Source organism: Schistocerca piceifrons, chromosome 6 (genome assembly GCF_021461385.2).
Source record: "Schistocerca piceifrons isolate TAMUIC-IGC-003096 chromosome 6, iqSchPice1.1, whole genome shotgun sequence".
NCBI lineage: Eukaryota > Metazoa > Arthropoda > Insecta > Orthoptera > Acrididae > Schistocerca > Schistocerca piceifrons.
The window spans coordinates 275,962,341-276,106,519 of record NC_060143.1 but is presented as its reverse complement, the minus strand read 5'-3'; positions in this window follow the sequence as shown (position 1 = coordinate 276,106,519).

Here is a 144,179-nt window from a genome sequence, read left to right as displayed (position 1 = left end):
GAACGGGTCAGCGCCGACTAAAGAATCGTTCAACGTGACAGAAGTGCAACCCTTCCGCAAATTGCTGCATATTTCAACGCTGGGCCATCAACAAATGTGCGAACCATTCAACGAGACCTCATCGATATCGGTTTTCGGAGCCGAAGGCCCATTCGTGTACCCTTGATAGCTGCACGGCACAGAGCTTTACGCCTCGCCTGGGCTCGCCAACACCAACACTGGACTGTTGATGACTGGAAACATGTTGCCTATTCGGACGAGTCCCATTTCAAATTGTATCGAGTGGATGGATGTGTATGGGTATGGAGACAACTGAGCCGTGCACGGCTCGCGTTTATCCCATTTATTGTTTGTCATCTTCTATTACGGTACTGCCGCATCGTTTTCTTGTTCCATTTTCTGGCGTCACTAACATCCTGCATTACTTGCCCTTGAGCGGCAGCAGCAGCGCGTATCGATAAGTGCACTGTCGTACCATCTCTGGAGCGACCGATAGTATTTCCGGGTCGTCGTGTGTCTGGCAGTCAGTTCGGGACGGACCAGCAGTGCAGTCGGGACGCAGCAGCAGTGAAGTCGGAGGACGGAGCGCCTGTGAGGCGCTGACAGCCAGTGCTCGCCGACCGCTGGTGACACACATGAACTGTCCGACGAAGGGAGATTGGAGCGGAACGACCGTTGGTTGGTCGTTCGGTTGGTCGTCTCATCAGCAGACGTATATTTGGTCCTTTCACCGTTTCCGGGCCTGGGAGTTGGTCGGTTGGCGTGGACCAGGGAGGAAGTCTCTGCGGCGCTTAGATTGGTAGAGGCCGCTGGCGGCGTCCACGCGCGGTCGGAGTGTGTGGTGCTGTTCCCATTGCTACGAGGTCCGTGGCTCACCGATCCTGGATACGAAAGTTCAGTTTTGACTTAATCTACCAGCAAGTCACGACTGTTCACATTGTGTCGTTTGGATTTCGTTGTCGGCTGTTGGGACATTCCCGCGAGCAACAACGTGTGTTTTCAAGTTGGCAAATTTTAGCCACCCTCCGGTGGAGTTTGACTGTACTTGGTTATTTTGAATTGAAGTGCAGCAGCGGAATCTTCTACCTTGTGGCCGTTAACGTTCCGATTACCTGCCCTGGCCGTTGACGCCAATTCAGGCAGTATATTTTCCTCATCGTGTCGTTGCTGTCCAGCATGGTGTATAGTTCGACAGCTCAATGTATAATTGGTTGTGGGCGCCAATACTTTCTACATTGTTCCATTGAAATCCCTGTTGTGTGATGGTCGGGTGGAGCGGAAGTTATCTTGTCGTTGGGTCCGTTGACTGTCTGTCGGTTGGGTTGTCGTCGGATCGAGAATGGTTGGGCCGACTGCCTGTATCACCTAAGCGAGCGTTAATGTTTGAATTCCAGGACGACCCTCGACCCTCGGAAACTGCCGGCCGGAGGGGCCAAGCGGTTCTAGGCGCTACAGTTTGGAACCGCGCGACCGCATGCCTTGGGCATGGATGTGTGTGATGTCCTCAAGTTAGTTAGGTTTAACTAGTTCTAAGTTCTAGGGGGTTGATGACCTCAGAAGTTAAGTCCCATAGCGCTCAGAGCATTTTTTTTTTTTTTTTTTAACCTCGGAAACTTCTGAGCTCCGTTGGGCGTACTGTCTTTTCTTATTTGTTTTTGTTGTTTGTATTTGTATGGCTTCTACCCTATTTTTAAATTAAGGTTGTTTTGCCATTACGGCGTAAGATTGTTTGGGCCTAAAGGCCTTTGGCCTTTTTTTTTTTTAATTTAATTTTGTTGAGTCTTAAGTGATGGGCCTTCAGCCGATTTTGTATTAAAGTTGTTTCGCTCTTAAGGTGTCAGATTGGTTGGGCCTTCAACCTAATTAAAGAACTGTTTTAAGGTAAGGCCTTTGGCATTTTAAAAATTTATTTTCGTTTGAGCGTTAAGTGATGGGCCTTCAGCCGATTTTTAAATTAAAGTTGTTTTGCTCTTCCGGTGTCAGATTATCTGATCCTTCAGCCTAATTAAGGAACTGTCTTAAGATAAGGCCTTTTAAAAATTCTGATTTTGGTTTGAGTTTTAAGTTATTGCGTTTCAGCCGATTTTCATATACAGTGGTCTTGCTCTTAAGGCATGAAATTGTATGGCGTATTCAGCCGGTTATTAAGTTCCAAAAATTAATGCCGTTTGTTTTTTAATTTTTTTAGCTCCTGAAATGATTGGTCATCCTGTCTGATCACCTGCATCCATTCATGTTCATTGTGCATTCCGAAGGACTTGGCCAAATCCAGCAGGGCAATACGACACCTCTCACGTCCAGAATTGCTACAGAGTGACTCCAGGAACACTCTTCTGACCTTAAACATTTCCGCTGGACACTAAACTCCCGAGACATGAACATTATTGAGCACATCTAGGGTGGCTTGCAACGTGCTGTTCAGTAGAGATCTCCAGCCCCACATACTCTTACGGATTTACGGTCAGCCCTGCAGGAATCATGGTGTCAATTTCCTCTAGAAATACTTCAGACATTAGTCGAATCCATGCCACGTCGTGTTGCGGCACTTCTGCATGTCGCAAGGGACCTACAGGATATTAGGAAGGTGTACCAATTTCTGTAGCTTCTCAGTATATAATGGACGACATAAACTTCGGAACCAGGTTTTAAATTGTAAGACATTTCCAGGGGTAGATGTGGTGCTTGACTACAATTTATTGGTTATAAACTGCAGATAGATACGCAAGAAATTGAAAAAAGGCACCTGGATGAACTGAAAGAACCAGAGCTTGTAAAGGGTTTCAGAAAGATCATTATGGAACAGGGGAAAAGAATACAGTAGAAGAAGAGCGGGCAGGTTTGAGTGATGAAGTAGTGAAGGCAGCAGAGGATCAAGTGGGTAAAACGACGAGGGCTCTTATAAATCCTGGGGTAACAGAGGAGAAGCTGAAATTAATAGATGAAGGGAGAAAATATAAAAATGCATTAAATGAAGCAGGTGATAGGGAATACGAATGTCTCAAAAATGAGATCGCTAGAAGGTGCAAAACGGATAAGCAGGAATGGCTAGAGGACAGATGTAAGGCTGTAGAAGCGCACTTCAGTATGGATAAGACAGATGCTGCCTACAGGAAACTAAAGAAACCTTTGGAAAAATGAAAACTACCTGTAGGAATATCAAAAGCTCTGATGAAAAGCCAGTTCTAAGCAAAGAAGGGAAAGCAGAAAGATGGAAGGAGTATATAGAGGGTCTATACAAGGGAGATGTAATTGAGGGCAACATTATGGAAATGGAAGAGGACATAGATGAAAATGAGAAGGGAGACAGGATGCTGCCAGAAGAAGTACTGAAAGTCCCGGGAGCAGCCAACATTCCGTTAGAGCTACTGATAGCTTTGGAAGAGCCAGCCACGACAAAACTATTCCATTTGGTGAGAAAGATCTAAGAGACAGGTGAAATACCCTCAGATTTCAAGAAGAATATAATAATTGCAATTACAAAGAAAGCAGGTGCTGACAGGTGTGAAAATTACCGAACTATGAGTTTAATAAGTCGCGATTGCAAAATACTAACACGAATCCTTTACAGAAGGATAGAGAATCTGGTAGAGGCCGACCTTGGGGAAGATCAGTTTGGACTCCGGAGAAATGTAGGAACACGCGAGGCAATACTGACCCTACGACTTCTCGTAGAAGATTGCTTAAGGAAAGGCAAAACTACGTTTATAGCATTTGTAGACTTGGAGAAAGCTTTTGACAGCGTTGATTGGAATACTCTCTTTCAAATTCTAAAGGTAGCAGGGAGCAAAGGCTATTTACAATTTGTACAGAAACCAGATGACAGTTGTAAGAGACGTGGGGCACGAAAGGGATGCAGTGGTCGAGAAGGGAGTCAGTCAGGGTTGTAGCCTCTCGTCGATGTTATTCGATCTGTATATTGAGCAAGCAGTAAAGGGAACAACAGGAAAATTTCTAGTAGGAATTAAAATCTAGGGAGAAGTAAAGACTTTCAGATTTGCCAGTGGCATTTTTTTCTGTCATAGACAGCAAGGGACTTAAAAGAGCGGATTAGATAGTGTGTTGAAAAAAGGATATAAGATGAACATCAACCAAGGGAAAACGAGGATATTGGAAACCAGTCGATTTAAATCAGGCGATGCTGCGGGAATTAGATTAGGAAATCAGACACTTAAAAGTAGTAAATGTGTTTTGCTGTTTGTGGAGCAAAATAACTGTTGATGATCGAAGTAGATATGATATAAAATGCAGACTGGCAATGGTAAGAAAAGCATTTCTGGAGAAGAGAAATTTGTTATCATCGAGTATAGATTTAAGTGTCAGAAAGTTCTTTCTGAAAGTATTTGTATGGAGTGTAGCCATGTATGGAAGTGAGACATGGACAATAAACACTTTTGACAAGAAGAGAATAGAAGCTTTTGAAATGTGGTGTTGCAGAAGAATGCTGAAGGTTAGACGGTTGACTACATAACTAATGAGGAGCTACTGAATAGAATTTGGGAGATGGAGAGTACGAGATGAATACACTAAGCAGATTCAGAAGGCTGTAGGCTGCAGTAGTTACTTGAAGATGAAGAGGCTTGCACAGGATATTGTAGCATGGAGAGCTGCATCAAACAAGTCTTTGGACTGAAGTGCACAACAACAACAACAATTTAAAAACAGTTGCATACATAACAATTTGCTATTTTGTTTTCTTCTTCGTTGTCGGTTTTACAGCAAATAGCAAGTTGTGTAGACGCCTTATGGTCTTATGATTTGAATACTACTACGGAATCTGAATCGTCAGAAACTTTATAATCCCAAGCCTTCGCATTTTGAAGCTGCGCGAAATGCTGCCATTCAAGCTACCATCCTCATAGATCCAGAGGCTGGAGAGGTCATTATACCCCTCCAAATACCAATGATCCCAGCCGATTTACCCATTTAGTTTAAGCGACTTCAGTTTCCAATCAAGATTTTGTTTGCAAAAGCAATATGTTAGAGAGAGATGGAGAGGAGAAGACGAGTTGGACAAGAGAGTGGAGGAGGAAACTAACGTAAAGAGCGGCACGAAAGGAGAGAGAGAGAAGGTGTTAAACGTCCTGTCTGTAGCAAACAAGCGCTGTATCATTGGAGAAATACAGAGGCGAGCGCGTGTGCTGGGACTTCCCCAGTTCACTACTAGTAGCGCCACGTCACCACAACACGTCTGTACGTAGCACACGGGTATTGCATCATAATTTAAAAATCGAATTAAAATATGAAGTTGCTTTTCCGAACTTTGCCAGCATGTGCTTTAGTATATAAATGTTTAAACTGTCTAATCTCAGACACGTTATTTGTTTATTTTATGATTTATAACAAAGTACTACACATTGATCTTGTCAAAAGCCGAGAAGTGATTCTTCTTGGTGTTTTAGCTCTCAGACTGATCCGATAAATATTTTACCTAAATACATCGTTTTAAGGAAAAAGTAAGTGGCGCTAACTAATAAAGATAGGGAGCCAAAATTTGGTAAAATGTATGTATGTCAAAATTAACTGGTACAATTCTCAAATTGGTTAAACAAAATTTTTGGTCACAATCCGCGATTTAAGAAAAATTGATGGCGCTAAATACCGTATTAGACTTGGAAATGTGAAAATTTGTGTGAAGCTTCAGTTTAGTATAAAAACATTAATTATGTAACCCCATTGAGCTAAGTTTAATAGTTTTCCAGTGATTTGATGTAAACTTAAATTGGGCCAAAAACGTCCTTATTTGTAGTAGATTAAGTATCTGTTAAATTGTGATGTTTAAAGATTCCCGGCGTACTGATTGTTCCATAAAAACACGGGAGAAATGCCGGATGTCAGTAACGTCCTGCCACGATATTTCGGCGCAGAGTCTTCTGGCCATCTTCAGGTGAGTGCCACTGTAGTCGTACTGGCGAGTACGCGCTGAGTTCTGCTATTTAAAGCCATACTGAGGTGACATTAATACTAGAAAGTTATGATTATAGCACGTGATAAAACCTATTTAATAAATACAGCTACAATAAGTTTCAAGGCCTTGATGTCAATAATAAGAAATACAAGGTCTCTTAAAGTTGTAGTTCAGAAGCCATTTTCTACTGTCAGTTCCGTCCTAAAAATTCCAGACAGCATAATATATATGTTGGCGAGCTATGACTTTTTCTGTGATTTTATCCAACCTAACTACATTCATACAAAAATTACTAAATTTCTAAATTGATTCATGACATTGTTATAAAACATTATGAGTCCGAGAAAGCGACCGTTTAGAGGCTGCTACCGTGGGCATAGAGCAGATAACAGCAGACGTTGTCTTGGCCGTCCGCTGCGCAAGTACGAGTATATAAGTACAGCCCGCGCGGTTGGCCGTGCGGTCTAACGCACGGCTTTCCGGGCGGGAAGGAGCGCCTGGTCCCCGGCACGAATCCGCCGGGCGGATTTGTGTCGAGGTCCGGTGAGCCGGGCAGTCTGTGGATCGTTTTTAGGCGGTTTTCCAACTGCCTTGGCGAATGCGGGCTGGTTCCCCTTATTCCGCCTCAGTTACAGTATGTCGGCGATTGCTGCGCAAACAAGTTCTGCACGTACGCGGACACCATCGTTACTCTACCACGCAAACATAGGGGTTACACTCGTCTGATGTGAGACTTTCCCTGGTGGTGGTGGTGGTGGTGGTGGTGGTGGTGGTGGTTGGGGGGGGGGGTGGTCCTAACCCTGGGTTCGGTGTGGGGCGGCGGAGGGGTGAAGTGGACTGCGGTAGTCGTCGTGGGGTTGCGGACCACTGCGGCTACGATGGGGACGGAGCCTCTCCGTCGTTTCTATGTCCTCGGTTAACATAACATAACATATAAGTACAGGCCGAGAGGCAAGACTAGTCTTCACTTTGCACCCAGCCACCGTACGATCCACGTCAGGCAAACGCCGGAGTACGCAATGCCTCGGATGACGTCACAGCCAGACTGCAATTAAACTCATGTTTTCAGTACAAATAGGAAGTAATATCGCGAGGACTGTGCACAGTCCTGGATCGCTTAGATTTTGCAGAAATTACTATTAATGTGCCGCCCGGAAGGTTAACAAATTTGCGTGGCAAGTGGTGACAATTATTTTTCCACTTTGGTGGCGAGCAATTATTTTGATTATCAGAAGTCGGGCGAAAGACGATGTAATACGAACTTACAGTAGAGGTTACCTCTGAACTGCTCATAGTGCTGTTTACGATATAGATTCATTATTAGTATCAACATAATGAATATAACGATGTTGTCCATATAAAACTTTATCAAATATATCTATCAATTAGAGCTCAAAATCTTCAGTTATAATCACAGTCTTGATCCCGCTGAGCAATTAGAGAATAGAAACATTTCTTTCAGTAGGCTGGACAGGAATGTGGACCTCCAGACTGGGAACTATGGCCAATATGTTCTCCATCGCTTTCTGGCAGACCACAGAAATAGTTTCCAGGCTCTCGTAAAAGACGGCAATCAATATTCTAATATTTCCAACTTATGATTTTCTATGGCTGATAAATACACACTGCAAAATAAGTTTTGCACCACCTCGGTTCTGAGAGTTCCTGAAGCTGTACAGAGAATCGGAGTAGAGAATAACATAAACATCATTTCTGCCCTTTTTATTTCTCATGAAAACCACACATTGCATGTTGTACCACCACACAGCAAGACCTTCAGAGGTGGTGGTTCAGATTTTGGTACACACCGATACCTCTAATACCCAGTAGCACGTCCTCTTGCATTGATCCATGCCTGTATTCGTCATGGCATACAAGTTCATCAAGGCATTGTTGGTCCACATTGTCCCACTCCTCAACGACGATTCGGCATAGATCCCTCAGAGTGATTGGTGGGTCACGTCGTCCAAAAACAGTCCTTTTCAATCTATCCCAGGGATGTACGATAGGGTTCATGTCTGGAGAATATGCTGACCACTCTAGTCGAGCGATGCCGTTATCCTGAAGGAAGTCACCCACAAGATGTGCACGATGGGGGCGCGAATTGTCGTCCATGAAGACGAATGCCTCGACAATATGCCGTCGATATGATTGCACTATCAGACGGAGGATGGCATTCACATATCGTACAGCCATTACGGCGCCTTCCATGGCCACCAGCGGCGTGCGTCGGAACCACAAAACGCCACACCGAAACAGCAGGGAAACTCCACCTTGCTGCACTCGCTGGACAGTGCGTCTAAGGCGTTCAGCCTGACCAGATTGCCTCGAAACACGTCTCCGACGATTGTATGGTTCAAGACATATGCGACACTCGTAGGTGAAGAGAACGTGAAGCCAATCCTCAGCGGTCCACTCGTCATGTTGTTGGGCTCATCTGTACCGCGCTGCAAGGTGTCGTAGTTGCAACGACAGACCTCACCATGGACGTCGGGAATGGAGTTGCGCATCATGCAGCCTATTGCGCACAGTTCGAGTCCTAACACGACGTCCTATGGCTGCACGAAAAGCATTATTCAACATGGTGGCGTTGCTGTCAGGGTTCCTCTTAGCCATAATCCGTAGGTAGCGGTCATCGACTGCAGTAGTAGCCCTTTGGCCGGCCGAGCAAGGCATGTCATCGATAGTTCCTGTCTCTCTGTACCTCCTCCATGTCCGAACAACATCGCTTTGGTGTACTCCGAGACGCCTGGACACTTTCCTTGTTGAGAGCACTTCCTGGCACAAAGTAACAATGCGGACGCGATCTAACCGCGGTATTGACCGTATAGACATGGTTGGACTACAGACAACACGAGCTGTGTTACCCCTTCCTAATGGAATGACTGGAACTGATCAGCTGTAGGACCCCCTCCGTGTAATAGAGGCTACTCATGCATGGTAGTTTACATCTTTGGGCGGGTTTAGTGACATCACTGAACAGTCAAAGGGCTTGTGTCTGTGGTACAATATATACAGTCAACGTCTGTCTTCAGGAGTTCAGGGAACCGGGGTTATGCAAACTTTTTTTGATGTGCGTATTATTATTATTATTATTATTGGTTATTATTAACCCGCGGCCGCATATGTCGACAAAGATGTCTTTAGGGAAGCATCACAAGCTCGGATTAGAGAAGAATGGGTTATCCGTGTTCTTTGAAACTAATCATCTCGGCATATTCGTGAAGCGATTTAGGGGAATCATGGAAAACGCAAATCAGAATGGTCAGATACAGGTTTGAACTATCGTCATCCAGAATTCGAGTCCAGTGTTATAACCACTGCGCTATCTCATTCGCTAAGAGGGGGAAAGAGGATATCGACAGAAAGAGGGGAGAGAAGGGACAGAGACAGAGAAATTAGATAGGAGATGTATAGGGATAGGGGGAGGCGATGTTCAGAGAATGAGGTGCGAGGAGGATATGGACAATGAGATGGGGAGGAAGAGATAGACAGAGAGAGACGTGAAGAGTTTATGTCGTACATACAATTCCCATACATATTTAGCAATTGTGGAGCATTGCCAGGTTCGGTAGCACAATATATTTAGATTATTTCGGCATATTTGTGGCCTAAGTAAGGTAAACATTTGATATTTAAGAAAATATTTTCTGCATGGAGATCGATCCCTCGAGCCTCAGACTACCGTTCTGTACTCTTACCGTTGCGCCAAACAATTGCCTGGTAACTATCCTCACCAAAATGGCTCACACTGGGCCCCTCCCACATCAAAAATGCCACTTTTTCTGTTGGTCATCTGGAGCTCCCACTTTAGTATGTGGCCACGCCCTGCACGTAACAAATGCTGAGAAATCAGTGGTGGCGAGTAGGCGTGGTTCCCTTATGAGGATTCTTGTGAACCAGTATTTCTGTGAACCACTTAGTAATTCATTACAGCACACTGGTTCCTGCCCATTGAAATATGGAAACATAGATGTTGAAAATACTTGGAGATGTAGAAAAAACAAAAAACAGATCAGGGAACAGACTGTGCGGAACACGTAACTATCACTGTAGGTGGACAGAACCTGTAGCCAGGAGAATGGTATATGTTCCAGAATGTTCTTCGCTGTATACCAAGAAATAAGAAAAGAGAGAGTTAGATGAAAAGTTAATGGAAGTGGGTAACTGATTTTCGTGAACTTGAAAGAGCAAAATGGGTGTGTATATATCTACATGTACATGAACACTCTCCAGTTCACACTTAAGTGCTTGGCAGAGGGTTCATCGAAACACTTTCTCACTACTTCTAATCTTTCCACCCAACCTATGATTTCTCCATTTTTTTTTTACAATAATCAGTTCTCTCTACGTACATGGGTGTCAACAAAATATTTGAGTATTCGGAGAAAAACGTTGGAGATTCAACATTCGTAAGAAGATGTTGCTACAACGAAACCCGCCTTTGTTTTACTGACTGCCGCCGCATCTCGCGTATCATTTCTGTGAAAGTTTCTCCTCTGTTTCACGATAATATAAAATGAGCGGTCCTTAATTGAACTTTTGCGACATCCTCCGTCAGTCCCATCTGATAAGGATCGCATACCGTATAGAAGTATTCTAGCCGAGGTCGGACAAGCGTACTGTACGCAGTCTCTTTAGAAGACATGTTGCATGTTCTAAGTGTTCTGCCAATAAAACGCAGTCTTTGGTTGGCCTTTCCCACAACGTTACCTATGTGATCGTTCCAGTTTAAGTTTTTCGTTATTGTAACGCCTAGATATTGAGTTGAACAGACAGCTTTTTTATTTCTGTGATTTACAGAGCAACAGAAACGCAATGGCTTCATTGTAGTACTCATGTGGATGACCTCACACATTTTATTATTTGCAGTCAATTGCCGCTTTTCGCATCATAAGCGTATGTAGACCACAGTAAATGGAAACGTCTAGAGGAAATCTTTAACTAGCATGTCTATCACTCGATTGATGATGGGCAGTGAAATTGATGATTAAGCCTGTTACAATTATTTACCATACCCGAGTAAGAATATCTATCGTTTGACGCACTTTTATTTCGTTACAGCAGATTTATTTGTGGTGCAACCAGAGCATGGAATTCCTTGCACGCATTTAGGAACTTTCTCGTAATTATTACTAGAGCAATATCACCATGAAAAGTGAAAAGCGGAACTTCATAGGAAGGCCAAAGTATGATTTGAACTTCGGTTATTTATTATGATCAAGGTTCCTTCAGCAACTTCGAAATATATAGCCCAGCGCTTCTTCCATCTCCTCAATATACAAAAGGCAATGTGATGACTGAGAGACTGACTCACTGACTAATTATCGCCCCGCCCATACAGCTAACGATAGAAACTTGAAATCTGGAGAAGGTGTGGATCTTATACTGTAGGCGTCGTTTAAGAAGCGGTTCTTGAAACTCCAACGGTAAGGGGACGAAGTAGAGGTGGATGGTTTTCTTTTTTTTTATGAAAAATGACACTATTAAGGCAATTTTTAAGCTAGACCTACGAAAATTGGTTCTTGGTTTCTCGGTCAGAAATAAAGGAATACTTGTTTCAGCATTTTTAGAAATTTAACCCCATGGGGGTGAAATAGTGCGTGAAATTTTGTTTTTGAAAATATATTATTTTTGAAGAAATACTGAAGTATTTTCAAAGCTACATCTACGAACATTGGTATTTGATTTCTCTGTTATATATAAAAAAGATACGTTTTTCAGGAAATTGAACCCCTAAGGGGTTGAAATAGGGGATGAAATGTTTTATGAAAACATTTTACTACGAAAGCATTTTTTAGCTAAATCTACGAAGCTTAATTTATGAATATTTAAATTCAGCTTCTCAGAAATAAAAAAGTACCTGTTTCACTGCTTTTGGATATTCAGCCTATGGGAGTGAAACGGGGATGAAAGTGTTATGGAAAATTTTGTTGTGGAAGCATTTCTGAAGGTAAATTTGTATTTGGCTTGTCTAATCGAATTAAACCGTACGCATTTCACTGTTTTTGGAAATTCAACCCCTAAGGACGTGAAATAGCGTCACACTGATTCACTCACTCGATATCGCCCAGCCCAAACCGTTAAGGGTAGAAACTTGAAGTTTTGAGAGGGTGTGGACCCTATAATGTAGGCACCGTTTAATAAGGGATTGTCCGAAATTCCACTCCTAAGGGGACGAAATAGTGGTTGAGAGGCTTTTTGATACTATGTTGCCATTAAGGTAATTTTGAAGCTAGAACTTCGAAAACTGGTATTTGGCTTCTCAATCAGAAAATGAAAGATACTTGTTTCAGTATTGTTGGTGGAAGTTTTTTGGAAATGAATAATTACTAAAGAACTTCTAAAGGATTGTGAAGGCTACATCTATTACAACTGGTATTTGTCTACTCGGTTAGAAATTTTTTAAAAATACGTTTCACTGTGTCTGGAAATTAAGCCACTGAGGGAGTGCAGAGGGGATGAATATTTGTAAGAAAATATTTCGTTACGTTAAAATATTTTAAACCTAAATTTATGAAAACTGATGTTTCATTTCTCGGTTAGATATAAAGAAATATTTGTTAGGGGATGAAAGTTGCTGTGGAAATATCTCTGAAAGAACGCGAAAGGCATGATTAACTAACATTTTGGACTCCAGCTACCAGAATCGCTTTTTGGTCAGAAGTACTTTCGGCAAAGACCGTTCTTATATGGCCTCAATTAGCATGAAATGCTTAGCAGGTGTTGCAATTTGTGAGAAACCTAAAATCATGATTAAATAAAAATAAATAAAAAATTCCCTGCAGCCGTACAGTCTACGCGAGCGAAGGAGCGGCTGCTAGACTAGTCAACTGATATGTGTGAAATGTTCCAAGGTCAATGGAGATCGAAGAAAGGCCTGACGCGGAGCGAAGGGTTCATAAAAAGGTGTGTGTCTCGCCCCCCATGCCTGGTATGGTGTCCCTTCGTAGCAGTTGGCCAGTTATGAAGTCGCAGAAACAGCGCCTCTGTGGCGTCGTGTCGTTTCACACAGTTTCCGCGCCGTCGTCCCTGCTGTGTACGTAACTATGGGCCCAGATGCCGCACGGCCTTGCCTTTGCCTGCTGATTCACGCTAACTGTTGCAGGCCGCTGGCTGCTACCAGAATTTCTTCTCGGTAAATCGCTTTTGTAATTGCATGTCTCTCTCATGAGACCTGAGGTTATTCAGAATGTCAGCGCTACTTCCACGTAAGTTTCGCATGGCATGCTTACCTCACGAAAGCTTACTTACAAACTTTTAAGAACCGGCCGTAAAAGTGCAATCTGAGAATACACTAAATCCTACATAGCGCTCCGGTGGGTGTGGGAAGATTTAATTACAGCGAACACAGAGGAATTTAAACAATCAGTCTTCCCGTGCTTTAAGTGTGAATGGAAGGAGAAGAAACCCCGATAAATACCTTCTGCCACACACTTCACAGTGGTCTGCTGAGTATAAATATACGAGGACGAGTCAAACGAAAACCTTAAATATTTTTTAAAATATTATTTATTGTGCAGAAGTGGTACAAAGCTGTATCACTTTTCAACATAATCTCCCCCACGCTCAATGCAAGTCCTCCAGTGCTTACAAAGTGCATAAATTCCTTTAGAAAAAAATTCTGTTGGTAGTCCGCGCAACCACTCATGCACCGCGTGGCGTACCTCTTCATCAGAACGGAACTTCTTTTCTCCCATTGCGTCTTTGAATGGTCCAAACATATGGAACTCACTTGGGGTAAGCTCTTGTACGGGCAATGTCGGACCTTGCATTGTCATGTTGCAGAAGGACACCTGTTGACAGCAGTCCACGTCGCTTTGATTTGATTGCAGGCCGCAGATGATTTTTTAGGAGATCTGTGTATGATGCACTGGTGACAGTGGTCCCTCTAGGCCTGTAATGCTTCAAAATGACGCCTTTTTCGTCCCAAAAGAGAGTCAGCATAACCTTCCCTGCTGATGGTTCCGTTCGAAACTCCTTCGGTTTTGGTCATGAGGAATGGCGCCATTCCTGGCTCGCTCTCTTCGTTTCCGGTTGGTGGAAGTGAACCCAGGTTTCGTCCCCAGTAACAATTCTTGCAAGGAAGTCATCACCTTCTCGTTTAAAGCCCCGAAGAAGTTCTTCACAAGCATCAGCAGGTCGTTCTGTCATTTCAGGAGTCAGCTGCCGTGGCACCCATCTTGCAGAGACTTTGTGAAACTGGAGCACATCAAGCACAATGTGGTGTGCTGACCCATGACTGTAAACATGCTGCAATGTCATGCAGCGTCACTCGGCGTTTTTCCTTCACTATAGCTTCAACTGCTACAATGTTCTGTAGAGTCACAACTCGTTGTGCCTGACCTGAACGAGGAGCAGCTTCCACTGAAGTCACACCATTTGCGAATTTCCTACTCCATTCGTAGACTTGCTGCTGTGACAAACATGCATCACCGTACTGAATCTTCATTCGTCGATGAATTTCAATAGGTTTCACACCTTCACTACGCAAAAACCGAATAACGGAATGATGTTCTTTCCTGGTGCAAGTCGCAAGTGGGCGGCCACTTTATATTGATACTGCGACGGTATGTGTGCATTTGCACTATGCTCCACCTACAGGCCATTCTGCACGCTGTTTGTAGCACGCTTACCAACTTACAGGATAACGGCGCGAAATTTCGATTTGTTATTACAAATTTAAGGTTTTCATTTGACTCACTCTCGTAGATGTAGAACTGCCTCTGACAAAATATTTAACTTAAGTGAGTAATTCTAAAGGATGTATATAAGAAGATGGCAAATTGGCCCTGTTGTATTTTGCTACTTCAGTTACAACAGTGTGAGAGCGTATCAGAAATCACAGCGCAAAGAAATAATTAACATTTCAATGCGTCAACAAATTACTTAGAAAGTATGAAGCTTATAATTAAGCCGTTAACAAAATCACGAGTTACATTTAGTGCAAAAGTCGTCATATCCTTCCATTCAAGCACAATCCATTCTAAACAAATGTGAAGAAGAAGGTAAACTAAAACAGGTTCGCTGCACCAATGACTGGTTAGACAAATGAGGCTCGGTGATACTCGCTATATTTGTAGCATGACACTGTTGCTCCTTTGCAACTTTGGTTTCTCACGGTTCCACTTACCTCAGAGCAGAAGACATGTGCTCGTCACAGTGCAGCCTCTAGGGCAGTGGCTACCAACATTAGGAGCAAATTGTAGTTCTCATCTGTGCAACTCCTGAATCTTCCATTACGTCATATTCACTCAGACTTTGTGTATCTCTTAGAATCTAACAAAGATCTTTCTTTTTCCATCTGCCAACCATTCACCAGACAACATATTCCATCAATATCCATTTCTTCTTGATTCTTCCTTTTGCTTAAATTGATCAATTTTCCAGATTATAAGTCTCAGACAAAAGGTTTCTCTCCAAAGGCGACAAAAAGGTAAGTGCAGCTATTCACACATGTATTTGAAACTGATGTATATGCTAATTACTTTTACAGTAAATGAAATTATATTTATTGATTTTAATAGAATGAATAAAACTGAGTTTCTGGCCAAAAAGTCATTGTTGCATAATGGCCCCTTTGGTGACGATTAACCGTGTATGCAGTTAATTTTCATACAAAAATAGTTTTATAAGAAGTTAATATGCCATGGAATTAACATACTGGCTCGTCTTGAAAGAATAATAAAATAACGACAGAGCGTTTATAGTGTTCAATCGTTGTGTCACCAAAACAAGTGGCTTCCAACTTAATTAAAGTGGCCAGAAATTAACAGCATATTTCAATTAAAACAGGAAAACTGAGAGATTTGTCGTTTTATAACATCAAAACACTTTTCAAATATAATGGTCCAATTATTATTGGTAAGAAAGTACATCCAGTACATTTACATCCATAGAGTTTCGATGGCAGAACAAGAGGACGACGAAAATTTAGCGTTGCATCTTTCTCACACAGGACAAGTATAATTATCGTAGAACAAATTTTAGTATAACTTCAGTGGTTACAGATATTAATTTTTCCAAGACTGCTATTTCAGAAGTGCAAAGAAAAGGAATAGTTCTTTTCTGTTCATACAATGTAATTATCGTCATTTCGCAAACATGTTAACCGAAATAATATTAGCAACTGTTACGTGACATGCCCCTTCACAAATATTCATAAAGCACAAGAGTTACATTCTTGCGTCTTTACCAAATGATATATGCCGCAGTCATGTAATCTATTCCACGCTGCCTGCTGTTGGTAATTTTTGTTCTTTTCCTGTTTCCGCTAAAATTCCCATAAGAGAAACCTTCATTTTTCAAAGTTTTTGAGCAGTATCATCATTTAATGATATCCCTCATTCTATATCGTAAGACATAACTGATAATACACACGAGTTGTAGACATTGGGTTTCAGATAAATCGTAAGCATAATTTGGAACACCTAATGTAGTTTATGAAGAGTATTCCAGTCACTTTTAGATTTCTGTATTTCTTTACCTGTCTACGCTGTCATATCCGTCAGCATTTGTCACCGTTAATATATACCAATGGCAACTATTTTCATTACTTGACAAACCTACGACTGTATACCGGTACTGAACACTTTAACGGCCTCCGCGAGCTCAACACAGTGAAAATACATTTGATAAAAAAGTATTGTAAATTTTTTTCCCACAGTAATAGATGGGAGAACCGATAGAGGTATTCAAGGTACCCTCCGCCACACACCGTCAGGTGGCATGTGGAGTATGGATGTAGATGTAGATGTAGACTGTTGGTGAGTATCTAGATTCGCCTGAAAGAGCCTAAGGAATTCGGTTCTCATAACACTCACCCCAACTTGCAGGTGTTTACTATATTTCCGAAAAAGGCAACAGCTAAAAAAGAATGAAGACCCAGATGAAGCTGGAGCATGGCATACGATGCACATTGGTGGACATCCAACAGAATGTAAAAAAATCAACATTATGCTCTTACACATTATAGTGGCATGTGCTACATTGGCTTTCGTGTCCTTTTTTGAGTAACGCATTTTTGTTTTCCGAAGTAATTACCGAAAGTTATTTATTCTCATTGTGGCATCGGAGTGCATCAATGCAACAACTCTTTTCATTAATTTCGCGTTTATTATCGGCGTAGCAGAACATTGACCACCTGCGAAGAAAACCAGTACAAAGACAGTTGAAAAGTAGCCCATGATAACCCAAACACATAAATCAGTGACAATAAAAAGACAAAATACTGATGGCCACTTCCAAGATTTAACGAAGTACCGGGTGATCAAAAAGTCAGTATAAATTTGAAAACTTAATAAACCATGGAATAATGTAGATAGAGAGGTAAAAATTGACACACATGCTTGGAATGACATGAGGTTTTAACCCAAAAAAAAAAACAAAGTTCACAAAATGTCCGACTGATGGCGCTGGACAGCAAAACGTCAGTGACTGCGCATGACAATCGTGTATAAAAGGAGCTGTAATGAGAGAGAGAATCAGGTCTTTGAATCCATCCTCTCCCGCCGTATCCATCAGCACCTTGCTCAACACCACCTCATCCCCCTTACCCAGTGTGGCTTCCGGCCCTCCTTCTCTGCTGAGGACCAACTCCTCAACCTTGTTCACCTTCTGTCCCTCCAGCTCAACTCCCGTCGCTCTGCCATTTTTGTTTCCCTTGCCCTCCAAAATGCCTATGACCGTGTATGGCATCCCGGTCTCCTCTTTAAACTCCAAACCTACGCCCTGCCTATCAATTTTGTCTGTCTGGTCGCTTCCTTCCTCTCGCACCATCCTTCCTATGTCACCCTCCACAACACCAACTCCTGTATCGTTTATCCCACGGCTGGTGTTCCCCAGGGAACCTTTATCTCTTGTATACAGCTGATATGCCCAAGCCACCCGCACCAGTCCACCTTTTCCAGTATGCTGATGACACTGCCTTCCTGGCTCTCTATCCTACCCTTCAATGGTCTCAACGTACCCTCCAAACCCACCTTAACCAGTTCACCACTTGGTGTAACCAGTGGTTCCTCTGTCTCAACCCCTCCAAAACCCAGGCAATCATCATAGGCCACACCACTCGCTCCTTTCGCCTCCATGATTTCAACCTCACCCTTTATGGTCGCCCCATCCAACTCACCCCCACCCTGAGATACCTTGGCCTCACCCTCGACCGACACCTCACCTGGACCCCTCATCTCCAGACCGTCCAGCAGAAAGCCCATTCCCACCTCCGCCTTCTGAAACTCCTGTCTGGCCGGACATGGGGATTGCATCCTTCTACCATCCTCCACACCTACAAATCCCTCATCTGTCCTATCCACTGCTATGCCAGCGTTGCCTGGATCTCCACCCCCACCCGCTTTTACAAGGCCCTCCAAATCCTTGAACGCCATGCGCTCCGCCTTGCCTTCCGTATCCGCCTTCCTTCCCCCACACGGCTCCTGTATGAACTGATCCCCTTCCCCCACCTCCTCCTGTTCCTCCAACATCTCCGCATCCTTTACATTGTCCGCAGGCTTGATCCCCCCCACCCTCTGGTTTCCTCCTTCCTCTCCACCCCCCGCCCATTGCCGCGCCTCTATCGCTGTATCCCTCCCTCTCTCCACCTCCACACCCTCCATCCCCTTCATCAGGGCAATTTTCAACGCCTCCCCCTCCCAGATGACGAACTTCGTCGTTACAGCTACCCTTCCTTCCAACTATAACCTCGTCTTGTTCCCCCCCCCCCCTCCCTAGGGCCCCCCTTTTTCTTCTTCCCTCCTTCTCCCAGAGCGGATTTTCCTCCTTTACCCCCCTCCCCTGAGACCCTGCACCCCATACTTGCCTCTTTCCTTCCCACATCCCTCCCTACCTGGACCTCTTCAGCGCGCCCTCCGCTCTTCTCCCCCATCTCTTCCCCTCCCTCCCTTCTTCCAGTCTCCCTCATCTCCTTGCACCTGGCAGATCCTCTGTTTTGATCATTGTCAGTGTGCTACATCAGTGTTGTGTTGAGTGCTGTTTCTCCTGTGCGTCAAGAGGTGTGATTTTAATTGTGTACTGCCTTGAGGTTCGCTGTCAGTGTTTGTTATGTGCTACGTCATCCATCGATATCTTTTATGCTCCAGTCCTACTGTGCCTTGTGTTCTTTTAATTGTCGCAGTGTGTGTCTTTTTGTGTGTGCTACTTTTAAACAGTTTTTTATCTCCATTTTACAGTCACCCCGTTTTTTGTCTATTGCCTTCCATGATGTTCCCCCTTTTTCTGTATCTATGTTCACCATATTCTCTCCTTTGTTATTTTTAAATGACTTCTATTGTTTGTTCTATGTCTTTCGGCTGAAGAGCAGTGAATATGCTGCTGCCAGCCCGCCCCGATGGGGAATTGAAATACAATATAGAAGAAGAGAGAGAATCAGATGCGCCAGCAGTCGCAGCGTGTTGACGTTACCTGAAAAAGCGCTTTTAGTGAAGCTGTATTATCAGAATGGGGAATGTGCTAGTTCAGCGCTACGATCCTATCGCCACAGGAAGGGGATTCGAACGGGTAAAGGTCCGTTGATAAATGCAGCTGTGGCGAGAATGATTTCGAAGTTCGAAGCCACGTGTTGTTTAGACGATAGACCCCATAGCGGCTGACCGAGCACAAGGCGCAATGCTGCTGAGACAGTTCAGGAAGAAATGGAGACTGTAGCGGGTTCGTGTATGCACGGGGAAGTCAGCCCTCGTGCAGTCGCACGTCGCACCGGCATTCCATACACCACTGTTTGGTTGGCACTGAGGCGTACCCTCCGATGCTATCCGTACAAAATCCATTGGCATCATGAACTGTTACGTGGTGATTTAGTGAAGCGGAGGGCATTTGTCGTGTGGGTATTTCAAAAGATGGCGGAAAATAACGATTGGTTGAGTAACGTGTTGTGGACCGACGAAGCTCATTTCACGCTCCGAGGGTCTGTCAACGCCCACAACTGCAGAATTTGGGCTACGGAAAATCCTAGAAATGTCGTGGAAACTCCATTGCACGACTAGAAAGTCACGGTATGGGTTGGATTTACGACATTTACCGTTATCGAGGAAATGCGTGATTCTGGTTTTGTAACTGCTACCGTGACGGGTGAGAGGTACGCCGATATATTACAGAATCGCATCATCCCCAGCCTGGCTGATAAACACCTGCTGGAACGTACGATGTTTATGCAGGATGGCGCTCCACCCCATTTTGCTAGACGCGTGAAAGATCTCTTGCGCGCGTCGTTTGGTGATGATCGTGTGCTCACCCGCCAGTTTCGTCATGCTTGGCCTCCCACATCCCCAGACAGTCCGTGCGATTATTGGCTTTGGGGTTACCTGCAGTGTATCGTGATCGACCGACATCTCTAGGGATGCTGAAAGACAACATCCGACGCCAATGCCTCACCATAACTCCGGACATGCTTTATAGTGCTGTTCACAACATTATTCCTCGACTACAGCTATTTTGAGGAATGATGGTGGACATATTGAGCATTTCCTGTAAAGAACATCTTCTTTGCTTTGTCTTACTTTATTAAGTTAATTATTGCTATTCTGATCAGATGAAGCGCAATCTGTCGGACATTTTTTGAACATTTGTACTTTTTTGGTTCTAATAAAACCCCATGTCATTCCAAGCATGTGTGTCAATTTGTACCTCTCTATCTACATTATTCCATGATTTATTCAGTTTTCAAATTTATACTGACTTTTTGATCACCCAGTACAAACAAACTGTACTGTAGTCCCATTTCAAAAGAGTATTCAATTCAGTATTTCCAAGTGTTCTCAAAACAAGCATTTCACACCGTACGTTACTATTTCGTCTCCATACGAGCCAATGGAGTACGGATGAGTTGGAAGATTATTTATTGTGTATAGTAATTTCTTCCACAACCTTTCCGGTGACCCATTGTGAATGGCTTAACGTGTGAGTAAGTTAACTAGGGATAACAGCAGTATGCGTTTTGCCAACGTAACTGTAATCTTGTGGTCGAGTGTAGTAGAGAACTTATGACAGACCACGAGGTGTACCTTTTTCTGCTGAATGTCACTGGTCAGAGGTTGTTCACCTTTTCGGGTAATTGACTCGATTCTCCCCTGTTAAGACATCACGTGCCAAAACAGCCAGTGGGAACACACTTTGTTTCCGGTTGCTTAAGTATGAAGAACTGCTTGCTCTGTAGAGCTTCCTTGTTTTGGGAATTGGTGTTAGGTACTGGAATGACTAATTTCAGTACGTAGTGCTGCGTAATGCGTTCCTTTCAGCAGTGTTGTACTACAGAAGGTTATTTGTGACTAGAATGATTAGTTGAATTTAATTTCACCCACAGAGTGCCGTTTAGTAGGATGGATTTTGTTTAGTACACAAGCCGGCCGCGGTGGCCAAGTGGTTCTAGGCACTTCAGTCCGGAACCGCGCGACTGCTACGGTCGCAGATTCGAATCCTACCTCGGGCATGGATGTGTGTGATGTCCTTAGGTTAGTTATGTTTAAGTAGTTCTAAGTTCTAGGGGACTGATGACCTTAGATGTTAAGTCCCATAGTGCTCAGAGCCATTTGAACCATTTTTAGTACACATTGCAACCACGTCTACCCATAATTTCTTGTGCTCGACTTGCATGAGTCATTTAGCTACTGATTCATTTACATATTTACTAGTGAAACTTTTGCAAATCATTGTGTCGAAATTATCGGTATTTTTTACCCAGTAATCCTGTATATGGAAACTTTGGTTCTTTGTTCGTTGACTACCATGTGATGCCAGAATCAGATCAGCTTCACTCAGAACTGTTTAACTTGAGGCAAGCGCCATCAGCGAACTATTTTTATCATTTCGCAATGCCCTTCTTTAGATACTTCATTGTGAGCTCAAATGTTTTCTCTACCTTGGATCTCAGCGGATAGTTCACTCCTCGGCTGAGGACTTGCGGTGAATACAGTAATCCTTCTCTTAATCCATAATATGACCTATCTAATGGCTACATAAACATATAAATAACTTCTTTTCATTTCCCATTCGTAGATTTTAACCCACTTTTGCTACCAAGGTACCGGGCCTGCAACGTGCCTATGTCCTCTTTGCTTACGCTCTGACGGGTTTAATTGTTGTGGTTTATGGGACTTAATATATCACTTGTAGCAACCTAGTATGCCTGTTTATGTGAATGTGTGCAAGGTTTGCCTGTTGTCTTTCCCCTATCTTATTCATTCCACATACGTCTTGAATGTGAGTCCAACAAGCCACACGATAGTATATTTGTGTCCGTTAATTTTTGTTCTGTCATAACTTCCAGGGGATCCTGTGTTTCAGTAAGTTCCTTGAAATACGGATAGGGATGAAACAGCCTTCTTTGTGAATTTTGCGAATATGTTAGAACCCTGATGTTTCTTCCCTTACGTATATCGATGACAAAAATGGTTCATATGGCTCTGAGCACTATGGGACTCAACCTCTGAGGTCATCAGTCCCTTAGAACTTAGAACTACTTAAACCTAACTAACCTAAGGACATCATACACATCCAGGCCCGAGGCAGGATTCGAACCTGAGACCGTAGCGGTCGCGCGGCTCCAGACTGAAGGCCCTAGAACCGCTCGGCCACCCCGGCCGGCTATCGATGACAAATCCAAGTTTTGCGTTCTTAAATAAAGAATGGTAATTAACCCTTTCTTTTCTTGATACATGGCAGGATTCCGATGTAGATCCGTTTGCATATGCTTGTGCCACTCCAATGACGTGATTTGCACGTTAATGTTCTTAGAAGGGGACTCGAATTGTTTTATGATAATGAACCACAGGCCATTGGTTGAGATGTCACCCATCGCTGCACCTGTATGTTAACATATCCGTGTTACCCGTTGCGCTTATAATCAGTGATAATACATTTTCGGGCTTATTCAGTCTTACAAGGTCAGACAATCCACACAAGGTCAGTATACCACGAAAATGACGTAAATAGAGCATAAAACCTTGTTTCTGTCTAGAGAACTCGACCTAAGATTTTACGCCTAGTAAAAACATCTTTCATAACCTTCCCCGACCCCCACTCCCACCCTCTTCACCACCTGTTAATCTGGCTTATATGCATAGAATTTATTTTATCACAAAATTATATTGAGGAAAGAAGCAGCCACCCTTCAGTCTACATTAATAATGGTAATTTCATACGGCTCGCTGGCCTGATGCAAGTCTTTCAATTGGACGCCACAGTTATCCGGTAGGGTAAATAGAACCTGCACTTTAACGTGGAATACGAACCACATGTCCTTTGTGGCTACTCATTACTTCGTTGAGAGGTGAGAGTTAAATTAACACGCACACTGAAAAATCTAAGGCCACACTGGAATTCGATCCGTCGACCGCTTGGTTTCCAGTCAAGCTCTTCACCGCTAGAGCGCAAGATCCGAATCAGTATACATTAAATGCACAGTAATTAAGCACATATACGTGTGCATGAAGTACAAATATTGTGTTTACCATCGTTAAAGGGTTATTGCTTTTCTTGTTTCCACACAGACCACAATTCATTTCCAAAGAACTTTATGCTCCAGTTACACAGTTTCAGAAACTTCTCGCCAAGGCACATGTCACTACAAGTAGTTGATAATTAAGGCTCCTTCCTTACAAATGGTTCAAATGGCTCTGAGCACTATGGGACTCAACATCTGAGGTCATCAGTCCCCTAGAACTTAGAACTACTTAAACCTAACTAGCCTAAGGACATCACACACATCCATGCCCGAGGCAGGATCCGAACCTGCGACCGTAGCAGTCACGCGGTTCCGGCCTGAAGTGCCTAGAACCGCACGGCCACCGCAGCCGGCTCCTTCCTTACAAACTCTGCAACACAAACTCGCATTTTACTCTTACCTTTCCACATTACACAACACTTATCTCAGGAAATCGCACATGTCTTTTGCACTTCATACCTGAAAAGTCCCTCTCTTTTTATGCAGAACAATTTTTGGTTTGGTATCTCTTTATTTCACTTCCTTTGGTAAATGTGGAGCTACAACTGCCTTTCTTGCTTTATTACGGTTGCCTTTTATAAACCCAAACTGCCCTCCGTCCACTGCTTCTTCATAGTTTTTGCATATTATACGAGTGCAGCAGTTTACACTAACGAGATGTCACATTGATGTTCCGCCTGTTTTCACATTTATTTTTTCATCTCATCTTTGATAGTGCGATGATAATGCTTCTCAATAAATATGATGGTAAATCACTTAATAAAGTTGGAAGCTGGCATGAAGTAAGTTTTAGTAACAAAATCATTGTGTGATAATGCCAGAATGCACGTATCAGTTCGTTTACTCGATTGACGAGCAGTTCTTTTCTTCTACTTGTGAATCAGTGGAGGATTTGAAGCAGATGAGAGGTTATCAGTTGATATCAAGGAAGGAGAATTGAAGGAGAGGGGGGGGTCCTTAAAACACAGCTATAGCTGCCTGCAAAGCAATACGGTGGTAACCGCGGTAGCGGTGGTAGAATTGTGTATTTTGTGTCTTTGTTTTTGTTCCAATGTTGTTTTAATCAGCACGTGGATCAACAAAGTATTTTTTAAGACAAATAAGAAAACATTTTTCTATTTCATGTGATGCTGTGTACGCAAATATTCTTACGATCTTCTCAGTTAAAGCGAAAACACGCTTCTTGCTGTAATAACTACATCTGAATACATATATTGTTAATATTCAGTAATTGCGTGGTTCATTATAAAGCACATGCCTGTTGCTCGTCTCTGCGTCGGAGCAGTAATGCACGGACTATTAAGACATAAAAAGACAACAAAATTGAAGCGATTTTCTGACTGATTTTCCTGTGATAAGGAACCTCAGACAAGGAATACGGCTGTAGATTGAACTTTTATGTCCTTGATGAATACAAATTGAAATCGTGCTCTGAGAACAGTGTAAAGCTTGTAAGAAAACGCTTTTACGAAAATTCGTCATTCCTTTGTATTTTCAAGTTTACCGTAATCGAACTTGTGCATTACAAATAAAAACGCTCAAGGGGAACTACTTTTGTGTCCTTTTCAGGGGGATGTTACGTCGTCCATTATCATGCACGACGGAGCCTCTTACACGAAAAAAAAATCTCAACAAATTTCCTCAAGCCAAACATTTAATACAGAATCTTCTCATAATATTTATTGGCTGTATAACTTCTATACTGAAGTCAGACACCAGTATAACCTGAAAAATCTATTTACGCTTAATCGTTTTTGGTTCTGTATGTTTTTAATTCGTCATCAAATGACTCTCAGAAACTTTCATGCCAAACCTCGCTGTGTGGATATTAAGTGCTTGGTGCTCTACAACAAACAATTTTCATTTCAAATTCATTAAACATATTGAGAAGATATATAATTCGAATAATCATATGGGGAATTGTCTTAAAGTTGATTAATACAGAATTTGATGAAAACTTACGTGACGTTTATTCCTGTGCTATTTCTGTTGTAACTTTCTTAATTTTTGCTGTATTGCGAGTGTAGTGTGCATGTAGTGTACAATTCACTAATTGTTGTTATTGTGGTTTTCAGTCCAGAGACTGGTTTGATGCAGCTCTCATGCTACTCTATCATGTGCAAGCTTCTTCATCTCCCAGTACCTATTGCAACCTACACCTTTCTGAATCTGTTAAGTGTATTCATCTCTTGGTCTCCCTCTAAGATTTTTACCCTCTACGCTGCCCTCCTATACTAAATTGGTGATCTCTTGATGCCTCAGAATATGTCCTACCAACCGATCCCTTCTTCTAGTCAAGTTGTGCCACAAATTTCTCTTCTCCCCAATTCTATTCAACACCTCGTCATTAGTTATCTGATCTACCCATCTAATCTTCAGCATTCTTCTGTAGCACCACAATTCGAAAGCTTCTATTCTCTTCTTGTCTAAACTATTTATCGTCCACGTTTCACTTCCAAACATGGCTAAACTCTATACAAATACATTCAGAAACCACTTCCTAACACTTAAATCTATACTCGATGTTAACAAATTTCTCTTCTTCAGAAATGCTTTCCTTGCAATTGCTAGTCTACATTTTATATCTTCTCTACTTCGAGCATCATCAGTTATTTTGCTCCCCAAGTAGCAAAACTCATTTACTAATTAAAGCGTCTCTTTTCCTAATCTAATTCCCTCAGCATCACCCGATTTAATTCGACTACATTCCATTATCCTCGTTTCACTGTTGGTGATGTTCATCTTATATCCTCCTTTCAAAACACTGTCCATTCCGTTCAACTGCTCTTCCAGGTCCATTGCTGTCTCTGACAGAATTACAATGTCATCGGCAATTCACTAATTATCGGTCTAATAACTATGATTCCAAGTTTAGGGCACGACATGTTATCATAAACAATCGCAAAGAGTCGCCCAGCTTAACGAAAACAAATCATTAGTTCCAAAGGTGGAAAGTAGCAAACATATAACGTTAAAGTTGCTGTCTAAAGTACAAAGGCATAATAAATTACGGAAGTGTACAACTAAATCATTGGTAAGTTAGACTGTAATCATACTAACCAACGTTAAATATTAGCATTGCGTTACAAAGACTGTAACTGTGTAAATTATGTGAACTATCGCAAATACATCTTTGCCACATTGTTATAACTGATTTCAAAAACCGAACTTAAAATTACGTTATAAAGAATGAATAGTAATACGAGACAATATACTGAGTGCCCTCTTATTATGAAAGAGATAAACTGTGACTTCTTTTATCCAACTGCGACTATGGCCATATTATCTTTGTTTAAGGGGTAAGAAAAGCATCTGGTGTTATATGATTGTTTGCTCATTAAGACATAGGTTACGGAAGGAATCTTGCGCATGTGGATCTCACTCCCCTCCTACTAAGGGATGAGAAAATCGTCTGGAAATTAGTTCGGAAAAAGCTGCTGAATGATTGTTTACTCATTGAGACTTAGATCATGGCAGCAGATTTTCATACACGGACATCGCTCTTCTCCAACTAACATTTCGAACCCGTGTCAATAGTAATAGTTCTTTCCCTAACCCTATATAAAGCTGCCCGACGTCTTTGTCGTCGAATGGACGGTACTACGGAGTATTGAGCACTTCTCTCCCTCTCTACAATCAGGAACCAGTACCTCCCCTTCAGCTAGCTTCTCGTCTGTCCTCGCGATGCCGAGTGCTCCTAGATCTAGTCCTACCATAAACTAAAAATTTTTGTCAATTCCAGGAATCGACCACAAGTCCTTCATGGGCGAGTGAGACAGCTAACCCCTCAATTACTGAGCACGGCTAAACGTTTATGAGTGAGACGTTCTTTTTACTGACTGCACCTTAAAACTGAACGACAAATTAACCATGTAGCAATCGTTCCGAAGTCTCGCACCCTAGGTTCAATTTTCACATGTACGGAGTAGCACTATAAACAGATCTCGTTGTACCGCCAACTAAGTCTGAAGGTATTGCTTATTTAACTTCTGTGTCATTGCGGTTGCTATCGATTTCATTATTCATCTGTGCTTTCTTATAGGTCGGGCTACAGCGATGAATTACTATACCAGATACTGAAACTGCTACAAAGTGCTTGCAGCACAATGAAGAACAGTCGTTAATCAGTTGTCAGCTGGTCAAGTGATTTTGAAGAAAGCATATGTCTGCAAGCCGATTTAGCCAGCTGTAATAAACACGTTTCCCTTCCCTCTATTACTGTGTTCGTCCTTGTCAAACCGCGTATATCTAAAGCTCCAGATTGCGATAGTAGAGCCCCCATACATCATTCCACAATTAACATAACGAGGCTAACTGGCACGTTGTCTGGTAGCGAATAATATTGACCTCGTTACTTACTGGCGCTTGCGAAACACGTATGTATGTATGTCATGTCATAGAGCTACCGCCGCACTCGCCCGGATAACTCGTTAAGAGTCAAGCACCAGCTGTAAACCTGGCTACGATCAGCAAGTAGAACTACATCATAAAGCCAGTAGGACTACTGTAGCCGTTCTGGCGCGAAGGAGATCACCTACGATGTTCTCGATGAGTCATCGAATTTCATCATTCCTACCCCTACCAATGTCTCCTCCGACACAGGCCAATTGTCCTATGTATAAAATGGTGGGAAACTGAAAATAGCCCAATTGCGCTAAAGGTTTCTCCCCTCCTCTCCCCTCCCAACTTCAATGACATCACTGTTGTCCTAAGCATAAATCGGCAGGATATCCAAAACTCCCCGCAGGTGCATTGTTCTGCTTGGTGGAAGTAGGTCACTTGTGCTATTTATATGACCACTGATATCACTTTGAAAGTAGGGCTGTTGTCCTAAGTATAAATCGGTGGGAACTCCAAGATGATACATTCTCATGTTGTGGATGTAGGTCACTTGTTCTAAGTATGGAATCCAAGATGGGCTTTCCCCTCATTTCAAGATGTTTGTATCAGCTGCAGGTCGAAGCCTGTTGGCTTTTTCCCGGATACATAAACCTGACCTTATCTTACACGTAGTAACCACCATGAAGTTGCCTGGTGACCTCCTAGCAAGTTACCCCCAAGCTACTGTTTGCTCAGACGTGTATTCCTACTTATCGCAGTCAGGACACTTATAGAATTCAAGATGGCCACTGCGTTTTTCCCCCCTGACGCCACAAATACTGCTTCTCCTAAGTAAAATCCAATTTCGCTCTGCTGTCACCAATTTTCACTCTAAGTTTGGGTATCACTTGTCATAAGTCCCGTTATGTTATCATTAAACAACTGATGGAAAAGCATAACAACTCTCCTACCCCTCTGATGTTGTAAATGCCGGTCTTTTTCTTGAAATGGGTGACTGACGTGGTATGGCGTTCTGCATATCGCCTTTTCCTCTCTGTCACGAAGCTGCAGTCACCTGCTGATCTGCGGTCCCCGGACCCCAAAGGTTCCGGATTTTTTCTCTCGGCAGATGTTTCGTCGCATCATGCTGATCGCGCTAATACGAGGCCGCTCCCAAAGTGATGAGAGACAACGGTTCAGTAACAAACTGGCAGAAACTTCCGTAACACTACTATCTGCGAAGTGAAGGCGTCCCACATCAGCAATCGAATGGCATGGAGCCTAGCTGTCGGTGCTGTTTGTAAAACTGAACACCGCACCGCAGTTCACAACTAGGTACCAATAGCCAACACGACAGCGGCAGGGAACGTAACATTGGTGCAGTTCGCCCCGGAGGGCGGCTCGGTCTCTTTGCCTCTCAGGTTGGGACACCTGTTTGGGCGCGAATTCTCCGAACGAGGGAAAACTGGTATGCCTGCGCCATCGCGTGGCTCTACTTTACATTTAAACGTAACGGCCAGGAACTGTTCAGGAAACTCGTCATTTTGGGCATTTTCTGTACCAGTCAAACGGACAATGAGAGAATTACTCTTCCCCCTCTATTTCGTGGTCCTCCATATAATCAGTCCTTCACTGATACTCCTTGGCTGGGGAAATTTAACTACACAAAACGACCGATTTATTCCTACGACTTGTTAATTCAAGATCCTTTCGGTCTCAGATTATTATCAATGAATTTTAAATTTTTAAAGCAACTCGAATCTGTGTTTGGACTTTCCTTCTTTTTCTTTTTCTTTTGGTTTGAGCCATCAGTCTTTTGACTGGTTTGATGTTACAGCCCGCCACAAATTTCTCTGCTGTGCTAACCTTGTCACCTCAGAGTAGCACCTGCATTACACGCTGGATGTATCCAAATCTCTGCCTTCCTCTGCAGTTCCTGCACTCTACAGCTCCCTCCAGTATCAGGAAAGTTATTTCTTGAGGTCTTAACACATTTCCTACCAACTTGTTTCCCCTTCTTTCAGCGTTTTTCATCCTTTCCTCGTCGATTCTACCGAGAAAGTCCTCATTACTTAACTTATCAGGCTACCTAATTTTCAAAATTCTTCTGTAGCACAACATCTCAGATGCTTCTACTCTCATCTATTCTGTTTTTCCATACAATGCTGTGCTCCAAACGTGCATTCTCAGAAATTTCTTCCTGAGATTAAGACCTACATTTAATACTAGCAGACTTCTCTTGTTCAGAAATGCCATTTTTGTCAATGCTAGTCTGCTTCTTATGTCCTCCTTGCTCCGTCTATTATGGGTAGTTTTGCAGCCTAGATAACAGAATTCCTTACCTTACCCTACTTCGTGATCACAAACCCAGGTGTTAAGTTTTTCTCTGTTCTCATGTCTGCTACTTCTCACTACTTTCGTCTTTCTTCGATTTAATCTCAACTCATATTCTGTACTCATTCGACTATTCTTTGCATTCTACAACTCTTGTAATTCTTCTTCACGTTCACTGATGATAGCAACATCATCAGCGAATCCTTTCACCCTGAATTTTAATCCCACTCTTGAACCTTTCTTTTATACCCTCATTGCTTCTTCGATATACGGATTGAACAGTGGGGACGACAGACTACATCCCTGTCTTGCACCCTTATAAATCCGAGCACGTCTTTCTTGGTCTACCGGTCTTATTGTTCCTCCTTGGTTCTTGTACATGTAGTAGCTTACTCTACTCTTCGAAGATTTCGGAAATCTTGCACCATTTTACACCGTCGAACGTTTCCTCGAGACCGAAGAATCCTAAGAATTTTTCTTGATTTTTCTTGTCCTGCTTTCATTATCAACCGCAACGTCAGAATCGCCTCTCTGGAGCCTTTACCATTGCTAAAGCCAAACTGATCCTCAATTTTCTTTTTCATTCTTCTGTATATTATTCTCATCAGTAACTTGGAGGCATGAGCTGTTACGTTGACTGTTACTAGTCGTGAAAAGGTTAGGACTCCGCTATAAATCCCTTCCTAGCACCAAGTCATTAATGGAACGGCAGGATACCGCACCTTTGGATGCCGCTTCCTTAGAGAATTAGTAGGAACCAATTTTGACAATATCGTTTAATTTAATGAATCATGGGTAAATGCGGGACACAGTTTAAAAAATCGCTGGACGGACGCTACCATCAGTGGTAGTATGTCAGCTCTGATCGGCAGAGGAAATAGAATAATTATAGCATACGGCGGAAATTAAAAACGATTATTTTATAATTGTGTGCTGATAGTCATGTAAGACAAGACGTCCGACTAGCACGGAGAGGTGAATCACAATACTTTTGTGAAATGGTCAGAAAGCAATGTGCTTCAAAATTTGAAGAAAAACTCTAAAGTTGACGTGGATAACGCTACATATCATTCGGTAATTCAGAATAAGGTGCCAACAAAGGCATAGAAGGAAAACATCATTAGCTGGCTAGAGAAACGTAAGATACCGTTTACGGAAACTTGGCAAAGGCAGAATTATTACAATTTATATCACGGCACAACCAAGAACCCAGTTTACATTGTGGATGGAAAACACAATGCCGACATAAAGCGCTCAGATTGCTTACCTACCATTGCCACATCAACGGAACAGAACTGTTACGAGCTAGGTTATACGTCATACTGCTGCAGAAAATAAAAGCTTACGTTGACGGAAGCGGAACGACTTTTGAAAACGTGGCACCATAATACTGTCAAAAGGTAGTGGATTACGTCAAAGGAGTGTTACAGGAAGCATAAAAAATGAAGGTGTGTCACATTAGTTCTTCGAAGATTAAATAATCATCTTGTGGTGCAGTTCTTCTTGTTGTCTCTGTGCTTGCTAAGAAAATGGGATGAGAAGTTCCACCTTATGCAAAACACCTTTTTTCTTTTGTTTCACCCATGCATGTTTCAGCACTTTTGTGCTATCGTCAGTGGGTTCTATTTTTATTTTTAACTGTAAATTTGTTGTTAACATATTAACATTTGCGTCGTTCACAACATTATGTAAAAGTTGCATTTATAACTTAATTGGCGAAAAGTAACATACCTTACATTATGTTATTGTCCTCTTGTTTTGGTAGCTGTTATGCTACACATATGTACAACATGTCATCTGCAAACAGCAAAACGTAATTTATTTTCTATTTGTTATGTATTTACGAATGGAAATAAGACTGTATCACGTTTTCTTCCTGTAACTTACAGTTCTGAAGTTGTGGTACGTTTTCCTGTTTTGTTGGCGAAGTAAATAGGCTTACTTCTTTGCCTGTGTTAGTGTCTCTCTCTCTCACACACTCTCTCTCTGCCCCAGTACTCATCACACACACGCAAACCCACATAAACCACACACCACTAACACCAAATACAATTCAAACTCGCGCGCCTCACCCAGCAGAACAGGCTACGAAACAAATGAACGCCACACAGCCACAACAACACGTAATGGCAGCGGAAACTCCGCCTATGTTTTGAGTAACCGAAAAACTGCATTGTCACGCGAACACAGGCAAAGAAGTAAGCCTATTTACTTCGCCAACAAAACAGGAAAACGTACCATAACTTCAAAACTGTAAGTTACAGGAAGAAAACGTGATACAGTCTTATTTCCGTTCGTAAATACGTAGCAAATAGAAAATAAATTACGTTTTGCTGTTTGCAGATGACATGTTGTATATTGTGTAGCATAACAGCTACCAAAACAAGATGACAATAACATAATGTAAGGTATGTTACTTTTCGCCAATTAAGTTATAAATGCAACTTTTACGTAATGTTGTAAACGACGCAAATGTTAATATGTTAACAACAAATTTACAGTTAAAAATAAAAATAGAAGCCACTGATGATAGCACAAAAGTGCTGAAACATGTATGGGTGAAACAAAAGAAAAAAGGTGTCTTGCATAAGGCGGAACTTCTCATCCCATCTTCGAAGATTTGTGAATATTTCCCAATACGAGCAGCGACACAGATAATTCCACTGAATTAAGCGATGTCTTTGCGTTGTCTAATTAGTATGTAATGTATATTGTACTTTAATGAACGTCGCACTTTCATTAAATCTTGTGTTTGTGACTTCATTTCGAACAATTCCTCTATGCTGTTGTGAAGCTGCGGAATACTTTTCATCCAGCTCCCATTGTATTCCTACGGTGAGGTAGGCTGCATTTTAAATATATTTCATTTTGTGTAGACACCAAGACGTTATTTCATGTGTGTAATAGATGAGAAAGAAACTTTTCCGGACGCGAAAATTTCTGCTATTTCAATTACTAACATAACACCGCCCCTTTTTAAAACTAAAAATTTTTGACATGCTTAGAGATACCACTGAGAGCGATACAATAGGTAAATTTGAGAACTTGTACGGTATTTTTTTTAGGAGCTAGAGACTTTAAACTTCACACTGGTAACAAGTGAAATACCAACACTATTGCATAAAAACACCGTTTTGAGAAATCCAATGCATTACGAAAATTTTAAAAGATTAGTTGCCGAAAGTGATATTTTGGTAATCAACGTGCGAGCTAACATCCCAGAGATGATCGGGCTCACATGCTGTTCCTCTTCGTCGAAATATTTTGGCTCAAACTCGTCTAGGAGTAGAACTGCATGTGTCGCATTACACGCCGTAAATTAGATATTTGTGACGCTTTGATTAAATTGTCTGGCTGATGGCAAGTTTGCGAAATTCAAAGTTAATATAACAAATTTCGTAAGAATAATGTCCATTCAGAAAGAAAACTAACAGCGAAAGTGATCGTATTTAGAATTACTATCGCATTCGAGCGCATATCCATTGGACACAGTTCGATCATTCACAACCTCATAGCGAAAAACAAGTTAAATACTCCACCTCGATATTTTCATGAGTTCACACCAGGCGCGAGGCTGCTCACCGCTCAAAGTCCCGCGATACCACAGAACGCGAAATTTTCTCTTTTCACTTCCTGGCTGCCTAAAGACCGACTGTCCGCTTTCACGTCTCAATCCTAAGTGTACCCTTTGGTGTCTGCAGCCAAACTGTCCCCTTCGGTCTCTCGACCAGAACTCCCCTCTGCCTTTCTCCGACCGCGTTTCCCACGCGCCGAACACCTTCGCTCAACTGACTCGCTTTCCTGAAGCCGTTAGTATGATTGGCTACAGCTTATTCTACACTACTTTACATTTTAACATATTTCAATAAAGCTTTATCACTTTCACGTTCTAAATAAAGTAACAATAATATAGATTACATAAATGGTTCAAATGGCTCTGAGCACTATGCGACTTAACTTCTGAGATCATCAGTCGCCTAGTACTTAGAACTAATTAAACCTAACTAACCTAAGGACATCACACCCATCCATGCCCGAGGCAGGATTCGAACCTGCGACCGTAGTGATCGCCCGGCTCCAAACTATAGCGCACGGCCACTCCGGCCGGCTCTTTTACGTAAAACCAATACAGTTTCCTTCTTAGCTTTGAATGCCACGGCCATTAGCCTTGCACCAATGTACTTTCTGACAAATAAATAAAGAATAAAAGTAACTATTATGTACTAAACATAAAACAAATATTCTGTTATCTAATGATTCATTGAGGTGTCATGCTGTCATCGTTCAGTGTGTGTTGTGTGGAGGAAATGATGCTGGTGCTTAACTGAAAATATTGATAAATTAAATTGACTATATCTTTTAAACAAATGAAGTTACAAAGTTGATATTTACAAAATTTGCCATTTTAATAATGCTCTCATATATGAAATATCGATCGTTAAGATCGACCAAAGCGTTCAGATTCTAGCATTCAAGTCTTTGTTACAAAACTTGTTAATTTCACTTTAACAGTAAATCCTAAACTATTACAGATATGCTCAATATTCAAGTTTTATTGGGATCACCATGAAAATTTATGAAGGATGGCAGATTAAAATTACTGTGGCTTGATTCCCTGCATTACCACAGAATTAAATAGTTTTCATAAATGTTTCCCTTTATAGCCGATCTTACGTCCGACATATTTATCACTGCTACGTCTCTTCGGCCACAAAAGCCTTCTTCTGGGTTTCTCTATGACGTAGGTTCCTCGTCGATTCTACCGAGAAGATCCTCATTACTCAACTTATCGGGCCACCTAATTTTCAAAATTCTTCTGTAGCACAACATCTCAGATGCTTCTATTCTCATCCGTTCTGATTTTCCATGCGATGCTGTGCTCCAAACGTGCAGTCTCAGAAATTTCTTCCGGACATTAAGATCTGTATTTAATACTAGCAGACTTTTCTTGCTCAGGAATACCCTTTTTGCCCATGTTAGTCTGCTTCTTATGTCCTCCTTGCTCCATCTATCATGGGTAGTTTTGCAGCCTAGGTAACAGAAATCCTTACCTTCCTCTATTTCGTGATCACAAAGCCTGGTGTTAAGTTACTCTCTGTTCTCATTTCTGCTACTTCTCATTACTTTCGTCTTTCTTCGATTTAATCTCAATTCATATTCTGTACTCATTAGGCTGTTGATTGCATTCAACAGTTCCTGTAATTCTTCTTCACTTTCGCACACTACAGCACTTAGGCCTCAATAGACAATAGACGCCTGTGAGTTTCCCCATCTCGTGGTGAATCTGCGCCCTTTGTGGCACACAGTCCTCGACGACAGGATTCGTTTCACAATTCCTCTTTTGGCGATATATTTAAATGAGAGGGCAATGCTCGTTATCTCACAAACGTAAATAAAGTATTGCTGTGACAGAATTAGTTTTAGAGTGGTGACTTGATAAGTCTGAAGCTGTTTACGAACGGGAAAATATAATCTTTTTGACAAAAAACTGAGGTATTGACGTAACTCGTTCCCCCATTAAATTTAGGAACAGATTTTTGACATCCTGGGAGACACTATAAACGTCTACATCGAATGAGACTAGGAGATTTTTCCTCCGCTTTTTGTGGAAGAGAATCCCCCCACTAGCTGAATGGTGAGCGCACTGGACTGCCACCCACGGGGCCCGAGTTCGATTCTCGGCTGGGGCGGGAGATTTTCTCCCCTCAGGTACTGGCTGTTGTGCTGTCTTCATCATCATATCATCGCCACTGTCGACGCGCAAGTCGCCCAATGTGGCGTCGCACCCAATGAGACTCTCACTCGGCTGCCGAACTTCCTGACTGGGAACTCCCGGCCACTGACCCCATACGCTCATTTCCATTTGTGGAAGATGGAGGCTTTCAAGCGATTTTCTACCGCCGCGAAGAGCGATGCGTTGTAGCTGGCGACACTGTCGCGGCTTCGGAGCTTAAACGACACGTGACATTTGTGGGAGCTACTAAGGGCCTCTTAGTCGTTGGCAATGCGACGCTATTGATTCCTCGGTAACTACTAAGTAACAGTTTGATTTTTTTTACGCAATTTCACACATTTAGTGGTACTTCGTCGTGACAGCCTTTTCGTTGTGTGTATCTGCGACTCGGCATCTCTGCTATATAGTATCAGTCTGTCCTTTTCATAATACGAACATGTTCAATCACAGTAGGCTTACGTATTTAGCTGGTGGTACACCTTTCAATTCTTTTGAATTCTAGAGAATTATTTCTGTTACATGGATCGGACAAGCTCTTGACAGTTTCAAAAATACTGAACGTATGATTTTTGAACCAGTAGAGCATTCTTCGCTAAAATATATTCCAATGAAAACTTTCACTGTTGAATCCGGCGTATGCACACAAAATGACAATGCTTAAGTCGAAACATGGCTGACACGTTAATTTAATACAATGCAGCAGGCCCAAGCACTATATTTTACAATTAAATGATCCAGACAGCACTACACAAACCTGTTAGCGATGCACATGTAAAACTGTGTCAATACCATATGTTTTCCTCACAGCATAGAACACTTAATGTACGAAAGCAGATAATCGCTACCTCATAGCTCTGTTTGCTAGTACAATAGGAAAAGGAACGATTGATCGTGATATACATTATATGCACTACACGAAGGCCTGCAGAGTACACATAGTCGCTTTTCACTATAGCCGACATGTGCGTCTTGAGAGAAACAGCAATTATATCGAAATTTAAAATAAATCTCATTTATTCCTCTCAGTTGCACATTTTTAATTAATTACAAGTTTCAATCACTCCGGATGATATTCAGATCTAAAACAAAGTAAAACTAAATACCTACCGTCTCATAGCTTACAGTAAGGAGGAAATGATTATACATAAATATAGAATTGACTTAGGTAGTTGCTGATCTTTCCTTAAGAAGAAACCGCAGAAATATTGAATTTTTCAAAAGAAATTTCCGGCATTTGACTGTTAAAGGTTCATTTATTTTACACAATCATGATTTCCGCTTTGTAGTCTTTCTCAAGTGCACGTTGAACCGAAAATTAATAGAGCATACGTATCGTAGACTACATGTCGTAGAAACATGTGGTTATTACGTTTCTGAAAACATTACTTACATGTTAAACCCTATCTAACCTGTATGTGACATGCCATCGTCGAAAAATCCTTTCCCTGGTCTTACAGACCATCAGACATCTCCTTCATACATGTTATTTCTGACTTTATGCATAGTCAGAGATCGTTAACATAAAGCAAGGCGTATTTAATTCCATATATCTGTGATCTACATTCATCATCACTTCTATCCATCATCTGACGTTGACATATGTCAAAACAGTCGCAGAGATCGTATCAAGGCAACTGTTTGAACAAATGATCTTTGCTGTACCAGAGGAATTACCAGCAAAGGGAGGTGGATATTTACTTAGCTTTATGCTTAACATGTTCGTAAGTCTCTTACACCAATACATTGCAATAATCCAATTTCGTGTAAATATCATTATTTCAAATGCAAAATAAAGTTGTGTGTGCTTCAAGTCTGCTGTTGATGGAAGTAATAAGACCACATCAATATGAAAATTAATGGATGTATATGTAATACTGCACTGTGTGTTCAAAAACATAAGATAGCTTATTCATATAATACCACAGTGTACAAATTAGGTACATACTGTAACACACTGTTGTACCATCTTGGAAATCTACATAGAATGTATTATACACATCAAAAAAATCTTTTCATCACCTCGGTTCCCCGAGTTCCGGAACCTGTACAGAAAAATGCAACAGAGATCAACAGAAACATCGTTTCCGCTCTTTTTATTGCTTATGAAAACCACACATTGCATGTTGTACCACCATTCAGCGAGACCTACAGAGATGATGGTCCAGATTGTTGTACGCACCGGTACCTCTAATACCCAGTAACACGTCCTCTTGCATTGATGCATGCCTGTATTCGTCATAGCATACTATCCACAAGTTCATCAAAGCACTGTTGGTCCAGATTGTCCCACTCCTCAACGGCGGTTCGGCGTAGATCCTCAGAGTGGTTGGTGGGTCACGTTGTCCATAAACAGCCCTTTTCATCTATCGCAGGCATGTTCGATAGGGTTCATGTCTGGAGAACACGCTGACCACTCTAGACGACTGATGTTATTCTGAAGGAAGTCATTCGCAAGATGTGCACAATGGGGGCGCGAATCGTCGTCCATGAAAACGAATACCTCGCCAGTATACTTCCAATATGATTGTACTATCGGTCGGAGGATGGTTTTCACGTATCGTACAGCCGTCATGGCGCCTTCCATGACCACCAGCGGGGCATGTCGGCCCCACATAATTCCACCCCAAAACAGCAGGGAACCTCCACCTTGCTGCACTCGCTGGACAGTGTGTCTAAGGCGTTGAGAATGACCGGGTTGCCTCCAAACACGTCTCCGACGATTGTCTCGTTGAAAGCATGTGCGATACTCAACGGTGAAGAGAACACGATGCCAGTCCTCAGCGGTTCATTCGACATGTTGTTCGGCGTTTCCGTACCGCGCTGTATGATGTCGTGATTGCAAAGATGGACCTCGCCCTGGAAGTTGGGAGTGAAGTTGCACATCAAGCAGCCTACTGCGCGCAGTTTGAGTCGTAACACGACGTTCTGTGACTGCACGAAAAGCATTATTCAACTTGGTGGAATTGCTGTCAGGGTTCCTCCGAGCCATGATCGGTAGGTAGCAGTCATCCAATGCAGTAGTACCCCTTGGACGGCCCGAGCGAGGCATGTCATCGACAGTTCCTGTCTCTCTATGTCTCCTCCTTGTCCGAACAACATGGCTTTGGTTCACTCGGAGACGCCTGGACACTTCCCTTTTTGAGAGTCCTTCCTGGCACAAAGTAACAATGCGGACGCGATAGAATAGCGGTACTGACCGTCTAGGCATGGTTCAACAACAGACAACACGAGCTGTGTACCTCCTTCCTGGTGGAATGACTGGAACTGATCGGCTGTCGGACCCCCTCCGTCTAATAGAAGCTGCTCATGCATGGTTCTTTACATCTTTCGGTAGGTTTAGTGACATATCTGAACAGTCAAAGGAACTGTGTATGTGATACAATATCCACAGTCAACGTCTATTTACAGGAGTTCTAGGAACCGGGTGATGCAAAACTTTTGTTTGATGTGCGTGTATGGTTCAGGACTTCATGTGCTGTAAGTGGTCGGAATACATCAATATGAATTCAGTGGACATTCATGTAATACTGAAGTCTACCGTCAGGCATCTTATGTAGCCCATAGGAGTATCAACTGTCCTCTTCTTCGTCCCTCCCCACAAAACTGACACTCCGTCACTTGGCCCTACCATTGCCACTCACTGCCCCCCCCCCCCCCCCAACCGATAGCCGTGTTCCAGTGTGGGGACTCCCTGGTTCAAGATAATTCATTTTCTGAGTTCTGTGGGAGTCCCACCAGTGCACGTGGGTCGTGCAAGTTGTTGCATAGGTGTGATGTCTTTTATGTAATTCTCCACGAAACGGTGAATTACGATTTTATGATACTGCAGCCATGGGATCGTTATGAGGCAACTATATTTACACTCTGAGTTGAATTATTCCAATGTATACCTGTAAGAGTCTGTTACGAACGTGTATTACAAGGACATGTTGAGCATAAAGGTAAATAAATATGCGCCTTCCTTTCCTGGTAATACCTCTGGTAAAGCAAAGAACGTGTGCCCACGCAGTGGCACCACTTTGTTACGATATCGGCAACTGTTTTGACTTATGTCAACGTCAGTTGATGAACAGAAGTGATGAATGCAGGTCACAGGAATATACACTCCTGGAAATTGAAATAAGAACACCGTGAATTCATTGTCCCAGGAAGGGGAAACTTTATTGACACATTCCTGGGGTCAGATACATCACATGATCACACTGACAGAACCACAGGCACATAGACACAGGCAACAGAGCATGCACAATGTCGGCACTAGTACAGTGTATATCCACCTTTCGCAGCAATGCAGGCTGCTATTCTCCCATGGAGACGATCGTAGAGATGCTGGATGTAGTCCTGTGGAACGGCTTGCCATGCCATTTCCACCTGGCGCCTCAGTTGGACAGCGTTCGTGCTGGACGTGCAGACCGCGTGAGACGACGCTTCATCCAGTCCCAAACATGCTCAATGGGGGACAGATCCGGAGATCTTGCTGGCCAGGGTAGTTGACTTACACCTTCTAGAGCACGTTGGGTGGCACGGGATACATGCGGACGTACATTGTCCTGTTGGAACAGCAAGTTCCCTTGCCGGTCTAGGAATGGTAGAACGATGGGTTCGATGACGGTTTGGATGTACCGTGCACTATTCAGTGTCCCCTCGACGATCACCAGTGGTGTATGGCCAGTGTAGGAGATCGCTCCCCACACCATGATGCCGGGTGTTGGCCCTGTGTGCCTCGGTCGTATGCAGTCCTGATTGTGGCGCTCACCTGCACGGCGCCAAACACGCATACGACCATCATTGGCACCAAGGCAGAAGCGACTCTCATCGCTGAAGACGACACGTCTCCATTCGTCCCTCCATTCACGCCTGTCGCGACACCACTGGAGGCGGGCTGCACGATGTTGGGGCGTGAGCGGAAGACGGCCTAACGGTGTGCGGGACCGTAGCCCAGCTTCATGGAGACGGTTGCGAATGGTCCTCGCCGATACCCCAGGAGCAACAGTGTCCCTAATTTGCTGGGAAGTGGCGGTGCGGTCCCCTACGGCACCGCGTAGGATCCTACAGTCTTGGCGTGCATCCGTGCGTCGCTGCGGTCCGGTCCCAGGTCGACGGGCACGTACACCTTCCGCCGACCACTGGCGACAACATCGATGTACTGTGGAGACCTCACGCCCCACGTGTTGAGCAATTCGGCGGTACATCCACCCGGCCTCCTGCATGCCCACTATACGCCCTCGCTCAAAGTCCGTCAACTGCACATACGGTTCACGTCCACGCTGTCGCGGCATGTTACCAGTGTTAAAGACTGCGATGGAGCTCCGTATGCCACGGCAGACTGGCTGACACTGACGGCGGCGGTGCACAAATGCTGCGCAGCTAGCGCCATTCGACGGCCAACACCGCGGTTCCTGGTGTGTCCGCTGTGCCGTGCGTGTGATCAATGCTTGTACAGCCCTCTCGCAGTGTTCGGAGCAAGTATGGTGGGTCTGACACACCGGTGTCAATGTGTTCTTTTTTCCATTTCCAGGAGTGTATTTCCTGTTAAATACACAATACGGTATGTTAATGGTTGCTCATTGTGCACGGTGCAAGCAGTATTATGTACCTCCCATATGTTCTCGTATCCTGTAATACGACAATTGGTCTATAAAATCAGTAATCGCTGTTTTGGACGACGATATGTCAAAGACAGGGCAGACATATTTTAACGTGTATGTAATGTTTGCAGATACATAATAATCGCTTGTTTCTATGACCTACATTGTATGACACGTATGCTTTATTAGTTTCCAGTTCAGAATGCACGTGAGAATGGCTACAAACCCGAAGTCATGATTGTGTAAAATAAATGAGCAATTAACAGTCAAAAGGGCGGAAATTTCTTTCAAAAAATAAATAGTTTTCTGTTCAGAATCTCGTAGCAGAGTATTGTGTTTTGTAACTACTGTCTACATTTAAAATCGTTGTCTGGTTGCGGTAGTGGAGAGGAGATGGTGAAAGGGGGAAAGAAAAAAGGAGTGAACAGAAAGTTGGTTGAAAGTGATTGGGAAACAGAAAAGGGAGCAAGGAGGACAAATGGTACAGAATTCTCCTAAAAATTAAATGTGTGTAAATTGTAAACGGCATGAAATAGTAAAATTATAATATGGGGTAATGAAGATTGATGGTGAGGACAGAAGGCAGGAACAGGTGGAAGGGTTAGTGTGAGTGACGTTAGGGTTTAACGAGAGAGGGTCTTACACTAAAATTGCAATGAATAATGCATATTTTTTCTGTTAAAATGCTAAAAGCTGAGGCCAGTGAATGTGTGAAACTGTAAAAAGGATAAAATGGTACATTATGGAAGTGAAAATAAACTAACTAAAACTGAATTAGTGTCTTTAAATATTAAGTATTAATAATGTGAAATCATACGGTCTTGTTCTGAGAGCATAAATTGTAAAATCGTATAAAAATTCTCGATAAAATGTTAAAATCAAAGAACAATAGCCAGCAAAGTTCTCTACTGTTACCACTGTATGGATGACGTCATATTGTTAGCTACAGGCGACCAAAGCGATGTTAATGACTATTAACCCGCAAATTGGATTCACAGTTGATCACGAAAATAAAGGAGCTATGAATTATCTCGACATTACTGTGACAAGAGAGGCGGACAAACATCATTTTAGTGTGCACAGAAAACCCACCTTTGCAGACATTATTATTGGAACCCTGAAAGAATGAAGATAGCATATTTTCGATCAGTGATTAAGAGGTTATTAAGACTGTCATTAAACAAGCGTGAGAGGAACACAGAAACTGCTGTTATAAAACAAGTTGTAGTAAGCAACGGTTATCCAATCTCAACAGAAACTAAGTTACTACAGAAAATTAAAAGACAAGAGCAAAGTAAAATCAATGGCAGGACACTAACAGGTGAACAGGAAGACAAGAAAATCATGTACATGCCTATGTGCTATAAAGGACGAGTTTCAGAAGTTATTGCTAGAGAACTTCTCAGTCCCAATTTGAGTATACGATTTAACAGTAGAGATTGTTCGCTTCAGACTGAGGCACCGTGTGAATAAAGAAGTCTCTCAAAATTGATGACAGCAGGTGTATGTAAAATAAATCGTTTACGTAAGTCAAACAGATATGGCATCTGAAATACGCGTCAAAGAGCACGCTTGCTTCAATTCACAAACATAAAACAGTTTTTGACTAACGTCATATAAGATCGGAGCAATCTTTTGGGACCATTGACACAAATCTGAAAGTGTTGCACAATGACCCTAAGAGACACATTTTGGAAGGAATTTACACACCGTCTACAACAGACTGGCAACGTATTAAATCAGCAGAAAGATTTTATTGACGTGTATTTTTTTTAGAAACTTTGAATGTCTCTTCCAACGTCCACATCGACGCAGCGCACATTTGAGCAACAGGCGCACGTACAAACTGGCATCCGTAAATGTTGCGTAACTGTGCGCCGCGCTACACCACCAATCAGAAGAAAATGCTACACAGCTTGTTCCCTATAACATTATTTGCTGCTCGTAGTTTCACTTCTATACTTTGTTTTATACTTCTCATGATTTTATACTATCATTGTTTTGAATTTTAATGTTTTATGCCAGTTAATTCGATTCCAGGTAACCTACATAGTTCCACTTGTACAATTTTACGGTTTGACTTTTTTATTTCTACATCCATTGTTCTGTACTTTTAATATTTGAAAGATAATTTTCGTACGATTTTACTTTACATAGTTTAAAAGCAAGACTTTACGGTTTCATACTACCATTGTTTCATGCTTAATATTTTAAGACATTAATTCAATTTTTCTTACTTTCTCTTCAATGAACAATTTACTATTTTGTTGATTTACAGTTTTACACATCCATTGGGCTATGCTATGAAGATTTTAATGAAAATATTTCACATATAATTTTTAGCGATACCTGTGTACCTCTCCTCCTACTTGGTCCATTTCCTCTCTCCCAGTCACCCTTACTCCATATTCCCCTGCACCTTCTTTCCTCCTTTCAGTTCCCCCTCTCCACTACCGCCACCAGTTTCCCTATTTAAAACAATGACCGCAGCCACAAAACGCAGTGCTCTGATACGACGTTCTGAACAGACAAGACGAGCAGCTGACGCAACTTCTTAGGTAAATTTAACATTTATATATAATTCTTTTCTAATTGTTGTAAAACAATACGCAGAACATATATCGTTTTAATTTTTCCAGATCTCAAGATGTCATGTAATTAAAAATGTACAAGTGAGACTGGAGAATAATTGAGATTTGTTTTAAATAGTCGCTTCTCTAATGTTTATAGCTTAGCGGAAGCAGCATGAAAATCTTTACCTTGGAATAATATCATGACTTCGCATGTTCCTTAGACAAATTGATTTTCGTTGTAGGTATGCATTGCTGTGACAGGAATTTGATATCGATATAGACAAAAGTTAAACTCCAACCATCCTTCCTGTCAACAGAAAGTGATACAATATCCAGGCTAGCAATTCATTCTAAATGATGTTTAGGTGGTTCCTCACATAAATTGTGTTTTACGTTATACATAAGACATCTAACATTTGTAGAGGGTTTCTAAATGGTGACAGTTGAGGAATCTGGAGTTGTGAGCGATATATGAAACATGCAAACATGCTCGTAATTGATTTGTGGGTGAGACTGGGGGATGGGGGATATTGGAACTTCTATTAGCAAGATTACACGCGCTTCCATATATTGTTCGCCTTTTCAAGCTCCGCAAACAATATCCAAAGACAAAGTCGCTTTCCATGTATGTGAAAACAGGCAATGAATAGTTTCTACATTTGATGTCATGTAAATATAATGAGATGGAATCGCAAGAAGACAACTGGATGAATGGAAGGCATCGTAGCAATTCAGTGGTTGGAACAGGTGTCTGCTGTGAATGAAATGAAGTATAGCTACATGTCGTGATGCTGCGTGGACAGATGTAGTCAACAAATGTAGTGCACTTTCTCCATCTTATAGCGAGATATTTCGTATGAATAGCTGGTATAAAATATAACTTTAAACCATCATCAGAAGACCCTGAAGGCAGTTGAGGGAGCTAAAGGACTTTCTGATATACGTGTGGTCAATATCAAAGTGCACACTTTAAGTGTGTCATTCCAGATCCTACACACCAATGGCTGAGCGTTCTGCAAGCCCATGGAAGGTTTCTGGAAGTACTAAACGTTTACGAAATCGCCATCATATACTGGTCTAGCAATTATGGTTCTCAGTCATTCACACAGAATGCATAGTATGTTCTAAAAGTACGAGAATGGACATCAACGAAATGTGTATCTTGGAGAGTAACACAGATAACGGAACAGGAGGAGGAATGTGTGTGTGCAGGGCAGCAGTGTTTGAGATTTGAACTTAACGGTATGCTGCTGATATTATACTAACATCGTGGACAGAACGCAATACTAGCGCATCCTGATCTCCTTCTAACAATGTCAAGAACATGGTTAGAGAAATGTCTGCAATACTTCCTCCAACCATTGTAACACAATTCAGTCAATGCTTCATAGACGCCCATTACGCTGGAAGACAGAACGTAGTTTCTTATAGTGGACTCCGAAAGTCCCACAACTCAATATACATAAATGAGGAACATGGACATCAAACGTTTCCACAGAAGTTGCAAGTCATTTCCGATGAATGCATGTGCGATTGATTCAACAACAGGCTTGCGTTCAAAGTCTTTTTCTGACAAAGGTTGCGGATGGCCATGACAGAGGTCTACTGTTACAACATGCATGACATTCCGCATGCAACACATATCACAGCTATCACACTGATTCACAAATCTGTACTTGACTCTATTCTCACAGAGACACACATGTTGTTACACGTGAATTTTCTTATAGTTTAGATACTAACGTCGTTACCAAAGTACATTCGTATTCAAATGAAGCAATGACTATATGTTTAAACATGTTCGATGCTTTACAAATTAAAACTTGTATTTAGTCATACAGTGGCACAAGTATTGTACAGTCTTTTTCCTTAATGTTCTGAATGTCAACTCTATGAACATATATATGTCACTGTATTTGTCTATAACAGTGCATTTGTCATAACCATGTTGACAGAATTTTCTAAAAACATGAACGATTTATAATTGTAATACCTTAATTGAATATGTAATAAGTAAGAGTCCAGTTGCCTTTAAGTATCCATGTATTTGAAGAATCCCTGTGCATATGAGTGTCCTGAGGCATTTCCTTTCCCTAGAACTACTGTAAAAACGAATAGTAAGTGTCTGGAATTTTCATGGATGGTGGTCCCCTTACGTACGGCTAATACAAAAAAATTAAGACCATTAAATATGAATGAGTGTGAGAAGGCTTGTGCATGTGAATTTCAGCGTTTGTCACCTCGGCATCAGGTCAAACATTTACACCCATAATATGTGTCATTAAGGTAATCAATCGATGACATAAAATAAGATGAAAAATAGTACTCATAGCCCAAGAGAAATATCTTTGATCTTCTTTTTCTACAGATTAGTCTCAGCACAACTACGTTGGTATCCACCTAGAAAACGATGAAGGACTGATGTTACGCGGCAGTTTTTTTTTCCAAAACTGTCCCATAACATGTTTAATAATCCAATAAGCATATCCGACTGGCAAATGAAATCTAACCACTGACGCTGCATGAAAGATGCAAGCAATAACAACAAATTCCGATGACTGCAGTTCTACTTACCTCTAACTCTTTTCCTTTTGGTACAGTGAAGGAGTCTTGTAATGTGCTGCAGTCTGGGGCTTGTACCCGTCTGGTGAAAGGCAAGAGTCACTAGGGAAGCCGCACAGGTGGTAAAAATGTTTCTGCTGAAAGCCAATAAATGCAGGCTAGAGCGCTGTGCTGGCCGAATGCAGCGGGAGCAACTACTGGGGGCACCTTAGCCAGTTATAAAGACTTATTATGTCTGAATCGAATAGGATGCTTGTTAGTAATAAGACCGAAGGACAGGAGTAAACATGTCACTCCTAGGATGGTACCCAGCTGTTACGTTGAAGGAGGCAAGCTGTAATTTTTTTCTTAAATTTAACAAGGAGATCGCTAGTTGGATCATAGCAGTTATTCTGGTAACAGGGGAGAGTTCCCAAATGGGTGTATATGGACACCTGCTTATTGTCCACAATCAGAAATCTGTTACATACTGTGGAAGATTTGCTGATGTCTACCTCAATCCAAGGGAGAAATACACTGCATTGGTTAACCATAGCAGAACCTGTAAGAGTAGGGAATGTGTTAGCATGTATTAAAAAAAAAAATCATTTTTCGGATCCCAATATCTGCTGAAATTGGCCAATGAGATTGGAATGTTGACAGACCCAGGTAAGGTGGGTAGAGGAGAGTAGTAAACTATTTGCTCTAGGGACATTAAAGAAGTCACTCCTCTACAGTCCTTGAGACAGTACACTTGGTTTTAGAGCCGCAGAACGAGATGTCTTCCAACTTAGCACAGAAGTCAGATGCTGGGGATGAACTTAGAATTATCAGTCATCACTGCATCCACTTTCTGCTCTCGTACACCATTAGAATGGCGAGCAGGAGGTGTATTTGCATTCCCTGAGGCGAGACGAGTGCGAAGTCATCCATATTACATCAAAGCTGCGTTTTGGTGATCTGATTTTCACAGCCGGCTAGTACACCCACCAGGAACTTAAGCAAGAGTATTGGTGGTTGTTCATGCTTCTCTGGGACCTTTATTTACTCTTTAACATATCCTGCAATCACTGGTCATATGTACGAACATAGTTTCATTTCGTTTCTGTCATTTTTCCACCAAACTGTCTCAAAACTATCTTATGTGCTTTCAATCTCTTGTTCCCTTAACAACTGATTATATTCTTGATTCAGTGGATAAAATATTTTTAATGTCTTTTAACAATAAATCAGATTATTATAGTGCCTCTTAATTTAGTTTTGTAATTTGGTGGATTCTGTGTCAATATATCCACGTGAGGCGCAGTAACCATTTTGTTATGCTTAACTGGACCATCCCCAGCTGTTTAATTATGTATGACATTATCTGCTGTGTAACCTTACTTTCTTTTTAATTCACAACCACTTATCTCACTAGGCTAGCAGGGAAACATTTATTGCCATCTCTGGAGTATGCTGAATTGCTCAGTCGATGCCTCACAACTTCATGATGATCAATATTTCAGTAGTGTGTTCTGTACACACCTGCTGTGTTCACCTGATGAGTGGATTCTGAGGATGAGTGGTGGACGGTAGACAATTGCAGTGCCACACAAAGTGGGATAACTATTTAAGACTGGCCACATTGCAGGCTACAGTCGTATGTGCAGGTCCACCACCGTGGATCGCTATTTCGAATTTTGAAGTCATTGATGTGTTATAGATCGTCATCTTGAAATCTGCGCTTAGAACCATACAGACTGCCCAGTGTGCACAGGATCACTGTCTTGGCATGCTCACCATCCAGACTGCATTAAGGTCAATCATCTTGTTTACAGTTTTGGGGCAATTTGTAACAGTTTGATGTGACTTGTTACACTGCGGAGGACTGGTGGCATTTCTATTCCCACTATATATGTCATAATTAAACTGCAAACTTCGAAGTATTTCAGAGTGGTCTACATAAAATCACACTCACCTAGACTGTGAATAACTCAAAGTTCAGCGATTGTAGGAACTTTCTCACTACAGTTGAATATATTTCAATACACTACCACCTATCAGACATGTAGAATTTCCCCAAGACTACATGGCACAGTCATTTCATATCATATCTCCTGACCTGCTATCGTGATCAGTACAAGGACCTCCTGCACAAGCGCCCTTGTTGAAGGACTCGTACAGGTATTCGTTGTAAAATGATCTAGAAGTCCTATGGAAGTATGTGCGAGCTTGCTATTAAATGTCCCACTACCCCACCAGTCGATTACGAACAGATTTCACATATCGCCTACCTCTTCAGAGTCCTCAATTGTCACCGTTTGGAGACATGGTGGAAATTTTAGATGTCTTACATATAAAGTAAAACCCTACAAACCACTGTCCCACCATCAGGAGAAGTGGCTTCACAAACGTCTGTCCTATTGTGCTACATGGAAGAAAACATGTAACTCAGATACAGTTGATGTGGTTATTATCATCGGTGTCATACCAACAACTTTAAATATTGAACTTGAAAACTGCTACACATTATAAAGTTATTCTGAAGAAACAATACTGCACATGTTATTTGATCTGGAGTAAACTGCAGCACAGGCTCGCATTGTGAGGCATTTCATGCCTTCTGGGGTAGTCAGTGTTTTGTTATAGACCTCTCGTTTTATCTTTCGCCACAGAGAAAATAATAGAAGTGTTAAATTTGGTGAGCGTGTAGCCCATTTTGCGTTTCCTAAACGACCATTCCAATACTCTCCAAATGCTGTTTTAAGAGGATCTGTCATTACATGAGCGGAATGGGAGGGACATCTGTCATGTTGATACCACACTGATTCCCTTACGTCCAGTGGGATGTCTTCCAATATCTGCAGCTGCAACATATCTTAGGAACTCGAAATATATGAGTGTACTTAGTTTCTCATGAATAAAACTGGGACCAAAGATGCGTGGCTTCAAAAACACGCACACAACGTTGATACACCAAGACTGTTGTTTTTACCCACTTTCTTGAGTCAGTGTGGATTTTCAGCTGACGATTAGTGCATATTATGAAGATTGACTTGCGGAGAACTGTACCAGTTTTAGAAGTCATTGCCCTGAAGGTGTAGATGCAATGAAATGTCAAGTGGATGAAATATGATGGAATGCAGAGTTTGTAGATTACACGTTTGGTTGATACCCCTCACACTTCAGAGAAGCCTCGTAGTGACATTGGTGTTATGTGTTACTGCTCCCAAAATGTTAGTTTCATTTCTTTAGTCAGTTGCTCTTCTTTTTCTTTCTTTATTCTCCGCAGTTTCAGTCTCTAGAATTTTTTTTTAATGTAACAACTGTACAAAACCGCGTCTTGATGTATGTATTCATTCTAGATGTATTTGGGCTGGCATGTCTCAGCTGTCCCACCTCGTATACTCAGTTGTACACGTAGGTGTGAAAGCACCAGCGCATCACTCTCTAAGAGCGTGTGTAAACAAAGAAGCTCAACTTATAAACTGTAATTTTCAGCACAAATTGCTCCATCAAATCATGAAATGGTGCTGGTAGAACTGGCAGTAATCCAGTCTTTAGGGTGAAATAATGCGTAATTTACTTTCTTCCTTATTAGAACTGTGTGTGTTCCATGCTGCAAAAATATTTTACCGACACCTGAAACGTGATTTGTGGAACAGCAAGCAGTAATGTGAAAGGAGACCATTACGTACGTCGACAGTTGAACTGTAGTAACTAGTAAGCCAGCACCACAGACTCCGCGATGCAGGTTCTGTACCGGAGAAAGTAAGGAATTTAATACTAACCGTACGAGTTGAAGGCCGTTTCTCTGCGATATAAAGATTTACAGATGACGTTACATTTAAAACATAGCTATGAATCTTCGAACCTTGAAGAATTACCCATTACTTTTATTGCTCATTATGCTGTAAATGTAGTCTGCATGACAACTTTTGTTTAAAAACGCTAACAAATAATTTGTTAGTGCATTACTTTTTGCTATACAGGCTGTTTCAAGAAGATTGCTCATATTCCTAGAAGATAGTATTGGTCGAAACAAGAATGAAAGTTCCTAAAATGATGTTGCATGTTTGTTGTTGTCTTCAGTCCGAAGGCTACTTTGATGCAGCTCTTCATGCTGCTCTGTCCTCTGCAAGCCTCTTTGTCTCTGCACCTGCTTACTGTATTCATCTCTTGGGTTTCCTCTACGATTTTTAACCCCCATATGCCCTTCCAGTACTAAATTGGTGTTCCCTTGATATCTCAGAATGCGTCCCATCAACCGATATCTTCTTTCAGTCAAGTTGCACCGGTAATTGCTATTCTCGCCTATTCTGTTAAGTACCTCCTCATTAGTTACATGATCTACACATCTGATCTTCAGCATTCACCTATAGCAGCCTATTTTAAAAGCTTCTGTTCTCTAATTGTCTAAATTGTTTATCGTCCACTGTTCACTTGCATACATGGCTACACTATAGACAAGCACCTTCAGAAGAGACTTACTAAAGCTTAATATTCTATTGAGATATCGACCGATCTGTCCGCTCATTGCCGGCCGGAGTGGCAGAGCGGTTCTAGGCGCTTCAGTCTGGAACCGCGCGACCGCTACGTTCGCAGGTTCGAATCCTGCCTCGGGCATGGTTGTGTGTGATGTCCTTAGGTTAGAACTACTTAAACCTAATTAACCTAAGGACATCACACACATCCATGCCTGAGGCAGGATTCGAACCTGCGACCTTAGCGGTCGCGCGGTTCCGGACTGAAGTGCCTAAAACCGCTCGGCCACAACGGCCGACTTGATGCTTCGTCTCCATGACTACTGGAGTGTTTGCGTCTGCTCATATGCGCCTGTTCTGGTAACGTACTATGCAATCTGGCAGCCTGCAAATACTACACATCACTCGTAACAAGTAAAACAGCCCATATCTCAACAGGTATTGGTTTATACTCACAACATTATAGAGACTTATTCTCCTAGTTGTCACCAATACCAGCTCGTGTACAACATGTGACAATTTTTTAACATTCACTACGTTTATTTTATTTTATTTTTAATTTCATTACTCATCTGCCAGATATAGACAGTACCAAGTACATATTCAATAGCCAAGAACACAAAACTTTTTCCTTTCCGTTCACTTTCGATCCATCCCCACAAACAGTATGTGTGAAGTTTGCTATTTATTTTTCCACCTCAGTCGTATTTCTTTAAAATAAATAAAACAGAGTAAAAAATAAATTTACAAATATTATTAAAGTATGGCAGTTTACTGCTGCACTTACCCGTGTGTTTGTTTAAGGGACTGATCGCATCCATATGGAATAACACATCAGGATACTGTAAACTAAGATATAAAAAGCTAGTTCGTGAAAGGAGGGGAGAGGACGATAAAACGAGAAAGGGGAGGGGGGAGAAGTGGTTTAGAATATACGCAGATATAACAAAAACGCTACACTACACAGTCAGCATGGGTGCTTCTCAGGGTGACGGTGGTTCGATAATAACCATGGGGCAGAAAACCGTGAGAGGAACCGAAACATGTGACACAATCTTCAGGAAACAGAATGTCGAAAAACATGTAGCACTGTGAATTCAGCACTTGGCTGGCACAAGTGGCTTATGACTGAGCATTCAGAAACAAAACTCAACGCAAAGCACAAGATGAGGTCCACAGTGGTTCAACTCAGTGTAAGTACTGGCCCACTCAGCTCACTGACGCCTGTAGGTAACGTTTCTGTCAGCAGGTTTGTCCACATTGGGCATCATTCCTGCAAGTTTCTGCACTATTCTGCTGCGCTACCTGCGCTACCTGCGCTACCTCGCGTCCATCGCAGTGTCCACTGGTGGGGATACTAAATCCTTCGCCCTTGAAATATCTGTAAATGGCCAAGCTTACGTCGCGACCTCCAATCTGGAAACAGAGGAAGTGGCAGAGAACCGAGCAATGGACCAACTACCGAAGAACACACCATTAACGCCACTGGTTCTGGCTGTAGTGTGGAAGACACAGAGGCTGAAACACTGCCAAGTCCATTGGTGGCAATGGGGACTAGGTCACATCCATCAGCGAAGGAGGGGAGGAGGGTGAGTCGAAAGCCATTGGCTCCACATCGGCAGGTGCCGGTCTGAACTTCAATGGTCCTGAGGCTGCAGGTGATGGGAGGACACCAGAGGGAGAGGTGAGGGCGGAATGAGCTGGCATGTCACTGCCAATGGAAGACCGCTTGTGGAATAGCATCAGAATCAACCCAACAGCTGAGCTGAACAGAAGGGTGCGATGGCGAGGCCTCAAAAGGGCGAGAATGCAAATTATTTTCATGACAGGTCAGCTGCTCCCTACCGGCATCCACCACAAATAACTCCCGACCTTTGTGGCCCACCACATCAGCCGGCAAACACCAGTCCCAGGAGGGAAACTGGACCATGGTGGTTCATGACATGCAGCGCAGGGTGCAACAAATTCAAGAGACTTCACGGCTGGTACTGATACAAACATTCAACCAGACAGCACCACCGACCAGTGTTAACTGGTATGCAGCCAAAAAACTCGAAAACTCATTGTCGCAGACAGAGGAAGTCATGGACAACTTTCTTAGGGTCTTGAACATATGCACAAAGCTCTCTACTTCTGACTTAGAAGCCAGCAGAAATGGAGCACTGATCAGATACTGCATACCATTGCGAACGTGACACAAATTGCCTACCATTACTGGGCACGAAGTTCCTGCAGGATCCCTCAGTCGTAAAAATATCTGACAATCAATCCAAGAACAGTGGTTGTCAATGACATAGAGGACATCTTGGCTATGTACGGGAAACTCGACCATGCATCAACCACCAACAATCTCATGCAGCCCAAAAATGGATCAGTTAAATCAACGTTCACCCTGCCCTATGGGTACTCTAGAACTGGTCAAGGGGAAAACTGGTGCGTTCAGTGCACAAGCTACACGAACCCAATCGAAATTTTCGCTGTCACTATCGATAGATGGTCAGCAGAAGTGATATCGTGCAGTGCTTTCATATGAGTCATACCTCACTGCCACACATCCAGCAACTGGAGTACGCAAGGATGCAGCACCGTGGAGATAACCATTAGACAGTATTGTTTCTCTGTTAATAATATGAGGACCCTCTCAACAATGATGAGCTGAACATATATGAGGAAAAAACGTACGCCACACCGGATCTGCACCCAAGGAAATGTGCTCTGGCCAGCCCAACATGAGGTGGGGCGGGTTATAAGAGTTCGTATTGTTCACTGCAAAAGTTCCACCTACCTCAGTAAGGCGGAAGATCACCAGCCCGTTTCTCTGCAGACGTATACACTGTGCTGACGACAGGGGATCTCAAGTTGATTCCGTATTTCTAGATTTCCGGAAAACTTTTGACACCGTTCCTCACAAGCGACTTCTAATCAAGCTGCGGGCCTATGGGGTATCGTCTCAGTTGTGCGACTGGATTCGTCATTTCCTGTCAGGAAGGTCGCAGTTCGTAGTAATAGACGACAAATCATCGAGTAAAACTGAAGTGATATCAGGTGTTCCCCAGGGAAGCGTCCTGGGACCTCTGCTGTTCCTGATCTATATAAATGACCTGGGTGACAATTTGAGCAGTTCGCAGATGATGCTGCAATTTACCGTCTAGTAAGGTCATCCGAAGACCAGTATCAGTTGCAAACCGATTTAGAAAAGGTTGCTGTATGTATGGTGTGACAGGTGGCAGTTGACGCTAAATAACGAAAAGTGTGAGGTGATCCACATGAGGTGCAAAAGAAATCCGTTGGAATTCGATTACTCGATAAATAGTACAATTCTCAAGGCTGTCAATTCAACTAAATACCTGGGTATTAAAATTACGAACAACTTCAGTTGGAAAGATCACATAGATAATATTGTGGGGAAGGCGAGCCAAAGGTTGCGTTTCATTGGCGGGACACTTAGAAGATGCAACAAGTCCATTAAAGAGACAGCTTACACTACACTCGTTCGTCCTCTGTTAGGATATTGCTGCGGGGTGTGGGATCCTTACCAGGTGGGATTGACGGAGGACATTGAAAGGGTGCAAAAAAGGGCAGCTCGTTTTGTATTATCACGTAATAGGGGAGAGAGTGTGGTAGATCTGATACGCGAGTTGGGATGGAAGTCATTAAAGCAAAGACGTTTATCGTCGCGGTGAGATCTATTTGCGAAATTTCAGTCACCAACTTTCTCTTCCGAATGCGAAAATATTTTGTTGAGTCAACCTACATAGGTAGGAATGATCATCAAAATAAAATAAGAGAAATCAGAGCTCGAACAGAAAGGTTTAGGAGTTCGTTTTCCCGCGCGCTATTCGGGAGTGGAATGGTAGAGAGATAGTATGATTGTGGTTCGGTGAACCCTCTGCGAAGCACTTAAATGTGAATTGCAGAGTAATCATGTAGATGTAGATGTAAAGGCAGCGTTGAAGAAAACGCCGTCAATACTTACATTGCAAAGTCCGCGTGAACTTTGGTAGCAAGCTATCCTGTAAATACTTTTCAGGCAGAAAGTGGTTGTTTCGTTCTCTCAGTAAAGTGTCAAAATTCTGAAAAGAATCTTTTATTCCATTTTAGTTAAAGAAAAATACCTGCCATCAGCCCACATGTAATTAGCGAACAACTTCACTGTCCTCAGTTCACAGTTCATGCAACCCAGTACCCACGTAAGGCGGCCAGAAAAGTACGTAAGTCCAACCCGAAGAATTACGCGATTTCACAGTCAATACTCCGCTACTATGTCTGAGTTTCACCTTCAGTCCTTTTCAGTGGGTTTCTCTTAAAGAAATTGCTCGGCAAATATTCCATACACGGATACGAAACATGCCATGCGGAATTTTGCAAAGGCCGAAATTTCACACACGTTTATCTCTTTAACAAAACGATTCTAGAACTTCCAAACTTCACAAGACGTTCCGTAAATACAGCTGCTTCTATGGCAACACAATATGGACGCAAAATTCCATCTTCTTCACTTTACACATAATGCAGACGGACACGTTTAACATGACTTGGTCATTCAATAGCTACCCAGCCACTCTTCTATGCTGCTCCTTCCACAGAGTATAACTTAACTAACTGGCAGTGCGCGGGAACTGCTAAACTCTGATTGGTTGATCAAAATCACCAGCCAATCAGAATAATCGTTCGAGATCATACTCTCACCATAACTGTCCTACGCCTATCACTATTCCCAGTTGCATTCACGTCATTTCAACATGAAAATATTAATATAAGATTTAATAAAACCAATGAATAGAAAATTAAACTTGAGATTTATTTAGAAAACTATTACTCTGCAAACGGCTATTCTAGCTACCTTCTTACAAAAGCAAGTACTCTTAGACATACGTCATCAGGGCAATGAGGGGAAAACACAACTGTCCCACTACACACTTACATAATGTGGGACATTATGCAATATTGAATTTCTACCTAAGTCCCACTTACACACTCTCACTCATTCTCATGCATTTCACAACAACAAAAACAAATAGATATTACTTAAATAATAATCTTTTCTCGATTTTATATTACGAAAATAAAAAGTAGTTAACGTTTTTAATATGAAAATCCAAATAAATTGACGTGAAATTTTGTGAATTCCAATAATGATTTCAAATGATACTAAAAGACAAACTGTTGTTATTCGTAACTGAGTTTTTTAGTCTAAGTCTTGGTTTGGTGTGTTTTAGGTAATTTCCTCTAACTCCGAAACTATGACAGATAGAAGGCTGAAATTTTTATACCATATTCTCTTGAATAACAAAAGGCAGTGTATCGACTTTAAACAACATTAAGTAATATTTAATACAGAATGAGATTTTCACTCTTCAGAGGAGTGTGTGCTGATATGAAACTTTCTGGCAGATTAAAACTGTGTGCCGGACCGAGACTCGAACTCGGGACCTTTGCCTTTCGCGGGCAAGTGCTCTACCACTTGCCCGCGAAAGACAAAGGTCCCGAGTTCGAGTCTTGGTCCGGCACACAGTTTTAATCTCCCAGAAAGTTTAATATTTAATACAGGTTATTTAGATTCTTAGACGTTTGAATATTCAGTCGCTCGAAGTGACACGGATACCGCTTCCCACGGCTAGCATAGCGACAGGTGCGAATGAGTCATTGCTGAGACACAACTGGCTGTCTCCTTCACAGCCAACGGCCCCAATGCTATGTGCTGCTGTGCATAGTAGCTTACTGCAAAAAAGTTATCGTGTATTGACTCGCGACAAACTCAACAGCCGAAAAGCTTTTACTGGAAAAGTGGGCCAGCGGCCTTTGCGGTTGCGACTTCACGTGCTGCAGCGGAAAATCCGACAGGGTTTGCTGCAATGGTATCACCTAGCGTGAACACAAGCGCTTCCTTCTGACAGGGCCCCATTGGTAGTCGCAAAGCGCTTCAGTGGTGAGCAGTGGAGCAGGAACGAATGTCACAGAAATAGTTACTGAGAAAGAGGGCCCACTGCTGCAATTGGTGGACGGTTCTATCTGGCAGCTATTAACGGGGGCCAAATAAGGACATCAGCAGCTGTGAGGAGGAACCTTGCCCCATTCGATAACCACGAAAATTATAGCGATCACCCTCATCTTCACCTGTGAGTAACACACAGCAGAAAGCATCTTCAATGTGTAAGCGATTGGTTGTTTGGTGCCATCCGGATTTCGATAGGACAGGAGGCACCGACATCATACTGTGATGTATCATAAGCCGGGGTTAAAGGTTAACCCATCGTAAAAGAACCGAGACAGGGAGCAGAACGTAACCACTGCTTGAGAGACTTAAAGACTTGTTGATAATCTGCTGACGAGACAAACTCATTTCTTGCAAAGCCAGTTACAAGGATGACAGATGGCCGGCCGCGTTGGCCGTGCGGTTCTAGCGCTGCAGTCCGGAACCGCGGGGCTGCTACGGTCGCAGGTTCGAATCCTGCCTCGGGCATGGATGTGTGTGATGTCCTTAGGTTAGCTAGGTTTAATTAGTTCTAAGTTCTAGGGGACTGATGACCTAAGATGTTAAGTCCCATAGTGCTCAGAGCCATTTTTGATGACAGATGTGCGTGGCCTTGGGGGTGAACCGAGTGTAATGCAAAATCTTCTACAAAAAAAGCTGGAGCACCTTCAGGTTCTTGGGTGCTGCCAAATTGACGGTGGCTTTCATGTGGTCTTTTGTAGGGATGAGTGCATGTTCCAAAAAATACGTCGTTGGAAAACCAGCTGGAGGTTTCATAAATACTCTTCTGGAGTGGGCTGGTTACACAGATTCCAAAAGACAACGATTTAATTGGTAAAGCTCAAGGTGGGTACTGATAACCATGAAAGCCCAAAAAACCGTGCCCAGCAGCAACTGCAGTTAGGCTTCGCGGAAGTCGTTACGTGAGAAATACTGGCCCCCCGATAACTTCGCCGACAACACGGCCGGCCGCGGAATTAGATACGAATTCGCGATACACTGCGCTTTGACTCTCTGTTTAAAATCGCTGCAAAGGCGCCCAGAATCGTCGAGCTGTTGAATCGCCACTAAAGGAGTGGGCCACTGACTGAACAAAACTGTAGAAACGACGCCTTTGTCCTGCCAATATTGCACCCCAGCCTTTACATTGTCACGCATGGTGAAGGGAAAGGGGTGTCAGTTTGTGGGATGGAGCCGGCCAGAGAGGCCGAGCGGTTCTAGGCGTTGCAGTCTGCAACCGCGCGACTGCTACGGTCGCAGGTTCGAATCCTGCCTCGGGAATGGGTCCTTAGGTTAGTTCGGTTTAAGTAGTTCTAGGGGACTCATGACCTCAGAAGTTAAATCCCATAGTGCTCAGAGCCATTTTTTTTTTTTTGTGGGATGGAACTCCATGCCTGTTTGTACTTTGTGACCGAGCAGGCCGAGATAACATGTCGACACGCTGTTGAGCATATTGAGTTACAACAGCGCTACTTGGGCGAGCATTATCCTCTTGGAAAACACACACTGGAATGCTGTTCATGAATGGCAGCACAACAGGTCGAATCACCAGACTGACTTGCATGCAGGGTGTGTGGGATAACCATGACAGCGATCCCGCTGTCATAGGAAATTACAACAGACCATAACTCCAGGTGTAGTTCCAGTCTGCCCAGCAGGCAGACACGTTGCAATAAGGTCTCCTGTTAACGAACACAAGGTCATCACTGGCACCGAGGCAGAACCAGCTTTCATCAGTAAGCACAACAGATGTCCACCCTGCCCTCTAATGGGCTCTTGCTTTACACCACTGAAGTCGCAAATGGCAGTGGTTTGGGATTAGTGGAATGCATACTACAGGATGTCTGAATCGCAGCTGTCCTTGAAGTAACCGATACGTAACAGTTTTTTGTGTCACGGTGGTGCCAACTGCTGCTCATGTTACTGCTGCAAATGAAGTATGAAGCGTCACAACCATATGCAGAACACGATGGTCTTCCCTCTGTGCACTCCCAAGTGGCGGTGCGTAGCCCAGTCTTCTCGCGACCGTACATTCCCGTGACCACTGCTACAAGAAATCATGTACAGTGCTACATTCCTCCCAACTCTTTCTGCAATATAGCAGAAGGAACATCCACCTTCTCGTAGCCCTATTACGTGACCTCGTTCAAACGTAGTGAGACCTTCATAATGACGCCTTTATCGCCTTAAAGGCATTCTTGGCTAACATCAACTCACCATGTCCAATCTCAAAGGAAACTAATGATCAAGATCGTTACTGCATGTATTTACAACAAACCTTATTTGCTTCCTCATACTGGCGCTCCTAGCCCCTCTTTGATGCGACCGGCGCGAAATCTGAATAGAAATCATCAAAAAAATGGTTCAAATGGTTCTGAGTACTAAGGGACTTAACATCTGTGGCCATCAGTCCCCTAGAACTTAGAACTACTTAAACCTAACTAGCCTAAGGACATCACACACATCCATGCCCGAGGCAGGATTCGAACATGCGACCATAGCAGTCACGCAGTTCCAGACTGAAGTGCCTAGAATCGCACGGCCACACCAGCCGGCTAGAAATCATCTTTCAGGTATGAAAAAACGCCTACCAACTTTCGTTTATGCCGCACATTTCGTTCTGAGTGGTGTTGTGCTTAGTTTCTCTGTCAGCGTATTTTTTAAGTGCCGAAAGTAATATTTCTGTTTCTGTAAGCTGTCTACAGTTTCCACAACCGGCTGATCCACAAGAGATTGAATGGAAGATTTGGGCCTGTTCGCTCAGTTTACATATGACCACAACTGCACATAGGTTTCTCGTAGATACTCGACTAAAGACAGACAGTCTTGTGAAGTACTTTTAAACATGTTTTCTGAAAACTGTGTTGAGCATCTAGTTTGGCGGCCCACATGCAGCGGAAATAACTTACACCTCGTAGCTGCTGTAGATCACAAGGGGTTATTTCTAGGAAATATGGTGCGAAATTGTGATTTAGTGTGTTTCAGTGCGCGATGCGCCAGCATCACAGCAGAGGGCGGACGAAGGCTGGCCAGGGCGTTATGTAGGTGACTCAGTTTTACAACGAGCGTCGGTATTTGTGTACGTGTGCGGCAGCCATCAACAGCCAGAACGCGGCTTTAGCGGAATTACGCAGGCGCGGGCCGCGTGTGGCACGGTTGCGTTAGCCAACTCATCGAGAACATTCTAAAAAACACGGCACCGCGTAACCGGCGGATTCAGCAGCGGTCTGCACTATTTAAGGGCATCAGAGGCGGGCGTCGGCATTGGTTCGACCGATTGGGTGTTCGGTCGTCATCAGTGACGCTGTCTCCGAGGACCGGCCGGTGAAGGGCGTTGCCCGTTGCACCAACGACGCCCGGCGTCCTCACGAGCCACAGCATCTGCTGCTAACCTCCTACCGCCTGCGCAGCCGCTGACCGAGCACGGCGTCGCGTTCCCCGGGCTGCGCGCATCAGCACGACATGAGTGGTGCAGCTGAGCTACCGGAAAAGAGGAAGATTGCTAAAGACTAGGAAGGTGTTTCTCTTAGAAAGAGCAGATAAGCAGTTGTCAGCATCACACTTATACAGGGTTATCCTAAATGATGGACCCACTTTCGAAACTTCGTATTTATTTAAGTACAAATCCAAAATGAACAAGCTTTATACCAACGAAAAGAGGTAGTTTCAAAGTTTTTTCTCATAATGTTTGATATCAGTTTAATAAATTTAATAATTTGTAATTAATTGGTTTTTAATAATTATTTAATAATTAGAAATGTGATAAATGTTATAAATGTTTAATGTGGCCACAGTTGGTTGCACAGCAAACATCGACGCGGTAGCCAAACTTGTCCCACACACATGAAAGCGTATTTGCTGTTACTGAGAGCACGGCAGCAGTGATCCGGTTCCGCAGATCGTTCATAGTGGTTGGTAGAGGAGGAATGTAAACAGCTTCCTTCACATAATCCCACAAGAAATAATTGCACGATGTGAGATCAGGAGATCTCGGTGGCCAGAAGTGCAGAGGCAGGTCCTCAAGCCCCTGTGACCGATCCAGTGCTGAGGAAGTGAGTCATTCAAAAAGCCTTGTACATCACGGTGCCAATGGGTAGAGCTCCATCCTGTTGGAAAATGCATTCCTGGGAATCTTTCACAACTTGAGGGAACAATCATTGTTCCAACAATTCCATGTATGTGACTTCCGTTACCCATCTTTCCACAAAGAAAAATGGTCCATAAACCTTTGTACGGGAAACGGCACAGAACACGTTAATCTTCTGTGAGTTTCTTTCATTTTGCAATGCTGAATGTGGATTTTTCCAAACCCACATGCGAGCATTATGTCTGTTTACTTTTCCACTAATGTCGAACATTGCTCCATCGCGAAAAATTACACTCTGTAGAAATGCGTCATCCTCCATCTTTGCTAGCACATAACCACAACAAAATGCAAGACGCTTCTCTTTGCCATTGAGGTTGAGAGCCTGCACAAGTTGTATTCGGACAGCAAACGCCGTTCCAGAACTTTCCATACAGTTGGTTGGGATATTCCAAGTTCTCGACTGGCTCTATAGCTAGACTCACTGGAACTGCGCACAAAACTTTCTTGAATCCGTCGGACATCATCCTCTGGCACATGCGGTCGGCCTGTGCTTTTTCCTTTGCACATAATCCCAGTCTACTTAAACTGCTTAAACCGACAGCTAATGTTTTTGCGAGTTGGCCGTTCAATACCGAATTTGGTACGAAAGGTTCGCTGCACTGCAATTTGCGATTCGCTTTTCGCGAAGTCAGGAACGCAGAAAACCTTTTGCTCCACAGTCGCCATCTCACAGTGAAACGGAACGACGGCCCTATTGCCACGCGAACTCTACCGGCCGCTTCTGAAACTATCACCGCCCGCCAAAAACTTTGAAACTTCGCATTTTCATTGGTATAAAGCTTGTTCATTTTCCATTTGTACTAGAATACATACGAATTTCTGAAAATGAGTCCGTCATTTAGAATAACCCTCTATATTGAACTGACATCACTTAGTTCCAGTAAAATTGGACAGAGAGGAATTATGGACAAAGTTAAACAGATTGTAATCATGTTGCGGAGCACTATGTTTCTAGTAAGCGGATTGCGGACGGCAAAGACTAACCCAACTTAACAACGAAATTCGGAAAATTCTGAGGAAGCAAACACTGTTGAACTGTCGGTTCAAAAGAGAACGTACAAATGACGAGAGGCAAAGGTTAGAAGACATTCGTTCGCCTGTGAAATGATCGATGTGCGATGCATACAACAACCACAACCGTCATACCTTAGCAAAACATCTGGCCTAGAACCCGAGAAAATTCTGATTCTACGTAAAATCACTATGCAGGTCTAAGGCTTCCTTCTAATGAATCTGGTTTGGCAGTTGAGGTTAACAGAGCTGAGGCCGAAGTTTTAAATTTCGATTCCAAGAAATCGTTCACGCACGAGCATCGCAAAATGATACCGTCGTTTGACCATCGAATAGACTCAGAGACGACATAGTAAAAAGTATCCCTGACGTAGAGACACAACCGAAAGTGCTGAAAACAAATGCCAGATCCGGATGGAATCCCAATTCCGTTTTACAAAGATTACTCTACGGACGCGCTCACTTTCTTAGCTTGCATTTACCACGAATCTCTCGCCCAGTGCAAAGTCTCAAGCGACTGAAAAGAAGAGCAGGTACTCCTGTTTACAAGAAAGGTAAAAAACCCGACCCGCATGATTACAGACCGATATCCCTAACATCTGTCTGCTGTAGAGTCCTTGAACATATTCTCAGTTGGAATACAATAAATTTCGTGAGGTCCAGAAGTTTACGTCCAATAATCAGCTCCGTTTTAGGAAGCAACGCTCGCGCGAAACTTAGCTTGCCGTTTTCTCACATGGTATACTGCAAACTATGGTTGAAGGGCGACAGGCAGATTCCATGTTTTTAATTTAACACGGGGCCCTGCTGCAGACTGTTAACGAAGACACGAGCATAAGTAAATGCGTGACTGGTATGTTGTCGTCGACGGGGAGTGTTCATCAGAGACAAGGGTATCGCCGTGACAGGACTACTGTTGTTCTCAATATACATAAATGATCTGACGCACTGTGTGAGCAGTAACCCGCACTTGTGTGCTGATGATGCTGTGGTGTACGGTAAGGTGTCAAAGTGACTACAGGGAGATACAGGACGATTTAGACAAAATTTACAGTTTGTATGATGAATGACAGCTAGCCCTACATGTGTAAAACTGTAAGTTAATGCTGATGGGTAGGAAGAACAAACCTGTAATGTTCGGATACAGTATTACTAGTATTCTGCTTGACATAGTCAACTCGTTTAAATATCTGGGCGTAACGTTGCAAAGCGATATGAGGTTTAACTGTGGTAGCTAAGGCTAATGGTCAATTTCGGTTTTTTGGGAGAATTTCAGGAAAGAGTGGATCACCTGTAAAGGAGACCCCGTGTAGAACGCCGGTGTGACCTATTCTTGAGTACTGTTCGAGTGTTTGGGATTCCCGCCAAGTCGTACTAAAGAAAGATATCGAAGCAGTTCAGGGGTGGGCTACTAGATCTGTTATCGGTAAGTTCGAACAACACACAAGTGCTACGGAGATGATTCGGGAACTCAAATAGGAATCCTTGGAGAGAAGGCGACGTTCTTTTCGAGGAACACTGTTGAGTAAATTTAGAGAACCAGTCTCTGAAGCTGAGTTCAGAACTATTCTACCTGCCGGTCTGAGGCGCCTTTCACAGTCCATGTGGCTCCCCCCGTCGGAGGTTCGAGTCCTCCTTCGCGCATGGCTGTGTGTGTTGTCCATAGCGTAAGTTAGTTTAAGTTAGATTAAGTAGTGTGTAGGTTTAGGGACCGATGACATGAGTAGTTTGGTCCCGTAAGATCTTACCACAAATTTCCAATTTTCTACTGCCGCCAACATAAATTTCGCGTAAGGGCCACGAAGATAAGAAATGGAGTAATTAGGATTCGTGCGGAGGCACATAGATAGTCATTTTTTCCTCGCTCTATTTGCGAGTGGAACAGGAAAGGAAGTGACTAGTAGAGAGAGGTACAGGGTACCCTCCTCCACGCACCGTACAGTGGCTTCCGGAGTATATATGTAGATGTAAGCCTAACAACGATGCTTTCCACATCAAACACGTTGCAATAAATACAACATGAAAAACAATAATAAGAACTTATTACGAAGCGATAGGCAACTGCAATATCAGCATAACCCTGATCAAGAATGTAAAAGATAGTTTAGAAGCTGTCTTAACGGACCTATTTCATGGAAGACACCCGATGCCATGAAAAAGAGGCATAGTCTGATCTATCCTTAAGGACTAAAACCCATAATCACTTTGTGATTACTGTCCGATCAGCAACTTACCCAGCGTACTGGAATAATATTGTTTATGACCAAATTACTAAATATTTCTGCAGATCAATGCCGCTGAGCAATACCAGTTCGGCTTTCGTAAACACCACAGCACCAACACTGCATTAATTAAGTTAAATGATGACCTGAAATATGTCATGGCCAACCATGAGGAGAAAATATTGACATTACTAGACTTCAGCAAAGCAAAATACCGTCAGCTTTGACATAATGCAAGGAAAAATGTGACAGCTAAAATTTGCAGATAGTACACTGAACTGGTTTGAAAGCTGCCTCTGGGAATGATGAGTCGCCTTACAAGTGCGCTCTCTCAGGGGTGCCACATGGGTCAATGATGGGCTCACTGTTACTTCCCTCACGTGTCAATTTATGTCGTTGGTTCTGTCCTGCACATATCATTCCTATATCGACACTCTCCAGCATTACCTAAGTGCTAGAACGGTGTACATTAACAGTGTAATCCTCAACATGAATGATGATCTATCTTAAGAGGTAATATCAGCGAAAAACTTGGGAGTTCAACTAAATTCAAAAAAATCCCAAGTAGTTTTAGTATCCTGTCACAAATTAATAAGGCCTGACTTCCATTGTCAGTTGCCTCCTATTCTTATCGTTAGTTGAAAACAGTGAAGATCTTGGCTGTAGTTTTGGTTGAGCACCCCTACTAGGCAGAAAATATTGTCGTCACATGCAGGAATTCTTCCGCTTACCTCTATACTCTCAAAAAGTTTCGGGACGTACTTCCATACGACGTGAAACGTAAACTTGTGCAGTCACTATCTGTACCGAACCTCCAATATTGCGATGTAATCCAACACAAGACGAATAATGAGAACATTAGCTGGTTAGAACTAACCATGAACAAGTGTGTGCTTTACATCTACAACATCCATCTACACGACCACGTCAGTGTTTAATACACTCAGTTAGGCAGGTTGCGGTCAGACGAGTTCGTGAGTACCACACGCTTTTTTTTTTTTTTACTTCATCGCCTCCGTAGTGGAAAAACATCTTAGTACGTTTCATCGGAGATTAAGTACCTGTCAGGCTCCTCAATGGAAAAACATCTTAGTACGTTTCATCGGAGATTAAGTACCTGTCATTTCAGCATAATGGAAACATAAGATCTGACTTACCTGTTACGCTAGTTGTGCCTCTTTATAAAACAAACTTTCTAACTCGTTTTCTGTTGCTGATGTCAGCCTCTGCAACAAGTTACCCTGCACTCCGCCGATATTCCAATGCCCTGTTGTATTAACTTTTTCTTGTTTCATTAAAATTTATCGTCAGTGTACGTCCTAGGTTTCCTGTTGTAAGACCTCTTTCTAGCACACAGCTGATCTCAACGACGACAACCGAGCAGAGATAAACGCGTCAACTTCTTATTCTATCCAGGCCTATCCTCTGCCAAAACCCTGCTTAAATAAAAACGACAAATACGTAATAGATATAGAAATTCTACACATAGTAGGAAACGGTGCAAATTTCGTTCAATTAAAGTATCAAAAAGCACAGAAAATACATGGGTAGCCCCACATTTATTATTGAATCAGCAGATTCAGTTCAATTATTAGCCTCTTTTTGCAAACAAACAACTTTCTGGGGAGGCCAACTACAGCTCAGAAATATTACGCACCTGCATGGTTCGCAGGAGAGCTTCTGTAAAGTTTGGAAGGTAGGAGACAAGGTACTGGCAGAAGTAAAGCTGTAAGTACCGGCTGTGAGTCGTGCTTCGGTAGCTGAGTTGGTAGAGCACTTGCCCGCGAAAGGCAAAGGTCCCGAGTTCGAGTCTCGGTCGGGCACACAGTTTTAATCTGCCAGGAAGTTTCAACAATAAAAGATGTTCAGCACTTAATAACCATTTAAATTACCATAAAAATTATAACAATTATGAAAGACTGGAATGATGAGGTGTTTCAAAAAGCGGCATAGATTTATGCAGGAGCTTTATTCGCAACTACCGGTTTCACGTCAGTATAGACGCATCTTCAGGTTTATAACGGTTACGTTTTCATAACGCAGATAGACAGTACTAAAACCCCTACAAAGGAGAAAAACCTTGGTGCTTCTTTTCATAAACTGGTAAAGACACAAATACCCATTCCTGTGCCCATAGCTCTACTCCTGTATATGTCCATTCATAGTCGTAAATTCTGTTTTAATTAACACAAATGTAGCTGTGTCAAAAATGCAACTTGAGCTAACTTCCATATTTTTTGAAGTAAAGAATGGATTGATTAAGAAGTTTAGATGTTTATCTTTGCTTGGCTGTCATCTAAGCGATCAGTAGTGTGTTAGAAAATGGATTCATAAACCGAAACCTAGGTCGTACAACGCTAATAAAGCTTTGTTGAAACAAGCCAAAGATGTGTTTCGTTTTCTCAATACAAGATGCAATGTCACACCAGGTTCCCACAGTTGAATGAATCACAATCCCCTGTTGCCTTAAAGAACACGCAGACACACTTTCTCGTGTTATCTTCATAACGGTTTCAAAAGATTAGTGCTCGTAACGAGTTTTTCGTCCCTCAAACACTAAAGCAAATGCTTCCATCTTGTTCTATTCAGTCTTTTCACTTCACAGTGAGTCACGTCACTATCTTATCCCCTACCTTTGTGGTACTGTGTTTCATCACATCTGTGTTTTATCCCGTTTCCCACCTCTTCCCTCACATGCATAGCTTCTCGCGCCCATAGTTTAAAACCACGTCCTCGTAGTTTCTCTCTACCCTTCCACTCGTGAACGAATCTAAACTGTCATAATGTTTTCTCTCGCTGCCCTATGCTAACTATTAAATGTTTTGTAATGTCGTATAATTTTAGGAGCGCTCAAAAAGTCACCCTTTATGGGCGTTGGGCGTTGCTACAGCGTATATGCATTGTAGTGCGACTCCGAGGCGGATATAAAAAACACGGACATGTAGGCAAGGGATGAGTGTGTTGTTTGTGACTTTCCGTCATGAGTGCGGTAAATACGGAAACGTTTTCTGTAGCGACGTTATTATTTATTACCAAATGCGTCAAAACAGGACCAACACCGGTAGTGACCCATCGGGGAATGAAGAACGTGGTTGGGACAGCATGTTTACCGAAAACCACAATTGTGAAATGGTGTTCCAAGATCCGTGATGGTCGCGATTCGATACAAGGCGTTGGTCGCTTTGGATGGCCTGCCCCATCCATGGCTGTTTGATGAGGAACTTCTTAAAGGCAACACTTAACTTAAGCGGATTGTTGCAGGCGAAGAAAGCTGGTGCGAGAGGAGCTCCTGGTGGTTCATGGTAACGCACTTCCACATATAGCAAACGTCGTAACGCAGAAGTTACGCCAACTCAAGTAGAAGGCACTCGAGCATCAGCCCTGCAGTCCTGATCTCTCTCCACGCAATCATCACGTTTTCGGTCCCATAAAAAAGACGCTGAAGGATCGACGGTACTCGTCGAAAGAGGGTGTGCAGCATGCACTTACAGCCTCCTTCATGCAGCAGGACACGGTGTTTAACCAGACGGGTATCTTCAAACTGGTACTTCGACAGGATAATTGCCTCACTGTTCACTCCGATTTTGCCTGATCAGCATGTGGCCTGTGGACTGTACAGCCTTGAAACGAAACATTTTTGGTGGCTGCTAATGAACAAATAAAAACTAGCATCGCACACGGATGAACAAAATGATACCCCACATTCCGAAGGATTTTAGAGTGTGTTTTGAAGTACAACTTGAAGCTGCGAACCTATGTCTGCAGACTTACCCATAAATGCAAAAGAGTTTCGCACTTTTAGGGACCAGCGCCCACCTTTACACCACCCCGTTCGAAGAGCGACTACCGTTTTAGAGCTTGCACAAAAGAAAGTGGCATCAGCGCAGTAATTGGCCAATGTCGCTATTCAATCCCAATATTTCTACGGGGCGGCCACCCCAGTGGACTGTCGGCTGACAGCCTGCCCACTTAGAGGGTTCTTGCTATCTGTTTACTTCATAGCGTGGCACCGCTATCTTTGTTTAGCTTAGGTGCAGGTAAAGTTCCTTTATAATCAAGCTTGTGTGATTATATCTACATCCACATGAACATTCTGCAGTTGCCACTTAGGCGGATGGCAGAAGTGTTAGAATATTTCTCTGCCGTTGCACTCGAACAGCGTGCGGGAGAAACGAACTCTTAAGTCCTATTGTAAGATCTCTGATCCTTTAATTATATTAAGATGATAATTTTTTCCCTGTTTAGGAGGACGTCAAACATAAAATTTTCGCATTCGGAGGAGCGACTAGGTGACTGTAATATTATGGGAAGTTCTCGTTACAAACAAAAATCCAACTCACGTGTCATAACCACGATACTCTCTCCGCTACATCATGGTAATACAACATACCATTTACTAGTCAGGAGCAAATTACGAGGGTGAGTCAAATGAAAACTTTAAATTTGTAATAACAAATCGAAATTTCTCGCCGTTATCCTGTAAGTTGGTAAGCGTGCTACAAACAGCGTGCAGAATGGCCTGTAGGTGGCAGCATAATGCAGATGCACACATACCATCGCAGTATCAGTGTAAAGATGGCCGCCCCACTTGCAACTTGCACCAGGGATGAACAGCGTTCTGTTATTCGGTTTTTGCGTAGTGAAGGTGTGAAACCTATTGAAATTCATCGACAAATGAAGGTTCAGTACGGTGATTCATGTTTGTCTCAGCAACAAGTCTACGAATGGAGTTCGCAAATCGTGTGACTTTAGTGGAAGATGCTCTTCGTCCAGGTCAGGCACAACGAGTTGTGACTCCACAGAACATTGCAGCAGTTGAAGCCATAGTGAAGGAAAACCGCAGAGTGATACTGAATGATATTGCTACATGTTTACAGATTAGTCATGGGTCAGCACACCACATTGTGCTTGATGTGCTCCAGTTTCACAAAGTGTCTGCAAGATGTGTGCCATGGCAGCTGACTCCTGAAATGAGAGAACGACGTGACGTTGCTTGTGAGGAACTTCTTCGGCGATTTGAACGAGAAGTTGATGGCGTCCTTGCAAGACTCGTTACTGGGGTCGAAACCTGGATTCACTTTCACCAACCGGAAACGAAGAGAGCGAGCAAGGAATGGCGCCATTCCTCATCACCAAAACCAAAGAAGTTTCGAATAGGACCATCAGAAGGGAAGGTTATGATCGCTCTCTTTTGGGACGAAAAAGGCGTCATTCTGGAGCATTTCATGCCTAGAGGGACCACTGTCACCAGTGCATCATACACAGAGCTCCTAAAAAGTCATCTGCGGCCTGCAATCAAATCAAATCGATGTGGATTGCTGTCAGCAGGTGTCCTTTTGCAACATGACAATGCAAGGCCTCACACTGCCCATACAACAGTTGCAACAATCACAGACCTGCATTTTGAGTGTCTTCCTCATTCACCATACCCACCAGATCTTCCCCCAAGTGATTTCCACATGTTTGGACCACTCAAAGACGCAACGGGAGGAAAGGAGAAGTTCCGTTCTGATGAAGAGGTACGCCACACAGTGCATGAATTGTTGCGTGGACTACCAAAAGAATTTTTTTCTAAAGGAATTTATGCACTTTGTAAGCGCTGGAGGATTTGCATTGAGAGTGGGGGAGATTATGTTGAAAAGTGATACAGCTTTGTAACACTTCTGCACAATAAATAATATTTTTTTAAAATTTAAGGTTTTCATTTGACTCACCCTCGTATTTAGTCTCACCTGTGCACTTTGGTTTTTGAACCTATGCATCTCAATCTAATTTACTAGATACAGTGCATGCCCTTTCGTCAGTAGAGTTCTGAAGAGCGTGACGATAGTCCTTTGTTTGTATATGTAGTGCAGTTTTCCACCGCCTTTAGTATCGATAGGGACTGTGATAGCTGTGTGCAAATGCGAACCGAGTTGGTGACACTTTTCTCTCAGCTCCAGGCTGTGTTGGCTTCGGTCACATAGCTTCAGGTTGCAGTGGATGAGCATCACTGTTTTATGACAGGCATGGGAACCCAATGGATGTCCAGCGTGGGTCCGCCAATCGGTATGTACCAGTGGTCACCCCAATTAATGCTCACATTGAGGTTGACCCCTCAACCATAGTGGAGCAGAAGGTCGCCTCAGGACACGAAAGGGTGCAAAAGACTGTCTGGGAAGCCGAACGTGAGGCCTCCCCAGTTATTCTGGCAAAACAGGTTCCAGGTCCTGTCTGTGACTAAAACTATTCCTTAGCCAGATGCAGTCGCTTGTCCTGTTTCAGAGGCAACCTCTCAGCCTGCAAGATCTGGGTTATCTCAGAAGATGGGATTATTGGTAGTTGGGAGTTCTAATGCTAGGCACGTTATGGGGTCGCTTAGGGACGTGGCTGCCAACAAGGGGAAGAAAGCCATTGTGCAGCCTTATGCATACCAGGTGGAGTCATTCTGGATGCCATAAGGAACACAGGATGCAGCATTGCTTTGGATTGGAAGATTCTCTATGGTTTTGAGCAGCTGTCAGAAGTGGTAAAGGCGGCCAGTCTTCCTTGTGAGATGTAAGCAGAGCTCACCATTTGCAGCATACACCATAATTCGAATGAAGAACAGCTGCCAACATGAGTATCTTAGAAGTAGATACACCAGAAAAGTGAAGCAACTTAAATTACTTACTAAAAGCAAATCTTCCGGTCCAGACTGTATACCAACTAGGTTCCTTTCAAAGTATACTGGCGCAATATCTCGATAATTTAGCAATTATACACATCAAAATGTTTTGCATCACCTCGGCTCCGAGAGTTCCGGAACCTGTAGAGAAATTTGGAATAGAGGTCAACATAAACATCATTTCCATCGTTTTTATTGCTCATGAAAACCACACATTGCATGTTGTACCAACACACAGGGAGACCTTCAGAGGTGGTGGTTCAGATTGCTGTACACACAGGTACCTCTAATACCCAGTAGCACGTCCTCTTGCAATGATGCATGCCTGTATTCGTCGTGGCATAGTATCACAAGTTCATCAAGGCACTGTTGGTCCAGATTGTCCCACTCCTCAACGGCGATTCGGCGTACATACCTCAGAGTGGTTGGTGGGTCATGTCGTCCATAAATAGCCCTTTTCAATCTATCCCAGGCATGGTCGATAGGCTTTACACCTGGAGAAAATGCTGGCCACTCTTGTCGAGCGATGCCGTTATCCTGAAGGAAGTCATCCACAAGATGTGCACAGTGGGGATGCGAATTGTCGTCCATGAAGACGAATGCCTCGCCAATATGCTGCCGATATGGTTGCACTATCGGTCAGAGGATGGCATTCACGTATCGTACAGCCGTTATGGCGCCTTCCACGACCAGCAGCGGCGTACGTCGGCCCCACATAATGCCACCCCAAAACAGCAGGGAACCTCCACCTTGCTGCACTCGCTGGACAGTGTGGCTAAGGCGTACAGCCTGAGTGGGTTGCCTCCAAACATGTCTCCGACGATTGTCTGGTTTAAGGCATATGCGACACCCATCGGTGAAGAGAACGTGATGCCAATCCTTAGAGGTCCATTCGGCATGCTGGGCCCATCTGTAGGCCTATCGCACTGCATGGTGTCGTGGTTGCAAAGATAGGCCTCGTCACGGACGTCGGGAGTGAAGTTGCGCATCATGCAGCCTATTGCGCGCAGTTTGAGTCATAACACGACCTCCTGTGGCTGCACGAAAAACATTATTCAACATGGTGGCGTTACTGTCAGGGTTCCTCCGAGCCATCATCCGCAGGTAGCGGTCATCCACTGCAGTAGTAGCCCTCAGGCGGCCTGAGCGAGGCATGTCATCGACAGTTCCTGTCCGAACAACATCGCTTTGGTTCAGTCCAGACGCCTGGATATTTTCCTTGTTGAGAACCCTTCCTGGCACAAAGTAACAATGCCGACGCGATCGAACCGCGGTATTGACCGTCTAGGCATGGTTGAACTGCAGACAACAAGAGCCGTGTACCTCCTTCCTGGTGGAATGATGGAAACTGATCGGATGTCGGACCCCCTCTGTCTAACAGGCGCTGCTCATGCATGGTTGTTTACATCTTTGGGCGGGTTCAGTGACATCTCTGAACAGTCAACGAGGCTGTGTTTGTGATACAATATCCACAGTCAACGTCTGTCTTCAGTTCTGGGAACTGGGGTGATGCAAACTTTTTTTGATGTGTGTATATACAACCGCTAGCTCGATGAAAGAATCGTATCCAAAGACTGGAAGGTTGTACAGGTGATACCAATGTTCAAGAAAGACAGTAACAGAAATCCAGTAAATTACAGGTACGTACCATTAACGTCGTAATGCAACAGGTTATCGGAACATATATTGTGATCGAACATTATGAATTTGACACACAGTCAACATGCATTAAGGCAACATTGTTCTTGTGAAACACAACCAAATCTCATGAAGTGTTAACTGATATCGACAAGAGATTGCGAAGTTTTTCCGTATTTCTAGGTTTCCAGCAGGCTTTTGACACCATACCTCACAAGCGGCCTGTAATGAAATTATGAAATATCGTCTGAGTTTTGTGACTGAATTCGTGATTTCCTGTCAGAGAGATCATATTTCACAGCAACTGACGGAAAATCATCGAGTAAAACAGAAACGATTTCTGGTGTTCCCCAAGTAGTGCGATAAGCTCTCTGCTGTTCATTATCTATATAAACGATTTAGAAGATAATTTCAGCAGTCATCTTAGGCAGTTTGCAGATGATGCTATAGTTTATCGTCAAGTAAAGTCATCAGAAGATCAAAATAAATTGCAAAAATATTTAGAAAAGATATCTCTTTGGTGTGAAAACTGGCAATTGACCTTCAATAATGAAATATGTAACTTCATCTGTATAGTGTTAAAAGGAATCCGTTAAACTTCGCTTACACGATAAATCAACGAACTATAGATGCAGTAAATTCAATGAAATACTTAGGAATTACAATTACGAACGACTTAAATTGGAAAGAACACATAGAAAATATTGTGGGGAAGGCGAAGCTAAGACTGCGTTTTATTGGCAGAACAGTTAGAAGATTCAACAGATCTACTAAAGATATTGCCTACATTATTCTTGTGCGTCCTCTGTTGGAGTACTACTGCGTGGTGGGGGTTCCTTACCAGATAGGATTAATGGAGTACATGAACAATGTTTAAATATGGGACAGCACGTTTTGTATTATCGAAAAATAGGGGAGAGAGTGTCAAGGGCATGATACAGGATTTGGGATGGCCATCATTAAAACAAAGGCGTTTCTCGTTGCAGCGGGGTCTTCTCTCGAAATTTCAATCGCCATTTTTCTTCCCCACATGAGAAAATATTTCGTTGACACCGACCTACATAGGGAGAAAGGATCATCATAATGAAATAAGGGAAATCAGATCTCGCACGGAGAGACATAGGTGCTCATTTCCTCCGTGCGCTGTTCGAGAGTGGAATAATAGAGAATTACTGTGTAGGTGGTTCGATTAACCCTCTTCCACCACTTAAGTAATATTCGCAGAATATCCATGTAGATGTATATGTAGAATGAGCTATCCTTCCTTGAACTTTTTCAATACCCTCCAGCAATCTTATCAGGTAAGGATCCCATAGAGTGCACCAATACTCCAGAACAGGATAGACAAGCGTAGTGCAGGCAGTCTTTTTTAGTAGATCTTTTGCTTTTTCTAAGGTTGTGCCAGTAAAATGTAGTCTTTGGTTCGCCTTCCCCACAACTTTTTCTACATGGTTGTACAAATTTAAGTTATTGAATTCAGTCGCAGGTTCCAGAAAGTTGTTTATTAACTCAAGCATGACGCGTTTCGCCAGGGTAGGGCCCCTTCCGAGGCAAAAGCGTCGGCCTTTGTTAATGTTAGCCATAATAAGATTGCAGTATCACCACGCCACGATGGTATGGAACAATTTCCAATTTAAGATGTTCGTAATTGAAATTCTTAGGTACTTAACTGAAGTGGAAGACTTTAGATTTGTTCAATATGCCGTCTAACCGAAAGTAAACGGACTCGTTTTAGTAATATGTTGATGACTCCCAAGAATTTTTACTATTTAGAGGCAATTGCCCCTTTGCTACGATGTCTGAATCATTCTGCAACTGGTTTTGATGTTCTGATGACTTTAGTAAAGAGTAAACCACAGCACCATCTACAAACAACCATAAAGAGCTATATAAATTGTCTCCTGAATCGTTTATATAGATTAGGAAGAGAAGAGGACCCGTAACACTTCCATGGGGAAAACCAATATCACTTCCATTTTACTCGATGACCTCCGTCAGTAATTACGAACTGTTATCTTTATGACATAAAATCGTAATGCACTCGCATTACTGAGATGAGACTCCGTAGGCGCTCAGTTTATTATAAATTGCTTGTGAGGAATGTTGTCAAAAGCATTCTGAATATCTAGAACTATGGAATCATTCTGAGATCTTCTACCAATTAACTCAATACTTCCTGAGGATAAACCGCTAGCTGCGTTGCACACGAGCGATATTTTCTAAATTCGTGCTATGTGAACAGATAGTTTTCTTCTTGATAATTCACAATGTTCGAACACAGTATATGTACTATACTGCAAATCGATGTCCTGATATGGGTTTCTAACTCCGCAGATTATTCCTGTTTCCCTTCTTGAGTACTGATGTGACCTGTGCAGCTTTCCAGTCTTTAGGTGCTGATCTTTCTCTGACCGAGCAGTTTGGCTGCTAAGTACGGAGCTATTATATCAGCATACTCTCAAAGGAATCCAGTTGGAATACAATCTGAATTGGAAGATTTGCTGTTATTAAGTGATTAGAGTTACTTCGCTACGCCAAGGATATCTACTTCCAAGTTACTCGTGTTGGCAGTTGTACTTGATTCCACCTTCAACATCTACATCTACATGATTACTCTGTAATAATCAGATAAGTGGGTGGTAGAGATTTCATCGAACTACCTTCAAGCTATTTCTCTATGCTTCCACACTCTAGCAGTGGGTGGGAAAAACGAGCACTGAAATCTTTCTGTGCGGGCTCTGATTTCTCTCATGTTGTCATGATGATCATTTCACGCTATGTAGGGGGGAGCCAACAGAATATTTTCGCAGTCGGAAGAGAAAGATGGTGATTGAAATTTCACGAGAAGATTCTGCCGCAGCGAAAAACGCCTTTGTTTTAATGACTGCCACCCTAATTCACGAATCATATCCGTTGTACTCTGTCCCCAATTTCAGAATAATACAAAACGAGCTGCCCTTCTTTGCACTCCGTCAGTCCCACCTGATGTGGATCCCACACGACACAGCAATGATCCAAAAGATGGATAATCTGGTGTACACACACACTTTAGTCGATCTGTTGCGTTTTTGAATCGCACAACAATATATATGTGACCGTTCCAATTAAAGTTATTCATTGTAATCCCTAAATATTTGGTTGAATCTACAGCCTTCAAATTTGTGTCATTTATCGTGTAACCGAAATTTGGTGGATTCCCTTTAGTAATCATGTGGATAACTTCACTCATTATTTAGAGTCAATTTCCACTTTTGCACCACACAGATATCTTTCCTAAATCAGTGAAACCATCATGATGCTCCCTATTTGGTCGAGATTATTATTTGCTAAGAGGTCAAATATGGTCTCACAAAAATTTACATTTTGAGTGGTCTCCTGGACTAACTGCTCAAAATTATGTGCAATGCCATTAAATTTTTGTCGGAAGATCCAAATGAAGAAACAAAATTATCTTGAAGACTGTGATTGAGGTGGTTGCAGGAACTGCTAACCACTCCAGTCACCCAAGAAAGAGAATAAAGTATAGCTACAAGTACTTCCAAAATGTTCATTACTTCTGATAGATGTGAAAGAAGGAGAAATAAATTTATTAGGAAATATTGCCAAACCTGTTATTGGGGGAACGTTGCTTAATTTCGATGTGACGCCTATTCTTTATTTTACGTTGTCAGTAAGCGACATTTTTTTACTATGCTAAATATTTTAACCCTTTTCTGCTTTATGAGATTTCCTTTCTAGTAGTTTACTGACTTGTTTTACGTTAATCCTTTACCATCTGACGGGACTTCTAAGACCCACTTCGAAAAAAAATAGCATAAAATATTCTCTTTTTCGTTACGAGCCTGACAGATCTGCTGCGCCTCATTTATCCTCAGTTTAGTTCACTGTAAACATATCGCAGAATTTTACGGATGTATTATCTGTGGCTGTAGAGCATTCTGAATCTCAACACATGCAGTCCTCAATGCTGTTCGGTTGCGTGTAGTTAGATGTGGGTCATTCTCTACTTGGTTTTTAGTGTTTACTGTGATAATCTTGTCATCGTATTTTTTCCCAGTTTCGTCGTTAATCTATTTGTGCTAACAACTGTTTAGAAGAACAAGATATTGAAGAGTGTTAGAAAAGTTGAGTGTAAATTAAAAATAAAAATCAGGTTTCTAGCTTCATGTTTTTTGCATGACAGGGCATGGCAAGGGAACTGAAAGATAAGGAGAAAACGGAGTTGCTCTAGAAGTTTTCCCCACCTAACATCGATACACCAGTTCAGGAAGGTAGTGATTCTGAAAGAAGCACGTTCTTGAATAATTGAACTGGGCAATTTACCGGCCAAACAAAAAAAAGGACACTACGCCAAATCTCGTCATCAACAGAATACCTGCATTTATTCTCTTGAAGAAATTCATTGTGAAGATGGCAGAGGTAGGAAGAAATATCCGTTAACTATTTTTAGAATAAAAGAATGAATTTTCAATTTCAAATGAAATTTGAAACCAAAATCTAGGAGGTTATGCCAGATTTTATTGCTAATCGTGGAAAATGTGAAAACTATGGCATTTACAACATAAATCAAGAATTCATTCAATGTATTCCCAATCTAAGGTATTTTAATGTGACAACGTGAGAGAAAAATGTTTCTATAAAGATCATTTCTCAGGAAGTAATGTTTGACGACAAATGGACCATCATGACTTGCCGTTTTTCCGAAGGCCCTTTTAGTGTTAATGACATAAAAGACCAAAAATACATATTTCTCCAGTTTTCTTTCCACTAAAGCAGTTTACAATCTGCCACAGTGATGTAAAAAATTGAGTTTCCAACATCAAACAACAAAAATTCTGGCCACAAATCTTTTGTTTAGTGACAATTTTTTTGGGTGATGCAGTGAGAAACCATTAACGTTCGATACATAGCTTATAAGATACTTACCTGTGAATAAACAGGCTGACAAACTGCAGCTGCTCTATCACGGTGTGGTCGTTCACAGTGGAGCCGCCTCCACTATTGTTGTCCCCTCTTCTACGACTCCGTCTGTGCGGGTTCAGGACAAATTGTTTTGCGTGCTGTCTACAGTGTCTGGCAGCAAGCGGAAGGGGAATGACAGTACTCGCGACTTTAAATAGTGTCGAACGCATCCACGCTTTCCACACCAACATAGCAGAGAATGATAAAGTCAATGGCGATAGCATACAGATTCACGTTTGTTCCTTCATGTTACAATGAAATTGCAACAAAGTGCTTTCAATGTAATAAACTGCCCACAATATAACCAACTCGCCAATGATACAAGAAAATGGAGACAAATTGCCTATATTACAGCAAAACTATAACAAATTGTTCTTCATGTCGCAACAGTACCATAACAAATTGCGCTCTGTGATTTGCAACATTTTAACAAATTATTGATGCTTCAAGAGATTGGTGATTAGATTACAGTAGATTAATATTTGTTCCATAGATCTTGATTACGACACTTCATAGTCATGTGGCGTTTGTCAGTTTAGCAGGTTTCTTTACATCCATAATTGAAGATTTTCTCTTCTTTAGTTTTAACATTACTCTAAACATTTATTTACTGAGTAGGAGTTGTCGCTCAGAAATTCTTTCAGATCATTGTTAGGTGTTAGTTGGCTATCTGTCAGACTTCTTACGCTATTATTAAGTGACCAAAGATTCTTGTAGCTACATAATTCACCCCTTTCTGTGTCAAAGATAGATTTAATCCACGGTATTGAAAATCAGCCTTTCTCCTAATGCCGAAGCTACACACGTTGCTATTGCTTTCAAACTGGAATGGGTTATTAACAACAAATTTCGTAGGAGACTATATATATTGCTAAGCTACTGTCAATATCTCTGTCAATATCTCTAGTTCCTCAAATAAATGTCTACAAGATGATTTTGGCAGGACTCCAGCTATTATCCTGATTAACACTTTTGTGCAATGAATACTTTTCTTCTTAATGATGAATTACCCCAAAATATGAAGCCATACTAAAGCATTGAGTGAATCTAGGCATATAAGCTAATTTAGATACATGTTCAGCGCCAAAATTAGCAATGAACTTAATAACATAAGTAGCTGAATTTAGAGGTATCTGCAGATCATCAACTTGTTTCTCCCAATTTAGTCTCTCATCAATGCACTCGCCAAAAAATCTGGAATATTTTCACTTAGATACAGACTTCTATTCTAGCTCTATATTTACTAATGCTGTTGCATCATTTACTATACAGAACTGTATATGCTGTGTTTTATCAAAATTTAATGAGTGTCCTTTTGCAGAAAACCACTTAATAATTTTCTGAAACACGTTATTTTCTATTTCCTCAGCTAATTCTTGTTTGTTAGTTGATACCTACCCAGTTTGAGGCATCTGCTGATTTTTGCACATTATGTGAACTGTTTAATTCAACCTTCTGCACCCTTCCAGTTAAATATGAATTAAATAATTTGTGCATTGTCCCACTCATAACACAATACTTAAGATTATCTGGAAGAATTCCAGTATTTACACAATCAAAATCCTTTCAGAGATAACAGAAAATCCCAACTGGTGATGTTCAGTTATTCAGAGCATGTAATATTTCATAAGTGAAGGCAAATATAGCGTTTTCTACTGAAAAGCTTTTCTGAAAACCAAACTGGAATTTTGTTAGTACTTTATTTCCGCAAATAAATGAAGCTACTTTTGAATATATTACTTCTTCCAGAATTTTGGGCAAAGCTGTTGTAGCGAGATTGGGCAGTAGTTGTTGGTAACAGAGCTATACCCTTTTTTGAGCAATGTTTTAACAATAGTGTATTTCACTCTATCAACAAAAATGCCCTGTTTCAATGAGCTATTACATATGTGGCTGAAAATCCTCCATTAGTGTTGGGAATAAGCTTTTAGCACTTTGTTGGAGATGTCATCAATTGGATATGCCATCAATTTCATGCAAGCTTTTATTTTTGAGTCAGTTTATTGTTTTCCTAACTTCAGAAGGATAGATGGGTAGGATTTCTATTGCTTAGGTACCTACTCTTCCATATAACGCTCTGCCTTTCCTAATGAACTTTTGGATCCTATTTTCTCTGCAACACTTAAAAATTAATACTAGAATTATTTTGATCCTCTGACTTTTTCTTAACAAACTTTTCAACAGTTTGATGGTAATAGAGTCTTCCCATGCTCTTGGTTGCCGTATTTCCTTTTCAATAATATTTCAAATTGTTTTAATTTTACTATCTTAGTTGCTAATCTCAGACAATACGCATACTTCTGAATTTTTTAATAACTTACCTTAGTACAGTACAGTAGTCTTAACATTATTTGACTACACTTTCTTGCTGTTAGATGCATTTCCTTTTTCGAGTTCAAGATATGTTTATCCCTTTAGTAAGTCATGGTTTGTTACATGGTTTCTTACAATTATGTTTGTTTTCTTAGGAAATTGTTTTCGAAAATACTCACAAACATGTCATGAAATAAATTAAATTAGCATTATGTACCAGGAGTACATATTATTGTTCAGTGTATTTTTATAAGAATATTGTCATATGTTGACGTATTTATTACCTGCCCATCAGAAGTTTTCATTATACTTGGTTCTTTACAATGTTGTACCACTGGACTCTCATCTTAGTCTAAAAAGGTGGTATTTCCATGAGTTTCAGTGCTCACTCTTAAGAATTTTGCCATAAACCTACCCAGTTTACCCTCCCCTTTCCTTTGAGATGTAGGCCACGGCTACTGAAATCCCATCTATCAATAGCGTCAACAGGAACCAGACCCCTGTCTGACCCAGGAGCCACCTGAAACAGTCGATCCAAATTCCATATTGACCTTCCTTACAGAGCTGTTCAACTGGTACTGATCATACTGCATGGAAGTAGGCACCAACCCAACATTTGTATGGTTCATTGTGGAAGCTATTCTTTAACATGTCACCCTCAATATTTTAGCTCTGAGATCTATCAATACTGTTTCCTGCTCCACCCACTATCATAACATGATATTGCATTGTGAAACCCTTGCACAAGGGTCCTACATTCTCTAGCCCTTGGTTAAGACATGCACTAAGTTGTGCTTCAGAAAGCTTGTGACTTGCTATTGTCATCTACTTTTCCCGCAAAATCTAGCCCACACATCTACTATCATGGCTACTTCCTTGCAGCAGAACTTTCCTCCTACTTTCTACTTTTTTGAACCAGTTGGTTTCCTTATGAATGTCTGTTGGTTATTCGCTACACCTACGTCTACTTGACCCTCTTCCTTAACGGAGGTAACAAGACAAATCAATTTCTTGTGCCCATAATGGAACTATCAGATACTGTTCTCTTTCTGTGCCCTCCGTTCCCTACTATCACTTGCCACTTGTCTTCAGCCTCCAGTCCCTTAACATCATCAGCTCCTCCCTAGCACTATTCATTTCAGCCACAAGGGCTCTAATCTTCCCTTCCTATTCAGGTGATTTCCTGTCCCGTGAAAATACTTTGCAATGCCACTACACTCCCCCCACATGAAACAACAACTGGAACCCCAGAACTCACTTGCCTCCGGCAGTTCAACTCTTTGCACTCATGATGGTTTACAAATTTATTTATGGAATTTAGCTAAAAACTAAATCAAGATATGAATATTTTGCGTTTTAAAAATAAATGAAGAATAGAACTTTAAACCTGTTTTCAATAAAATATTAATACTCATAATCTCCCGTTTGTGTAAATATACGTCTGGAAAACACGAAACCGGCACTTACGAAACGTTTTGCTTTCTCGAAAAACCGGTTTCTAAAAGTGAAATCTACAATAGATAAGTTCGAATAGGTGCTAATTAATTTATTTGCGAAGTAATATTAACTTATTTAACAGCTATTACAGAATTCACCAACTACCATTACCAGCTCAAAATTCCAGCGTCTGCCGTCTGGATCAGGACTGCCACTACTCACCTCTGTCTCCTTCATTAAATTTCCACTATCGTGTGTGGTCACAAAATATTTCAAAAATATTCCAGTATCTAACATCTCAAGTGCCTGAAAACCCAGTAGCTTTGAATTCTAGTAGCTGACTTCTCCTGCAGTAGTTGACTTCTTCCTCCTCCCTCCCTCCTGCCTCCCTTCCAGCGGCTGGCATCTCTCCCGAGTAGTTGACACCATTGCAATGTGGAATCAAGTCCTGATCGTGAATGGTAGCGAAATGTTCTAACGTGAGCTATGTTGGAATCGTTGGTACGTTTCTGTCCAAAAAGTTTCGACACTCTCTGAAGGACATCATTAAAAATTGGGCACCGACAGATACATCAACATTGCCCATCTGTACAGTCTACTCCTATCAAGATAAATGATGTGCGATTCGTCAAATTTGTCATCATGATTAGCCATTGAATCTGTTCTTGGCAATGGTCTTTCTGGAAAAACAATGAACAGTACCAGCTCTAGTGTCTCACTCAAAAAACTTGAGTTCCTCGATGTCAGTAATAAGATACAGTTCTGCTTTTATAATTTCCAAATGTGCACCCTTGCCAAGTCGGTTGAGGTAATGTGACGTGCAGGGTCAACGTCATATGTGATAAAGCAAAGCATGCAGAGATTTTCGAAAATGTATGCAAGGAACAGCACATCAATTTTCAAACATCAATCAGAATAATCTCCTAGTCTTTTCAGCTCGAATATATTGCGTACATTCCAAGGTCTTTGGTTCTTGGGCTTTGTTATTATTTCACCTGTTAATAAACTTTTAAACTTTTCAATTGACAGTAAACAATCTTCCAATAAAAGCAGTACATTGCTCACACACTCATACTGAAATATTACCTTCTAATAAGCTACATTAAACTCTTGAAAATTCGTCGTCATTATCTTGAGTCTGAATACTTTTAAGTATGATGCACACTATTCGAGGAAAGACGTCAAGAAATTTGGTGAATCGATAAATCGAAATTTGTATTACATCACCACTCTTGGTGCTATAAGCAATCCTTTTTGCAAACATTTTCCAAATTTTATGGCAGAAGAGAAAAAACTACCTGGATTTAATTTACTTCTACGTCGCTATTTGATGTCTTTTACTTACAAATGTTTGAGATCAAGATAGGCCTATTGCAATTGACCAAACTGTGAAAAACAATGGAATCTGTCTAGGGAGGCCCGTAACTGACATTGCAACTGGGATGTGCTGCACCTCGATATGCAGAAATGTTTAGTACCACCTTCTTCAAACATTTCCTGGCAAATATTGAAGACGTCTGCTGAGAAAAACGCTAATTTTTCTTTGAGATTTATTTCCATTTTTTTTTAATTTTGCACTAAAAAGGCATTCATACACTCAGCAATTGCGTGTGCTGTTAAGTGAACCATTCCATGACATCACTGCTTCCGTACAACTAAAACACAGATTATTCCTTCTCATAGCCCCAGTATATGTAATAGGCAATGATGAATGATTTTGCAGATCTACATGTTTGAAATAGAAACTAGCGTCACTGCTATGACCGACTGAAACTAGCAACTGGTTCTAAGACGCATAAATGGCATAATTTCGTTGCTGGAATCTGTAACTTTTAAGAACCTGTTCTTGTCGCTCAGCAATACACTGCTGACCTGTTTAAACGGCGTACAGTCAATCAAAGATTCACCTAATTTTTCCTGGAAATAAAAACAGCACAGGCAGGTTCACACACAGAATGGACTGACGATGACAGTAATGTTACCACGTACTAGAGTCACAGCTTCCTCATGTAACATAAATGATATACAGGGTGAGTCACCTAACATTACCGCTGGATATATTTCGTAAACCACATCAAATACTGTCGAACCGATTCCACAGACCGAACGTGAGGAGAGGGGCTAGTGTAATTGGTTAATACAAACCATACAAAAATGCACGGAAGTATGTTTTTTAACAGAAACCTACGTTTTTTTTAAAATAGAACCCGTTAGTTTTGTTAGCACATCTGAAAAAATACGTAATCAGTGCCGTTTGTTGCATCAGTATTTGATGTGGTTTACGAAATATAACAAGCAGTAACGTTAGGTGACTCACCCTGTATTTCTCTGTATTATCAACCATCAAAATCGGTAGATTCTCATGTTTCTAGCAACGATGTTTTGTGATACATAGAGGTACAACTCGGAATTCTTTGTCACCTATCTTGTTTTTCACAGTCATTCACTTATAAACTGAATATTGGATGTTGTACACATTTACAGAAATGTGTTGATTTTGGTTTTACAAACGGGGAACATGTTTTACCTCTCCAGGGAAAGGTATGTTTTCACATTGACAATATTTAGGCTCAAAATGTGCATTCTGATTTACAGGATAATCCTGCTAAAATCCTGATGTTAACATTCAGTTGAACCATCCAGTTTAGTGCCCAGATGGAATCTCTCTTTCGCAAGGTTTCAAGTTTCTTAAACAGCTTTTCAATTACTTTTTTTGAGTACTAATCATCACTAATGTCAGATACCACTGAACTCGCATTCTTTGCACTGAGATACATTTGTCTTTCCTCACCAGATCTGGGCAAGAGAAATAAGAAGATTAGCGAAGAACTGATTTTAAAAGACTAGTTAACCAAACGAACTCTGTCCATAAAAGCATGAAAACATGCATACAAGAAATGTGTAGGCCTTTTTAAACCCAAGCCTATTGTCTTTCACACCGGTATATCTTCGGCTTCTAAACATAGATTCGACGACAACCCATTCAACTTCATCTAGTTTAATGTATTTTGCTGCCGGTTCACCCATTACAATAATATTACTAGGTTAGTCGACGAAGTTTACCCTACCAAGGTCTTCTTCTACCGCTGCAGATTCTCTGTTGCTCTACCAGGAGGAGTGTACCAGAGCGCAGATATTCCATTGCTGCTTGTAGATTCTCGAATATCGAACTAAAACCATGTCTGAGCTGCATTTATGGGTAGAACAATGTTATGAAGGACAGACTGCATTAAGCAGAAGCGGTAGTAGGTGAGCGATCTTACACTTACATTTCTTCTAGATAGTTGCCACGCGGGTCGAATTTCGGCTTATTTTTCCGGGAAACGACTGTTTTCTCGAACTGCTTGCAGAAAGTGTAACATCAAAGAAGAAACATTCGTGAGTACTCAACAAGTTAAAGATGTGAGAGTGTCGATATTAAAATGTATAGTTTTTGTTGCACACGGGAAAAATTATAGAACGATGTTGACAACTATGATGCTATGGCATCAGTGCCTTCCTCAAGCAGAAGTTCTGCTTTTATGATGAAACTCCCCTTCTGCCTCAGCTGGGAAAGAGCCTGCGCATGCGCATTCTTGTCTCTACTCATCAAGTTCCTTCGAGTTCCTAGGCATGTTCCGACAGGAAAGTAACCCTCTTGCATCATCTTTCTCTTCCTCAATTCCGAGAAACATGATGTCGCCAGCATGTGTCCCCTCACGTTATCTAACCTAGGTCGAAAGAGGCGGCGTTTTGTGTTAAAATTTAATGTTATGAAACAATGATAATTGGGAAATGCGTAAAACACACAAAAGCCATATGCCTCGAGGTATTACACAAAGAATTCCAGCGGATGAAGATTTCTAAGAGTCCACAACTTAAAAATCCTGGATCACACAACTAAACGAGCTTCAATTATGGCGAATGCTCTCTACAGGTCAGCGCTAATGAACTGCTTTCAGCCCCGTTTGGTTTATATTCTCTTGTGTTCTGCTGGTTGCCAGTTTTTAATGAACCATTAAACGAATTTCGCGTCCCTAGCAGCACAGAAAGCTTTTATATTTCTGCTATTAACATGATTTGCGAGAACGATGTAGAAAAGTAACGCAGCCCTATAGAAGAATATAGATACTAAACTTGTTGTTGGGATGCAAGAGATTCGCAGCATAAATGCGAAAGTAAAAGAACTGAAAATTTCCGAAGCACTCAAAGTTGCAACCGGAGAAGTGACAAAAACGATATGTCCATTCGAGGCTTGCATCTAGTAGACACAGAGTGAATAATCATAAGTTTTGTGTTTCGTTTTATCAAAACCGGAAGCACATTAATTTTCCTTGAAAGTAGACAAGTGCGAATATGTATTTGTTATGGTGATTAAAAGCAGACGAAAGACATGATCATTCTCATTGCTTACGTTCATGGTAGTCGTAATTATTCAGCTGATGTATCACAGTTGTGTTAGTGGCTTTTTTAAGATAGATTAAAATGTTTTACCTGAGATCATAATGTCTGTCGTCCAATAAACTATGTAACAGATTTTATCAAATAGCCTATATGACAGGTCGTTGTATATTTGATATTCCATCAATCATTTTGTTGATATTACCTTTCTGAAGTGCTCTATCAAAAACTATCTACAAGGAACCCCTTTAGTGTGAGGTCGTACATGCCCATTCGATGCTTCACATATTGTCTACCATACAACCACAATATTGGCTATCGTGGCAGGGAGTGGAATTGGAGGTAACCAACGGTGAGCACAGCACGAGGCTAAGGAGCGTAGTTGAACTGCTTAGTCGAGTAGTAACTCACAACAGTGTTGCAGTGCTAGTGATGTTGGTACAAACCAGAGCAATTATAACGATAAGCAAAGCAAATATTGTATAATATCCACAACAACAGCTACCGAGGGTGAAATTTCGTCAGAAAGGAACCAAAGGAATTCTGCAGAGTGTGAAAGAAGTAGCCGTTGAAATACGAGTTTACGCGTCTCTGCGAGGTCAGTGAGTGGCATGGGTGGTGCCGTGTACCCTCGACTGTGGGGACAATGTACAGACGATTGTAATGATGACGTACGTGCTTAACAAGAGGAAGTGATACTGAAACAGGTGTCGAGTCATGCAATTCATCATCCTTGTCGGACAGGGATCCAGAAATCCCATCTCCAGTAAAATGTAGTAAAGGACAATCGTTGTCCAAGTAGGGGGTACTAAGCAGAATTACGTACATGGAAGAGCATCTGCAGCATAGTAAAAAAAAAAAATTCAAATAAGTCTGTATCAGTGCGACGGTAGAGCATAAGAAATGCTACGGATATTTAAGGGAAAACAAGACGCACCTGTTATAAAAACTGATGTTTGCGCCTCGTCTATCAAGGATGCTCGGTACAGTTTACAGGATGGCATGATAGTGACCTACTAACTAACGCACATCAAACTGAGCGCGACATAGAGTACAATGACTTCAAGTGAAGTAGTAGATGCACGTACACCTTCAAACACTGCTACATAATTGGAAGACGTAAGATAACGAAATTTCAAACAAAGCGTCAACCTAACAATGCACAACAAACTGTGGAAATGGCCTGAAAATATTTGTAGATGTGGTAAACAAATTTGTTTCATCGTTCAGTAAGGAATTGGTTTTCACCTCCGACCAAACGGTGTTTGAAGAGGAAATGCGTATGAAAGGGACCGTAGTAATTAGAGGTACCAAGAGAGTTAAATCAAGGTCGGCTAATGTCAGTGCCTAACGCATTCGTATACAATTACACTGACTGGTAATGTAGAAGGTTAATTGGCTGCAAAGTTATTTATTGTACTGTGAGAAGTTGGAGGTGCTCTGTCCCCTCCGATTGTGTACGTAGTCTTGCAGGGGCAGTACGGAATATTGACGTCACAGCAACCAAGAATGGGAAAATGGGCATAAGAGAACTACAACTATGGTATGAGCACTGCATTTGGCCAATAGCTGGTCAAAATAACTTGCATCTGCTTGATTCCTGGCCTGTGTATAAAAACCATACTCATTTAGAGCAAATTATCCTTCCTGAAAAGTGTGTGACATTGTATTTCATCTACCTGGAACGACTGGAGAAATTCAGCCTCTGGACGTTTGTTTTCTCCGCGCCTATAAAACATACTGCAGCTGTCTTAAATGTAGCCAAATTCACGATATGCACCACAACAGACAGTTTCATATTCGGCTGCATGGCATCGTATTGCATCAGTTCTCATCACTCCCTTACCAGTATCATTTAACACTGATTAGCCGGAGCATTATGGCCATCGATCTACTATCGATAAAACCTGTCCAGGCGATACCAGCATCAGCTGGCGAGGATTGACTGCTAGTCAGACACTCGCACCGTGCGTGTAGCATTAACGGGCGTGTTGTCTGTGTGTAGAATGGGTAAGGCACGCGACCTGTCTGAGTTTGACCGAGGGCAGATTGTAATTGCCTGGAGGCGTGGCACGAGCATTTCGGAAACGGCACGACTTGTCGGATGTTCGAGGAATGCCACGGTGAGTGTCTTCATCACATGGCGAACAAACGGTCGCCAGCCAACTAGGGTAGCCTAATTTACATCCAAAATCTTGTACAAGATGATGGGAGAGAAAAACATGTATTATTAAACACTGACGTGGCAACTGAAGGTTGTCACGTTTATTGACACTAATTTTAAGTGAGTATGTAATGATAAACAAAACTTAGAAATCGCTCTCACGTTATGTTTGTCATTAAATTTTAAAAAAAAACAATCGAGTAATTATTTGAAAATATGCAATTAAACTGTATGTCAGTATTGAACTTCATTACGTGAGCAATGACTTTCAGTGACCTCAACGTAATGTCACCAAGGAAATTTAAAAAAAAAGCAAGCACTTTTACTTTGCAGTTACTTATTTTGCAAATTGGATTTCAAATTATTATCTGAACAACTGAGCCTTTTTTACTGACTTGAACAGAAACTAATAATTGAATACGTGTAAGAGGTCCGAGCAGATGTAATTTTATGCAAGAGGTCCGAGCAGATGTAATACAGATGTAATTCTATGTAAGAGGTCCGGGCAGATGTAATTTCGATGTATTGCTCATGCGCTGCCTGCGATATGCAACGTATAAGAGAATCGCTGACCAGAGAGCAGTGTTGACTCAGTACGAACTGTGTAGCTGTAGTAGTAAGTTGTTGCTAGTCTGCGCTAGTCTGCGCTTGTGTGGAGTCTGCTCTGCTCTGGTCTGGTGTATCTTGTTGGCTGGCCGGTCGCGGTGCAGCGATGCCGGAGCCTGAGTATTATTGTATAAGGTAAAAAGCAGCCTCGCTCATATCTAGTAATGTTATGTGAACTCCGATGTAAATGTTTTAAAAATGTCCTAATAATAATCTTTGTCATATAAAGTAATTTCTAATAAGCATTCATTTCAATTTAAAGAATTTACTAATTTCTCCAATCCATGATCATTCCGATTGTTGCAAAAGAAAAATCAGTTACTTCCTTTCATAAATGACAAATCTATCGGCCAGCATTGCACAGAGCTGTGCCGGAAAAAGTTATTGTAAGAGCAGATAGTTGGCGACTTTATTGAAGTAAGAATTTTTGCTTTTTGATTCAGAATGATCTTACAGGGCCATGACGCAGCACTGCTGTCGTCCAAAATTTACCAGGTTACTGAATTTATTTTTTATTACGAGGTTTAAGAATTTTTCTGTTTCGAGCTTACATTAGATGAGAAAAGAATTTTGTGGGTACATTAAATGTGAATGAATTTCTGTAGGGAGATTATAAATGGGAACCAATTTTGTTCTGAGGTTACACAAGAATTAGAATCACTATCCATAATATTTATATTATTATTTTTTTGTGGGGAGGTTACACTAAAAATAGAATCATATTATTATTATTATTATTTATTTTTTTGTGGGGAGGTTACACTAAAAATAGAATCATATTATTATTATTATTTATTAAATTTTGTGGGGAGGTTACACTTGGCGACAACCGGCCAGGATCGTATTTCTTTGTGAATCTCTGAGAAGTAGTCATATATCTGCTCTTATTTACTTAAATGTAGTTTGCATCTGGCGAAACGCATTTACTAATTTGTCACTCTTTCTTTCACAGATCATCGGAAAATTATTGATCTTTGTTGTAATTGTGTTTGTTCCATTTTTGCTTTGCCTTTGTTTCATTTTTGTGCTTAATTTCGATTTGTGAGAAAATGCCGCGAAAAACTGTTAACAGTACATCGCGATGTGCAATGAGTGAAATAGCGGACTCGAATAATTTGACCGATAATACTTGCGACACTCAGTGTAATAATGATAATCCGCTAATTACAGATAATCAGTGCCTGCCGATCACTAGTATTGAGTCAAACCCTAATGATGGGCAAATAAATTCAATTACGTCCACAGTAAATTTAACAATTGATGTCACGGTATGTTCCAATACAATGGACGCTGCCCAGTTTGACACACCCGGTTTGCAAAATTTGAATTGTGAACAGATAAATTTTTCTCACGAAGATGAACAATGTAGTCAAAATACATCAGATTTATTTGATTCCGAGGTAGTGACCCACAGTGCACACCTGATTGGCAAACCTTTTCGAGAATCACAGAATGACCAAATGGTTACACAAAACGCGACAAATGCACATACACCATTACACAGCATAGAAAATAGAGCAGCTAATTTTGGCATGGATCGAGTTATAGCATTAATGCTACAAATTAATGAAAATGTCAAACAACAAATTAATGAAAGTCTTAAACAGTCGAAGAAAGAACAAGACGACAATTTCAAACAACAAATTAATGAATCAAACAAACAACTTAGTGAAAATCTCAAACAACAACTTAATGAAAATAATGAAAATCTCAAACAACAACTTAATAAGCAAGATAACAACTTCAAACAACTTAATGAAAATCTTAAACAAGTGAATGAAAAATACGACAACCTTAATGAATCGAACAAACAACTTAGTGAACAGATTACAGCCGTTGCGGTGCAATATCATGATACTAAAGAACAATTACGTGAGGAAATTAAGGCTTGTGCTAGGAACTGTAGTGAAGAAATTAGATCTGTGGCACAAGAATTAAGTTATACACATGCAAAAAAAAATGGTTCAAATGGCTCTGAGCACTATGGGACTCAACTGCTGTGGTCATTAGTCCCCTAGAACTTAGAACTACTTAAACCTAACTAACCTAAGGACATCACACACACCCATGCCCGAGGCAGGATTCGAACCTGCGACCGTAGCAGCAGCGCGGCTCCGGACTGGAGCGCCTAGAACCGTACGACCACCGCGGCCGGCTATACACATGCAGCCACAACTAAAATACTCAGAGACGAAATTAGTGCAGTCGCTAAACAATGCTCTGAAAACGCAACACAGTTACGCGACGAGTTTCAATTAATGTCAGCAGAACTTTCACACACACTGGACGCGAAAGTAGATACGAAATTTGACCAACAGAACAGCCAAATTGACGAACGTTTTAATCACCACCTACAAAACAGTGAAACGCGTTACCGTAAATTTATACAGGAACAGAATAAAGTAAAGCGACAAGTCATGGAAACAATTACTGCACAGAGACAGGAAGATAAGCGTAAATTGTTTACGAAAGCAAAAACATACATAGACAACAATATTGCAACAGTATCAGACGAAATCAAACAGTTGAACACCGAATTGCATGATGAAATCTCCGATCTTAAAACAAAAAACAGACACACACACATTAGACTTTCAGACAATGACCAACAGACTTGGAAAGTTGGAACTAATACAGGATCCCGATGCCATCAAAGCAGACGTTAAAAAATTGAACGAAACCACACGTAAAATACAAAAACAAATTAACGCTTGTGATAATAAAAACGATGATCAGGTAAAAGCACTGACTGAAAAATATGATGAATTGGCCAGTCGTATTGATGTTATCGAAAGTAATAATGACACCAAATCAGACGATACGTCACCAGTTTCGTTTAATCAAACACCCGAATTCCAAAATTTACAGCAGACAATCAGTGAGATAGGTTCGTCTAATAATACATTACGTAGAAAATTGTCATCTTTACAGCATAAAGTGACGGAGATGAAAAATATTTCAGTCTTTAACACATCTCAGCATACGCCACTTTCCGAACATTTGTCAGACTCACACAGCCAGTATAATTTAGGTAATTTACAGAGAGTATGTGAGTTAGATTCCTGACAGTCACAGACAAACAGATTATCATACAATCCTGAACCTGCTAAGACATACAGAGACGATAATTTTGATTACAAGCGCTTTCTATCCATGAGAAAATTGAAGGTATTTATAAATGACAGAACACAAATACATCGTTTGGAGTGGATACGACAATTTATTTTTGTACTTTCACCAGCTTGGCCTGTAATGCAGAAACTAGAATTGGCCTGGATACAACAATTTGTTTTTGAATTTTCACAGGCATTGCCTGTAACGCAGAAACTAAAATTTATTTGCAGCGCGTAATTGACCTCAGGGGATTCATTACGCTTCAATGAATATGTGCCGTAGCGTGCACAGGGCCCTGAGCCGTAGTAATGCTATTTCATCTTTAGTTTTCTGCACTGCTGCCTTCTCTTCTACTATCCTTTATATCTATCAAAACAGCTCTTCAACTATTAATCTATCTAGAATTAGGAATGAGTAAAGAAAACCTGATATGACAAATTTTACCGAAAGTGACAGTATTCTTTAGACACTCCCGAAATGACAACTACCCCCATATTTTTAATAACAGATAAAATTGTAATCATCAATATGTACAACATTTTCAGCAATCGTCAAAATTATCAGCAACAGCATTTTGGTAACAATAGAGGCTTTTCTCCGCAGCAGCAACAAAAGCAACCAGTTAGTATACCTAACCAACAATGTAATGTGCAAGGTCAGAGCCTTAATGTTTCGCCACCTACACGTATAGCGTCGGCTCCGCCAAATAGTAACGCACAGCAACAAAGAAATAACTACGTACGGAAAACACACCATTTCAACTCATATCGCAATGCACCGTATAGAAATGACTATCATGACAGACATAAAAGTAATGAGCACAATTTTCAGCGTAGGTTTAATAACAGTCGGTCTTACCAGCAGCAAAATCATCCGCAACAACAGATTATCATGAATGAACCAGACAGTAGATATCATCCCGAACGTAATACGTCAGGACGAAACAACAGAACAGTTCAAATAGTCGAAATGCCACAGCATCCTCCCGCAAATAATAGCACGTCAGATAGAATTTGACTAGATACAATACAGGTTGCATCTTCCAGCAACGCAAGCAATACTTTTGACACGCAGAATCTTGTTCACGAAAATGTTATTACTTTTGACGACATCCGAGACACTCTTTCGTAGGAAATACCAGTTATTCAAAAAACCATTTCCCACCCTGTCATTGAGGTAAAGATTGGATCATCAAAATTTCAGCAGTAATCGATTCTGGATCACCTATGTCAGTTATAAATGAGGAAACTTTCAACGAATGTACCAAAGAGAATACCTGTCCTACGCTACCACTAGGCAAAATTAAAGTAAAAGGAGCAGTATCTGGTAAAGGAGTAGATGTAAAATTACAGACACATTTATCATTTTGTATTGCAGGTCATACATTTCACTCAAATTTTTGGATTGTTCCCTTATTGACAACAGACGTTATTTTAGGTACGAATTTTCTGGTACAACAAGACGCAATTATTGACTTAGACTGTCATTTCACATTGTACACAGATACGTACGTACACAACTATAATACTCCAGTCGAAGCCGACTATGACGTTATACAAATGATTTCTGATAAAGCTAAACAGAGCAGTGCAAATACAGACGACGAACGCACGCAACTACGCAAAATTCTTTTACAGCAAGCTCCAGTTTTTGACAACGTCCCTGGTACTATGTCCGGTTTTATGTATGAATTTCAAGTTAAACAGCACGACACGTTTAAAGCCAAACATTATCCCATTCCGTATATTCATAGAGAACAAGTTAAGAAAGAATTGCAAGCTATGCTTGACCAAGGAATTATTCAACCGGCAGTTAGTCCGTACATAAACCCACTCCAAATTGTTAAGAAAAAGGATGGTTCACTTCGTCTCGTACTTGATTCGCGTCACATCAACGACATTATTATTAATGAAACAGATCACCCACAGACACTAGAAGAACTTCTACAGAAATTTCATGGTACTGCTATTTATTCCACATTAGATTTGAAATCGGGATTTTGGCAAATTCAGCTCCATCCGGACTGCAGAAAGTACACGGCTTTTCTCTGTTTTGGTGACTGTTATCAATTTTGTAAATTACCGTTCGGGTTAACTATTTCTTCAGCAGCATTTATTCGCGGTTTGAATACTATGCTTCCGACAGAATTAAAAGACAGAATCACAACGTATGTAGACGACATTCTTATTGCAGAAGCTAACTGGTCTGAACACAATCCGATTCTTGAACAACTGTTACGAACTTTTCGTGCACAAGGACTCACAGATAATCTCAGTAAATCGCACTTTGGCAAGACTTCTATAAAATTTCTTGGACATGTAATTTCAGCAGAAGGCATTGCACCTGACCCGGAAAAACTTCAAGCTTTACGTGACATTACTATTCCTACGACGAAGAAACAACTACGCAGCTTTTTGGGTTTAATTAACTTTTTTCGTAAATTTATTCATTATTCTGCTTTAGACACCCCTAGATTATGTCAATTGACGGGTAAAAACACTATTTGGTCCTGGGATAACCAAGCACATTCTGAATTTGTCAATCTAAAACAAGCTTTGTTGAATGCACCACTTTTATCACATTCAGATCTTACTACAAATTTTTCCATTGCCACCGACAGTTCTAACACCGCTTTAGGCGTACACATTTTTCAGGAAATTGAAGAAGATGGTTCTACAGTAATTAAAAACATCGCCTTTGCGAGTCGCATTCTGTCACCTGCTGAACGCGATTATTCTGTTACAGAACTTGAAACATTATATGTTGTCTGGGCATTTACGAGATTTCGGCATTTTCTTTATGGAAGACATACGACCGTTTACACAGATCATAGAGCTACACAGTTTTTACTTTCAGCAAAATTTACACACGATAGGTTAAGCAGATGGAAACTTTATTTACAGGAATTTAATTTTACAGTTGTTCACATTCCCGGTACACAAAATATTGTAGCAGACGCACTGTCCCGTTCTCTCAGCAACAATCAGCAAGACATCGCAACCAACTTCTGCAAAGCAAATTTCAGCGTCATGTATATTCAACAAGTTGCATTTGAAAATTTAATTTCGTCGTCATAACGAGACATAGCACAAGAGCAGAGTAAAGACAACGTATGGAAAGAAATTAAACACCTTTGGCAAGATAGGAATAATGTTACCATTAGAAACCATTACACTGTACGCAATAATATTCTGTTTCGCCGCTCTCACCCTGACAGCAACAATTGGTTACTATGTATTCCTGACGAGCCTGTTAACAAATTAATTTGGTATACTCATTTAGGTTACGAACATTACGGAGCCAGAAAATGTTTTCTTATACTGAGACAGAACTATTATTTTGCTAACATGGAGAAATGTATTCGACGAGTTTTAGCGTCATGTAAAATCTGCCAGAAAGCTAAATCAGACACGACTTCACATATTCCTCCATTACATCCCATTGTACCTGTTAAATTGAGACACATGGCCGCTGTAGACATTTTTGGTCCGCTTCCCAGAACTAATAGAGGTTTCTGCTACATCTTTGTCACTGTTGAACTCACTTCGAAATGTGTTACCTTCACTCCGCTGCGCAAAGGTACTGCTAAATCTGTTTCGAAAGCATTTGTAAAACATTTTTTATTTCATGTGGGGCATGTATTGAAAGTAATTTCCGACAATGGATCACAGTTTCGATCTGCTACATGGACACGTATGTTACGAGCTAGAAACATTTCTCCGATCTATATATCCAGGTACCACGCTTCTTCGAACCCTTGTGAACGACTAATGAAAGAAATTGGTAAACTATGTAGAATATACTGCCATAAAAAACATATTGATTGGGACACACACATACTCTCATTCCACGATGTAATTAATTCCATACCAAATGAATTTACTATGTTATCTCCGACTGTTATACTGAAAAATGTAGAACCACCTAACAAAATTAAAGAATTAGTATCCTTTCCTACATCTCGTCGACTACGACACCATGAAATAATTGACATTGCGCTGAACAACATCAAACGTGCCGCAGAGCGCCGGAGAAGACAGCAAAAACAGGTTTGTACACGCCATGACTTTCACATTGGACAGGAGATATTAGTACGTACACACTATTTATCCAACAGAGGAAAAAGTAGATGCAGTAAATTTGAGCTTCTATACTCAAGTCCATATCGAATTCGCAGCATTCCTCATCCCAACGTAGTACACGTCGAAACTCTGAGAACCAGAAAAAGTAAAGGCAATCACCATGTCTCCAATATTAAACCCTTTATTGAATGAACATATTTTATGATTTATCACACTGTAATGCCATTTCCTGATTTTTATATGACCACTTATACAATTATATTTATATGAACACTTACTGATGATTATCGTATTTTTTCTTGGCAAGTACCCGGCAAGGTAAGGTTAGCAGGTCGCTTTTCATGTCGTTATATATCAGACCATGGACATTTTCCATTTTTCGTGTATGTATGATTGTTTTCCTGTTTTGTTTGTATGCACTACGAAATCTTTTAAAATATAACAAACACCAGTTGACTTTGACATTTTGCCTTATGATATCTCAACATCGTGACTATTTTACAATTTTTTTGCTACTACATTATGGTACTCTTTGTGTACATTTTTGCACCTGAACACTGTCTATATTTTTGACATAATACGTTTTCTGTCATGCTATGCTGTATGCTTAATTATATCACTGGAAACCAGTTTTTATTTAATGGGTATATGATTTAAATGCAAGATATTAATTCTTATTCATCATTTTCAGATAGCAATAACGTGTAAAAGAAATAAATTAAACAAACCACAGTGGATTACTATGAAATGGGAATTTCACCTTCGGAATGAACGAAAGAAGATGCAATACCTCGTCACGAAGAGTAAATGGATCAGAATTAACAAACACTAACAAGATACACATTGTATGATAGCAGTCATAACCAATTTTTCTTTCAGAATACGAGGCGATTGATGCAGGCTGTCAGACAGAACTACACATCTTAGTCTTAGTGATGAAATATGCTAGAAATAAGAAACTCTATACTAAGAATAGTTGTATGAAGTAAATGGTATTATGAATAATGAATAATGAAGTGTCTTTTATGCAGATGATAATGAATGGTGATGAATAGTTATATGAAGAATATGCTAATATGAATAACGAAGTTTTTCTTTGCAGGTGATGATAGTAATGAAGTTGTGGTAATATGAATAATGAAGTTTTTCTTTGCAGAAGAGAATAATGATGAATTTTATATATTTACTGTTAGTTAAGAAATGCTATATAGTTATTTAAGTATTTATTGCAGTTCGTTTTGACAGTATGTCTTATGTCACATGGTATAATGACTGAATGTTTTGGAAAGGACAGCTAGAGTACATGCATATTGAGTACTCGTTTCATTACCTGTTAATTCGAAGTTCACTACTTTTCAGCATAATATGCGTTTCTTCTTTCAGCTTAATAATCCATTTTGTATTTTTTCTAGGAGAAGCTATTCATGAAATTAATGTGCTATAAGCAGTTAGTCATTAAACCTGTTCTAGTACTTGCATTTTTTTACCCATTTGTGTGTGCCATTCATGAATGTGATCACATGTACTCTACTTGTTTCATAACCTTGCTACAGCTGACTCATGACGAATGACGTTACCTATCCTCATTTGCAGCAATAAGTCAAAAGCAAATATTGTAATGCCCCAGCAATTAATTATCGATCCCAACGCAATGCATTGTTAGCACAAAAAAATGTATTACCAGTCCCAAATAATGCTACCAGTTTAAGAGAGTTCTGAGTAATACTGATGATGTTTTCTAATCACAGACCTTGAGTAATAGTTACAGTGTGTTACATTTTAAATATGTCCTATGTCACTTGAATGATGAGTTCTGAGTAATAGTGAATGATATTTTGTAATAATGCATACATGCTATGCCAATAATTTCTGTAAATAATATTTTTGCTATACTCTATAAATGCTATGCTAATAATTAACTCTCATTTTGAATGATGACTTCTGATGGTTTGTAACTGGCCAATGAGTGCCAATAATTATTTTAAATATGTTGTATGTCATATGAATGATGAAAAATGTTTTGTAATATTCAATACTTGCTATATGTTTAGTAACTGGCCAATGAATGCCACTGTTTCTTATATTTTAAATTTGTATTATGTCACTTACATACTATTATATATGAATACCAGTAGCTTGATGCTACACTCATTAGCTCCTGTTTTGAATGATGACTTCTGATGATTTGTAACTGGCCAATGAATGCCAATGATTAGTATAACTAGATGAATTATGTAACTGGTATGCCATTAATTAACTCTTGTTTTGGATGATCACTTTTGAATAATGCATAAAAATTGTTTGTAACTGGCCAATGAGTGCCAATGTTCACTGTAATCAGATGACTTATGAACATTATTCTGTAATACTTCATACATAGTACAGAAATGTTTAGTAACTAGGCAATGAGTGCCAACAATTACTCAAATCGGTTGATAGACTAGTGTAATTCTCAATTATGACTAGCATAAGACTTAATGTTCTTCACCTTCTGACCTAATTACCAGAAATTACTGCAATATCCGTTTGTCCTGTCTATCCTTATGATCATGGAGCACTATATTTGGTTTCTGCACTAATTCTAAGTTGGTGAAAGAGTGTGGTGTTGACACATCATGGTGTCCACCACCTTAACAATGGAGATGTTATTATGGTTCCACTGTTTGGTGTACCTAATGTACTACCAAATGATAACATGAATATTAATACGACATTTCAGTGTCTTGGCTACACTGACTAATACTTCAGGGAAGAGAACTTCAGATTGTCTCACTTGGTGTTGTGCTTCTGTAGAAAGATATGGACTTTCAGTGCAGCTATGTGCAACCTACTGTGCTACAACCATGATGCAATCCTTCCCTTTCCTATCCTAGTTCTTTAAAATGGTAAAAAAATACTACAGTGCGTGTGCACTTTATGTCATTTGTAAATATGTTTTGTACTCATTGCGTATCCTAGTTCTTGTAAAATGGTAAATAGGTATACAGTGTGTGTGCACTTTATGTCATTTGTTAATATGTTTTGTACTCATTGCGTATACATTTTGTGATTTCTTGATATGTTCTGTACTCAGTGCAAGTGCACTCTATTTCATTTCACGTTCTGCACTTATATATATATATATATATATATATATATATATATATATATATATATATATATATATATATATATATATATACTCTGTGACTGTAAACTTAGTTAATTAAGAAAAATTTGTTGCTCATGATAAGTCCAATTGACTCACCATCGTTGCCAAATTTTTGCCCCCCCCAGTGGTGGGTTATGTAAGAGGTCCGAGCAGATGTAATTTTATGCAAGAGGTCCGAGCAGATGTAATACAGATGTAATTTTATGTAAGAGGTCCGAGCAGATGTAATTTAATGCAAGAGGTCCGAGCAGATGTAATACAGATGTAATTCTATGTAAGAGGTCCGAGCAGATGTAATTTCGATGTATTGCTCATGCGCTGCCTGCGATATGCAACGTATAAGAGAATCGCTGACCAGAGAGCAGTGTTGACTCAGTACGAACTGTGTAGCTGTAGCAGTAAGTAGTCGCTAGTCTGCGCTTGTCTGGTGTGGAGTCTGCTCTGGTCTGGTCTGGTGTATCGTCTTGGCTGGCCTGGTCGCGGTGCAGCGATGCTGGAGCCTGAGTATTATTGTATAAGGTAAAAAGCAGCCTCGCGCATATCTAGTAATGTTATGTGAACTCCCATCTAAATCTTTTAAAAATGTCCTAATAATAATCTTTGTGATATAAAGTAATTTCCAACAAGCATTCATTTTAATTTAAAGAATTTACTAATTTCTCCAATCCATGACCATTCAGATTGTTGCAAAAGAAAAATCAGTTGCTTCCTTTCATAAATGAGAAATATGTTGGCCAGCATTGCACAGAGCTGTGCCGGAAAAAGTTATTGTTAGAGCAGATAGTTGGCGACTTTATTGAGGTAAGAATTTTTGCTTTTTATTCAGAATGATCTTACAGGGCCATGACGCAGCACTGCTGTCGTCCAAAATTTACCAGGTTACTGAATTTGTTTTTTTATTACGCGGTTTATGAATTTTTCTGTTTCGAGCTTACATTAAATAAGAAAAGAATTTTGTGGTTACATTAAATGGGAAACAAATTTTGTGTGGAAGTTAAATGTGAATGAATTTCTGTAGGGAGGTTATAAATGGGAACCAATTTTGATCTGAGGTTACACAAAAAATTAGAATCATATTATTATATTATTAGATTAATAAATTTTGTGGGGAGGTTACACTCATATTACTATTATTAGATCAATAAATTTTATGGGGAGGTTACAATGGTAAGGGAAGCTAGAGCTGTAGTGGAGTGTTAATAGCACTTTATTTAGGCATTTCACGATTGTGTACAAGTTCAAACACCAAAATTCATCTTTTCCTACTCCGTTTTGTTAACATCATAATAAAAATGCGCAAATTATTTCATGAAAGGTTGGCATCAGTGCTCTCGCTACATAGTGTTAGCATTTATTTGCGTAAGGAAAACAATGGCACAGTGTTTGTAAGCTGTGCTCGTGTGATTTCTTCCGTTCTCTCTTCGGCAGAGTGCTGCACAACCATCTGATAGTGAACAATGGCGCACTGTGTGCGAATGCTCTTGTAAAACACGACGAATTTTTCGATGGGTTAGCTTCACGAAGCTTGTGATGGTTCAGCTGTATTGCATTTTAGAACATTCCATTAGTTGAAACAGATGCCCACAAAATGTGTGGAAACAGTTCGTGTTATTATTGTGTGGAATTTTGCAGCACACAAGGTATGGTACTCGATTCTGCAGAAGAATTGAAAAAATAGCCCTAATTGTAGAACTAGTATTCTATATGCCAGCATAATATTATACCGCCAACCGGTTGCAAATAAATGTTTGGTACATTGACCTACGACTCGACACTTACTGAGGGTGTCTTCATCCGAAAGAAATTTCGAGAAACCGTAAAATTACATTGCGAGAAACCAATGGTCAGAATTTAGAGGAGTTATGCTCATCAAAAATAAAATAAAACGCATTCAAGCCTTCGCCACGTGTGTCTAGCTAGGAACAACGTCAGTCTGTTGTATGCCGTTGCTGAGAAACAGCCTTGTTTAAAACTGTATCCTGTATGCAGACAGCACCAGGCGAGCAAACTATCGTGGCCAGAAGGACGCTGTCTTATCACAGAGGCGGAGGTCAACAGCTGACTAGTCTCGTGGTGTCTATGAGGTGTGCCACCTTGCATTATTATCCGTGCCTTCAAGAGTAAAAGAAAAGTTATTTACCGAAGAATTTTGACCCACAGAAGCAAGGTCTGCTTATCTGTTCCCTGTTGCAGAGATTGAGTTTCCTCCATTACGCAGGTATCCCGGAGATTGGATCATGTTTCTGGCGAACGTAAGGAAGCCACAATATGGTGCTGTATGAACAACAAGATAATAATTGTTGCCCAGTACTTAGTAATCCCATTTCTGCTTGCTGACTTAACAAGGTGGCGTGTTATAAATGCCAGAAGACTAGCTGCAATAGGTTTGTCATATGATATTGCAGGGCCTGTGCTGTTACGAAGAACGGTGCAAAGTTCTTCCGGTCACACATGCTTGTCCGAAGGAAACGTTCTTTTTAAGAACACAGGCACCGCGTTATTTTATTTATCCGCCGATACCAGTCACCTACTTTCAGTTAAATGTCCTCTCTTCTACGGGAATTACATAATGTGCGTGCTAGTACAGTCTGTGACACATGAATGACAAGGTATGAAAGTCAGGCTGTGACCATGAGACGTGCATGGAAAGGCAAAGAGATTAAGGTGTCCGTTCGGGTTAAGCCGGAAATCCGGGTTCGAGTCTTGGACTGTAACAAATTTTCATTGTCATCATTCTCATATACATCTGACATTTATTGACGTTTGTCATAGTTGCTGCACCCATCAGAGATGTCATCATCCTCGTTGGCAGTCACGCTGAAAAGTGACACACACAGTAGCATGGATGATAATGGTGGTAACCCTGTAAATTGATCAGTATTGTTCCACTCTGTAGTATTAAGTCAGTTGACCGTCATTGCCCTTACCCAACAGAGAGGGAGAGAGAGAGAGAGAGTATGTGTGTGTCCACGTAATTCAGAGGCAAATATCTTAAGGTGTTGTTCGTAAATAGAATGACTCCATCATTTCATTTTAATATTATGCTAGTTAAATACAGAGGTACGTTTGTGTACAGAATTGAATGCAAAGTGAAGGTTATGGAAATAATGCATATTTTTGTACTTGGCACCTACTCAAGTAAAGGAAACGTAACTTTTTACTTCGCATCTTTCAATTCAGCACCAGAAGCTCCATTCTGGTCGGGTGCCTCATCTTAATAGCGCACTGTGACTGGTTGGAGAGGGAGGGGGTATGCAATAAACTGAAGTAGCTCCACCATATTGCATTTTTTTTTATTTTTCCCTCTACTACAACTGGATTGCTTCGGCCAACCTGGGTTTTGTTTGACTGGAGAGTGGCAGTGTGCTGTGTCTTGTTATGTGATATCACTCATTAGAGTGATGATGTTACTGATACGGTGGTGGTGCTTGTAACAACATGTATGGAGCACAAGCGATGTGCACATGATCATCTTCGTGGCCTTCAGCAGACATTCGAAGATCAAAGTGTTCCAGAATCCCCAAAGGTACACTACTATAATGTATACTTGCATCCTAATTATGATACGAGTTAGCTCACAAGCGGAAATGATAGAATAGCCTAAAATAGAAGAAAGCAAAGAAAATGTTTATGACCTATCTGATGAGCACCAAGTAATTTGGTGGTGACTGGTTTTAAAATGCAAGTAATGTCATACCTGCATTTTACATCTTTGTAAATAAACTCATGTACTATTATCTTGGAGGTGTCTACTTAAGGACGCACCCCACAGTTTACATATTATAGTTGTCTGGCACATGCAGTCCATAGGTGTCCAGTGCCAGTAAAGTTTATATAGCCATTCATCGAACTGACTCGGAACTGCAGTGTGCTTCATTAGGCCCTCATCTCAGAGGCCCGAATCCTATCACCAACTTCCGCAAAAAAATGACTTATTTGGCACTTCCCATAACTATGGTTGCTGTGACAGGAAGTTTTCTTTTGTTATACAGTGTTATTTTTATTATGTTAACCGGTTTTCGGCCTACAAGGCCATCTTCAGACATTTACTGAGTATTGTCACCAAAGAAGCTACAATGTTTGCAAACAACGTTGGAAGAGAAGTTACACATCTAAATCGAAACAGAAACGTGCTGTAAATAACATCTCTGACAGTGTGCTGGTAATGCAGTGTAAAAAGTAAGCTGAACAATAAATAAATGAAAACGGAGTAAACAGAAAAAAAACATTAACACAAAAGAGGAACAGCAAGACTACATAACACTTTAAATTAATAAACAATATCAATAAAATAAAAAAAATTAGTATAGGTTTTGTTGGTTAATATAAAATGTCATGTAGGCATGCTGTTCCTGTTTCGTGTTAATGTTTTTTCCTGTTTACTCCGTTTATATATATTTACTGCTCAGCTCTTTACTTTTTTACGTTGTATTAGCACCACACTGTCCTAGATGTTATTTACTGTACGTTTCTGCTTCGATCTAGGCGTGTAATTTCTCTTCCAATGTTGTTTACAGACATTGTAACTTCTTTGTTGATAGTGAATTTCTGAGGTCGGCCTTGTAAGCCAAAAACAGGTTAAAGCAATAAAAGTAATACTGTGGCACAAAAACGAACTAGCGCTTTTCATTTATTATAATATTATTCTACCAAGAACTGAGAGAATATTCAGTGAACGTCACAGGAAGTATTATTCAACAGCATCTTTGGTGTAAACAAGGATTTACAGATCACACACGATGACAGTGAATCAATTTGTACGCTGTAAGCATTCTCGTTATCTCCTTATCATTGGTGTTGTCAGCTTCTACAGTTTACAGTGTCACTCTCTGGTTTTCACGTATTATTCACTGCGTCACTGCAGTTTTTTCAGTGATACAGCGTTCACTAATTGATCACTTTCAGCCCATTTCCGGGTAGCCTTACACGACGTGAACCATAAATCCAGCTACAAAATTCGGGAGGTATTTTCAGGGATATTTTCTGAGTATTTTGTATACGAGACTGTTCATTACCGCCAGCTCGATACAGGTGGTATTTAATTTGGTATCTGGCCCTTATTTATCTTTGCTTCTGTTACCTGCAGGGCGGAGGAAATGTCACGCGGGATCCTGTTCACGACAAGACACGAGAAACAGTATGCGAAAACAAAAAGAGGACAGAATGCAAGACATGATACTTAGGAAAAGTCATGAAGGTCGTACAACGTTCACAGATGGAATGTTACTTTCAAAGCTGCTACGGGGCGGAAAGAAAAAAATGAGTTTCCAAGTAAAGTGAATACGTTTCAGTTGATCAGGATCTTTGTTACACAGGGCTGCTGTTGTTACGTCACTTATTTGAGGACGTCTAGTACTTTATATTCACGAGATCCTGAGGCACCTGTATCGTATGGAGGCCTATGTGTTGCAGGCTATCCGTTTCTTTTAATATATTAGGTATACGGGCCATGATCGATTACTTGGATTACCATCCCTCATTCTGATTTATTTGATGTCTCTGGAATTTCTTCCACTGTTGTATTAGACAGCTGTTAATGTAGGCTATTGCTGACTGTCAAGCCCAGATCTCTGTATCATATGTTTGGGATCTACTGTTTCACTTCAGACAAGTTGCAACGATTAGTAATATTACTGTCTCTCGCCGGATTCCCCGTAAGTTACCTGCTGACTCAGTAACAGCAGATAATTGGATTTTTATGTAATATTTTAGTATTCGTATCTATTTTTTAATACAAGTGGCGTGTTATAACGTGCAACATATTTAAAAATGGAGTTGTTGTGGTCTTCAGTCCTGAGACTGGTTTGATGCAGCTCTCCATGCTACTCCATCCTGTGCAAGCTTCTTCATCTCCCAGTACCTACTGCAGCCTACATCCTTCTGAATCTGCTTAGTGTATTCATATCTTGGTCTCCCTCTGCGATTTTTACCCTCCACGCTGCCCTCCAGTAATAAATTGGTGATCCCTTGATACCTCAGAACATGTCCTACCAACCGATCCCTTCTTCTAGTCAAGTTGTGCCACAAACTCCTCTTCTCCCCAATTCCATTCAATACCTCCTCATTAGTTGTGTGATTTAACCATCTAATCTTCAGCATTCTTCTGTAGCACTACATTTCGAAAGCTTCCAGTCTCTTCTTGTCCAAACTATTTATCGTCCATGTTTCACTTCCATACATGTCTACACTCCATACAAATACTTTCAGAAACGACTTCCTGACACTTAAATCAATACTCGATGTTAACAAATTTCTCTTCTTCAGAAACGCTTTCCTTGCCATTACCAGTCTATATTTTATATCCTGTCTACATCAACCATCATCAGTTACTTTGCTCCCCAAATAGAAAAACTGATCTACTACTTTAAGTGTCTCATTTCCTAATCTAATTCCCTCAGCATCACCCGACTTAATTCGACTACATTCCATTATCTTCGTTTTGCTTTTGTTGATGTTCATCTTATACCCTCCTTTCAAGACACTGTCCATTCCGTTCAACTGCTCTTCGAAGTCCTTTGCTGTCTCTGACAGAATTACAATGTCGTCGGCGAACCTCAAAGTTTTTATTTCTTCTGCATGGATTTTAATGCCCACTCCGAACCTTTCTTTTGTTTCTTTTACTGCTTGCTCAATATACAGTTTGAACAGTATCGGGGAGAGGCTACAACCCAGTCTCACTCCCTTCCCAACCACTGCTTCCCTTTCATGCCCCTCGACTCTTATAACTGCCATCTGATTTCTGTACAAACTGTAAATAGCCTGTCGCTTCCTGTATTTTACCCCTGCCACCTTTAGAATTTGAAAGAGAGTATTCCAGTCAACATTGTCAAAACCTTTCTCTAAGTCTACAAATGCTAGAAACGTAGGTTGGTCTTTCCTTAACCTTTCTTCTAAGATAAGTCGTAGGGTCAGTATTGCCTCACGTGTTAAAAATGGAGTAAAGGGTTTAATGTTTGATCGTTCTACCTGACGATTTATAGCAAAGAAGCATGTCACTATAGTTGTAAGCCCTAACTCTTCAAAATAGATCACGAATGTATGGGATCGAAAACGCGTCAAAAGCATCTCATTAAATTGCAGCTTCAGGTAAATACACAAATACATCACACATTTATTCATTTGAGCATTAAGCATGTGAATCAGAAATAATATTCATGAGCAATATTTTATATAAATTGCTTAGGAAAAACAAATCACAGCGTGTTCCTCCTAGGAGTCGCCAGGTACATTGTCCCTGATGTTTTGGCTGACACTTGCAATTTCATCCTTCCAATATGCGTGTGGAGCTACCCAAATTCTTGTCATGACGCCTTTCATAGGAAGTCCAGTGTCGACAGTAAGCGACTGTTTGTTTTCCACTACAAACAAAATGATCTATAAAGAGGAATTTTACGTGGATATTCGATGGAACGGTCCTGACGTAGTCCAGTGCGATGATTGTTTTATCGATACACGAAGAATAACGAGTATTCCAGAAGCAACCTGGTCTGAACTAACTGCTACTGCCAGGCAGCCGAGCTGGTCACTCACTGTTGGGGCGCTGGTTATTTATTCTTCGTGTTTTACTGGCCCTTTTAATACGTGTCGACAATAAAAATTATCGCACTAGACTAATCTGGGACCGCTCCATCAATGTCCACATTATATCTCTATTCAAGAACCAATTTTGTTTGTGACAGGAAACAAATCGACGCTTTCTGTCGACCCCAGGCGAGAAATTTTACGTGGATATTCAATGGAGCGGTCCAAAATTAGTATAGTGCAACAGCTGTTTTATCGATATGTACTAAAAGGGACAGTAAAACACGGAGAGTACTTGTTATTCTCCGTGTTTTATTGTACTTTTTAGTACATACCGACAAAACAACCATCGCACTAGACCCCTTTTAGACCGCTCCATCAATACCCACGTTAAAACTCTCTTCAAAAATCGTTTTGCTTGTTTTACTGTCGCTTCTAGTTCATGCCGATAACTAGAATTATTTTAGACCGCTCCATCAATAACCGCGTTTAAACTCTCTTTAAAAACCGTTTTGCTTGTAACGGGAAACAAACCGACGCTTTCCGTCAAGTCCAGGCTGATGAGCAGTATTTGTATGGGCTGACTCCCCCTGTATGTTGCAAAAACGAAATTGCAAACATCTGCCAGAGCGTCAGATAAAACGCGCATGACAGCTCGTAAGAGAGAAACCCTGTGTATCAGAAGCAAACTAAAATAATCGTAATTTATTTAGCGCAAGACAATACATGTAACTCAAGATGTTTTTCTTCCAACGAAAAACAGCAGAACAGGAACTGTAATATTTCTCGTAATGAATCGAGAGATGGAGAAGGGGGACAAAGAAATTTTTCATTGTGTACGCATAGTTCGTGTGGATCCTCACGCTACTGAGAGAGAAATTCGCCGACATCGCAAATGCCGAATTCTAGACAAGATATATTACAATGTACTTTTGGCATGGGTTAGCAGAGAGAGAGAGAGAGAGAGAGAGAGAGAGAGAGAGAGAGACTTTCCATAAATCAGAAGTAGTCCTTCATTTCTCGTGGATATTCTGGCTGTAGCTTTGGTCATACCTGTAGGCGTCACATCAGCTGTAAGACAATTGACTGTCGAGCTGAGCACAGCCTGTGACCATTGGTCAAGTAGGGTATCTCAGGCACTTAGGTAAAGACTTTGTGTTTAGAGCGACAACAGAGAACAAAGACAGGCTCGTGCGTACACATTGGTCGGAGCCGCCGCTTGTGATAAACCACATCGCCGGCGGCGTTGAAATATATGGGTGATAAGGTGCTTGCGCGAAAGAGCTAGAACTAACTGTACATCAGTTCGTTCATTACATAACTCCTCTCACTTTAATTACTGAAATGTATTTTATACATTAATTCATGAAATTGATAACTTAATTGAAATCTCTTGAGTGAAGCTTCTTCAAAAGTCACGTGTCACTCAGCCAACTAGTCAATTTTAATACTATGTAACTCGTTTGCTGTGTTTTATGCCTTTCTATTTGTAAATGTTTGGTACACTAGCGTGCGAAGACGTTGGTTGGAACTCCTTGCCGTATCTCTTTCTGTGAGTTCTCACTCTGTTCTTGTGGCCACCTTTCGGCAGCGTGTTTCGTAACTACAATATTTGGGAATTTGTTATGTTGGAATGTGTGGTGTAGTATAGCGGCCGTCATGGGAATAGGCATATCACATCAAGGTCACCTCAGTGTCTTACAGCACTGGCGATTAGAGATTATTTCAAATGTTAGTAAAAATTACGAAGAAACATTAAATATTTCTGGTTTTAGTCTAGAGTATGAAGGAGTACTTTCCAAAAGAAAATTCTTCCGAGCTGCTGCGAATAAAAAATAAATAAATAAAACTAACGTTTCAAGAAATTTTGAAGAAAAATACATTTTTTCATCAACCTCTTGAAAAAAAAAACTAGCCACTGACATATTTGAACTGAAGAAAATGAACATTCTGAAAGTTTATAGATGCATTTGATACATATTTTATCGTGGAAAAAGAAAGCATTCCGAGATAAAAAGATACCATACGAGGTATGAACCTCTCGCTGATGAATTTGCGTTCTGTCGGACCTTCGGAAACTTCCACTGAGAAAGTTGTTAAGAAATCTATAAAACGAATAATTAAATCCAGGGCGTCATTATTGTATTGTGGCACCTATGAAATTAAAATTTCCAAGACACTCCGTGTGCGGCAGCCAGGATTTTAATTCCGACGGGTCACCTTAATGCGACCGAGAGTATTCCTTGCCTCCTTTTTTTTTTATTTGCACGTCTTATTGAGCCTTCGTTACTGTACCAGTCACCAAAATCACCGATGTACGCTGTGCAAAAGTAACTGTAGGTGCTTTCAGGCCAATATTTTTACTGGTGTCGAGCACATTTGTGTGCATGTTGTGAAACCCATTTTATTGAAGTACGTAATAAGTGCGTAGTCTGCAGATGTTACTGCACTCTTATATGAAATATAGTCGATTCCGAAATACCACAAGGTTTTGTCATCATTTGATGAACCTCTGGAAAATTTATATTATTTATGGTTCTTCACTGTTGGGCAGATGAATCAAAAATTTCGTATGTTCGATACTACAATTTTAGATTATTTTCGAATGTCTCTGCGCCCTTTACGCACGCCGACTGGAGCGGCACAAACTTGGTTCCATTCTCCTGTATTAACTCACTGTACACGCCAATGCACCATTCCACGGATGACTGAAACCACACGTGAACACACAACATCGCACAGAAACAATGAAAATTCAGGTGGCAATGTCCTGCTGCACTGTCAAACGTACCCGCGGCAACAAAGCTACTAGTTGGGCGAATCACGGTGCTTACCACTTGTGAACTGCAGGCAGCAATTGTGATCTTGAGGTGTCTGATTTCGTGACGGCCACTCTAGTGACTTCCTGGAGAGGAAATTTTTAGTAAATTTGAGATACCGTGTGCCACATGGTTGCTAGTGAACCCCAGGTTCAAATGGTTCAAATGGCTCTGAGCACTATGGGACTCAACTGCTGAGGTCATTAGTCCCCTAGAACTTAGAACTAGTTAAACATAACTAACCTAAGGACATCACACACATCCATGCCCGAGGCAGGATTCGAACCTGCGACCGTAGCGGTCTCGCGGTTCCAAACTGCAGCGCCAGAACCGCGCGGCCACTTCGGCCGGCGAACCCCAAGTCCTTCGTTTTAAGAGTTAGTAATTCATGACGCAAGCATCAGTGCGACTTTCACGAGAGAGGAGTGATCTTTCGTTTTATATCGAAAACGTATGGTGGTCTGAGTCAGCTGCCAAGAGTTTTTAGTTTAACTGTGAGAAACCGAGTCCTTCGCGGCAGGAGTGAGTAAAAGTCGATAGATTCTGAAAGGACGCCTTATAGTATTGTCTGTACATCATGCATCGTGTAATTTCTATTTGTGAGTCTTGTTTAGAGACTTCCCTTGGTCCTGAATGCTTTGTCCTGGAGCGAACAACGTGCATGGTGAGACGAACACATGCGCCTTCAGTCTAAAATAATTAGAACATAAATTCTGCTGTGTGCGAATAATGCACTCCTATTTTCCTTCTCTTTTCTTTTGTTAACCTTGTAACACCATAGTTAAGATCCTAATATTTTTTATGATTAATTATGCTTTGTATAAAGTATGTTTTCTTCGGTATGTAATCTTTGATATGCTGTAAAGATGTAGAAAGATATGCACTAAGTTCTCTCTCACACTTTGCATCATTTGGAGGAGGATGACTTTAATTATATGTATTTTTTTGTTGATTTACTAATATGTGTAAATGAAAGATTTTGTAAAAGGTATGAATATACAACTATGTATTTGCTGATTCACACTTAGGACTTTTTAATTGTATAAATGAAAACTTGGGGTGCTTCCTCTCTGAAACGAAACTGAGTTAACGAGCGCAAAATGTGGTTGGTGCAAGGGAAAAGATGGAAACGATAAACAATCGGAGACTTGAAGCCGTAAAGTCGGCAGCTAGTAATTGGAAGGTGCATTGTGCAGGTGCCGAGTGAGGCTTTCTTGGAGATATTATGAAGCCTCAGGTGGATGAATGGTTCTAATACATTGCTGTGTTGCTGGAAAATACCATAAAAGCTGATGATCGACGCCAAGAAGAAAATAACAGACCATATTACTTCCAACGGAAAGTCCACCTGTCGTCGTGTACTCACCAACAAAATTGAGGAGTCACTTAAGCAGAGAGGATAAGTCTAACTTTTGTAAAGTGTTGGAGCAACACATTTAGTATGTGCAAATATAAAGTAACTCATGGTACAAATTCGTTACCTACCTTGAATAGTTGCCTCCCCTTTTGAACAATGATTTCCGAGTGCCCTGAGTATGAGAATTGATAATCGAAAACAAGTGTTTGATTATTTTTGCTTAAAATTGAGTGCAAAAAGTGCCTAAAATTAGTGCGGATTTTGTTGAAGTTGGGGGTGGAAGTAAGTGTTGCTTTTATGAAAACCTCCCTAGCAACTGAATTGCTTCAGTTTAAAGTTTTGTGGTTTTAAAGATTACTTGCTTAAAGTCTGGCTATAAAAGTAAATGATTGTGCTAATGACGAACAGCTAAGAAGTCATGTTAAGGTTAGTTAAAGTAAATGTTCTCAAAGGTAGATTTGAAAAACAATGCCTGGTAAAAATATCTGCTGCATTAACTGTTGAAAAAGCATATAAGGTGAGTCAAATTAATGAAAGAGTGTTACCAAAGTTTACTGATATTAATTTGCTTCAGAAAAGTGTGTCCAGTTTGCTTTATAATAGCAGTCAAGAGTAAGGGCCTATAGCGTCCCCAGTGCCATATTACGAAAAGACAATATTTATAAAGAAGACATTCATAATTTGTAAGATTTTGTTTTCATGTAGCCGTAAAATAATAATTTCTCTGTGTAGGTTTAGATTGCAAAGAAATAATTTATGACAGAATGATCTAAAGGGACGACAAGATACGCTCTTTTGTTAATTTTTTAGTCGACTTCACTTCTTCTTTTGTCTTGAATGTGTCTGGAGGGACATCTTGCGTGTGCTGACAAATGTAAGCATATTTGTATGAGTTAAACATATAATATAACGATTTAATATTATTGTGCACTTTTAATTTGTAAGAGGTGATCCCGATTTCATGTCCGCCTTCCTTGAATTAACCTGCATTCAAGTAATTTACAGCTCAACAATCGCAGCGGCCGATGCAGCCAACGACGCCATTACGTGGCGATATTAACTTATGAAAAATTAGCGGAAGCGGAAAACTCGCCCGCTATTAGCATAATATTAATTTTTCTCCACAGCCGCACGAAGTTGCAGAAATACTTAGCTTTAAGATTCTTATTTTCAGTAGCATAGCCGAGACCCAGAGCCAGGACTCTGACTACAATACAATGGTCAACGGAGGTAAGAAAAATACTCTCGCGCGTGTGTGGGCCGCAATTTTAATTGATAACTAAAGATTTCTTGCTTTAAAGCGAACTGACTAGCCGAGTTTATTACATTGTTCAACTTAAATATCATTTTTATTAAGGCCCACCACGTAAGTTGGCAACAATCAAAAAATAATAATAACAATAATAATATATACATTAAATTACGACGGCCGACGGACGCGAGATTGGCGCCCAACGTGGGCACTGGGGACGCTATAGGCCCCCATTGTAAGTTGTTCAAAATTCATAAAGTTACTTGATTAATGAATATACTAACTGCTTTTGGAGTTTGAGTTTTGTGCACATTGTGTGATAAAAAGTGTAATATCAGACTGAGAGCCCCCTTCTTACTGTTTTTATTACCGAAGGTAAAGCTACTATGAGTGCTCTTTTTCACAAAGACAGTTACAACATTGCTTACTAAGGAATGTGTGAATCTTAATGGAAGTGAATTTTAATCCAATTTGTGCTGTGTAGAAAGTATCTGATGAAATAAGACTAGGCCCATGTCCATTTCTAGTTCAGTAATGAATTTCAATTGCTGTGATGATGAAATAGCTCAGGTTTGGTAAAGTATTTAGTGTTGATGAGTGTTAAAGTGTCATTTGTGTTTGTGAAAACTCGAATATTTTACAATAACTGCTTTTATCCACTATAACATTTTTTCTGCTACTGATAGCGTTCAAATGTTTCAAAAGGCTCTAATCACTATGGTACTTAACATCTGAGGTCATCAGTCCCCTAGACTTAGAACTACTTAAACCTAACTAACATAAGGACATCACACACAGCCATGCCCGAGGCAGGATTCGAACCTGCGATCTTAGCAGCAGAGCGGTTCCGGACTGAAGTGATAGGGTTCATTGCACTTTCGTAAGAAAGGAATATAGGTGGTGTTTTTCCACCAAAACTATTTCCTTTTTCTTTAAAAGAAATGTTTCACATTTCTATGCCTAATTAGGCTGGCGACAGTATTCCTTTTCATTTGAATAAATTTCTTTCTGTGTTTTACGTAACTTTAATTTCAAGTCTGATAAGCAAAATTCTTTAGGCATTTCACGGTTAAATCTGTAAAAATTCACCCAGAGGGTGACATTACACTGCATGCAAACACCAAAATCGAGTATTGTCTATGAGCTGACATAGCAAAACGGTGCTACCGACGATGTCAGCAGTTTCGATTCTTTTTTAAGAAACTAATCGTCTATCTGAATATTAACCTACTAACTGAGAACCTACCATTGCCGGGATATCCATTTTTTCCAGATTTTATTATATATTCCCGATACTGTATCATCGTGACGACGATCTGGAATACTGTGGAATCTGAAGAAACTTTTAAACGCCAAGATCACTAGGCAAGTCTCTATTAGATTAGATAACCGGTTTCGGCAACACTACTTTGCCATGTTCGGCTCATCTGCTTTATGACATTACATCACCGTTTTCTGCAGTACCGTAAGTGAAGCATTGCCATGTGAATTTTCCAGTGAATTTCACAACACTGACATATATAGGATGGTCAGAAACAGTGAGTAAAGCTTGTAAGGATGTTGCAGTGTTGGTTCTGCTGAGAAATAATTCTGAATAAAAAAATTCGATGCATTGCGCCGTTTAATAGGCAATTAGCACTGAACTTAGCCAAACAGGTCGTTTTGCGCGCAAAGTCAAGCGACCGCCAGAGACGCTGTAGCCAAATGTCTACTTCGTTTGGTTTTCTAAACCCAGACAAAATATCAATGCGAATATTGGACATGGGCGGCAGTAAGGGTCGGGCCCGAAGCAAAGGCTGAGCAATCTTGTGCGCCATCATGTTAGCTATCAAAACAACTAACAGTAATTGCATCTGGCGGACCGTTGGAATCAGAGCACTGAACGTTGCGACGTCAGCTGTTGAGCAATTTTTCCCTTCGAGCTTCCAAAATTTCTTGCCCTTTCAACAAGGATGCTGTATCGCAGAATTACAGCAAACTGCGAAATCTAACGTGTACACGAATGAAATTACCAAGCGCGATCGCATATCGGCTCAGCCATTCGCGATCGCATCGGCTATGTTCGCCAAAGTTACTCTGAAAAAAATTCTACGAACTGACGACAGAAATCAGGACCCCGTCAAGTGATTTCTCTCATACGAAATAGTGACAGTTAACGAGTGGCAGATGGCTCTCTCGTCGAGACAATCGCGGCCCAAGGTACACGCGTGCGCGATCTTTTGAACAACGCGTTGCTGCTTGAGTCATGCACGTGCTTCGTCGCCAAAGCGATAAAGTTAAAACAGTACCACAGCGTAATAGATAAACACAATAAGCTCTTGCTATGACATCCTACTTTACTAGTGCGTGTGTTACATCATACGAGTACACATTCTCACATTGAGAAAATAAAGGCATCACGGCAGAATCTCGATAAAACATGAACCAAATTTGTGATGTCATAGTAAAAAGTCAGGTTAAACGATTTCCGAGACCTACTTAAGGGGACCACACCGTGGTTAATGTCGAAAAAAATCTATTTTCGGTTTTCATCATATTTCCATAGATACGGTTTTATTTAAGTACTCTGAAAAGGATTTTGCTGAAAAAAATTTTTTTCGAGCATTGAAAGAGCATTTTCCTACCACGTGTGTTTATGTGCCACGCCCACTTTTCTGTCACTCACTGTGAACTCACCCACTGTCAACTCTAAACCGTATGGAGATGCCATTATTAGCAAAATAGAATGTGTAGGCCATGTTGAAAAACGTTTGGGAACAAGGCTGAGAAAACTACCTGTTGATATGAGAGGAAAAAAAATTAGAAGATGAAAAACTGTTGACCGGACAGGGTTGATTAACTAAAACTGAAATAGAAAACTTGCAGGTCTACTATGGGCAGGCAATTAGGAAAAGTAAAGAAAATCTGGAGGCACTGAAGAGAGATGTTTGGGCCATATTCTTCCATAAGTCCTCTATTGATGATAAGCCTTGTCATGGATTGTGTCCATCAGGAGAAAATTCGTGGTGCAAATACAATAGGGCTCAGGCAACTGGAGAATCTTATTCTCACCAGCATTGTCTTCCTGCTGCTGCTTTTATAGCAATTAAACCTATTTTCAGAGACTTGGCTCATCCTGACTTTCTAAGGAAATGTCTGCATGGGCAGACACAGAACCCAAATGAATGTTTCAACAGCACAATTTGGAACCGCCTTCCTAAAACTGTATTTGTTGGCATGCATACAATGAAACTAGGAGTTCATGATGCTGTTATTACATTCAATTGTGGTAATGTTGGAAAGTGTTGGGTACTGAAAAAGCTGGGAATTAATCCTGGTGAAAATATGATCACTGGGCTGCAACATTGCGATAAAATAAGGATAGCCTATGCAGACAGGTCTGCACCTAATGTGGCCAAGAAAGCAAGACAGACATCCAGGAAGGTGAAAAAGAGGCTGGAAGACCCGCTAGAGGCCAAAGAAGGGCCATCGTATGCATCAGGACAGTTTTAACTAACTGTAAATAACAAATTTCAAAAGTTGTTTCTTTAAAGTCAATTTCCCGCAAACTACAATTTTCAGTACATATGCCCCATTATATCAGAAACTATCATAGATAAATGAATGAAATTTTCAGAGACTGCATAACATAAAAAGCCATCTCTGGTACTACATTCATTAATATTCCCCAATTAGGAAGTTCACAAAAAATACTTTCTGCAGAAAAAACTTATTATTTTTGTTAATAAATTTAAAGAGCATTTCTTAAAAACTATGAAATGGATGAAGTAAATTTTAGTACAGTTGACTCTATTAGCATCATGTAACATACAGTAAAAATATGAAGGTCTTGCATCAAATAGTTTTTTTCAGAAATGGGTCAAATACTTGCCTAAATTAACATGGGTTAGATAGGCAGGGTGTGGTCCCCTTTAGTATGACATGTGTAACAAATGCTACATTGTTACAAATGCACACCTATATTACGAGGAAGTCGATGGGAGAAACGCGAATTCAACGGGACCAGTGAGCTGTCTTTATGATATGCAACACCCTGATCCGCAGTTTGTCCGCAAGCGAACGAGAACCCACTACACTGGCCCATTTCCGCCAAAAATTTGCACTATTTTAACAACGCGGTTGTGATCGTCCCCGAGGCGACTGGAAACACAGTGGTATGAAAACACGTTTCCAGGGAGGGCCATCCCGTCAACGTAAGTATCATAAAAATAGGTCCTGACATTCCTGCGGAAATATGTGGACGGCTCTGCTGACAAGCGCCACCTCCTGCCCCTTTCTCTCTGGCCCAACAAGAAACAAGCACCTCCATCCAACACGCTTTTAATACTCGTGAAACTACGTGGGTGATCTTAGTCTTAGTCAGCTGTCACTTCCACTTGGACAGGATTTGTGATTGGTGTAAAGAATGGCAGCTAACTCTAAATATAGATAAATGTAAATTAATGCAGATGTTTAGGAAAAAGAATCCCGTAATGTTTGAATACTCCATTAGTAGTGTAGCGCTTGACACAGTCACGTCGATTAAATATTTGAGCGTAACATTGCAGAGCGATATGAAGTGGGACAAGCATGTAATGGCAGTTTTGGAAAGGCGGATAGTGGTCTTCCTTTCATTGGTAGAATTTTGGGAAGATGTGGTTCATCTGTAAAGGAGCCCGCTTATAAAACACTAATACGGCCTTTTCTTGAGTACTGCTCGAGCGTTTGAGATCCCTATCAGGTCGTATTTAGGGAGGACATAGAAGCAATTCAGAAGCGGGCTGCTAGATTGGTTACTGAACTCGTATAAAGTAATGTATTCTGAAACGTTTACTACTGCACACGATGTGTAAGTGTCGATTAGGTAACAACAAAGTCTAGACTGTCCGTAAAATATTGTGTAAATACATTTCTTAGTTCTACCTGAAACAATATCAAAGTCATTTGCACTTTATGACGACCCTCCTTGCTACGATAACTTAAAATATTAACATTATCTCACTCATCCGTACAGTTGACGAGAGTTGGGCTGAACAAAGTGGAAGTGGCATCTGGCATTTTATACACTACTGGCCATTAAAATTGCTACACCAAGAAGAAATGCAGATGATAAATGGCTATTCATTGGACAAATATATTATACTAGAACTGACATGTGATTGCATTTTCACGCAATTTGCGTGCATAGATCCTGAGAAATCAGTACCCAGAACAACCACCTCTGGCCGTAATAACGGCCTTGATACGTCTGGGCATTGAGTCAAACAGAGCTTGGATGGCGTGTACAGGTACAGCTGCACATGCAGCTTCAACACGATACCACAGTTCACCAAGAGTAGTGACTGGCGTATTGCGACGAGCCACTTGCTCGGCCACCATTGACCAGACGTTTTCAGTTGGTGAGAGATCTGGAGAATGTGCTGGCCGGGGCAGCAGTCGAACATTTTCTGTATCCAGAAAGGCCCGTACAGGACCTGCAACATGCGGTCGTGCATCATCCTGCTGAAATGTAGGATTTCGCAGGGATCGAATGAAGGGTAGAGCCACGGTCGTAACACATCTCAAATATATCGTCTACTGTTCAAGGTGCCATCAATGCGAACAAGAGGTGACCGAGACGTGTAACCAATGGCACCCCATACCATCACGCCAGGTGATACGCCAGTATGGCGATGACGAATACACGCTTCCAATGTGCGTTCACCGCGTTGTCGCCAAAAACGGATGCGACCATCATGACGATGTAAACAGAACCTGGATTCATCCGAAAAAATGACGTTTTGCCATTCGTGCACCCAGGTGCGTCGTTGAGTACACCATCGCAGGCGCTCCTGTCTGTGATGCAGCGTCAAGTGTAACCGCAGCCATGGTCTCCGAGCTGATAGTCCATGCTGCTGCAAACGTCGTCGAACTGTTCGTGCAGATGGTTGTTGTCTTGCAAACGTCCCCATCTGTTCACTCAGGGATCGAGACGTGGCTGCACGATCCGTTACAGCCATGCGCATAAGATGCCTGTCATCTAGACTGCTAGTGATACGAGGCCGTTGAGATCCAGCACGGCGTTCCGTATTACCCTCCTGAACCCACCGATTCCATCTTCTGCTAACAGTCATTGGATCTCCACCAACGCGAGCATCAGCGTCGCGATACGATAAACCACAATCGCGATAAGCTACAATCAGACTTTTATCAAAGTCCGAAACGTGATGGTACGCATTTCTCCTCCTTACACGTGGCGTCACAACAACGTTTCACCAGGCAACGCCGGTCAACTGCTGTTTGTGTATGAGAAATCGGTTGGAAACTTTCCTCATGTCTGCACGTTGTAGGTGTCGCCACCGGCGCCAACCTTGTGTGAATGCTCTGAAAAGCTAATCATTGGCATATCTCAGCATCTTCTTCCTGTCGGTTAAATTTCGCGTCTGTAGCACGTCATCTCCCTGGTGTAGCAATTTTAATGGCTAGTAGTGCAGATACCGGGCCTGACCGTTCAATAAATATAAGCTACTACATATCCTCCATTAGTATGTGCTTAGGTGCGCAGAGTAACAGTATGCATACAAGAAACACATGCATGTAGCCTGTCAATACTGGATCCACTCCCACACCCTACCATAGCGCGGAGTCGCCGCGCGGTTTGAGGCGCCATGTCACGGATTGCGCGGCCCCTCCCGCCGGAGGTCCGAGCCCTCCCTCGGGCGCGAGTGTGTGTGTTGTTCGTTGCATAAGTTTGAGTAATGCGTAAGTCTAGGGACCGATGAGCTGAGCAGTTTGGTACCTTAGGAATACACACACATTTGAACATTAGAACGCCCTACCCCTGGTCGCGGGGTATCCACATCAAAGCGAAATAGTGTAACTTGTCTAGCACTTTGCAACAGGATTGCAAGGGTACGTTCAAATTTAGATAGTACGACAGCAAGATCCCGTGAATAGACGTGTCCTCTTCATGGTCTTTACCTACAGGATTCTGCTACCAGAATAAATAACTGTCATCAACAAAAATTATGTACTGTAACAATTTTCAACATATTCCTGTGCTAAAACGCATTTCAGTGTTTGCCCTACGCATTTATGGATAGAAAGACAGACTGACTTCGGATCGAAACCAGCAGTTCACGGAGAATTAAAGTAAATATGCTTAACTTGTTTAATTGTACACAAGCAATGACAACCAATAATGAGTTATTTCTATAGTTTTAGTTATTTAACATGGAAATATGCATTTCAGTGGTTGCCTTACGTATCAGAGAATACGTTAACACGGATTTGAGATCTGACAGATGCAGAATGCTAAGACGGACTGACATGGGATCCAACCAACACCTTCCAGAGAATTAAAGTAGATATGGTTGACCTGTGTGGAAGTACGCACATTCCAGGCAGACAAGACCGATAATTGGTTGGTCACACAAACTATCAAACAGGGATACTGACAAGATTAGTATGGAATTCTACGTTACTCTGCTGGGTCGTCGTCTATTCACTGTAAGCATATTACGTTTCCTAAAAGTATGGGACATAATCTGCAATACAAGAATGCCGTTTTAAAATAGCATTTGCTAATGGTTGAAGGTAGTGAGTGAGTGACTATTAGTCTAAATAATACTCTAGCCCAGTTGCAGGGTCAAATACTTCCTGTAGTACCAGACTGAGAAACATTTTTTGTTATTTATTATTTACGGTTACTATTTCTGGCAAAAGCGCCAACTTCCGAGATTTCTTTCCGATTCGCTGCTGTTTATTGAAGCTGTCTCCATATTCTTGGTTCAAATGGTTCAAATGGCTCTGAGCACTATGGGGCTTAACTTCTGAGGTCATCAGTCCCCTAGAACTTACAACTACTTAAGCCTAACAAACCTAAGGACATCACACACATCCATGCCCGAGGCAGGATTCTAACCTGCGACCGTAGCGGTCGCGCGGTTCCAGACTGTAGCGCCTAGAACCGCTCGGCCTCTCCGGCCGGCCTGTCTCCATATTCTCCGGCGGTTAGTACGCAGTGACCACTTTACACTGAGCTACTAAAAGTCGTGGGATCGCTATACACATATATACAGAGAGCGATAGTACCGCTTACACTAAGGTACAAAAGGGCAGTGCTCTGGCAAAGCTGTCACTTGCACTCAGGTGATTCACGTGGAAAGGTGTCCGACGTGATTATGGCTGCACGACGGGAATTAACAGACTTTGAACGTAGAATGGTAGGTAAAGCTAGACGCATAGGACATTCCATTTCGGAAATCGTCAGGGAACTCAATAGACCGAGATCCACAGTGTCAAGAGTGTGCCGAGGATAATAATTTCTGGAATTACCTATCTCTATGGCCAACGATGTGGCGGACGGCCTTCACTTAACGACTGAGAGCAGCGGCCTTTGTATAGAGTTTCCAGTGGTACCAGACAAGCAACAACGCGTGAAATAACCACCTATATCAACGTGAGACGTACGAAGAACGTATACGTTAGGAGAGTAAGGCGAAATTTGGCGTTAATGGATTATGGCAGCAGACAACCGACGCGAGTATCTTTGCAAACAGCACGACAGCAGCTGCAGCGCCTGTTCTGGGCTCATGACCATATCGTTTGGACCATAGACGCCTGGAAAATCGTGGCCTGTTTCGATGAGTCCCGATTTCAGTTGGTAAGAGCTGATGGTAGCGTTCGATTGTGGCGCAGCCCCGCGAAGCCATATCAACAAGGCACTGTGCAAGCTGATGGTGGCTCCATAATGGTGTGGGCCGTGTTTACACGGAATGAACTGAGTCCCCTGGCTATATTCGGCTACTTGGAGACCGTTTGCAGCCATTCACAGACTTCATGTTCCAAATCAAAGGTGGAATTTTGTGGATGACAAGGCCCAATGTCACTGGACAACAACTGTTCCTGATTGGTTTGGAGAACAATCTGGACAATTGGGGCTAGTGCACAAAATTCTGCACCGGCAACACTTCCGCAAATATGGACTTCTGTGGGGGCACTATGGCTCAATATATCTGCAGAGGACTTCTACTGACTTGTCCAGTCCATGCTGGATCGGGCAAAAGGAAGTCCAGCAGCGTTATTGCGGGGTACCCTATGACATGTCACCTCATAGTGTCTACCACACTTCGACGAGCAATTGTCATAGAGGTGTTCTGCATCTTTCGCAGTTGGTTATCAACAGCTGATCTGGAGAGGTGGTTGGAGATGACGATACGTTAATTTATTTTTAAAATAAATTCCGTTTCTCTACCATATCCATTTCTGGGGTAAATTGTTTACAGTGTACTTCTTTGTACTGCAAAGAGAATTTTAGTTGGTGAGTGGTGTACAGCTCCTTACGTGACCTTGTAAATACACGTTGTTGCTACAATGTGCATCTGGCTATCATTAAAATAGATCGACTGCCTGGAACTACATGTAGTGTTTGTGGTGTCACCGCCAGACACCACACTTGCTAGGTGGTAGCCTTTAAATCGGCCGCGGTCCGTTAGTATTCGTCGGACCCGTGTGTCGCCACTATCAGTGATTGCAGACCGAGCGCCGACACACGGCTGGTTTAGAGAGACTTCCTAGCACTCGCCCCAGTTGTACAACCGACTTTGCTAGCGATGGTTCACTGACAAAATACCCTCTCATTTGCCGAGACGATAGTTAGTATAGCCTTCAGCTACGTCATTTGCTACGACCTAGCAAGGCGCCATTAGCAGTTACTATTGATACTGTGAATAATGTATTGTCCAGAGCGACGTTCACCATTAATGGATTAAAGTTAAGTACTCCACCAGCTACGTCTGTTTTTTCTAAATTCTAATTTCCTTGTCCTGTTCCAGACCTCACGCCATCCTGCGTGAGCTAAAACGCGTGCCTTTCGGCTTCCTCTAGTAACACAGTGTTGGCTCTCCTGCCAACCCACACCATTGGCGACGAGGCAAAACCGCGTTCTTAACTATACTGCCCTGATTTACTTGTGTAATGGCTTCGCCACTATCTCCAGATGTACTGTCCAAATTTTATCGCTTACGGAATCAGCAGACGCAGGCATTACTGGATGCCTTTGGACAGTTTGTCCAGGGTCAACGTGCAATGCAAAACGACGCGACAGCCGCCGCTCCACTGCTAACGCAGCCAGAACATGCTGTTGCACCAACTTTTCGACCTTTTGATGCTACACTGGAAAGCTGAACGGAGTGGTCACGCCAATTTGGATTCCATCTCGCCGCCTACAGAACTCAAGGTAACGAGCGGCAGCCATTTTTGTTGTCTTCGGTCGGCGTACAAACGTACTGTGTGATAGTCAAATTATTTCCCTGACGCGACGTAGCAACTCTGTCCCACGACGAAATTTCGGCTGCATTAGATGCATATTTCAAAGAATCAGTCAATGTAGTTGCCAAACGGTATACCTTCTTTCGTACAAAACGTATGGCAGCTCAGACTAATAGGGAGTAGGTTGCAACCTTACAAGGCCTTACTAGGGATTGTGCTTTTGGGTGTCAATGTGGACTCCCTTATTCAGATAATATGGTAAGTGATGCAAGTGCACAGAACGTTTCTGATGTTCGTATAAGGGAACAGATTTTGAAACTAGACAATCCCTCCCTTCAACAAGTGATGGACATATTGGATCAGCAGGACACACTTGACTTTGCTCAGGACTCATTTGAAACTTCGCCACCCGTGTGTCAGGTTAACTGGCCCGCCGGGCGAGCTGCACGGAACAGTAAACAGCCCTCGCACCCGGCCGCGCCGCTGCCACCAGGCTCTGAGCCACGTGTACCGCGCCGGCAAGCAAATGCAGTGCTAAAATCATGCCCGCAGTGTGCTACTAGACATTCGCGTGAGAATTGCCCATCACGCCAAGATATTTGGTTTTACTGTCATAAAAAAGGACATGTTCAAAGTATTTGCCAGAAAAAGCTCAGATCGGAAACTCAAAATCATTCCGGGCCCTTTGCTTCGCACCGGAATCGGAATCGAACCAAGGATACTCAGGCTTGCAAAACTTCGCCCATGGAAATTCATATAGTCCATTCCACTCTGCCCAGTGCCACTCTCTCTAACAGTGACTGTGTTCGTCCCACAAATAGTGTGCGTCGACATCGCCGGAAATCCCATCAAGTCGCAAGTGATTTTGTTCACATTGCATGAGACAGTCGCTCTTGTTGTCAGCAGGGAAATAAAGTTTTTGTGGACTTGGACATTAACGGCAAAGTGATACTATTCCAGTTCGACACTGGGGCTGCAGTTTCACTGATCAATCAAGACACTTACAAACTGCTGGGCACATCTCCGTTGCGTGCCGCAAATGTTAAGTTAACTAGCTATTCAGGTCAAGAGATCCCTGTGTTAGGACAGTGCAGCCTTCTTGCAACATACAAGGGACAAACAAAACTTGTGTCATTTTACTTCTTCATTCTTCTTCTTCAGTGAACTTGTTTGGTTTCGATTTATTTCAGTTGCTTAACTTGTCTATAGTAAATCAGGTCCTATCAGTGAACCAGACGGTGCCTTCAGACTGTGTTTCTCGTCTATGTGAAGAATTTGCAGACATTTTTGCACCGAGCCGCGGTTGCGCTAAGAACTATAACGCACATTTGGAACTGAAAGTAAACATGCAACCGAAATTTTTCAGAGCGCGCAATGTTCCCCACGCATTGCGTGATGAGGTCGCAAAAATATTACATGACTTGGAGTCACAAGGTGTAACTGAACGTGTGCAGGCTTCTCTCTGGGCATCACCCTTAGTAATTTTGCCAAAACCTTCCGGAAAATTGAGACTTTGTGTGGACTTCAAGGCAACAGTGAATCCACAACTAGTAATTGCAACTTTTCCTTTACCCCGCCCGGAAGATCTTTTTGACTAACTGTGCCCGAGTAAATGTTTTTCGAAGTTGGACCTCGCAGATGCGTACTTGCAAATACCGGCGGACGAAGAATCCCAGCGCGTTTTGGTGGTTAACACGCATCTTGGTTTGTATCGATTCAAACGACTGCCATTCCGGTGTGCATCCACCCCTGCATTGTTTCAGCAATATCTACAAACTGTTTGTGCGTCGGTCCCTACTGCAGTAAACTATCTGGACGATATTGTGATCTCTGGAAAGACGGAAAAAGAACATTTAGCCAATCTCAGAAAATTATTTCAGGTCTTGCGACAAAATGGTCTTCGCTTGCGGAAAGACAAATGTGTGCTTTTTGCTCGTGACTTGCCCTACCTGGGACATGTACTCAATGCCCAAGGCATACATCCCAATCCCGAGCACCCCCGTGCCATACAAGACTTGCCTTCGCCATAGAATTTGAAGCAGCTACAGAGTGTGCTGGGAAAAATTAACTATTATCACAGATATGTGCCGCATGCCTCTTCCATTTCAGCTCAGCTTCATCGCTTCCGCCGTAAAGGTGTTCTGTTCGTCTGGACGACGGCATGTGAACGCACCTTTCGCCAGTTGAAATCGGCGTTGCTTTCCAGTACTTGCCTTACGCCATTCGGTCCCCAGAAGCCCCTTTTGTTGATGGTGGATGCATCGGATTTCGGGATCGGTGCTGTGATTGCGCACAAAGATGGATCGCACGATCGCCCTATTGCCTTTGCGTCGAAATTGCTCTCGTCTGCGCAAAGAAATTATTCACAGATCGAGAAAGAAGCATTGGCTCTCGTATTTGGTGTCACAAAGTTTCATTATTTCTTGTATGGTCGCCACTTTACCATCATCACAGACCACAAACCTTTGACATCGCTTTTTCATCCGACCAAGCCTGTACCTCTACGTACAGCGCAGAAATTCATTCGCTGGTCTATTTTCTTCTCGCGGTACCGCTACGATATCTTGTATCGGTCCACTACTAACCAAGGAAACGCCGATGCGTTGTCCTGTTTGCCTGTTGCTGCGGATAGAGCATTCGATTCCTCCGAACTTGCTTGCATGTTCATTGATTCAGAAACCGATGAGGTGGTCGAATCGTTTCCGATTGATTTTCGTCGTGTAGTTACAGCCACAGCTGCCGACCCTACCTTGCTACCGTTCTGCGTTTTTTTGCTACGCAATGGTCCTTGTCAAAGTCACGGATCCGTTGGTTCGCCGATTTTTGCTCACCAGGAGAGACTTTTTGTACGACGTGGTGTTTTGCTGTTGCGTTCTGATAATGATAAATCCAGGGTCGTGGTCCCACGTTCGTTACAGTCCTCTCTCTTACAGCTTCTCCACCAAGGACATTGGGGTATAGTGAGAACGAAACAACTTCCTCGTCAGCACTGTACTTGGTTCGGAATCGATGCCGCGATTATGACTATGTGCTCTTCTTGCATGTTGTGTGCCGAACAACAATCAGCACCACCGCGGACATTCTTTGCATGGCCAAAAGCCACTTCTCCTTGGCAACGCTTACACATCGACTTTGCTGGTCCATTCTGGAATCCTCGATGGTTGGTTGTGGTAGATTCATTCAGTAATTTTCCTTTTGTTGTCCGGATGTCTTCCACGACGTCATATGCCACTATCCAAGCGTTATCTGCTATCTTTTGCATTGAAGGTCTTCCACAGACTATTGTTTCCGACAATGGCCCACAATTCATGTCCGCAAAATTTCAGTCATTCTGCAAGGCCAATGGTATTCAACATCTGACGTCCGCGCCGTTTTCGCCACAGTCAAACGGTGAAGCCGAACGATTGGTCAGGCCTTTCAAGTCACAGATGTTGAAGTTGAAAGAGTCGCATTCTCGAGAGTACGCGTTATTGCTCTTTTTGTCCTCGTATCGCTCTCAGCCCCAAGACGGTCGCTCGCCGGCTGAGTTGCTCCACGGTCGCCCTCATCGAACCTTGATGTCTTTGCTACATCCGCCGCATCAGGTTCCGGTGCAGCAGCAAACACCTGCTTTTGCCCCAGGCGACATTGTCTACTACCGCCACTACCGAGGTTCACGGCGTTGTTTCGAAGGGGCATTCTTCGCTGCCTCGTCCGCGCTATGTATCTGGTTTTGGGGGCCTCTGGTGAGGTGCGTCGGCATCTCAATCAGCTGCGCCTCTGTCGTCGCACGGGATCTGCCGCTCCTCGTCTGCTTTCAGCGACGGTGCCGTCCGGTCAGCGCCCTGGGGACCCATCTACTGGCTCGCCTCGGCCCCAGGTGTTACCGACGCTGCCTTCCATTTTGCCCCATGGCGACGCGCCGCCACCGCCGCCGCCGCCGCCGCCACCGCCGCTGCCGGCACCGCCTGTTCTCCCGCCGGCGACGCCCGCAGTGGACGCGTCGCTGCAACCGCCGGGCGCCTCCCTGGGTCACGCGCCGCCGATCGCTTCCCGTGACCAGTTGTCCTCCGACATGTAACTCTTGCCTGCTCCGGACCGTATGTCGTCTTCGCCTGTCGGGTGCCCCGGCCCGATGGAGGTCGACCCTTCTGTCCCTCCTGTCTCTCTGCGGGCGCATACACCGCATGTTGGCTTGTTTTGTGGCGGCGTTCGTAGCGACAAACAATTCGCTGTAGAAACGGCTTACGAAGTCACCGCCACACTTTTAATAGCGGGCCGACCGGTCCGCTGGAACAGTGAACAGAAAGATGAAAACCCAAACACTCTGATTAAATAAAAGTCGGTACTTATCTTTATTGACGAAGATACAGAAACACAATAGTGAACTCCGTGTCTACAGAGATCTGTCTAGTTCGAGTCGGAGCGGCTAGGTCAGCGTCGGCTGACGACAAACAACAACTCTGCTGTGATGAACACACAACTGACTAGCAAGTACACAATTCGGTGGCGAGTATACAACTGAGCGGCGGATACAGAACTGTCCTAGCGCTCGCGACTCCAGCGCTTAAGAAGCCAGAAGCCAGCGGTGGCGCGCGCAGACTTGCGGCGATTTCCTGTCTCGCTGGCGCTGCTTATGCGGACGGCGTCCGGACTTTGATGCTGCCAACCTTTTGGCAGCGGGCTCGGGTGCCATTACTGGCTAGGATATAACACTCCTCTCCCCCAAATCGCCGCACCGTCGTTGAATAATGACGTGGCGAGCGTCGACGGCGGGGGAGGGGTCTGGCCGCAGGCATAGCAGAAGAGACCGGGGCGGAGACTGTTGGTGGTGGCAGTCCCCGGTCCGCACCCCAGCATTGGCTGCGCGGGGCCTCAGGAAACACCGACTGAAAACCGAGGTCAGGGTGCACGCCTGAGACCACGGGCGCAGCTTCTGGTACTGGACGCGACGGGGCGTCGGGACCCACGAAGAGATGCAGCGTCGCCTGACGCTGCGTCGACGGCTGCTGAGTGGGCGCCGGACAAGGCGCTGCGGTGTCAGACTCCTTGGGGGTGCCCAAGGAAAACGGCTGCAGGACAGGCTGCACAGCCACCGCTTGGGAAGGCGGCCCGGCTGAGGGGTCGACGTCCATCAGCTCCGAAGGCGGTGGCGACTGAAGAGGGACCGCAGGCGCCGGAGCGACCACCTGGGGCGCTCCCGGATGAAGCTGCGTGGGAGGCATCAACGGGACGGGCTGTCGGCGTGGTAGCGGCGACGGCTGCTGCTGCTGCCCTGGGGGCGGCAGCGAAGTCGGAAGGCGCGGCTGGAACCCGCCGCGGACCAAATCTGTGGACACGGAACGAGCGGCAGAATCCGGGCGGCCAGAGCGGCGCAACTGGTTCTGATGCCTCCTGTGCACCCCAGTAGCACCTTGAACAGTATAAAAACCGCGACCCTGGACACTTATCACGGTACCACGTTCCCATCGACGGCGACCGTGATAAACTCTGAAAAAAACGGCGTCGTGGCGCTGAAAACGCGTGCGATGCTCAGAAGCGACGGGTCGCTCCGGGGGGTGCAACAACCGTAGTAGGGTGCGATGACGACGGCCGTGGAGAAGCTCCGCAGGCGAAGGGCCGTCGCGTGGCGTGGTCCGGTACGACGACAGGAATGCGATGAGGGCCTGCTGACGAGAGTGCGTAGCACGAAGGCGGTCCATATGATCCTTGAATGTGCGTACAAAACGTTCCGCTGCACCATTCGATTGAGGGTGGAACGGCGGAGTAAGAACATGGCGAATGCCATTGGCAGAACAAAAACGTTCAAATTCAGCAGAGGTAAATTGTGGACCATTGTCAGACACTAAAACTTCTGGAAGACCCTCAATACAAAAAATTGAAGTCAACGCCTGTATAGTTTGTGCAGACGTTGTAGACTGCATGGGCACAACAAACGGAAAATTACTAAATGCATCTATCACGATGAGCCAACGAGAATTCCAATATGGACCAGCGAAATCAATATGTACTCGCTGCCAGGGACCGGCAGGGCGTGCCCACTCAAAATAGCGTTGAGGCGGAGCAGCTTGGTGTTCGGCACACGTCGAACAATCTGTAGACATCTGCGTAATCTGCTTATCAATGCCGATCCATGTACAATGACGGCGGGCAAGCTGCTTGGTGCGGACCACTCCCCAATGACCTTGATGCAACAAGTCGAGGACCTTGGATTGGAGCACTTGGGGAACCACTACACGAAGCTGGTCATTCTCGGTGCGTAACAGCAAAACTCCGTGCGAAACAGACAACAGATGACGTTGCGGATAAGAGCGACGAACCACAGGATCCGATATGTCCTTTGCCTTGGACGGCCAACCACGTTGAACAAAACGTAATAGTAAACTCAGATGAGGATCTGTAGCTGTCTCACGTGCCACCTGACGATAATCAATCGGAAAATCCCGGAGGGATTGATGCTCATCGGCGTCAATCTGATGGCAAGAGTCGTCAGAGGAATCGAAGACATCATCCGCAGCAATCGGCAATCTAGAAAGCGCGTCAGCGTTTGCATGCTGAGCTGTAGGGCGATACAGTATCTCATACTGGTATTGTGATAACAAAAGAGCCCAACGTTGTAGTCTCTGAGCTGTCCGCTGAGGAACTGGTTTAGACGGATGAAACAGTGACGTCAGGGGCTTGTGATCTGTGACTAAATAGAATGGTCTACCATAGAGGTAGTGATGGAATTTTGTGACACCGAACACAATAGCCAACGCTTCCTTGTCCAATTGGCTATAATTACACTGAGCTTTGTTTAGCAATTTAGATGCGAACGCAATAGGACGTTCGGTGTTACCGACTCGGTGAGACAACACAGCACCGAGGCCGAAAGAAGAGGCATCACAAGCTAACACCAGAGGCTTGTTAGGGTCGTAATGGACCAGACAACGATCATTCAATAAAGCCTCTTTAAGCTGCTGAAAGGCTGATTGGCAATCAGCTGACCACACAAACGGAACATCCTTACGGCGGAGACGATGCAACGGTGCAGCAATCTGTGATGCATTAGGTATAAACCTAATATAATATGTCAATTTGCCAAGAACTGCTTGCAATTCATGCAGATTGCGAGGGGCGGGCAAATCACGAATAGCTGCTAAATGTGACTGGGAGGGATGAATGCCTTGAGCATTAATAACATGTCCCAGATACTCCAGCTCCGTAAGGAAAAATGAACATTTATCGATGTTGCAACGTAGGCCTGCCTGAGACAGCACTTTAAACAAACACTCCAAATTACGGAAATGTTCAGCAGGCGTCCGACCGGACACAACAATATCGTCTAAATAGTTGCAACACGATGGCACATTAGCCAGAAGTTGTGACAAAAAACGCTGAAAAACAGCTGGAGCTGACGCACAACCAAAAGGCAAACGCAGAAAACGGAACAACCCTAACGACGTGTTTATGACAAAATACTGTTGTGATTGCTCGTCGAGGGGCAATTGCAAATATGCTTCACGGAGATCAATTTTGGAAAAGAAACGAGCTTCCCCTAACTTATCCATCAGCTCGTCCGGTCTAGGCAAAGGAAAAGAATCAATGACAGTCTGAGGATTAACTGTTGACTTAAAATCAGCACACAAACGTAACTTGCCAGACGGTTTCTTTATAATAACTAAGGGAGAAGCCCACTGGCTCGCTGAAACGGGTTGAATAACACCGTTGTTTTGCCAACGACGAAGTTCATCTTCTACAGGTGCCCGGAGGGCGTGAGGCACTGGACGAGCACGACAAAATCGAGGCTGAGCATTATCTTTTAACGTAATATGAGCGGCAAAGTTCGCAGCACAACCTAGTTCGTCTTTAAATATGTCACTGTATCGTTTACACAAATCGGTTATGCTGTCTTGAGGAACAACAACAGAATTAATTTGCAACACATTGTCTTGGATAGACAGGCCAAACAAGTCAAAACAGTCTAATCCGAAAATGTTTACACTGTCTGTAGCGCGGAGCACTGTGAATGAAACTGTTTTTGTATTGCCACGGAATGTGGCTGGCACGCTACATACACCTAACACAGGAATTTGTTCTCCACTATAAGTAGCCAAAGAATGTTTTGCCGCTGAAAGTTTAGGGCGGCCGATAGCCGCATACGTAGCACTATTTATGAGAGTAACAGACGCACCAGTGTCTAAATGAAAATTGAAGGTCTTATCCTGGATGCGTAGCTTCACAAATAGTTTATTACATTGTCTGTGGATCGGTGCAGTGGAGGCGGAAGACACAAAATCAGCGCGTTTAGCGCGTGTTCGTTGCTTACGACAACTCGTGGGTTGGGCGGGTGGAACAACAACTCCCGCTTCACTTGCAGTCTGTACATTACTTTTTACAGCGTTTGAATTACGCTTGGGTCGCATAGCAGAGGGCTGGGTGGGTGGCTTATTGCGAACAAGTTTATTACCCACACGAACCGTGGAAGAGTCTTTAAACGCGACCTTCTGGGCGGGCTGGCTTTGAAGAACATGAATATCCATGGGCTGGGCAGCACTAGAATTGTTCTTACGTTTACGCAAACAAACAGTTTGGATGTGTCCTTTCCTTTGACAAAAGTGACAAACCGCGTTTCTTAACGGGCAACGTTCACGAGGATGAGCAAGAACACACTTAGGGCAAGACTTAACTCTATCATTTTGCACACGCGGCCGACGAATGTGTTTAACATGACGCGGCCGGCTAGTGTTTACAGTCTGACTCTGCCGGTGGGGCCGCGGGCGTGACAGAACTTGCTTAGCACAGGCAATTTGAGAAATACATGGCTGATCTAACTCACACTCAGCATAGTCAAAAGTATCTTGGGCTTCAATGATGTTCATCACAGTCTCTAATGACGGGACAGGCAACTTTAAGATAGCAGCACGAATACGAGAATCTGCAATGTTTTGAGTAATAGCGTCTCATAGCATGACATCACTGTAGGAAGCTCCACACACACAATTAAATCGGCACTGACGGGTGAGGCCCCGTAAATCTGTTAACCACTGTTTATTAGATTGATGTGGCAGTTTCTTTAATCTGAAGAACTTGAATCTGGCTGCTGCCACATGAACTCGCGACTCGAAATACTCAGCAAGCTTGTTAACAACAACGTCATAGTCTAAAGCTTCTGGCTGGGATTCCGGGAACAACTTACAAAGTAGTCGATAGACTTCCACGCCTGCAGTGGAAATTAAATAAAGCTGCCGCTCAGTACCTGTGATTTTGTAGACGGTCATGTGCGCCTGCAACTGCGCGAAATATTCTCGACATTCTTCTCGTGATGCATCAAAAGCACGGAAAGGTGGTGCTGCCTGTGCTTGTTCCTTTTGTGTTGGAGGATTAGCCGCTTGTTTGGCGATTGCTTCCACCAGACTTTGTATTTGCTGACTCTGTAACAAGATCAACTGTTGTAAGTCGGCAGACATAGTGAACACAAATTAAACTAGCCCCCCAAAATTTTATCGCTATAATTAGTATAACCAGAAACAAGTTGAACCAGCCCTGCACACGAGTTCGGCAGTCCTCGTCGCCAGTTTTGTGGCGGTGTTCGTAGCGACAAACAATTCGCTGTAGAAACGGCTTACGAAGTCACCGCCACACTTTTAATAGCGGGCCGACCGGTCCGCTGGAACAGTGAACAGAAAGATGAAAACCCAAACACTCTGATTAAATAAAAGTCGGTACTTATCTTTATTGACGAAGATACAGAAACACAATAGTGAACTCCGTGTCTACAGAGATCTGTCTAGTTCGAGTCGGAGCGGCTAGGTCAGCGTCGGCTGACGACAAACAACAACTCTGCTGCGATGAACACACAACTGACTAGCAAGTACACAATTCGGTGGCAAGTATACAACTGAGCGGCGGATACAGAGCTGTCCTAGCGCTCGCGACTCCAGCGCTTAAGAAGCCAGAAGCCAGCGGTGGCGCGCGCAGACTTGCGGCGATTTCCTGTCTCGCTGGCGCTGCTTATGCGGACGGCGTCCGGACTTTGATGCTGCCAACCTTTTGGCAGCGGGCTCGGGTGCCATTACTGGCTAGGATATAACAGCTTGCACCCTGGAGAAGGTTTTCAGGCGTTTCCTAGCTCCCCGCGGTCCGAATGGCAGGGTGCGGGTGGCACAGCCTCGCCTGTTGTTAGGCTCCCCACCTCGTCACATACGTCAACATGGGGTTCTCCCCACGGCGGGCGGAAGCCTTATGCCACAACCGTACGCCGATTTGCGGGGGAGGAATGTGGTGTCACCGCCAGACACCACACTTGCTAGGTGGTAGCCTTTAAATCGGCCGCGGTCCGTTAGTATACGCCGGACCCGCGTGTCGCCACTATCGGTGATTGCAGACCGAGCGCCGACACACGGCTGGTCTAGAGAGACTTCCTAGTACTCGCCCCAGTTGTACAACCGACTTTGCTAGCGATGGTTCACTGACAAAATACCCTCTCATTTGCCGAGACGATAGTTAGTATAGCCTTCAGCTACGTCATTTGCTACGACCTAGCAAGGCGCCATTAGCAGTTACTATTGATACTGTGAATAATGTATTGTCCAGAGCGACGTTCACCATTAATGGATTAAAGTTAAGTATTCCACCAGCTACGTCCGTTTTTTCTAAATTCTAATTTCCTTGTCCTGTTCCAGACCTCACGCCATCCTGCGTGAGCTAAAACGCGTGCCTTTCGGCTTCCTCTAGTAACACGGTGTTGGCTCTCTTGCCAACCCACAACAGTGTTAATGTCAATATGCAGTCGTAAATTACCTGTGTTTACCTGTCATGTTCGATCCAGTCCGTAATTATTATGAAAAAAAGAAAATGGATTTGCTCGTAAGCCTGAGGTACTTATCAGGTGCGATTAATTGATGTGTGCTGTGAGACCTAAGGCGTAGTTGCTCGAAAGAAGCCAAGAAGCCTATTTCATTCTGGAGATGGAAAGCCAGTCCGATGTTTACCTAAGTATAATTCAGAACTATATCAGACCAGTGTTCACACGCACAATTAGATTCTTGTGTTGGTCTGAATTTTAGGTTGGTGTACGGTTGTCAGTTGTTCACGTGTACATGCCGTCTCTCCCTAATTTTTAGAACACACGTACTCCGCAAACCACCAAATGGTGTCTGGTGGAGGGCACCTTGAACTACTACCAAAAATAGATCGATGGATAAAAACCATTGCCTATATGCCTCTGTACGAGCCCTAAATTATCTTATCTTACCAGAAAATTCTTTATCAATGATAAAGTCAGTTCTATAAATTATAGTGGGAAGAACAAATTCTTATCACCTGGAATCACGATGCATCCCCATAATACCTGCTAGTTGATTTCACTTAGCCATAACAAATCTGGTATTAAGTGATTGATTTAGAGAAAGCTATCTACAATTTCAGCCATTAGTATATAAGAAGTATGTTACAATTGCAACGTAAAGTTTACTTCCAACGAAATCAACACCGAAGAAATCGACATTTCTATCCCCCTTGCATAGTTCCACGAGAATTAGAGAGATATGTAATGAAAAATATTATAGTGTGTTAATATAGCACTGCTGCATACCCTTTGATCTGTGTCGCCTTATCGTTTGCATGTCTTGAAACGTGAGTTATAATAACGAAGCTTGGGCACTACCGGCATCTCCAAACGTTTGACACACATAGACAGCGACGGAACGTCGAGGGGGAAGCTTAGCGAGTTAGCTGGAGACGAAATTCACGTAGTTGTATTAATATTACATTTAAATTGTTGTTAACGAATATCCAGATACTGGTTCTCTCCCTATCTCGAATGACGAAACGTGCGTAATTATAATATTAAAAAAGTTTTTATAAAAAATACTCGCAACCTGATCCTCTCCCTATACCTCGATTGACGAAGTTTATGTAGTTATATTAATAATAAAACTAATTTCTAACAAATAATGACACTCTGACCCCAGACCAACCTGATAGTCTTTTCCCTTTCGTGATCAGAGCTTGAATGGAGCATCCCACACGACTGCTCTAGTAATAAAAGGATAAGGGGGAGGCAGCTTTAATACCATTGGTCCAGGGGGGGATGGGTTTGGGGGAAGACTGTGTGGACAAAGTGTCTAACCCGATACTCAAGCAGAAGGCCACCTAGTACTGGCAGTGTCTTAGGTGTGTGGGCGAGCTTGGTGGAAGGGGTTTGGAGAAGGTAAGAAGACGTGTGTGTGTGTGTGTGTGTGTGTGTGTGTGTGTGTGTGTGTGTGTGGGCAGAATATCTAACCTGATACTTATTGTCAAGGCTATCTAGTATGGCCATTCCTCTCAGCTGTAACATCATATGGCCCGTCAGTGTCAAACGTAAACTGGCACCGGAAATCCTTCTCAGATGCGTGGACAGACCTGATGGGTGGAGGGTGTGTGGGTGTGACCTTGAATGTACCACACACACGTTCATGGGTAGGGGCTGTAGTTCTCCTTGGTGTCCTCGATATAACTCTCCCTATTCCGTTCCCTGATGCCGGAAGTAACGTGATCAAACCTCCGTCACTACTAATCATCAGCTACGGCGTTATCGTATCTCTAGAAGTGCTGGTTTCTCAACCCCTTCGCCCCTGCTCCTGAAACGGCACTACTGTCGTACTGTCGGCAAGTGCTCTCTATTTATCAAATATTCGATGACTATAGTCCCAGTAGTTCCCACTACATTTTTTTAAAAAAAACTTTGTTTTTCAGGTATCTCAATGTTTATGACGTCATATTTCCAGAACTGTGTGTGTAAATTGATAAAATTTAGCTGTTACATTCGGTGGTACATATGTATACTACTTGCGAAACCTATTGGGGATAGAGTTAATGGCAAAAAGTAATAAATTAAAACACTTTCGTATACCCTCGCTTCATCAGCCATATCTAGTGTTAGTGATATTTAAAAAAATGTTAATTCTGACAACTCTGTTAATAAACGTCGCTATCGATCTTCGTAAATGAAATGCAGGTTCCAACTCGTGTCGCTCCTTAATTAACTTTCCAATTATAGACCTGAAGGCTCTTTAAATAACTTTACACAACACGAAAGGTGATCTGAAATTCATCTTCTAACTATAGGCCGAGGTTTATTTCTGAGTACTGAAAGATAAGATGTACGCAGGACAACACTTTCTTATTATATCATAAAAATGTACTGTACCTGAACGAAAGAGCAATCAGTAATCAATCATCAATGACATGTGAGAGAGTACCCATCTGGTACTAACAATACTTAACAAATGTTAATTCTCGCAATAATTTTAATCAATTTGGTTAACGAATTCAGTAAATGAAATGCAGTATCTAACTCGTGTCGCGAAAACAATCATACAATTACATTTCCTTACGGAATAGACACACCAGATAAAATCAGAATGGTGAACATACCATAATATTAATACAAACAGAGCTCTATGGGTCTTCAATTAACTTCGCGATTATAGAGTTGCTGGCTCTTTAATTAACTTTACATATCATACAGCGTGATCTGAAGCTCATCTTTTAATTATAGATCGAGGTGTAATTCTGAATACTGGAAGAGAACACGTATGTAAGATAATACTTTCTTTACCGTACCATAAAAACACATTGTTCCTGAACAAAATGAGCAATCAGTAATTAATCATCAATGACATGAGAGAGAGGGTGAAGACGAAAAGGTGCTAACCTATAAACTTTTTTCCTTTCTTAATTTTTTTAGGAGTGTCAGCGAGATAAGGATTGGTAAAGATTTGAAATTATTTGCAGAGTTTGTTGCAAGTCGCTATGTCCTCTGTCTCGAGCACTCGATGAATGTAATCTGGGTACTTGCTTGCTCGCGTTACTTTTATTGTTCACTCTTGCCGCCAGTGCTTTGAGGTATAGGTAATTCTTACCCACTCAGTGCTTGGTTCCATATATCAAGAGATATGTGCACGAGAAATGGTTCAAATGGCTCTGAGCACTATGGGACTTAACTTCTGAGGTCATCAGTCCCCTAGAATGTAGAACTACTTAAACCTAACTAACCTAAGGACATCACACACATCCATGCCCGAGGCAGGATTCGAACCTGCTACCGAAGTAGTCGCGTGGTTCCAGACTGAAGCGCCTAGAACCGCTCGGTCACACCAGCCGGCTATGTGCACGAAGTTTGGTGTGAAATCGACCCTTAGTTTAGGAGGATATGTCTAACATACACACACAGGCCTACATCCAATTATGCAGTGTTTAAAGACTTATGTACAAGAGGATTTGCAGTAGAAGATTCGAAACTTTTGGTAAGCACGCGAACTAGACCAAGTTAGACCAGTTCACGATTACTGTTTACAAAGCGTAGCAGAGAATAGCTTACTTTCGGTCGTATATTCCGGTAAATAGAGCAGTGCAAGAAAGGTTACGGATAACTATCTATTGTCCGCTAACCCCTCAGTGACGCTGAATGGTTACAACTTGATTAGATGCAGAACAGTAGATCAGCCGATACGGTTGTCGTCGATGCAGTCTGAAACTTTATCCGTGATTTCTTCTTCTTCTTCTTCTTGGTCTTCTTCCTTTCGTCTTAGGCAGGGGCCTGTTACCTTCAGTACCCCCTCAGTCTGCCCTGAGGTATATTCATCTTACCCTTGGACGGGCAATATTTCATTTACCAGCTGGTAACTTATTTCTTACAATTTTCAGAGTCTTCCGTCCATCCATCATGTCTATGCGTTCGTTAAATTCATGCTTTCTTTTATGTATCCACTCATTAATGGGGTCCACTTTGCATCATTTTCTAATGCTTTCACTTCTCTCTCTATCTTTCAGAGTCTTCCTTGTAACCCTTCGCACAATTTTCATTTCCATGGTTTCAAAATTTTTTTGTTTTTGATTTTTTGATGTTTCCGGTTTTGTGTCAGCTGTGTAGGCCAAAACTGCTCTCACTACTATTTTTCATATTCTTGCCTTTGCATCTTTTCCTAAATGCCTGTTTTTTCAAATAGTATCATTTAAACACCTTTCCACTTTATTAGCTTTTGCTACTTGTTCTCGTACTTCCTTTTCGACATTTCACTGATGGACTGTTCAGTACCAAGATATTTAAATGTCATTACCTGTTGAATATTATTTTTATCCGTTTCCAGTTTACATCTAATTGATTCGACAGATGTGTTTATCACAGTAAATTAATTCAGTTGGAGTCCATGCATATTCATCAACAGTTTTTTGATCTCGTATATTCGTTATCAGTCCATTGTGCTTACACATTCATTATCAATCCATAGCGTTAGTACATTCAAGGTTAGTCACGAGTGGTTAAATAATCGTTCTTAGTCAACTGTGCTTAAATAATCTTAAGCGGTTTTGTAGACAGTATGTGGTTCTAGATACACGTAAATACCTATGTTAAGTAGTTCCACTTCAGTCCAAGAAAACTTTGAACTGCCGGTCGGTGTGGCCGTGCGGTTCTAGGCGCTTCAGTCTGGAACCGTGTGACCGCTACGGTCGCGGGTTCGAATCCTGCCTCGAGCATGGATGTGTGTGATGTCCTTACGTTAGTTAGGTTTAAGTAGTTCTAAGTTCTAGAGGACTGGTGACGACAGATGTTAAGTCCCATAGTGCTCAGAGCCATTTGAACCAAAACTTTGAACTGCACAGGATAGACCCCCAGAATGACCAGGAGTGTCGCAACTGGTGCAGTTCTGTAGGTTCTAGTCAGATTCAAGACCCACACTTGCAAGTTCACGACTCACAACGTTTCCTGTAATCTACACGGGGCGCCTTATGTTTCCGAACACCGGAAGCAAACCTCATGATGGGCGTTATGAGAGATTTTCGCAGATTGCTCCAGTCATGGCTTTTTACATTCCTTCTGTGTCACGTTTGAAGTTTTCGTGCTACATAAAAAAGCAGATATTTTTGGAAAAATTTAGAGAAACTGGGACAGATAGCACATTCAAATATTGGACGAGTATGCAAGATCTGCTGCATTTTCATAGGCTTTCCTGAAGCACAACGGTTTCCCCAGGTTAGACCTTGTACCAGAAACACCGTTTCGTACGAGATTTTCCTACTTGTATTGTCTTACATTTACTTCGATGACACAGAGAACCGATTCGAGAATGCAACGTTTTAGAGCTATTCTCTATTCATTAACAAGAGCGTTGCCAATGTGAGCATGTGGGTGCTATTCTGTCATTCTGCGCAACGGATTAATCTGAGATGTACCCTTTACCCTGTGGCTCCTGCAAGATGCAATTTCCACCCCCACACTACTACAGAAGTCAGACAGACGCTGCTAATGTCCTAAAGAGAAATGCCTGAAAAACTTTCAGCAATAAATATCTTCCGGAGTCGTCTGCTGTAAGAAAATGACACAAAAATTCACAAAATTTCTTACGTAACTAGTAGGATACTTGGGTACTGGAGTAGTGCTAGTTAGTGTAAGAAAAACATGAGACTAACGAAAATTATTATTTATTTTGCAAAAATTCTGGAAATCACAATGACAGTTTTAGTTATGAACTGAACAAGTTATTTCTGGGTTCTTTCGGAATGTGAAGTTACCTCTTAAGGATAGGATTTGCTAACGAAATTTCTATACTAAGTTTAAGATTTTTATTGACTTGGCAGAATGGCTGAGAGCCGCGCCTACTCAACTTGAATAATTATCCATTACAATGTTGCTAGGTACAGACAAGGCTGTCGCATGTGAAATGCAGTGAAGTGTACTGTTGTGGAAGAAATATGGGGCTCACAAGAGCTGTAGTGCACAATACCGTAAGCTGCAATGACTGCTGTCTGCGCCGCTCGCTGCTCACAAATAAGATAACTCTCGTTTTATCTGGATTGACCTTCGCCAATCAAACTCACCCTACACCTCGATGAAGTCAAGGACTGCTATTCGCCCCCAGTCTAACGATTGTCGTGGTACACCAGTCAGATAACCAGTCCACCACGATGCCATTCAAAAATTCGCTCGCAGGCGTTTAACTATAACTCTGTCCATTCACACTGCACAAGAAGTATGGCGGCCAACACAGTGAACAACGCTTAATCGCAAGGACTCAATATAGAGTCGCACTCCGATTCGCTCTCAACAGAGGTGCTCTCCCAGGGAAGTACTGAGGAGAGACTTGTTCCTTGCTCTTTTAGTACACATACGAGCGCGCACGCTCTCGTTACGTGTTCTCGCTCCAAGAGCAACAATGGAGTGGCTCCTCTCCACGCCAGACGTGAAGGGGTATATCTTTCGGTCTCTTCCACTACTCCCTCAGTTCAAGGCGTCAGAAATATCGTCTGACAATCAGCATTGCTCTTCTAAAATGGGAGGATGACGTTTCTTTTAAGGTGACCAATCCAGAAATCTGTAGCATCGGCGTTTGGCGTTCGCTGTCTCCCTGTAAAAACCTCTGAAACTGTGTGCTCTGTTTGTAAAGAATACGTAGGCTGGGCGCTCCCACACAATGTAGCGGAATTTGCTTTTAAGCCAATCATGTGGTGGTTCTTCTTTTCACTTGGGCAAATGGGCAAACACTGTCCACTCTACGGACCAGCGTCCGAGCGTGTGGTTTGCATCTCCCAAACTAAAAGCCCCTGCGACCGTCATGTCTGGAATTTGTGTGTGTACGCCAGCCTCGAGTATTTGAACCATGGTGTGCTTACTTGTTATTTGCATATCGTTTACATGAATTCATACAACACTGACTTTATCTTATCGAGCTTGGGTTCGAATGAAGCGTCTTGATGTGCGAAATATGATTGTGAGGGCGGAATATGTGAGCAATGAAGGTCAGAAGACCACAACATCTTACACCGAGTTTAGAATTCTTATCCGACTGATGGACCATGTAATCAGTATCACTTGCCTTCACTCTACGAAATTATTTGGATAGCCCTTGTATTCAACCGAGGGCATTAGCACAAGGTATGGCCATCAGGAATACATCGCCATTATGTCGTCCACTCTTGCTGCATAATTTACTTTCATGAGGATTCTCTGACCTGTCAAGATTCCTGCCACCAAGCTCGCATGCGGAACGGGTTGTTACAGGTTGCCCATTCACTCCATTTTTTATTTATACTTTCAACCATATGTTTTCTATCGATGTTTTTACATGGGCTGCACTATGTTTCTCTGGCATGGTAAAAAATTATAAAATTCTGCTCTCATATCCCGCAACAGTATTACATACTGGATACGTGAGCAGTTGGTTTGATGCGTTCCCAAGGGAAGCTGCAGTGCGAAATTACTCCCACAGGTAACTTTTTTTAACTACCATCGGCAGTGATATCAGTACGAGTGGTGCGAAGAAAATCAGACGGTATTTCTGCATGACTCACTATCGTTTTGCACTATGTCAGTTTACTTTTCATCCTTTCGTAAAACCGTATCGAACTTAACTGAGAACTATTATTTATTCGTTACCCGTTTTCGTCAGGCAGATGTAATATTATTTTCTTTTGTCTGACATAATATGACATCCTCAAAAATCAAAATACGTAGAGTTACAGACGAAGGATTTCCGACGTTCGTTAGCTATCTGATTATACCACACTCATCACCAACTAATCGCTATGAGAAGCTACTATCAACTACCCATATGGCCACCTACGCATATAACTGAATATAATCTTCTGTACAACAAAACATACAACTGAATTACTCTCACAGAGTTCAATAACGTAATTTTCCTTGTAGAAATGACATTAGTTACTCTCACAGAGAAAACAAAAAGAAAACGCACTCGCCTTCTTTATAGTAAAACAAAGGAATCACAATTATGGGTAGTAGTTAACAAAATCATAATGGCTTTCGCCTGTAGAGAACATATTCGCACGCCCAGTGTGGTCACACTACAACAATAAGACATCGCACTATGTTCAAATGTGTGTGAATTCCTAAGGGACCAAACTGCGGAGGTCATCGGTCCCTAGGTTTAAATACAACTTAAACTCGCTTATGCTAAGAACGACACACACACCCATGCCCGAGGGAGGACTCGAACCTCCAGCGGAAAGGGCCTTTAACAGCGCGGCCATCGCACTATGACCACGGACTTCCCGTCCATAATATTACTTGTCAACCAGAGTACACAACGAAACATTTATACTCTGCACTGTGCATTACATCGGATCACGTAACCACCAGGATGTAGCCGTCGGCTGCTGAAGATCGTAGACAGTGCTCTTCTTCAAATGCAGGCTCCCCTTTCTCCGTCTCCACCGCGATCGCCGTCCTCTGGCCCAGGAAAAGACGGCTGCACCAGGTCGTTCGTGCCCATATTGCGCACCTCGGCCCCAACAGCACTAGCGTAGGTCACACGCACGCGTGGTCCGCCCCGCCACACCACTAACGCGACACGCCGTGTAACATAACTCTCCGGCTGTGGGCACGACAAACGTGCCGTTCGACGCGGCACATGTTCAAGAGCAGCAACAGGAACATTACTCTGGATTCAAGGAAGTATAAAGCTCCTCTGCCATAAAAATATTAGGGTAGAGGTCTAGGTCAATTACGGAAGAAATCGGATGTAACCACGTTCAGTTACAATGCTTTAGGGAAATTTCAGCTAACATAAATGGTGGTTGAAGCTTCCTGGCAGATTAAAACTGTGTGCTGGACCGAGACTCGAAATCTAGACCTTTGCCTTTCGCGGCAAGTGCTTTACCAACAGAGCTACCCAAGCACGACTTACGCTCCGTCCTCACAGCTTTATTTCTGCCAGTACCTCGTCTCCTACCTCCAAACTTTACAGAAGCTCTCCTGAAGCTTGCCCACGAAAGGCAAAGGTCCCGAGTTCGAGTCTCGGTCCGGCACACAATTTTAATCTGTCAGGAAGTTTCATATCAGCACAGTCTCCGCTGTAGAGTGAAAATCTTATTCTGGATAAATGGTGGTTATAAGAAATTTGTGCACTAATGTTTTATCTTAATGTGAAGCGTGCAAAGTGTTAGTGATACATGTGATGCATGCAGACAGTGTAGTGCTTTTTCATGTTGGCTTTATAAGTGCTTGACACTGACAAATAGTCGAAATTAGTTAATTGCACGATTAAATAAAAAGCACCTTACAGCCTACTAAGGACCATGTTTACGCTTATTAAGCGTCTGAAGGCTGTGGATCCCCCACAAATACAAAAATGGTTCAAAAATGGCTCTGAGCACTATGGGACTTAACATCTGTGGTCATCAGTCCCCTAGAACTTAGAACTACTTAAACCTAACTAACCTAAGGACATCACACACATCCATGCCCGAGGCAGGATTCGAACCTGCGACCGTAGCAGTCGCGCGGTTCCGGACTGAGCGCCTAGAACCGCTAGACCACCGCGGCCGGCATACAAAATTTTAACATAAACAATGTATATATGTAGAATGAAGCGATGAATGAAAATTTGTGCCAAGCCTAGAACCCGGCTCTCCAGCTCACTAGGCAGCTGCCCAGGCCACTACGCCACCCTGGCACAGTGCCATTGCATAACTGCATGGACTTCCCTAGCCCACCTCCCTCCTCAATCCAAATTCCTGTTCACACCACACCTAACTTGGTTGTTCACCCAAAACTCTAACAGCATTGCAGAGGTTTTCTTTTCTCTTTATTGTTATTTTGAACACCTTGTACAAAGGTGGACTGTCAGCAGCTTAATACGCTGCTCTTCAGCCGCGAGTGATACAATATAAAACATAATGGAGGTACAGATGAGACAATACAAATGGCAGGTAAAAAAACTCTAGACACGGAAAACAATATACACGAAGCCATTCACGCTGGACAAGAAAAAACACTAAAACCTGTTGACACGGCACACAAAACACGAACGACTGTGACGGCACAGGTGAACAGTGGTGGCGTGATGGCGAAAGAACACTAAACACAAACACGAAGAGCACACACACGAGACACTGATGGCGATGATCTCCGGGGCGCGAATGTCCACTGAGCGTGTACGAGTCTGGGGACCTGCCAAGAGGGGAAGAAGGTTGAGGGGGGGAGAGGGAGAGGGGAGAGCAGAGATGCCAAGGGCAGGGGAGATAGGGGGGGAGGAAGGAAGGGAGGGAAGGGGAGGGGAAGCCCAGGGGAAGAGGGGTGGAGGAATGGGGGAATGGAGGGAAAAGGAGAGAGAAGGGAGGGAGGGTGTCCAAAGGAAAAAACACAGGAAGTGGGAGGGGAGGATCAAAGTTGATAGGAGGGGTAGATGGAGGAGAGGAGGGCATCATCAGGGAGGGAGAGCTGGCGGAAGGCACCTTGGGAGAGGGTAAGGAGGGTGGAGAGATGGAGACCGGGTGGGACGTGGGCATGCGGCAGCGGGTGGGGGTGGAGAGGGTGGGTGAGACAAGCGGGTGAGGAAGATCGAGTTTACGGGAGGTGTAGAGGATCCGTATCTGTTCAAGGAAAAGGAGGAGGTGGGGGAACGGAATTAGGACGTACAGGATCCGCGTGGGGGAGGGCAGACGGATGCAATATGCGAGGCGGAGAGCATGGTCTTCAAGGATCTGAAGGGATTTATAAATGGTAGTGGGGGTGGAGATCCAGACCAGATGGGCGTAATAGAGGATAGGGCAGATGAGGTATTTATAGGCGTGGAGTATGGTGGAGGAGTCCAGACCCCACGTACAGCCGGAAAGGAGCTTGAGGAGACGGAGTCGAGAGCGTGCCTTGGCTTGGATTGTCTGGAGATGGGGGGTCCAGATGAGGTGACGGTCGAGAGTGACGCCAAGGTACTTAAGGGTGGGGGTGAGGGCGATAGAACGGCCATAGATGGTTAGATAGAAATCGACATTGCAGAGGTTCCCCAACTCTATTAGAATAGCACCTCAGCATGGAATAAAACGGGAGGTCCTGCCTGAAACCGAAACAAGAGTGCTTTAATAAAACAAAACTATATGGTACCAGAGACGTTTTCAAGTCTCAAACATTTTTGGTGTATAAAGAGTGGTTCACTGATAGTCACCGGGTCAAACAGCTCACGAAATAAGCATCAAACGAAAAAACTACAAAGAACGAAACTCGTCTAGCTTGAAACCAGATGGCGCTACGGTTGGGCCGCTAGATGACACTGCCATAGGTCAAACGGATAACAAAATAGGAACCCCATTTTTTATTACATATTCGTGCAGTACGTAAACAAATATGAATGTTTTAGATGGACCACTTTTTTCGCTTTGTGATAGATGGCGCTGTAAAAGTTACAAACGTATAAGTACGTGGTATCTCGTAACATTCCGCCAGTGTGGACGGTATTTGCTTCGTGAAACTCTACCCGTTTTAAAATGGACCGTTTACCAATTGCGG